Genomic DNA, 143,642 nt, shown 5'->3' on the forward strand with positions numbered 1-143,642 from the left:
TGGGTAGTCATTTAACCTGATCTATAATTACTAACAATGATTCGCAACATCCTTACTTTTTCTAGTCCTACGCATCCCTTGCTTGTTCGTGCTGCTTTCCCATTAAAACCAGCACGATGAGAATCCACTACTTTTGCCATTAAAAGTACGATGGGCCTCTTGCCAATTGTGTTAAATTTTTTTTCTAGCCTGACTAGACAGGGTGAATAAGGAAGTGATAGTTGCCTACGACGGTGTGTAAGTGGTTAAGCACGTTGGTTAAATTAGCGGAAACTGATTAGTGAAGAAACGGTATTAAAGTTTGGAACCACCGTCTTTATACACATACAAGCTAAGTCAATAATGTCCTTAGTATCTTGAAATCAGCTCAGTTGACAAGCGGTTGTATGTGACTTTGTTACGAGCTAAGGTCGGGGAAGCTCTGTGTCGCCGCCACAGTCCCTCTTGGGATGTTTTTATCATTTTTCTGAACGTTGAAACTGCTAGTTGTTATACAATTAACTTGTGAGTTCATATTCACTAATGTTGAGCCTCAGCCATTGGCACTGCAACCGGCCATATCTGCTAGCCTCTTCGTTGTTGTGCATTGCCCTTTCTCAGACTCAGAATTGGTGCATAGTTTGCCGGTACATCCAAACTCCATGTGTGGACTTTCTCCTATCCTCCTACACATAAGCCAATATCTTCGTCAAAACAGGCATCATACCTCTCTATCATGATTTACATAATCGAGGTATATAGCCATGCAACTTCCATCTTAGATTGCATGACTCGATGTCATTCTTCACTCTTATTTTGCCTTGCATGATCATAGAGCTGACATGTTGTGTGGCTTTGCCATTTGTTCCATATTTTTGCATTTTAGGCTAGATCATTGCACATTATTGAACACTGTGAGAGGCATTCTTTTTTACACTAGACAAATCTCCCCGCATTGTTGTGAAAATTTATACCAAGGTCCTGATCCGAGTGCGAATCCGAGATCTAGATGGTAACATCGGTGTAGCCTTCGGTCTGGTCCAATACCCAGCCCGAAAATGCAAGCTCGTCACGGGAGTCTGCGTCATACTCCAGGTTTCCAAACCTGATGGTCTACCCTGGAGTGAGGTTTTCAATCTTGGCCAGTCGAATCAATATTATATTCGGACGAAAATCCATGCATGCACGCTAAGTATATATGGGTAGTGATTTAGCCTGATATAATACTAACAATGATTCTCATCATCCTTTCTTTTTCTACTCGTACGCATCCCTTGCTTGTTCGTGCTGGTTTCCCATTAAAACCAGCACGACGAGAATCCACCACTTTTGCCAATTAAAGAAGGTAAGCGTACGATGGGCCTCTTGCCAATTGCGTTACATTCTTTTTCGAGCTGGACTAGACAGAGTGAATAAACAAGTGATAGTTGTCTACGACAGTGTGTAAGTGGTTAAGCATGTTGGTTAAATTGGTTGAAAATGATTAGTGAAGATATGGTATTAAAGTTTGGAACCACCGTATCTTTCTACACATACAAGCTAAGCCGATAATGTCTTCAGTATCTTGATGAAATCAGCTTAGTTGAAAAGCGGTTGTGTGTGACTTCGTTAGGAGCAAAGGGCATCTTCAAGGCGGACCCGTAAACCCCCCACAACCGTCTGGACTGCGCTGTCTGGACCGCCGAAGCTATCCAACACGGTCTTGTATCAGTTCGCGGAGCGTCCCGGACATGATTTCTCCCGCAAAACAAAGACAAAAGTTGGGGAGGTTTCAGGAGTCCGGACACGCGAAACGTATGAATCCACCCAAAACCCTTCCCGAACCCCGCGACTCCATTCTCCCATTTTTTTCTCCTACCTTCTTTCTCTCTTGCCGCCGCCCTCGCTCCCCCAACCCGGCCACCACGCTAGACCCCCTGCCGGAAATCCGCGTCTCCGTCACCTCCAGCGATCCAGCAGGGCTCCGCGCCGCTTCTCCTTCATCTCCGTTCAATCCCCTGTCCTCCACCCGCCCTGCCAGGAACCATCCTCTACCATGCCCGGCAATTGTTCGATGAATCGCCGGAGCTGAAAACAGTTGTCCCTTTTTGTTTGTAGCAATGGATTCTGATTTGGATTACATATACGAGCAATATGTTGAGGCCTTCGACGGCTCATCAGGCGAGGAGTACTCCGATGAGACGGCAATGATGCAGGCAGTCCTTGAAGATGTGGAGCGTACGAAGGAGCATGTTCTCAATTTCAAGGGCTCGATCAAGTGTCATCGGGTGCTCAACCGCAATAGGACGCGCAGTCATTTGACACTGATGGCTGACTACTTTGCCCCCGATGCACTATTCGCTGACCATGTTCGACGGCGTTTTGGGATGCGCAAGCCTGCCTTCAATCATTTGAACCACGGTGTCCCGTCCTACGATGGCTACTTTATCCTGAAGAAGGACGCCGTGGGAACGATTGGCTTCTCTTGTTACCAGAAGCGCACGACTGCACTCCAGAAGCTTGCATATGGCACGACCACTGATTCGTGGGACGAGTACCTACAGATGTCTGAGAGCACATGCAAAGATGCTATGGTGCCGTGGTCGAGGTGTTTGGAACTTAGTACCTGAGAGAACCAACTGTGGCAGACAACGAGAGGCTACTGGCAATCTCAGAAGCAACAGGGTGGCCAGGTATGCTTGGAACTCTTGACTGCATGCATTGGAATTGGAAGAATCTCCTAGAGGCTTTACAAGGGCAATACCGTGGTCATGTTAAAAAGACAACTATTATTTTTGAGGCAGTTGCATCACAGGATCCTTGGATTTGGCACACTTTCTTTGGCATGCTCGGGTCTCACAATGACATCATTGTGCTGCAACGATCACTGTTGTTTGCGAGGCTGACTGAAGGAAACCCTCCTCCTTGCCACTATACTGTCAATGGACATGAGTACAACATGACCTACTATCTGGTTGACGGTATCTATCCTCCATGGGCAACCTTTGTCAGCACCATCTCAAACCCAGTTGGCAAAAAAAGGATCACTTTGCCCAAAGACAAGAAGCAGCTAGAAAGGATGTGGAAAGGGCAATTGGAATTCTTCAGGCCTGTTTTGCAGTTGTTCGTGGACCTGCAAAACAATGGGATCCAGAGACCTTGTGGGAGGCGATGACATGTTCTGTGATCATGCACATCATTATAGTCGAGGATGAGTATGACGATGCTGCCGCAACTCTGGAATTTGAGAACATGGTTGATCCTATCCAACTTCTGGACCAGAATTCGGCCACATTTGAGGAGTTTATTCAAATACATCAATAAATTCGGCATCGACCAACTCACGAGCAGTTCAAGGAAGATCCGATTGAGCATCAATGGATGGTGAAAGGGGACAACAATGTTGGGATGTAAATATTTGAACTTTTCAACATTTGAAGTAGTGCTGCATGTGGCTATTTGAACTTCTGTGCTCTTTGTAAGTGGCTAGTTGATCATGCGGACTGGGGAAAAAATTCGGAAGCCTGGATGTATGCTACGGTTGGATGTCGACCTCCCGCATCCGTGTCCGCGACTGGCCCCCCTTTGTCCGCGGACGGATGCAGCAAGTTTTGTGCGGGTTGCCGTTGGAGATGCCCTAAGGTCGGGGAAGCTCTATGTCACCGCCACAGTTCCTTTTGGGTTGTTTTAATCATTTTCCTGGATGTTGAAACTGCTAGTTTCCCTTTTACAATTAACTTGTGAGTTCATTTGACTAATGTTGAGCCTCGGCCATTGGCACTTCAACTGTCCATATCTGCTAGCCTCTTCGGTGTTGGGCATTGCCCGTTCTCAGACTCAGAGTTGGTGCATAGTTTGGCGGTACATCCAAACTCCATGTTTGGAGTTTCTCTTGTCCTCCTACACATAAGCAAATATCTTTGTCAAAACAGCCACCATACCTTCTTATCATAATTTGCATAACCTAGATATATAGCCATGCAACTTCCATCGTACATTACATAACTCGATGTCATTCTTCACTTTTTTTCCTTGCATGATGGTAGAGATAGCATGTTCTGTGGCTTTGCCGTTTGTTCCATATTTTTGCATGTTGGGCTAGATCATTGAACATCATGGTAGACTGTCAAAGGCATTCTTTTATACTAGAAAAATCCCCGCGTGTTGCTGTGGAAATTTATACCAAGGTCCTGATCTAAGTGCGGATCCGAGATCTAGATGGAAACATCGGCGTAGCCTTGTCTGGTCTAATACCCAACCCAAAAATGCAAGCTCGCCGCAAGAGTCTGTGGCATATTCTAGATTTCCAAACCTGGCGGTCCACCCTGGAGTGAGGTTTCCGTTCTGGGCAAGGTGGCCAGTCGAATCGACATAAAGCGTAGTGCTGCCAAAGACAAAGAGTTACCAATGTGGTTATTTCCGGGCCAACTCTTTGTCTTTGGCAGCAACTATTTTGTACCTCATTGGAAATAGCCACATGATAGGGGCTTAATGTTTCGCCTCCCAACTTATTTATCATATAGATAAAGGTCAACAGTAATAGTTCATGATCAAATATATTTGAATGGCCATATGTGTTGAGATCTTTCCCCACCACATGATGCTTGCCAATAAAGAATAATTGCGGTTGGAATGAGAAAGCATACTATTGACTCTTGCATAAAAGTAAATTCATAAAGTAAAAGATAGGACCTTGGCAGAGGGAAGCAGAGGTTGCCATGCGCTTTTTATTTTTAGATGTGCAAACTCTAAATGCAAAGGAACGTCACTTTATATTGCCCCTTGTGACAACAACCTTTATTATGCAGTCTTTCTTCACCATCACAAGTTCGTACAAAGCTTATTTTCCCTTACAATAAAAGATCATACATATTTAGGAGCAATTTTTATTGCTTTTTGCACCGATGACAACTTACTTGAAGGAACTTATTCAATCCATAGGTAGATATACTGGACTCTCATGGCAAGAAACTGGGTTTAAGGGTTTTTGGATGCACAAGTAGTATCTCTACTTAGTACGAATTTTTGGCTAGCAAAAGATCCTAAGCAAGCACCACATGTTGAAGTGTCCATAACAATATAACTTCTATAGAAATATACCCAAACATAACTCATTACGTCGTCTTCCTTGTCCAACTTTAACTAATTTGCTCAAGTTTGAAAGTAATTAATGGGGCTCACAATCATAGAAGATGTCCAAGATAGTATATTTATATGTGGAATCTCTATTTTTTCAATATTCTTTCATGAATTGTTCAAGTGACCAATGTTGTGTTTGCTAATCTTTCAATAAATTTTCCACCTATAGTTCTTATATGTGAAGTCATTACTCCCCATGGTATAAGAGCATGGAACATATATTATTTCAGATTTATGAAATGCAATTCATTCAACCATTTACTCATAGGATATAAGTGAAGCACGAGAGTAAATGACAACCTACTCCAAAAACATAAAAGTGAAGATCAATGAGTAGTTGAATAATTATGTAGCTATGTGAAGACTCTCTTTCATTTAAATTTTTTAGATCTTGGGATATTTGTTAACACAGCAAGCAAAACAAAATAGAATGGCATTTCAAGGATAGCACACCTCATGTGAAGAAGCAAAACTAAGGCTCAACAGATACTAACCGATAATTGTTGATGAAGAAAGGTGGGATGCCAACCCGGGCATCCCCAAGCTTAGATGCTTGAGACTTCTTTAAATATTAAGTAGGGATGCCTTGGGCATCCCCAAGATTGAACTCTTGTGTCTCCTTAATTCCTCTTACGTCACGGTTTCCCTAAATCTCAAAAACTTCATCCACACAAAAATCAACAAGAACTCGAGTAAGTTAGTATAAATCCATGCAAAATCTTATCATTCTCTACTGTAGAAAATCACTAAAATTACAATTTGACATTGCATAATAAATGCCTCTGCATATTTAAAACTCCTATCCTCAAAAAGAATCATTAAACACACAAACATATGCAAACATAACAGCTATCTATCTAAACAGGACAGTCTGTAAAGAGTGCAATTTCACTCATACTTCCCTAGCTCAAACAATTCTGAAAACATACAACGTTACAGAGAACTTATTCATGCTCACTGTGTAAAAATTTCAAGATTTTATCACGTTCTGACTTTCCTGAAGAATTCAGACAATAATAGAAAACTTTTTGTTTTCAAACAATAACATATAGACTTGAAAAATAGGCATGGTAAAGGCTATACTTGTCTTTTTTGGTTGAAATAAAAGATGCAAAACACTATTCTAAATAAAATCAATAAAATAAAAACAAAACAAAATGACGCTCCAAGAAAAACTCATATCATGTGACGAATAAAAATATAGCTCCAAGTAAGGTTACCGATAATGTTGAAGACGAATGAGGGGATGGCTTCCGGGGCATCCCCAAGCTTATTTGATTGAATATTCCTTGAATATTATCTTAAGGTTCCTTGGGAATCCCCAAACTTAAGGTCTTGGCACTCCTTATTCTCCTCACATCGATATCTCACCCAAAACTTGAAAATTTCAATCACACAAACTTAGCGGAACTTCGTGAGATGCGTTAGTATAGTAAAGCAAATCATTCACTTGGGTACTATCAAAGACAAGATTAATAATTGTTGTCATGCAATGCCTACTGCACTCTATAATTTCCACAAGTTATATCACTCAATATAAGCTATGGAAACACTAAAACAAGCAAACTATGCATTGAAAACAGAATCTGTCAAAAGCAGAAGAGCTGTAAAGATCCGAATGTTAATCCCACTTATGCACCTTTAAAACTACTGAAAAATTAGGACCACGTAGGCAATTTTTATATCAATCATCTGTAATAAATCCAGAATTTTATAACGATCCAGTGAAGCACAGAAATTCCAGCACTGGACGCAAAAGTTTATGTTTTTCACAGAATCAAGTGAACTATCATCCACAATATCCCAAAGGCTTTACTTGGCACTTTATTGAAACAAAAACTATAAAATATGATTAATACAGTAGCTTAATCATGTGGACACACAAAAACAGTAGGTATAAGTATTTGGTTGTCACCCAACAAGCGCTTTTCTTTAACGCCTTTTTAGCTAGGCATGAAGATTTCAATGATGTTCACGTAAAGATAGGAATTGAAACATAAAAGGGAGCATCATGAATCACATTGCAAGCACATTTAAGTCTAACCCACTTCCTAAGCATAGGGATTTTGTGGGCAAACAATTTATGGTAACAAGAATCAACTAGCATAGGAAGGCAAAACAAGCATGACTTCAAAACTTTCAACAAATAGAGAGGAAACTTGATATTATTGTAATACCTACAAGCATATGTTCCTCTTTCATAATAATTTTCAGAAGCATCATGAATGAATTCAAATATATAGCTATCACATAAAGCATTCTTTTCATGATTCATAAGCATAGAAATTTTACTACTCTCCACATAAGCAAAATTCTTCTCATTCATAGTAGTGGGAGGAGCAAACTCAACAAAATAACTATCATGAGATACTTGATTGACATAATCAAATAGAACATTAAAATCATGATGACAAGTTTCATGGTTATCATTATTCTTTATAGCATACATGTCATCACAATAATCATCATAAATAGGAGGCATGCTTTCATCAAAATAAATTTGCTCATCAAAACTTACGGTACTAAAAATATCATCTTCATCAAACATATCATCCCCAAGCTTGGAGCTTTGCATATCATTAGCATGATGGATATTCAAAGAATTCATACTAAAAACATTGCAATCATGCTCATCATTCAAAGATTTAGTGCCAAACATTTATTGACTTCTTCTTCTAACACTTTGGCACAATTTTCCTTTTCATCATTTTTCACGAAAGACATCATAAAGATGAATAATATGAGGCAACTTCAGTTCCATTTTTTGTAGTATTCTTTTATAAACCAAACTAGTTATAAAACAATAAACTAAAAGATTCAATTGCAAGATCTAAATATATACCTTCAAGCACCCACCTCCCCGGCAACGGCACCAGAAAAGAGCTTGATGTCTACTACGCAACCTTTCTTCTTCTAGACTCTTGTTGGGCCTCCAAGCGCAGAGTTTTGTAGGACAGTAGCAATTTTCCCTCAAGTGGATGACCTAAGGTTTATCAATCCGTGGGAGGCGTAGGATGAAGATGGTCTCTCTTAAACAACCCTGCAACCAAATAACAAAGAGTCTCTTGTGTCCCCAACACACCCAATACAATGGTAAATTGTATAGGTGCACTAGTTCGGCGAAGAGATGGTGATACAAGTGTAATATGGATAGTAGATATAAGTTTTCGTAATCTGAAAATATAAAAACAGCAAGGTAACTAGTAACAAAAGTGAGCAAAAACGGTATTGCAATGCTTGAAAACAAGGCCTAGGGTTCATACTTTCACTAGTGCAAGTTCTCTCAACAATGATGACATAATTGGATCATATAACAATCCCTCAACATGCAATGAAGAATCACTCCAAAGTTCCTATCACGGAGAACATAAGATGAAATTTCTTGTAGGGTACCAAACCACCTCAAATTTATTCTTTCTGATCAATCCATTGGGCTATTCCTATAAGTGTCACAAACAACCCTAGAGTTCGTACTAAAATAACACCACATGACACACATCAATCACCCCTAATTTCACCTAGATACTCCAATGTCACCACAAGTATCAGTGGGTCAATTATATGATATGCATCACACAATCTCAGATTCATAATATTCAATCCAAGATAAAGAACTTTAAGAGTACCCCAAGATTTCTATCGGAGAACGGAATATGAAAACACGTACCAACCCCTATGCATAGATTACCCCAATGTCACCACCGGAATCCGCAAGTTGATAACCAAAACATACATCAAGTGGATCAATAGAACATCCCATTGTCACCACAGATATCCCATCGCAAGACATACATCAAGTGCTCTCACATCCAAAAGATTCAATCTGACATAACAAAACCTCAAAGGAAAAGACTCAATTCATCACAAGGTAGAGAGGGAAGACCACCATAAGATCCAACTATAATAACAAAGCTCACGGTACATCAATTTTGTGCCAAATCAAGAACACGAGAGAGAATGAGAGATAAAACACATAGCTACTGGTACAAACCCTCAGCCCCGAGAGTTGACTACTCCCTCCTCATCACGGTGGCCGCCGGGATGATGAAGATGGCCTCCGGTGATGATTTTCCCCTCCGGCAGGGTGCCAGAACGGGCACCCGAGAGGTTTTCATGGCTACAGAGGCCTGCGGTGGCGGAACTTCCGATCTAGGGGTCATTTCAGGGGTTTTGGTATTTATAGGATTTTTGGCGTCGGTCTCACGTCAAGGGGTTGCTCGAGGGGCCCACAAGCCATAGGGGCGCGCCCCCTGGCTTGTGGCCTCCTCGTCCACTTCCTGGACCAGCTCCGGTGCTTCGGGGGTCTCTTTTGGTCCATAATTCAACGTAATTTCAGCCCATTCCGAAAACTTTTATTTCTGCACAAAAAACGCACCACGGTAGTTCTACTGAAAATAGCGTTAGTCTGGGTTAGTTCTAATAAAATCATACCAAAACCATATAAAGTTGTTGTAAACATGACATGAATACTTCATAAATTATAGATACGTTGGAGACATATCAAGGACAACAGCGGCGGCGGCGGCGCCTATCTAGGACAGGGCAGTGGTGGTCCTCCTGGCCAATGCGGCAGTGGCTACCAGGGCCAAAATAGTGGCTATCGCAGCGGCCACAATAGTGGCTACGGCAATGGCGGCTAGTTCGACTGCTACGACTATGGTGGGGGGCCATCCTAAGCAAGGAGGCTATGGTTACGGTTACAGAAGTGTAAAAAAACTGGTCACACACAAACATTAAAATCATGCACTAATGCATATTTGTTAAAGTAAAGAGTTAACGTATGCATTTTGATTAATAAATATTCTAAAAATTGTACCGTGGATAAAAATTAACAACTTGATTTTCTTTTCAGAGTAAATAATAATAAATTGAGTAACAAAGTATTAATTCATGTATATAATAGAGAAATACAATTGGTTGCTCAGGTAGTGGTTTGATTCCTTAATGGAGAAAAACATTTTCTTTATAATCTCAATGTGATTTTCTAAGCTTGACAAAACAGTTACATTAAAGGGCCGTAAAATTTGATGGTATGTACTGTAACTTACTTTTGTGCTATTCATTATTAATGGTGCAAAATTATGTAGAGAAACACACGCCACTCATTTCTAGCCGTGTCTGTGTTGCTTTGTAGCAAAGCACGCGGGTTGTCTGGGACATTGCGGCCATTGTCGATGATGGCAATGATAAGGATAGGCGGTGAAATGGGTGGGATGATGTGTGTAAAAACAGGATGTCAACCTGTGAGAGGTCTTTAGCCATATTTATTGTGTGTGACGTCAGGGCTAGGCGGGGAAACGGGTGGGATGCCGTGTAGAAAAAGAGGATGTCGACCTATGAAAGGTCTTTAGCCATACTTATCATCGGCGCCGACGGCAAGAAGGATGGGTGGTGAAACAGATGGGATGCCATGTTGAAAAAGAGGGCGCTGGCCTATGGGAGGTCTTTAGCCGTAGATATTAGGATAGGGGTATGCTTTTTGCTTTTCTCTCCTTGCAACGCACGGGCATTTTTACTAGTTATATTTAATGACAACAGTCGATTGGTCTCTATATTGATTTCTAAATAAACATCTCTATAAAAAAAACAGTCGGTTCTGTTACAAACCATCATAATTAGTTTAACTATTTGATTTGCAGCTTGGGACTTGGATTTACAAACTTTTTCTCTATATTTGCATCGATGGAGTCTATAGTACAAACGTGTGGGTTAGAAATATGTTCCAAGAGACATGCTCTAGCACGGACCACGACCATACATACAAGGATGTTCATTTATTTTTGGACATGTGGGTTAGGGACACCACTCGCAAGAACACCACCGGCTAGGGTGCGCTAGCTTGTTCATACATGAGAATATAAGTAGTAATTATCTATTCTCGACCCTGCCAAATTTGGAACGACATATATCTATACTTATATATAGCATTTCTGCCAGTCCGTGCATATGTTTTACAAAAAAAAACCTGACTTTTTCTTTCAGTAACAGATGGTCCAACATTAAGTGTCCTTTCTCTATTGGGCTTCGGCCGAACTGCGGCAGCCGCTACGTCATGCCCCTGAGCCCCGGTTAATATTCTGCAATAGGAGTAGGCCCAGTTCGCTCTGTTTTCAACCCGTTAGGTTCCTGGCTTTTATTATTTCAAAAGAATATGTTAAAGATGATTATGCTAAAAATTTGCAACCGTAACTCGAATTAAAAATAATTTGTATATGTAATTTGATCAGAAAAATAGATAGTTTCCAACCTTGCTATTATTTGTTCCTGTTAACCACTTCAAAATTTTGTCTAGCGCATAAACTTAATTATCGTGATTATTTGCTATGGTGTATTTTGGAAAATGCTAACACACAATATAATTTTTATATCATCTTTATATATATATAAAATATGTTACGAGGGCCTACATCAATTGAAGGTAGTATGAATGATCAATATCAATGGGCATATAGAAGTAATAAAGAAAGGAGAGAATAAGGGGCATGATCAGTAGGGATAAAAAAAGAATGGGAGATTTTAAAGAAACTATGAAGGAGATAATAACACAAAGAAATTGGTATTAATACCAAGGACGTGGCATGCATGCAATGCAATAATAAAAAGGAAATTAATACCGAGGAACATGCAAGGGGCACGCATATACGCGTTGTTGCGTGTGCAACCGTTATGTGCAATAGAAAAAAGAGCGTCGAGTTGTATGCAACGAACTAGGTTCGTTTCGATCAGCCGTAGACAACTTTCTTTATTAATCTGCGAGTGTAAGCAGAGATGGCCTAAAACACATTTAATAGAATCCTTTTATTGAGATCAGAATCGTTGTACAAAAATCGTACAAAAAAATATTGTATGCGTACTATGCTTCTTAACATACTACTGATATGAATTTCTTCTAAACCTCAGTGTGTGCCTCTGTGCCGTGGCCAGGCACAAATCAAATGTTGTTGGGTTGTGCTGACAAATATTTCAGTGGACACGTCAATTATCTCTTCCGTTACAACATAGGAGCATATGTGCTAGTAACAATACAAAAACACTAGCGGTGCAAATACGCGGGGCACACTCCTAGTGTTTGTGTCATTGACCACCCAAAGAGTGGTCAATTGACCATATAGTCCCTCCGTCCTAAAATTTGTGACCCTCAATTGAACGTATCTAGCACTATCATCCATTTTGTTGGCCCTCCGGATGTGGAGTACATTCCGACTGGCGGTGACACGCGACGATGAGGACGAAGACGAACGAAGCTCGCCGATGAACTCGATGAAGTTTCTCTACACCTAGATACACGATCCACCGCTGTGCAAAGCTAGGTTTCTTAGCTTGTCCCTGATCGATCCTTTCTTGGCGTGTACTAGCACTATGTACGTATGAGAACTTCAATCGATCTATAGCACACGTAACCAGCACAACACGACGGAACCAATGTGGATAGCCACATGCTCCTGTCGAGACTGTTCTTTTGCTTTGGTTGATTCACAAATCGATGTGTTACAAGGGGTAGGGGTACACGCATCTAAATATGCTTAAGATAGCCTAGAAGCTAGACGACTACTATATTGAAACAAAAGCAATACATAAAATATTACAACTAGGAAGAAAGTCCCTCGTCGTCACGACAACCTCAACGAACACAATAAATAAAGGTTGAAAAAAATATAACTTAGACAATAGAAATATTAATCTCGTTCTCGTCAGTTCTGCCTGCATCATCATCGTGGACTTCTCTCCGTGTAAAGGGCCTCTGAAACCTATCCGCGAATGTCTCCATCCCCATGAATAACAAGAGCAGCCAAACACGGGACAAGAGTTCCACACCTTCACTCAAGCTCTTGGCGTGCAAGTAACCCCTGCACCTACTGGCAGAGTAGCATAGCATCTCGACCCATACTCCCTGTACCACCTCCCACCTCTCCCCTTCGTCATGCAGCTCCAGCAACTGGTAATGAAGCCTGTGTGCATTGGGAACCAGATCCCCCAAGGAAGACTCATGGCCTAGCATGAGCTCAACATCATGGCAGGCGAAAGTGAAGATACTGCTCCTGGTCCCGGGCATTAGCATCTCAGGATGGATGCAGAGCAGGTAAGCCATGTAGTTGGATATCACCATGCTTCCTTGGACGCATTCTGGAATTCGATTGGTTGTGCTGCCATAGCATAGTTCCGTGGCGATGTGCCAGAGAAGGACACTTCTATCGAATGCCATGTTCAAGCTCCACCTCAGGCGCCGAAGCCTCCTCTTCCTCAGAGTCCAATGGCCCCCGCGGCTATTGAATCTTCTGTAGCTGTCAGCGTTGTGGATGTGTTGTTTCCACCCATCCTTCACATATCCATGAACCAAATGTACAATATAGGCTGTGGATGTTTCTGGTGCCTGTTCTATATAACAATGCATGTTAACATAGTCCTTGCAGCAGACAACTGTGGCAAGCTTCATCAAAATAGTGGGCCTCTTGTTGCGAGAAGCACACGACAAGAGGCTATGCTGGGCAACCTTGACTGGTGGTATGAATGTGATGAAACGACTAACCAATAGCATTAGGAAATCCAGCAGCGCAGTACAAGAGAACAAGATGTAAGTTACCTTGACATCTGTCATGTTGTATTTGTATCCAAGATATTTGTGGCCCGTGGAAAAGAGGATGACGACAGAAGCTAAGGCCAGGAATGGGAGCAAGAGATGCAAACATAAGCCAAGGCGACTGATTAAAATGGTCTTTCTTGTGTAGAGGAGCAAAAATGACAAAAGGAACATGCAATCTGATAGGTGATATGCATGTGGAAAATCAAGGGCCATGAAACGCTGTAAGATTTTAATCCGGGTAGAGTATGGAACTGGTATGTCTCCCAGTACCATGTTGACATACATTTCCACCGAAGGTTCAGCTAGTAGTTCTGCTTTGTCTTGATCATGGGCTAACTCTGACTCCAGTACACACTTTCTTGCTTCTTTTGCAAATTCTTGAGGCAAAATGTCCTTCTCTTCGGCTACTGCTTCCAGAAATCCGGTTGATTGAAATCCATAGCCATAACCGCACGTGCAGACCTGCCAGAAAAGGGCAACCATACCTTGTTTCCTTAGCGCCGATGGAGAGCTGGGAACAAGGGTTGCACTGCTACTGGCGATGGCACTGATACTGGCGCTCTTGAGAGCCCATGGCTTCTGGCAGGATCTGATGATGCCGAAGACGAACATCAAGATTGCGGCCTGCAATAACCCCTTCTCCCCGGACCACAACTTACAGAATACGTAGAGGGCGACCGAGACCTGGGATGCCACCGTTATGGCATGGCGCATCCACAACTCGGTGTCTTGGATGCTGTAGGCAGTCATGTTGTGCTGGCCGCCGAGGTGGACGAGGAGGACAGGCGCCCATACGACCTCCAGGCCGCTGCCGCTCCCGTCGCCGGGTAGCTGCGAGCGGCGGTTGAAGAGGGTGGCCAGCGCGTATATCGCCAGAGCATCCCCACCGAGGTAGGCAAGCCAGATGAAGAGCCTGAGCCAAGCTGGAAGAGCACGCCTGCGCACCGTGCCGGAGACGAAGAGGAAGTACTGGATGAAGAGGCTGCCCAGCGCCAGAACGCGCAGGTGCCATTCATCCCACCATTGCAGAGCACCGGAGAAACCCATCATCGATCTCCTCTCTATCTCTTCCTCTCTTATTAGCTTATTAAGCATGTACAAATGTTCAGCGACAGAGCCTTCGTCTAGTATCTATCGTCTCCGGCCGACCTAGGTAGATGAAGAAAAAAGTTTTGTGTTCCTTGAGTGCTCCTGATGCTAACGTGTTCGTGATCATGTCCTTTCAAGGATTCTACTCATACGCATCCCTTGCTTCTTCGTGTTGGTATAGAATCTTCTACTTTTCCCTTTAACTAGGGCTGGACGTAACGAGCGGGCTTTTCGGCCCGCTCGTGGCTCGCTCGGTCTTGGCCCGCTCGGTCCTGGCCCGCTAGAGAAAAGGATCGGTCCTGGCCCGCAGACAGAAAATCGTGGGCTCATGCACGTCCCATATTAGTTGCATGCAACGAAAAAAACTTCTAAAGACTGTTCATGGCTAACCGCCGCGACGCAGAGCGCACTTCCCATGGCACATCGCCCACCTCGCCGCCGGCGCTCGTGCATGTCGCCCACCTCGCCACAGCACCCACACACGTCTCCCACCTCGCTGCTGCCTTTGTTCACTTTTTCTGTCACAACACCCATCCTCTTGCCGACAATTTGGTCACCACCGCCTCGCCATGGCCACCATGGAAACAAGACCGCCGGTCCTCTCGGTCCGGCCCAGGCTTCACCGCCGCCGGTCTGGTCCCTGAAAACAGGCCCGCCGCGCTGCTCGGTCCGGTCCGGACCGGACCGCCGGCGGCCGGTCCAAACGCCGGCTCGGACCGGACCGTGTCCACCCTGACCTTTAACATTGAAGATTCGTGGTTCTCTTGCCAATTGCGTTTGCGTTTTCACCAACATTGTATTCAGCGAACACTTACCCAAGCTGAGCGCTAGAAAAAACACTCGGCAAAGTAGCATGTTTGTCAAGTGTTTTCTTTAAAACACAGGTCAATTTGTCCAAGATATTTTCCAGCTTGGACATGTTTCCCTAGGAGTCAATTGCAAGAAACCACCACATTTGCGGCTAGGTTTGCAGGAAACCACCAACTCGTTAATCCGTTGCAGAAAACACCGAAAAATTTGTTAAGTCGTTGCAAAAAGCATTGATTAGGTGATTTGGCCCGTTTGATCACTTTCTGACAAGTGGGGCCAGATTGTAAGGAGCTTAACTGGCAAAAAATTAGCACACACACCCCTAGATATTTACAGAAAAGGCAATCAGGCCCCCGGTGTGGACAACCGCGGCGCACTGGCCTTGCCGTCCAGTACGCACGGCGACGCCCTCTTCGGCGTAGGAGACGGCCACGGCCGCGGCAGATGACGAGGAGGCGGCTGGGGTGCGCGCGTTTCCAAGGCGTTGGCCTGCCGGTGCGGCAGCGACGGTGGCGGTCGGGTCAGCGACATGGAGCACGCGTCGGGAGCCGAAGCAGAGGAGCAGCACCCTCCTCCTCCGATGTGGTGAAGGGCGGGGTTGGAGGGGGGAGGCGACAAGACGATGAGTCCACCTGCTCGACTTCCCGTCGCCCTCATCCACGAAGGAGGACGAGCTCGATCCAGAGGCCCCTCCGGCGCTTGTGCAGCTGCGGCGTCCACACGAGGCGCAGCCGCTTGAGGGTCCTGGCCGGCTCCTCCCCGTTGCTTCCGCTGGAGCCGGCGGCCGACGACGCGCCGCCGTTCATCTCCTGGGCGCCCCTGTGCGTCGGGATGTCGAAGGCAGCGGCGAGATCGCGGGGGGTGGGCGACTGCACGGCAAGAGCTCGCCCGGCGCCGACAGGTCCTCTTCGAAGCGCGCAAACCAGCTAGGCTCCTCCTTCTCCCTCATCCTCCCGGCCCGGAGCAGAGCGGCGGCGGATGGAAGCAGCGCGGTGGCGGCGCGTTGTGGATAGGGCGTTGGTGTTCCACCGGGGAGGATCTGATTGCTTTTGTTTTTTAGATCTAGGGGTGTATGTGCTAATTTTTTGCTAAGTCAATTTCTTACAATCCGACCCCACTTGTCAGAAAGTGATGAAACGGGCTAAATCACCCGATCAGTGCTTTTTGCAACGACTTAACAAATTTTCCGGTGTTTTCTGCAACGGATTAACGAGTTGGTGGTTTTCTGCAAACCTAGCCGCAAATGTGGTGGTTTCTTGCAATTGACTCGTTTCCCTAGACTAGTTAGTAAGTACTCCCTCCGTTTCACAATGTAGTTCATATATATATACTCCCTCCGTTCGGAATTACTTGTCACAGAAATGGATGTATCTACACGTATTTTAATTGTAGATGCATCTATTTTTATTCACTTTTGAGACAAGTAATTTGGAACGGAGGGAGTATTTTTTAAAGTCAAACTTTATAAACTTTGACTAAGTTTGTAAAGAAAAATATATACATCTACTATACGAAATACATATCCTTAGACACATCAACAGACGTACTTTAATATTCTATATATTTGGTATTGTAAATATAAATACTTTTCTCTATAAACTTCATCAAAATTTGTGGTGTTTGACTTACCAGAAAATCTATATGCACTACATTATGGGTTGAGTACTGTCACCTTGTGCCTAGAGCCCTACACTAGCTATATTATTACTCCCTCCCTCCCAAAATAAGTGTCTCAACTTTGTACTTATTTTGGGACGGGGGGAGTGTGTATACAATGAATGTAGCTAGCTGTTTGCACAAAAAGGAGTAGTACATATGTCTGGCGTACCAACTTACAAACACAATGAGCAAGGAAGGCAACGAATCAGATGCTACGCCGTGATAGTCGGATGGTTAGGCAGATTCTTTGAGTGAACTAAATAAGATTCTGCGGGGAACCATGATGATGGAGGGTATAAAAAAAAGGGTCAGTTTACTTGGATCGTTTATTTCTGTGATCCAACGGCCCAGAACCGCAATACTACACCACAAATAGTGTAGTACTAGAAAGGTTGGGCGCGCTTTGCTGCGCCGTTGGTGTTGTTGGATGTCTTAAAAAATACTCACCCTATTTCAATATATAAGGTGTATTATGTTTTTGAAAACCATTTAAGTTTGATCAAATGTGTAGAGAAATACATCAAAATCCATAATATGAAATCGGTATGATTAGATTCACTATTACATTAATTTCTATATATTTTTTGGTTTAAGATTGTGGATGTCAATATTTTTTTATTCGAACTTGGTCAAAGTGAGAGAATCTTGACTTTCCAAAAAACCAATAGCCCTTATATTTTGGTATTTTGGAAGTGATGGAATATTTAGTTTGGCTTGTGTGTGTGTGAGAGGGGGGGGGGGGTGATGGAGTGTGTTTTATTTGTTATTTATAATGCGGTGATTTGATGGGACTTTCGTGGTGTGGTCCTGTGAGTTATCCGCTAACCAACATATATTTATGTTGGGTAATTTCTGCGTTGGTGGCTGCATGTACTATATTGGTGCTACAATATCACATGGTGGCGTTTTTTTCTAGGTGGTGGGAGGGTGGGCGGGATTGATACATTTTTATAGCTCAGTTGTTGTTGACTGATTAAAAAATTGATGGCCCGATCAAAATCGTTAACCAAACCCAAAACTGAATACCTCGGTCGAATGAAAGAGATTCAAAATTAGGGAACATAGTGAATTAAAAGAACTGAATAGGAGAGCTCCTTGAGAAATTGTTGACCAGATCAAAATCGGGTGACTCAATTTTAAATTGAAGACTTAATTAATTGAGAGACCTTAAAAATTAGGAAGCATAGTGTATAGTATAAAATAATTGAATGAGATGGCTCCGAGAAACTGTTGACCCTGTCGAAATCGGATGACCCAATTTCAGTTGGAGACCTCAATTGAATGTGGGCCCTTTAAAACTAGGGAGCATAGTGTTATAGAGGATACTTAGGCATGCCAGGTATTTGAGGTGTTTCGCACTTCAAAGTACTACAGCAGATTCGCTCCAAAATCTGCTCTATGTGTGTGTGAGAGAGAATGGTAACAGTCGGATGTGCAGGCGGAGCTATCACCATCAGTAAAAGGTTTATAGATGGGCTCAAATTAGTGGCCGGTGATGTTAAGTATCCGTCGCAGTTATCTATTACTATATTATTAAAGCAGAAGTCAGATAATTCATCACGTTCATCCACATAGATTAAATTACCATGGTCGTTAATTATAGATATTGACGGTTGAGATTTAAAAGACGTACGCTTTACGTAAAAGAGTCCCGTTCCAATGTAACCCCCCTCACTAATAAATATTTAAAGACAATATAGACACTTGTCAAATTATATAGTAAAACAGAAGTCAAATTAGTCATCACGTTCATCCATATAGATTAAATTACCATGATCGTTAATTATAGATATTGACGGTTGGGATTTAAAAGACGTACGCATTACGTAAAAGAGTCCCGCTATGATACAACCCCCTCACTAATAAATGTATAAAGACAATATAGACCTTTGTCAAATTATAAATATACACCATAGCTAGAAGGATCTCTCATTGAAGAGATACAGTAACGGACCGGCCCATTACGGCACCATTTATTAAAATAAATAGAGAATTAAAAAGAAGAAGGAGGGATCAAACTCGGGTATGCTAGTTCTAGACGGCACTACGAACCATTGAGCCAACGCCTGCTACGAATATTTGCATTTTAATTTTTTTACAAAAATTTAATGAAAAATGTATCTTTAATAATTGCTCGGAATGTCCAAACTCTTTTAAAAATGAACAGAGTTTTAGCAGGAACAATTTATTAGCTTTTCGTTTTTTTAAAACACTAACATATTTGGAATTCTAAAATATAAGAAAAATACAAACAAAAATTTGAGAACTTTTTTTAATTTCCTGAAACATCTTTTTACTTGTGTAGACTGTTTTTGGAAACTGGAACAATTTTTTAACTGCAAACAAATTTTGAAAGTATGAACATTATTTGAAGCTACCGGAATAGTTTTTGAATATTTCAATAACTTTTGAAAAACAGTCCATTTTACGAATTTGTGAATATTTTTTAGAACAGCGACATTTTTTGAATTGATGAACATTTTTCAAAACCACGAGCGCTTAGGCCGGCCAACCGGTGCCCGATGGGAGCGATGTCGTCGCCTAATTGAGCCAAGGCCTAAGTGTTTTTTGTTTTCTAATTTTTTCTTCTCTTTTTTCTCTAATTCATTTTTATCTATTTTGAAATTTATTTTTCATTTTGAAACCTTTAAAAGAATTGAAATATTGTTTTGAATACCAAAACAATATTTTTAAGTAACTGTTTTAAATTATGATTTTAAATTCTATTTTTTCCTTCAAATATTTATTAAATGCTTTTTAAAAAGCATTTATTGGTTTCAATTTGATATCTTTGTATTTATTAGTTATATTAAAAGCTTAAAATAACAGTTTTTAAGTACATCAAGAAATCAGAATGACGGGAGAGCTCCAGCCTCTTCAGTGATTTGGTCTTCCCCGGCCGTCGGATCGTCTTTTTATTCGTTTTGGACCGTCCGATCCCGCTCCCGGTCGATCTCATCTGCCGGATCGAAACTGGCCACTATCGCAATGAATAGTGCTGCTTGCAGCGGTGCCACTGCGCATAATTCATGTGCCCCGCCGAGGGCATTTTCATCATTTCACACACAAGGGTATAAATCGCAGCGGCTCCCGTGGAGATCACCCAGCCATCGCTCCTCGCACTTGCGCCGCCCCTCTCCCCTTCCTCCCACCTTGCCTCTCTCTCTCCCTCCAAACCCTAGACCCGCTCGCACGCGCCCTAGCATGCCGCCGCCTCCGCTCGCCGTCGCATCGTCTCCTCCTCCACGCCCCCTTGGTGCTCATCAGAAGGAGGAGCGCAGCCTCCTCTCGCGCCTCTGCTCCCCCGACGAAGCCGCTGCCTCTCCATCACCAGGAGGGCCCTCCTCTTGTGCCACTGCTCCCACGATGAGGCCGCCGCCTCTCCATCGCATCTTTAAAAAAATGGTTTGGTGTGTTCTATTTAGATGTTTATGCGACAAGAATTCTTTGTTTCACTGTTCATGACTCATTACAACCGAACAGTAGCAGGGCTCACCCACCTATCATGACTCATTATATATAGTTCATTTGTTTGAATACGAATCTGGAATTTGGAAACCACTGTGATATATAGAGCATAGTCAAGGTGTTGGTGTGTCACTATGTGTATTGAGGAGAGAGAGGCGCAGTAGTAGATCCATGGTGTATGTTGTTGTATTTATAGTCCAGATGGGTGCATGACAGATAGAGACTAAAGTGTCAACCATAAACTACTATTTGCAAAAGCAAGGAACATAAACAATAGGTTGTTGTAGCTAGGTAAATTACTCTTTTCAAGTTCACCGTCATGTTTTATTAGAAAGTACATTGTCTATGGACAGTGCATCTCAGGGGATCGCAGTGAGGATGAAAGGTTTGGAGAAATGCAAAATGATAAAATTCAGACGTTGGCATACAGAGAACTAACAGGAAAACATACACCATCAATCATTCACCATAAGGACACAGCAGGGCAGTAGCTGAGTGGAGAACTAATTAAAATGTTGCTCCTGGATTTCTGTTTTTCTATACTAGAGATGGGTCATAGATAGTCTGCTAGAGTAGCCACACAAACCAAGGGCTTTAATCCCTATAGCTACAAGATGACATCTGGTCTTTGACTTTTCCCTCTTTATGTGTGAATAGATTGTCTGACTGTGAAATGCATGCACTTCATTAAGAACTCGAGTCCATCCACAACCACTGCGACAGCATGCCTTTGTTGAACGATCTAAAGCTAGACACAATAAGTAACGGACAGGCTGGGAATTTTAAAAAGATTTTAGGAACACTTTGTGAACTGGTCTTTTTTCCATAACTTCTTTTTATTTATTTATTTTCCTTTTCCTGCTACGTTTCTTCTTTCTTTAAAAAAAAAAAAACGGTCACGCTTACATTTTTTTTTTCAAAATTTCAAACGGTTCATTATTTCCAAATTTTGTTCAACAGTGAGTCACGACAAAGCACTTGACTAAGTTGTTTATGTTTTGACGAAACACCACACGACTGAGTTGTTATTTATCAGTCCAACAAAATACTTTTTATTTTTTGATTGACGAAACACTGAAGACGGAGTTGTTTATCCATTATTAATACCAAACTGCACATGCATGACAGTCATCGTGGTATAAACAATTCCTTTGTGGAGTAGTTAGGAATCTTACGGACCCATCGTCGTGAAACCAAACAAAACATAGCGCTGCGTCAGCAAGAGTCGCCATCGATCGATCGGCATGGCTATTGGAGACGGCGAGCCGGTGCTACAGTTCAAGAGCGTATGCGTGGTCGGGGGCGGCATGGCCGGCTTGGCGGTGGCGCGCGAGCTGCGGCGGGAGGGTCACACGGTCACGGTCATGGAGCAGAGCGGCGACGTTGGCGGGCAGTGGCTGTACGACCGCAGGACGGACGTCGAGGATCCGATGGGCGCCGTGGCGCCGGTGCGCGTGCCTAGCAGCATATACGCGTGCCTCCGCCTCATCAGCCCACGAGAGGTCATGGGCTGCTCCGACTTCCAGTTCCTGCCTCGGGAGGGCGCCGGCCGTGACCCGCGCCGCTATCCCGGCCACCGCGAGCTGCACTGCTACCTTCGTGACTTCTGCCACGTGTTTGGCATCATGGAAACCGTCAGGCTCAACACCCGGGTCCTGCGCGTCGCCCCCGCGGCGATGTCGATGTCGACCACAACGCGCCGGTGGGCGGTGAGGTCCGTGCGGCGCCTCGGTGGCACCGAAGATGATGATGGTGCGCTGGAGGACGAGGAGGTGTTCGACGCTGTTGTGGTGGCTACCGGCAACTACGCGCAGCCGATGCTGCCGAACGACATCCAGGGCATGGACGAATGGAGGCGCCGGCAGCTGCACAGCCACTCGTACAGGACGCCGGAGCCGTTTCATGGCGAGGCCGTGGTGGTGGTCGGGTGCGGGGCCAGCGGCAAGGACATCGCGCTAGACCTCGGCCGCGTCGCGAGGGAGGCGCACCTCGCCGCCAGCTCTGAGGCCGAGGCCACCACGCCGGCCATGTCGAGGATGCTGGCGAACCACGGCGACGTCCTGCGCCTCCACCCGCGGGTACGCCAGCTACGCGCGGACGGGCAGGTGGAGTTCGCCGACGGCTCCTCCGTCGTGGCCGACACGGTCATATACTGCACGGGGTATGCCTACTCGTTCCCGTTCCTGGACACGGGCGGGGCGGTCACCGTGAGCGACGGCGGCTATGTGGTCGGCCCGCTGTTCGAGCACGTGTTCACGCCGTCCCTGGCGCCGTCGCTCTCCTTCGTGGGCGTGCCGAGGAAGGTCCTGATCCCGTGGTTCTTCGAGGTGCAGGCGCGGTGGGTCGCGCAGGTGCTGTCCGGCCGCCACGCGCTGCCGTCAGAGGAACAGATGCTGCGGTCTGTGGAGGAGCAGCTGCGCGCCAGGGAGGCCGCCGGCGTACCCAGGAAGCACACGCACAACATTGCCAGCGTCGAACCTCGAGATATGTACGAGTTCGGGGGGAAGTACTGCGACTTCACGCCGACGGAGGAGTGGAAGAAGGAGCTGATCCTGTCCAGCAACGCGAGCATGGACGATGACGTCGAGACCTTCCGCAACCGCGCCGACGGCGACAGCGAGAACGTCCGGAAGGGTCGGCAGGGATGGCTCGGCGGCTTAGTTGCTCAAGCTCAAGAAGAAACTGCGGTTAAAACTGAATTCTGAGCAGAGCAGAGGTTAAAATATTCCCTCGATGTTATCATATGGCATCCAATTTGTATCCTGTAGGAGTGTTATCATATGGGTTAAAACTGCATGTGTCTTCAAACCGTGAGTAAGCTTCAACAACCAGAGGCAAATGGGTTATCATATGGCAGGCAGCACCCTTTGGAGGGAAATGTTTTAGTTCTTGACAAATCAGAAGAGATGGAGTCATACATTTTGCAAACTATTGTCATTCCATGCGTATAGTGGCAGCAATTTCAAACAATCTCACCATAAATACGAGCATGCGTGCTCAGTGTTCCGGCCTCCGCGCCATGTAACTTCTGCTCGCGCTCTTTTCGCCGTTGAACCTTATAACTTCCCGCGTTTGTATGGCCTGAGCATTTCCGTGATGTGTGTAAGGTTGACTTGGTTGGTACGCTGCCTATGTTGTGGGCTTTATTAATTTAAAGCCGGACACTCCTAGTGTCTTTGTTCTAAAAAAATATACGAGCATTGTGCAGACTAGCGAGGAAGCCTACTCTGATAGTAGGTCTCCCAAACTAGATTAACCCATGGAATGTTGTGAAACTTACGAACCATTTTTTGAAACAGTCCATCATTGTGAGTTTCAAGATTTTAAATTCCTAGGCCCCTTTGAGTCTTGGTCCTACATATAAAAGATCCCATGCAGCAAGTGGTGGGTTCATCTCTCCACAAACAGTACCTCATATAAATATATAATTATCACATTACAAAATGTCCATATATGCAGTTGAGCAACACATCACAAAGGTGGGAAGGGATGAAAGCGCTGCATTAACCACCAAACATCCTGCCATCATAAGTTAAAAACTGAGGAATGCGCTATGCCTTTGTGGATCCTCTCAATAAGTGGCATAAAGAAGTCCATTCTATGTTTTGATAGGCAGAGGGTCAGTCCCAAATATGTGAATGGAAAAGAGCCCACTTGGTAGCTTAGGACTTGAGAAAGATTCTGCAGAATGTCAACTCACACATTTAATGGGCATCATGCTGGATTTTCGATGATTAACTATAAGGCGAGAGGAAGAAATTAATGTGTCACAAGTTGCTTCAAATGAGTGAATCCCAGGGAGCTAACTTTTTCTATAGTCAGACTATCATCTGCATATTGAAGAATTGGAAACTCGGGGCACGATTGACCGACGAGAGGTCGTTGATGTAGTCCAGCATGCATGACATTATTCAGGATAGTTTGCAAGAAATCAGTTGTTGAGACAAAGAGCAAAAGGAATACTGGATCCTCTTGTCTTACTCCCCTCCCGCATTTTAACTGAGGACCAGACACCCCATCAAGGAGAACAGAAGATGTGGCTGAAGATAAGATCTGTTTGACCCAGCAACACCGTTTAGGGCCAAATCCCTTCTGTTTCAAAATAACACGAATCATTTGATGTTCAATTTTAGCAAAGTCTTTCTAAAAATCCAATTTTTTTAAAAAAATGCTTCTTTTGACCTATGACTTAAGGAAGCCATTAGTGTGAAGCAGTTTATTTTTAGAACGAAGATGCCAGCCGCATCCGGCTTTAAATTAATAAAGCCAGGAACAGCAGAATACCAAGGTAACACATTCACGTACAATGCGGAATATCGGGGTCCCAAACTGAAATGACAAGTAGCGAACAGACCCGAGCACACAGGTTCAACATAGATCAGAGCACGCAGGCTCAAACAAGACCCAAAATAAGCTGCTCCCCTAAGCAGACGTCGGCGATGCACGGGCGATGCTGTTGATGTTGCGTAGATGATGCATCGCTATCTCCAAACCCTCAGAGTCCCGACGCTTCCCCAACGGGCTGCAAGAAGATTGTACATTTAAAGATCACATCAACTAGGTGGGATGGAAATGAACCCTCAATAGTAATTTTTGTTGCGGATATGCCATAGCGACCACAACAGCGCCCCAACGCAAGTCCACATAACTCTATTAGCTTGGCCTCGAAGGGAGCCAAGGCAAGCGAGGATATCGGCACCCGAGCGGGGTGAAGCAGTTCCAGAATGACCTTTACTAATCTATCTATTAGCCAATAACTATGTAATCAACTTGATTATGCAGCTTATTCACAATATTTGCCCCATCCTTCTTGGGAATCGAAGTGATGAAAGAAATATTGATGCTCTTAATTGACATGGATCTCCTGAGGTGATCATAACAATCTTTTTAGTTTATCTGCCAACGTTTTTTTTATGAATTCAGCGTTGAAACCACCAGCCCTTGGATATTTATTGGAAGATACGTCCAAAATCACAACATCAATTTTGGCTTCTATTAAGGCCCTGTTCGGAGTACCACAACTCCACTCCTGGAGCTGCTCGAATTACAGTTGAAAATCGTGGAGCACCTATTTCCTGGCTTTTGTAGCTCCCGGAAGTTCGCGGAGCCGGTGGAATTCCAAACAGGGTCTAAAAGCCATCACCTTCAGCGTCTACGGGAGTTGTTATTGGTTTTGCTTGACCTTGAGCAGCAGCACCCAAGCGCCATTCCTGCAGGCCCTTCTGCACGTTCTCGCTGTCATTGGAGAGGTCACGGAAGGTCTCCACGTCGTCCATCATGCTCACGACGCTGGACACCATGAGCTCCTTCTTCCACTCCTCGAGCGGTGTGAAGTCACAATACTTCTCCCCAAACTCGAATATTGTGTGAGGTTCAATGCTACCGATGTTGTGCGTGAGCTTCCTTGGCACACCGGCGGCCTCCCTGGCGCGGAGGTGCTCCTCTACGGACCGTAGCATCTCCTCCTCCGGCGGCAGCTCGCGGCGGCCGGACAACACCTGCGCGACCCACCGCGCCTGCACCTCCAAGAACCATGGGATCGGGATCTTCCTCGGCACGCCCACGAAGGAGAGCGACGGCGCCAGGGACGGCGGGAACACGTGCTCGAACAGCGGCCCCACGACGTAGCCGTCGTCGCTCACGGTGACCGCGCCGCCCGTGTCCAGGAACGGGAACGAGTAGGCGTACCCCGTGCAGTAGATGACCGTGTCGGCCACGACAGAGGAGCCGTCCGCGAACTCCACGCGCCCGTCCGCATGTAGCTGGCGTATCCGCGGGTGCAGGCGCAAGACGTCGCCGTGGTTGGCCAGCATCCTCAAAATGGCCGGCGTGGCGTCCTCGGAGCTGGCGGCGAGGTGCACCTCCCTGGCGACGTGGCAGAGGTCCAAAGCAATGTCCTTGCCACTGTCCCCGCCCCCTACCACCACCATGGCCTCGCCGCGGAACGGCTCCGGCGTCCTGTACGAGTGGCTGTGCAGCTGCCGGCGCCTCTATTCCCCCATGCCCTGGATGCCGCTCGGGAGCATCGGTTGCGCGTAGTGGCCGGTAGCCACCACCACGGCGTCGAACACCTCCTCATCCTCCTGCGCATCATCATCATCATCCGTGCCGTGGAGACGCCGCACGGACCTCACCGCCCACCTGCGTGTTGCCTTGGACGTCGACATGGCCGTGAGGGCGACACGCAGGACCCGGGTGTTGAGCCTGACGGCGTCCATGAGTCCGAACGCGTCACAGAAGTCCTGGAGGTAGCAGTGCATCTCGCGGTGGCCAGGGAAGCGACGCGGGTCGCGGCCGGCGCCTTGGCTGGGCAGGAACTGGAAGTCAGAAAAGCCGATGGCCTCCCGCGGGCTGATGAGGCGGAGGCAGGCGTAGATGCTGCTGGGCACGCGTACCGGCACCGCGGCGCCGAGCGGGTCCTCGACGTCGGTCCGCGGGTCGTACAGCCACTGGCCGCCGACGTCGCTGCTCTGCTCCATGACCGCGACGGCGTGACCCTCCCGCCGCAGCTCGCGCGCCGCCGCTAGGCCGGCCATGCCACCACCAACCACGCACACGCTCTTTGACTGTAGCACCGGCTCGCCGTCTCCAGCGGCCATGCCGGTGGATGGATGGTGGCTCTCGTTGACGCTTGGCTTAGCAAGGCTTGAGTAGATAAGTACAAACTACGTACTCCATACAGTAGTAGTATATGCCACGATTGATGGATGCATGTGAACTGATATGTTGGTTAGCTAAGAAGAACTATAAAAAATTACATCGATCGTGGCACAAAAAATGGCATCGATCGGTGCATGTGCAGTTTGGCAGAGTGTGAACTGATGTTAGTTTAGTCGTGTTGTGTCAAACATCTTAGTCCTGCTGTGCTTCGTCACAAAAATAAACAATTTAGTCTTGTTGTGTTTCGTCAAAAAAATAACTTAATTAAGTACTGATCTGCGTGGCACAAGCATGCATCCAGCGAAAGATGTGGAAAATTAGATCAATGGAAAGATGTGGCCCAAAAGAAAGGGTATGTGGACGCGGCGTACGTATCTCGCGAGCACAAATGAACCCGGATGAACAATGAATTCACAAAAAAATGGTAAGAAAAATCAGAAAAATCTCTTTTCTTTTGTGGCAAACAACTTTGAATGTTTTGAATGCTCGCAAAGTTTCATGAAGGAATACCATTTGTGTAAGCCATGGAGAAAAAAAAATCGATGTACCTTAGAACCTATTTTCAAAAGCATTTTGGAGCACTGGTTTTTTTCCATGAATTCCGTCGATGACATTCCACGATGAAACTTGCTTGCACTCGAAAAATTAAACAATTTTTGCCACAAATAAAATTCATTTTTTTTAATTTACTGTTCACAGCAGGTGGTATATGTGCTCGTGATATGTGTCTTTCTCTTGTCACCGGAATCAGTAGTTGTATTTCTTCATTGAATTTGCTCTTGCAACAATATAGACTAGGGTAAATCCCTTTAATTTTATTTACATTTTGATAAAATGACGCACCTTTCCTGGGACATTGATCTAGTGACACACCTTTCTTTTGATTTCATTACATGACACATCTTTGATGGATAGCTCGATGAAATGGCACAAATTGAGTTTTTTCTCCTTTTCCAGGTATGAGCTCGCACTTCACACTATTTTAGGACTATTTTCCCCTCACCTTGATTCACTTCTTGACTTTCCCATGGTCGGTCAAAATGGCACACAGGAGGCCGAGCTCGATGCTAGGACACAATACACTGGTCAATTTTGGTCCACTCAATGTTGCCAACTATCACCTGAGCGTCAACAAGGCCATTGGTGTGGTTGGTGAGACCGAGGTTGTGGAAGGTGATGTTCAAGTGGGTTTGCCAGATCAGAATGTTTGCTTCCTTGAAGTTAAGGATAACATGGGCATGTGATATGATGCTGATGAGTTTGATGGAAGAGATAGTGGGGTGCATGACGGCGCTGGCGACAACAGCAAAAGGATTGGTGCCGCCAGAGAGGGAGGACGCGCCAGAGTGAGACATGGTGGGGGGGGGGGGGATAGAGAGGTTGCGGAAGGGGGTTTAGGGTCAATCAAAGAGAAAACCAGTAGATTCGACAACAGGGAATGAGGCATACCAAGGCAGTCGTGGGGGAGCTGGCGGCGCAGGGTGGAAGGAAATCAGGAATCAGCGAGGCAGCGATGAGCAATTCCACTACAGTTCTGCCTCATCTATGGTCTTGCCTCGAGCTCGGCCTCGTGAGTGTTGGTTCGTTCGACCACCGAAAAGGATCGAACGAACCAATCGAAAAGTGAATAGAATCAAGGGCAAAATCTTCCTAAAAAAATATGACGCATGGGTCCATACGTGGAAAAGGAGAAAAAACCTAAATTTGTGTCATTTCATTTGGCTATCCATCAAATGTGTGTAATCTAATCAAATCAAAAGAAAGGGGTGCCAATAGATCAAAGCCCCAGGAAAGGCGTGTCATTTTATCAAATTGCATGTCCTAATACAAGATGCTTGCTAAAATGAAAATGTTTTTTCAAGGATAGGTACAATTGTCCATTATGCATCATTTATGGGATTGTGATTTTTCTTGGGCTGCTCGGACACCCTCATCCCTGGAAAGAGGAGGGAACTTCTGTTTATAAATATACCATGTTTGCTTTGGATGCTCTACCTTTTTCTATTGGCATGGGGATTGCTATTTTGGCTGTTAAACCTTGGGATTCAGATAAATTGAAACAATTTCAGGCGCACCAATCAATCCATTCAAGCCTGGAGACATGCTATTAATGTGGGTTAGGATATTCTTGCTCATAGAATTCAGAACAAACATGTTGTTTGCTTCCATGAGTGGCTTTCTGTAAACTTGTAATATGTTTTGCATGTTTCCTAGAGCTTGTATTGGTTGAGTGTTTGCTCAACCTTGGATAGGTTTTTCTTATTTTGCTCGCCTTTTTTTGCACCATACTCATATACCTTGTTTGTAATGAAAATATACATCGTAAAAAATTGTTTCACGATTCAATATTAAAAAAAATCACGAAGTGGCCAATTTTGTCCTACAATTGCCATGTCTCAGGCTCCAATGGGGGCGGAAGTATTTCCAATGGATTTGTTCAAATTGATAGTGAGAAAACAAATGACCCTTGGTCTCTAGTGTGCGTTGTCCACAGATGACAAAGTTTTAGCCAGGGATGAAGGTTTGTTCTCTTTAGTATAATCTCTAGTGTTGAGTCTATTGTGCCACAAAAAACTTTATTATTACTCTGACAACATGTTTTCCCAAATCCTTTACACTGTTGGCATAGGTGGCTGATCTCCAATCTATAAACTATATACTTGCGATACACTAAAATGTAACTGCGAGCCATCGAAGCGACATACATCTGGCTTCAGAAGGGGAGAACCCATCTCTCAAGACATGCATAAGGTTGGATTGAAAAAAAAGCTTCCTCTGAGAGGGTAAATGGAAATTGCCATGGAGATCCTGGGAAGAGAGCATGGCTCTTACTAACCGGTGATTGTCCAAAGAGAAAGAGTGCAAGTGGCTAAGCCTGGCTAAAAATATCCACTATCCAGTGCTCATGCGTGAAGATAGTAGCATCCATAGAGTTGGTAGAGCTAGTACCATGTGTCTTATAGGTATTTAGGAGATTCACCAATCTTTGCTCCAAAAAGAGTAATCGGGCACAATTGATCGGGGCATGTCAAGCTAATAGTAGAATTATCAACTAATTTTAATCCAAGGGATGTCATATTTGTTCACTTTGAGGCAAACATGATGTATTCGAACGAGGGGAACTTATACACCGAGTTTGTAGATTTTTCTTCGTCGGATGACGAAGATGAGATGAAACAACAGCAGTAAGGAGGATTCTTGAGGAAACAAAGCACGGAGGAACATGTTCTCTACTTCACAGGGTCAAAGAAAGGCACATCGAATGTTGAATTGACATCCGACACGAGGGCACAATGACCTCTACGAGGACTACTTTGCTCCGAACGGCGACCATTGTTCTTACGCATCGTGGAAGTTGACAGGGCCTATGATGTTTACTTTAAGCTGAAAAAGGATGCCATTAGCTGCATTTGGTTCCGTGGTCTCCATAAGTGCATGACTGCTATAAGGATGCTTGCGCATGGCACAGCTGCAGATCAGTGGGATGACTACCTCCGGATGTCTAAGAGCGCATGCTTGGATGTCATGTTTAGATTTGCTACTGCAACGGTCAAGGTGTTTGGACCGGAGTACTTTTTTTTGTGATGTGGACCGAGTACTTGGGAGAACCAAATGTCAAAGAAACAACAAGGTTGATGGCACTTAGAGAATCAAGAGGGTTTCCAGGTATGCTTGGATCCCTGGATTGCATGCACTAGAAATGAAAGAACTTCCTGCTCAACAAGTGTAGTAGAAGGTTCGTCATATAAAGTCCACCATCATTCTTGAACCAGTTCTCCAGGGTCTGGAGTTTTCAACGGATGGATGAACATGTCTGGCTTGCAGAGTAGAATCCGGCGGCGTTTGAGCAATTTCTCCAAATGCATCTTCAGATTTGCAGCAAAAAAGGGAGGGCATGGTTGATCATATTGAGTTATTGATGCATTGTGGCATTTATCTTCAATTATATTTAATATCCAGAGTATAAGAAAAGGGAGGGCATGGTTGGATGCCCGCCCCCGACCTGATGTCTGCGGACACGCCTGTGCCCGTCGACGGAAAATTTGGGAGCGTCCGTTTGATCATCCACGTTGGAGATGTCCTAATTAATAGCTCCAAATCCTCATAGTGGAAGTATCAAAATTGCCACCATGGTATTGCCAGATAAGTGGGTCTTCATTTGGCAACATGGTCTGCGCCTAATCCTGCCTTTTTGATGGCCTGGTAGCCCTAATCCTCGTGCCCCAATCTTCATGGTGGAAGCATCAAAAATTTCCCCCAGCGCGGTAGCACATACATGGGCCTTCATTTGGCAACATGATCTGCACCATATCAGAACAGGCTGAACATGCATTGTGCATGTACGGCAGTGTGTGAGACAGCTCAATCCATCTGATGAAAGTTTCGACACAAGGTATTCGTGCGTGCGTATTTTTGAAGTCTGGAGTTTTTCTTGCTTTTGGGCGTGGTTTAGGTCTGGAGGTGTTAGTTTGTAAAAAAGATCAAATGGTTTCTTTATACGAAATCGAAGAGGGAGGCCTTTACTAATAGAAAAAACAAGATTTTTTTGCAGGATTTTTTTATACAAGTTTAATGAGCAGCAGCCAGGAAGCAACCTGCCCGCCGCCGATCGTCATCGTCATCTTGTTCCAACACACGATGGAGTACTTGCGTACCATATGCATGGTGTGGACGCACTTACGCACTGAGCTGCACTCGGCTATAGTGCCCAAAATTTTCAAATGCTAGGCTAACAGTAGTGATAAAAGATGTGTCCCTCTGGTGTGATAGTCCTCTCGATCGTCCCGTTGAAAGCAACAGACTTACTAGTTTGTAGAGTATGTCATGTTTTCAGCTAGGCTAAAGCTATAGTCTCTCGTCTCTCATGGACGACGGAGGTAGCCTACCTATTGCTGAGCCATACTCGCCTAGCAGTGGGGGACGGCGAGGCCGCAGGAGACGAGGGTCTCGCGCGCGTGGGGGCTCCTGATGTAGGCGCCGAGGGAGGGGTCCTTGGCGTACTGGCAGAAGCACGCCTGCTGCGCGCGCAGGTTGGCGCAGCACGCGCCGCTCGGCTTGGCGCCCGTGGTGATCGTCAGCTGCCCCACCTCGCACGCTGCGAGCGCCCCGCCCGGCGCCGCCATGACCAGTGCCAGCATCAGAGTGTTGCAATGGTGGGTATTTATAGGCGGCCACGCACGGTCCCAGACTCCGAGCTCGATAGCTGGCAACCTTAGTAGCTAATTAATAACCCACCTTCCGCGAGCCGGCTAGTTACTGAACTGCAGTAGTTCGGCATGACTAGGGTCAGGCTGGTTGTAATGGTTGTATCATAGCTAGCATCATACATGCCAACTAGACAATTTTGATGAGGTGTCATAGCATTAAATGAAGAAAGAGAGGATGGAGTATCATATCATGATACTGTATCATAATAAATGATATGTTACTTTTTGTTGAAGTTGCCAGCCTTCTTATCTACCAAGTATTTGAGGTAGTTCCACTACCAGTGACCGTTCCCCTTGCAATATAAGCACTTAGTCTCGGGTTTGGGTTCAACCTTGGGTTTCTTCATTGGAGCGGCAACTGTCTTGCCATTCATGAAGTTTCCCTTCTTGCCCTCGCCCTTCTTGAAATCAGTGGTCTTGTTAACCATCAACACTTGATGCTCCTTCTTGATTTCTACTTCCGCGGCCTACGACGAACTGCTCCGGAATCATCTCCATCCTTTGCATGTTATAGTTCATCACGAAGTTCTAGTAGCTTGGTGATAGCGACTGGAGAACTTTGTCAACCACTCTCTTATCTGGAAGATTAACTCCCACTTGATTCAAGCGATTGAAGTACCCAGACATTCCGAGCACATGCTCACTGGCTGAGCTATTCTCCTCCATCTTGTAGGCAAAGATCTTGTCAGAGGTCTCAAACCTCTCAACACGGGCATGAGCCTGAAATACCAATTTCAGCTCTTGGAACATCTCATATGTTCCATGGCGTTCAAAACGCCTTTGGAGCCCCGATTCTAAGCTGTAAAGCATGGCGCACTAAACTATCAAGTAGTCATCAGAACGTGTCTGCCAGATGTTCACAACATCCACAGACGACGCTAGAGGGGTTGGCACACCGAGCGGTGCATCAAGGACATAAGCCTTCTGTGTAGCAATGAGGACAATCCTCAAACTACGGCCCAAGTCCGCACAATTGCTCACAATATCTTTCAACTTAGTCTTTCTCTAGGAACGTATTATAACAGGGAGCTTAAACGCGAACTATTGATCTACAACATGATTTGCAAAGACAATTTAGACTATGTTCATGATAATTAAGTTCATCTAATCAATTTTTTTGATGAACTCCCACTTAGATAGACATCCCTCTAGTCATCTAAGTGATACATGATCCGAATCGGCTAGGCTGTGTCCGATCATCACGTGAGACGGACTAGTCATCAACGGTGAACATCTCCATGTTGATCGCATCTACCATACGACTCAGGTTCGACCTTTCGGTCTCTTGTGTTCCGAGTCCATGTCTATACATGCTAGGCTCATCAAGTCAACCTAAGTGTTTCGCATGTGTAAATCTGACTTACACCCGTTGTATGCGAACGTTAGAATCTATCACACCCGATCATCATGTGGTGCTTCGAAACAACGATCCTTCACAACGGTGCACAGTTAGGGGGAACACTTTTCTTGAAATTTTAGTGAGGGATCATCTTATTTATGCTACCGTCGTTCTAAGCAAATAAGGTGTGAACATGATAAACATCACATGCAAATCATAAAGTGACATGATATGACCAATATCATCTTGCGCTTTTGATCTTCATCTTCGAGGCGCGGCATGATCACCATCATCACCGGCATAACACCATGATCTCCATCATCGTGTCTTCAAGAAGTTATCTCCCCAACTATTACTTCTACTACTATGGCTAACGGTTAGCAGTAAAGTAATTACATGGCGTTTACATTGACTTGCAGGTCATATAATAAATTAAGACAACTCCTATGGCTCCTGCCGGTTGTCATACTCATCGACATGCAAGTCGTGATTTCTATTATAAGAACATGATCAATAGCATACAATACATATATCATTCATCACATCCTTTTGGCCATATCACATCACATAGCATACCCTGCAAAAACAAGTTAGACGTCCTCTAATTGTTTGTTGCATGTTTTACGTGGCTGCTATGGGTTTCTAGCAAGAACGTTTCTTACCTACGCAAAAGCCACAATGGTGATATGTCAATTGCTATTTACCCTTCATAAGGACCCTCTTCATCGAATCTGATCCAACTAAAGTGGGAGAGACAGACAGCCGCTAGCCACCTTATGCATCAAGTGCATGTCAGTCGGTGGAACTAGTCTCACGTAAGCGTACGTGTAAGGTCGGTCCGGACCGCTTCATCCGCAATGCCGCCGAATCAAGATAAGACTAGTAACGGCAAGCAAATTGACCAAATCATCGCCCACAGCTACTTTGTGTTTTACTCGTGCATAGAATCTACGCATAGACCTGGAGGTAGGACGAGAAGACACCGGGCTCGATGGCAACCGCAACGCAGCCGATAGGAGGGAACAACCTCCACCGCCGCGTGGAGCCAACCGGACATAGCGACAGGGACTTGCCAGGCCACCACTGGCCCGGCCAGACCCCAATGGGTCCGGCAGACCCTGTAGCCACGCTGCAGCACGGCGGCCGCTGAAGCCATCACCATCGCATCCACGGCCGCCTCGCCTCACCGCCAGGGAGCTACGTCGTCGAGCCCCGGACCGCAGGCCCGTCCCAGCCTAGATGGGGCCCGAAAGGGTCCAGATCTCGGCCGAGCAGGCGCCGCCGGCCAGCCGCCCACCGCGCCGCCCGCCAGCCAACGGCCACGTCGCCGCGTCGAGAGCACCTGAGGCCCGCAGAACTCCGCCACCGGGCCACACCGCCGCCGGGCAGGGGAGCCCCGACTCCTCCTCCAGGCGCACGGGGAAGGGAGGTCTGCCGCCGTCGGCGCCACCCGGGCACGCCGGAGGCCGCTGTCGGCGGCGGCGAATGGAGATGGAGGAGGAGGGGGTCTGGATGGGGAGGCGGGCAGGGGGGCGCTCTGCCGCCTCGGGGGGCGACGGGAGCGCCGGGGGAGGGGGAAGAGGAGGGAGGAGGAGCTAAATTAGATTTGAGTGAAGAACTTAGCAAAGTGTGGTTTTCTTTTCCTCCTGAAGTTATTCTGGAGATTATTAAATTCCCAGCTACGATTAAGTAATAAAGTGGCGGCATTGATCCTCGAAAAAAAAAAGATGGGCACGCCATGTGTGCTGCCAAGCGAAAGGCACGTCGATCGATCACTGGCGACAAAGCGAATTAACACCCCCACCTGCCGCAAGCCGGATAGTAAATCGTTCCCGCTGTAGCTATCGGTTGAACACCAAAATGCATGGAGAGTTGAAGCATGTAGTTGGCCATGACTAGGGAGGGTCAGCAAAAAGGTTGACGCACGCATGGGCACACTTTATGTAGTGCATTCAAGTGGCCAGTCGGTAGAGGTGAGCCGAGTAGTTCATCTCGTCCGATCCATGGTGGCTGCCCGCTCTCTCGGTGAAGCGATGGATCCAAATGCGCTATAATACTGTGCATCACCGCCGTGATATTTCCTTCTGGCGCGATCATGTCTGGCCACCAGCGCGCCCCGTGTACAAAGTACAACAGTACCGGCTTATACATGAGTCGGCACGAAATTTATGTGGGCAAGTCAATTTTTTGGGCCATTAGATTAAGATCCAACTGTCATTCTTTTTCTTCTTCCTCCGGCTTTCTCCTCCCACAAAATCAGCTAACCCAAATTGCAAATATATATAGTCAACCTACGTATAGTTGTTGTGTTTAAAACAGTAAATAGCATAAAACTACCACGATTCGGGCCCGGGTTTCTTAAAACTACCACTTGTTTACACGGACGAGCTCCTCCCAGGTGTTGGTGCTCTGACGTGGACGAGCGTGTGGCCGACGAGCTGCTGCTCCGACGCGGACTAGCTCCTGGCGGGTGCCCTCCTCCCTCTCTTCTCCGTCGCGACCAACACATCGTCGACATGGACCAAGCCGCCCGTGCTTTAAAACGGTCTCACGATCGGACGGATACCCGCGTGCCGTCGGACGCTAGTGCTACGCTCGTTGCACACGGTCTCAAAAGCATAGAATCACTGCCTTATATTTCTCTTCACTTTTACTACTGCCGCTACAAGCCTACTGAATGTTTGGCCTGTATTTTTTTCGCAACGGGTGTCTCTATACCTGGCTTGTAGCAAGGTCCCAACAATCTCCCTAACAGTGCGGCACAAAGCATGCGTGTCGCCACAGTTATTATTGTTTCTTTTCTTTCACCTTTTATTATTTCTTTTTCTTTTGTTTATACTAGCACATATGCCCGTGCGTTGCAACGGGAAATATATTTATTACGAGAAGTAACATGAGAGAAATGATGTGTCCTCTGAAAACAGTCTCCGCAACAGTGGCTGACGGAGGTAGGAGCTGCGATCTTCTCGCGGGTCATGTTTGGCATACGAGATCTTGATCATGGTGGGGTTGGTCAGCGTCTCCCATCACGGCGTAACTGCATGTATTACTAATTGCAGCACATAAATCAAAGACCCGACGACGTGCTGCTAGCTAGCTGAAGAAACATGTCCTAATAACCAATGACCAGCGCGGATATTTAAGAACATAATGCAGCGTCAGTACATTTTTTTTTATTTTTTCGAACTTATTATAGAAAAATAAGAATGAATTTGCGTATATTCTTTCAAACATGAACATTTTTTGCAATTCCAAACAACTTTTTGAAAATGCTGAATATTTCCGAAAAAGATGAACAACATTTTAAACTGGAATATATTTTGAAATTCAAAAACATTTTCTGAAAATATTAACCTTTTATAATAACCTAAACATTTTTTTTAATTGGTGAACACTTTTTTGAAATCGTAAAATGGTTTGGACATTCAGAACAATTTTGAAAATGTTTTTTCCAATTAATAAAATTATTTAAATGTCTTAAACATTTCACTAAAACAACAAAATTTGAAACATTTGAAACATTTTTGAAATGCAAAAAGAAATATTGGAAATTATGAATAATTCTAAAGATTTCTTTCATTTTGAAAAACAAATTCATAAAGAAAAAAAGTTCTGAACATTTTCCAAACAGATTTTTTTTAGAATTTGGAACATTTATCGAAAACTCAAACAAAAAATTTAAATTCTGAGGTTTTTTGAAAATGATGAATTTAGTTAAAAAAGGAAAAAACGAAACTAAACTTGGAAGGAAAAAAGTAAAAAAAAAGATATAGGAAAAAAAGGAGAAATAAACAACAAAAGACAACACACAGGATAAAAATAAAATGGGCCGGCCCATTACTGGGCGACCTGTGCGAAGCTTTGGGTATTTGATGCTCCCGTGCGGCAAATAGGGTTCTGCCAGCTGTGTGGGCTGGAAAATGAGAGGTCTGGCTTCGCTGGGCCTCAGCGCGCGGCCAGGTACGAAACCCTGGTTAAACGATTTTCCTTTTGTAGCAGATGAACGCACAAAACTTTAGTACTACCACGGATAAACACAATCTTTTTGTCGGTGAACGGATAAAAAAAATAGAAAAACGCACCTTGCTTTATATTTTGAAATATACGTCGATTTTTTTAAACACAAATAGTTTTTTAGAATAATGTATTATTTTTGTAATTCTGATAAAATTTGGAATGAGAACAAAAATTTCAAGTTTCGAACATTTTTTAAAATATGAACAAAAATGTGGAAATCGGAATTATGTTCTCAAAATAAAAAAAATTAAAGTTTTCTGGGATAAAATTAAAAAGAAATAGATAAAGAACAAAAAATAAAATAGAAATAAAACACAGAAAAAATAAAACGGGCTGGCACAGCCTTGAGCCCTGTTCGAAGTTAAGACTATTTGTCGCCACGTGCGTTAAATAGGGTCTTCCTAGCAGCGTGCTCAGGAAAATAAGTGGCCTGGCTTCGACAGGCCACAACGTGCGAGGCCCATGTACGAAAATTGATTTTTATTTTGTAGCAAACGGACGCAAAAATTTAGTACCACCTCGGATAGGGAAAAATCCTTTTCGGCGGTGAACGGATGGAGAAGTCGGAGAAACACACCTTGCTTTATTAGTAGGTATAGATATAGATTTCAAAATGTTATATTATAAATAAATATTTCAAGAGGTACTTTATTTAAATTTTTAACAGGGTTCACCATGAATTAGAAAATAAACATGAAATTATACAAATGTTTATAACATATGAAAAAATGTTTGTGTCATATAGAAAATATTCAGACACTTAAAAAGTATGTTCACTAAGTTTTTTTGAAACTGTTCATGAAAATGTAAAATTTCTTGCGTACTTTCTATAAAATGCCTGTACCACTCAAATAAATAGTTCCTACCATTTAAAAAATTACGTGTTTAAAAATATGTTCATGCCCTTTTTTGAAAAAGTTCATGAAATATTAAAATATGTTCACCCAATTTAAATAAACCTTTATAACATACAAAAAACGTTCATAGACACTCCAGGAATTTCTGCACATTTTGAAAAATATGCATGCTATTTTTAAAATATGTTCAAAGTGTATTTGAAAATGTTCATTGTGTAGTAGAAAAATGCTTGATGAGCATTTTATAGATGTGAACATGTATTCAGATAAATTTTCCTCGTGTATTTGAAAGCTATTGAACGTGTATCCAAAAGGCTTCAAGTTATTTATGCAAAATGTTCAATGGGTATTAGAGAAAAAAAAATCAACACGTAGTACGTGAAGTGGTTTTTTTTTTTTGAGAAACACCAAGCCTTATTATTCAAACTCCAGATGTAAGTAGTACATGAAATGCCCATAGTAATTTCTTATTCTTATCGTAAATGGGCCGGGGCAGGCCTTCATTCATCCTCGCCCTTGGCACATGCTCTGATGATGTTCGCCCCTGCGTTGAGGATGCGTGCACCGGCCGACACATGGGCCGTGCTGCATGTTGGCTGGACGTTGTCGACGACCTGTTGGATCTCGCCCAAGATCCTGCAATGTTGTAGTGGAAGTAGAGGGCAAAGACAAAGAGAAGAGAGTGAAGAGAAAAGTAGGGGAAGCACCCGGCTAAGTTGTGTGTGTGAGGGAGGGGACCATTGCCCCCTATCCTGCCCGGTGGCCTCTGAAACTGAAATTGAAGTAGAAGGAAATGAGAAGAAGAAGAAGAAGACCAAGAATACGGTTTGGGGAAAGAAGCCTTGCCTTTGTAGCTTTCCCTCACTCCATCGGAATTCTCCCTCCACCGTGCCTGCACCTTGAAGAATCACGGGATTAGGACTTTCCTCGGCACGCCCACGAAGGAGGGCAACGACGCCAGGAATGCGGGAACACATGCTCGAACAATGGCCCCACGACGTAGCCGTCATAGCTCATGGCGACCGCGCTACCCGTGTCCAGGAACGGGAACGAGTAGCCGTACCCTATGCTGTAGATGACTGTGTCAGCCACAACGGAGGAGCCGTCGGCGAACTCCACTCGCCCATCTGCGTATCCGCAGGTGCAGGCGCAACACTTACCGGTGGCAGGGGTGGCCCTGGCTTTCTAGAGGCCCTTGTGCGAACTGCCTCCATTGGGCCCTGCCATATGCTATAATAGACACAGAAAATGCTTCCACACCTATCTTGTACCACAAAATTTCATTATAAAAGCAAGTATAAATTTCATTAGCAAATATGGTCTTGATACACCATGGATATATCATATATGTTTATAGGATATAGAAGCTCCAAAAATCGAGAAGTCGTGTTCATCCTCATTTGGATTTTCAGTATTAGACACATTCTCATGGCCACCCAAATTCCTAGAATCCTCAGTGGCATTTCTAAAAACGAATTTATGCATAGAACCCTTTTGAGATCCAATGAACTCATCTACAAGTTTCTACCTTCTTCTTTTCTCACAACCAGATAAATGCTTTTTCGGCAACACGGTTAAAAAAGGAGAGGGAACACCTGAATTCTTGAATCTTGGTCTTGGAGTAAATTGGAAGAAATCCCAAGCTGCTCTAGGTATCCAGTGATCGAAATTCAAGCAAGCCGCAACCAGCAAGTCTACCTGACTACAATGGTGTACAACAAGTGAAGAATCAAACAGGTCAAACATCATTATCTCGATTCATCATAACATAAGCAAATAGACAAGGGTAAAAAAAGTGAGATCCAAAATATTACAAGGAACTTCCAGGATTCCCAGCCCCTGACCGCCTTCCCTCGAACGGTTGGACCCTGACCACTTCCCTAATGATGTACGGCCACGTTGTGGGTTGCTACTCTCCGCGTTCCTACCAGGGCATAGGGTGCGTCGCTGCCTTGGGGAGTTGGGGTCCTGGCCTTTAGGAACTCGCACAATCAATTGGATTTGGGGAAGAAGATGAAGCATGCCTGAACAGGAGACGATGAGTTGGCGGCATGTTTCTGGGAGACGAAGGAAAAGGAAGACGGAGAACGCCAGAACGGAGCGATGGATTCGTGCGTGACTTGCTCGCTTCTTAATCGGTTGGGCCTGCTTCTCTCGTGTACTATTTTTTCTAGGAATTTTTTTTGAGTAATTCTAGGAAATATATACACTACACATGCATAGGTATGGGCCTCTGCTCGGGCTGGCCCCTAGGCCGTTGCACTCGCCGGCATGGCCCAGGGCCGGCCCTGCCCTGTGGTTGGCCAACATCCTCGGGACCTCCTATGTGACGCGCTCTGCGGCAAATTGCCGCGGCGACGCACACACCGAGCACCGACTGGCCGGCCCATTTAGGCATCGTGACGATGTAAAAATATAGCAAAAAATCCGACGGAGGAGGGAATCAAACTCCTTACCTCCAGCTCGGGAACATTGTCGCTAGCCACTTGGGCTGGCGAGTCCTACAGACACTCAATAAGCACAAACTAGTAAAGAATGTAAAGACAGAGATTTGATCTTTTCCAGAGTTTTTGATCATTCTCTTGGAAATTATGAACAAAGTTATAAAAATTTGAGCAATGTTTGAAAGCGTGAATAGAATTTTGAAATATAGAGAAAATTTTGAACACTTATCGAAACATGTTAACAAATTTTCAAATTCGAACACAAATTGAAAAACATGAACTAATTTTAAAAACTGTGAAGAATAATTGGAAAATTTGAACATATTTTGAAATTCAGAACATTTCTTGAAATGTTGAACAAAAATTGAAAACAGGGACATTTTTGAACTCTAGAACATTTTTCTAAAATGTGAACATTTTAGAAATTACAGAAGATTTTTTGAAAACACAAACATGTTTTTAATTTGAGATTTTTTTTTGAAAAAGGTAACATATGTCCAAGTGTTGAACATATTATAGAAAAGGCGAACAAATTCTGAAAATTTCAGAGTTTTATTAAAAGCCAAACATTTATTTTAAAAGGAACAAAAAGAAAAACATGAATAACTTTATGAAACACAAAAACATTTTTCGAAACATGAACATTTTTTGAAAAATTTGAACAAATTTATAAGTGAAGAACATTTTTCTAAAATTTCAACAAAAGCATTTTTAGAAATCATGAACAACTTTTGAAAAATCACAAACATTTTTTGAAGATTTTGAACAAAAGCATTTGCAACTTTTTATGAAAACAAGAAAACAATTTTAAAATGACGAACATTTTTCGAAATCATGATATTTTTTAAAAAACTACCTTTTCAAAATCTCGAACATTTTTTAAAGGCAAGAACATTTTTCTAAATTTAAGAACAATTTTCAAACATGAACTTAGTTTAAAAAAGATAAATAACCTTGAAAAGGAAAAAAAGAAACAGAAAACGAAAAAAAAGAAAAGGAAAAGAAACAGAAAATCCGGTAAAAGAAAAAAACCGGTTCAGGGAAGCTTCTAGAAGGTTCCCAAAACCAGCTGGGTAGTGGCGGCTGTACGCGCAAAAACTGGGCCAACTCTTTGCGTCGCTGCTCGGTCGCTCGCTTGTGCGAAGCGCCGGCAGTTTGACACAAAGAGCGTCAAATAGGATATTCCAACATCCTCGACATGGCCGGCGTGTCGCCTCGGCATCGGGGATGGCGGCGAGGTGCACCTCCTGGTGACGCGGCGGAGGTCTAGCGCGGTGTCCTTGCCGCTGGTCCCGCACCCGACCACCACCACAACCTCGCCACGGAACAGCTCTGGCGTCCTGTACGAGTGGCTGTGCAACTGCCGGCGCCTCCATTCCCCCATGCCCTGGATGCCGCTCGGGACTCGGGAGCATCGGTTGCGCGTAGTGGCCGGTAGCCACCACAACGGAGTCTAACACCTCCTCATCCTCCTGCGCATCATCAACATCCGTGCCGTTGAGTCGCCGCACGGATCTCACCGCCCACCTGCGTGTTCCCTTGGACGTCGACCTGGCCGTGGGGGCAACGCGTAGGACCCGGGTGTTGAGCCTGACGGCGTCGATGAGTTAGAACGCGTCAAGAAGACCTGGAGGGAGCAGTGCATCTCGCGGTGACCGGGGAAATGGCGTGCGTATCGGCCAGCGCGTTTGCTGGGCAGCAATTGGAAGTCAGAAAAGCCGATGGGAACTGATGCAAAACACTCATCTTACATGAAAACAACTACCTTGCGCAAAGCTGATCCCAAATCTGGGAATAAAGGAAAAAAATGAGGAGGGCACAAGAGTTGTAGCAATGGGTTCGATAATCCTGCTGATGCAGAGGATGAGGAGAATGTGGAGTCTGATGAATCAGAGGACAACACCCTGCTGATTGAAACCATGTCTATGGAAGCCTACAGCAAAGAAAAAATGCATGGTTCTCGGGCAATGGTGGGTATTGATGATACCAAGCATAATGCTAATGAGATTCAGGTAGAAAAAACAAAGAAAACCTATAGATGTTGATATGTTAGATGAAAACATAGTTCATTTAAATGTGGTTATGGAATGTGATCACATTGAGGAAATGGAGGGAGAGGAGCTTTCCAAGATGCAGGGGAACTCCGAGTACATGGTACAATATCCTGCCTCTTCTTCTGAGGATGTGGGGGAGGTGATTCCTACTCCCCCTCTTATGTCTGAAGAGGTTCAGAGATTCAGCCTGAGAAACTTGCAGACTATGGAGGGAAGGATGCAGGAAAAAGCTATTGCCATATCTAAGAAGAGGAATTTGGAAGGTACTTCAGCAAACCATAACTCATATGATGCTTTATCTAATCCTGAACTTATGATTAGAGCTTCAAAAATGCGGGTAGCTATCCCTGACAGCAATATCTCTAATGTGGATATTACGAGAGAACTTGAAATCATCAGGGGAGATAGTTATAAAAAAGAGGGGGAATAAAATGTGATGATAGAGGAGGAGGTGATGTATATCACTAATGGGAAGGGAGATGAAACCCCTGTTAGTACTGAGTGGGGTGATGGGGATGAAGATGTGGAAGAGCATTTCACTGTAGTTCGGTCTAGGGAAAAAAGGAGCCCAAAGGTGCAAGTGGCTATTTCTAGACCCACTACTAGAAGCCAAAATCCTGCTGGGAGGAAACAATCTGGCAGACCTGTCCATAATACCCGGGCCACTAGAGGGGGGGGGGGGGGAGGAAAAAGATATAAATATAATGATGGGTCTCTTTTGGAATTGTAGGGGGGAGGAAAAAAAGGGATGAAAACCTGCCTATCCCATATCATTAGTGACCATTCCCTTGATTTCCTCTGTCTGCAAGAAACTCTAAAAAAGAACTTTCTAGATAGTTACTTCAGAAAGCTCGACCCACACAATTTATTTGAGTGGGAATGAATTCCTTCAATTGGTAAAGCTGGGGGCATATTATGCGGGGTTGGAAAAGAAAAGTTTGAAGTGATTGCCTGGAGGAAAGGTAGATTAATCCTTCAGGTTTCTCTCTATGATATTAGTATGAAGAAGGTCTGGACCTTATGTACGGTGTATGGAGCTGCTCATGAATGTGATAAAAGTGATTTCCTTAGCGAATTTGCAGATTTTTTCCGTCATATTCAAACTCCGTTGCTGATAGGGGGTGATTTCAACATCCTTAGACATAGTGGAGAGAAAAACAAATGGTGGAGTCGTTCAGCTCATTCTGATCTCTTTAATTCAATTATTAATACGATGTGTTTGAATGATATTCATATGAGTGGGGGGCGTATACTTGGTCCAATAACCAAGCTCATCCAACTTTGGAGAAGTTGGATCGTATTCTTATGAGTAATGATTGGGAGGATATATTTCCTCTTGTTAATATGAAAAAACTTGTTAGGGTGGTGTCTGACCATAATGCTCTCTTATTGTCCTTGGATAACCATGTTATCAGAGCTCCACAAAAAAGAGAGTTTAGGTTCGAGTTGAGTTGGTTAAAATCTGAGGATTTTATTCCTTTAGTTGACAAGATCTAGAACCAGCATGTTAATGCTAGTGACCCTATTGATATTTTGAATATCAAACTCAAAAGATTCAAGAATTTTTTTAAAGGTTGAGGTCAAATAAATTTGGTTGTGAGAAAAAGAGGAAACATGAGATAAGAGAAGAACTTGTCTCTATTGAGAGGCTAGATGAAGAAGGAAGTGTAGATCATGAAATATTTTGCAGAAAAACTGATCTCCTTGTGGAGTTAAATGAAATACTTGTTAATGAGGAACTATTTTTGTTGCAACAATCCAACGAGAGATGGTTGCTTGAGGGGGGATCGAAACACTGCTTATTATCAGAAAATTGCTAACGGTAATAAGCGGAGAAACACGATTCATTCGCTTAATATTGGGAGTACGGTGATTGAGGGGACCGAGAAGCTCCTGGAGCATGCCACTGATTTCTATAAGAATCTATTTGGGCCAGCTCAGGGGAACATGTTTCACCTGGATCCTGGAATATGGGGGAAGAAGAAAAACTTGATGATTTAGATAATGAAATACTCAATAGACCCTTTACAGAAGAAGAAGTGAAGAAAGCTTTATTTTCAATGAAACGTAACAGGGCACCTGGCCCGGATAATATTCCTGCTGAGTTTTACCAGCATTGCTGGGAAATTATGAAAAAGGATATTATGAGAATGTTTACTGCTTTTCATGCGGGGGAGCTTGATGTTAGTAGGCTGAACTATGGCATTATAACTTTACTACCCAAGATTAGTGGGGCCAATAAGATCCAACAGTTTAGGCCTATATGCTTGCTTAGATGCCCTTACAAGCTAATTACTAAGGTGCTTGATAACAGGGTGATTCCCTTTGCTGGCAAGCTGTTTAGCAAACATCAGAATGCTTTTATCAAACATCGAAGTATTATGGATGGGGTTTTGTATTTGCATGAGATATTGCATCATACTTACGTTAAGAAAAAAGTTGGTATTGTTATAAAGCTTGATTTTGAGAAAGCTTATGACAAGGTAAATTGGACTTCCTGTTGGAATGCCTTGAGATGAGAGGGTTTGGTACCACTTGGTGTAAGTGGATTAAAAGTGTCCTGGTTGATGGTACAATTAGTGTTAAGCTGAACAACACTGCTATGGGACCTTATTTCAAAAGTTTTAAAGGGGTTAGGCAGGGAGACCCTGTGTCACGATTCTTGTTTAATATAGCTGCCGAATGCTTATGTAAAATGGTTCTGCAAGCATAGAAAAATAATTTGATTGTGGGGCTTGCACCGGATCTAATTGAAAATGGGGTGGCTATTCTGCAGTATGCAGATGACACTGTTCTATGTATAGAACATGATCCCGATGAAGCTGTGAATATGAAATTGCTACTTTACATCTTTGAGCTCATGTCTGGGCTCAAGATTATCTTTCAAAAAAGTGAAATCCTGTGTGTAGGGGGTGATGATGATATTCTTAGAACATATGCTGATATTTTTGATTGTCAAATTGGACACTTTCCCATGAAATATCTTGGGGTTCCAGTGACATTTTCCTCCTTGTGTGTAGCCGACTGGGATTTTCTGGAGGCTAGATATATTAAAAGGTGTGACTCTGGATTGGGGGGCAATGCTTCTTCAGGAGGTCGTCTCACACTGTTAAATGCTAATATTTCTAGCATTGATTTCTATTATATGTCTATGTTCCTCCTATCCAAAACCATTCTTGAAAGGATTGACAAGTGCAGAAGGAGATTCTTCTGCCACGTGACTAAGAATAAGAAACACTATAATCTTGTCAAGTGGTCAAACCTATGAACGATTCTGACATAGATGCGTTGGGAGTTAGGGTGCTCGATAATTTTTGTGCGGATCTTGCCCCATCGCTTCCTGAGACAGAGGAGGAGGATGGTTCTATCGAGGCTCAGGCAGCTAGGTCCACGGAGCTTGGTTGTGAGGACCGGGTGGAGGATCCAAACAAGCCTAAATGCAAGTGGAAGCAAAAGATTTATCCAGCTTCGGCGGTGCGTAGAAGTGCTAGGAACTGTACTACTAAAAAATTTCATGACGAAATATGAGAGGAATCTTTTGGAATAGCAGAGGTCTGACAGACTTGGCTAAAAGAAGGTTTCTAGCGGATGCTTCTATCGAGCATAGGTAGGATTTTATCGCCCTCTCTGAAACTGGAAGAGACGATTTCTCTCCCCAGTTTCTAAGTACTTTATCGGGAGGTGTCGATTTTGATTGGCACTACCTACCTCCGAGAGGAAGATCAGGTGGGATCTTACTTGGGGTTAGATGCGAGTCGCTGGAAGTCCGAAGCGTGGTTATGGGAGATTTCGCCGTTAAGTTTCGGGTTAGATCGAAGGCGGATGGGTTTAATTGGGCACTGGTGGCGGTATATGGTGGCGCGCAGCCAGAACTCAAACCAGATTTTTGGCAGATCTTGTCTGAATCTGCGGTTCTGAGCAGCTTCCAATCTTGGTTGGGGGCGACTTTAACATTATTAGAAGGAGAGAGGAAAAGAACAATGATAACTTTGACGGCAGGTGGTCGTTTATGTTTAATACCATTATTGAAAGCTTGGATCTAATAGAGATAGAGCTTTCGGGTAGAAAATTCACTTGGGCTAGCCAAACCCGACGTTTGAGAAGCTGGATCAAGTCCTCGCGAGCGTCGAATGGGAGCAGAAATTTCCCCTGGTAACAGTCCAAGCATTATTGCACGGAATCTCCGACCACACCCCTTTGCTGGTTGACTTTGGTGAGGCAACACATGTGGGGAATACAAATACCTTCTCTTTTGAATTGGCGTGGTTTGAAAGAGAAGGTTTCTTGGATCTGATAGCCAGGGAATGGGCTAAAGATGCAGGAGGTAGGACTTCCGTTGCAAGATGGCAGAATCAGATAAGGCACTTGAGAAGTTTCTTACGTGGGTGGGCTAAGCATCTTAGTGGGATTTATAAGGTTGAAAAGGAAAGGCTCCTTACACTTATTCAGTCCCTAGATTTAAAAGCCGAGTCCACAATTCTAGAGACCATAGAGCTTCATGCTAAAGTAGACGCGGAGATGAGATTGAAAGAACTCCCGCGAGAGGAGGAATTGAAGTGGGCATTGCGAGCTAAGTTTCGCAAAGTTGTCCAGGGGCGCTAACACTCAATTCTTTCATATGATTGCCAATAGCAAGCACAGAAAGAAAAGAATCTTTCAGCTTGAGCAAGACGAAGGAATGATTTTAGGATAGGAAAACCTAAAATTATACATAACCGAGTACTACAAGCAGCAGTTTGGGCCTCCGGAGGATAATTTCGTATCCTTGGATGAGTCGAGGATTGATGATGTTCCTCAACTTGCTACGGATGAGAATGATATTTTCACCGCCCCATTTCCGGAGAAAGAGGTGTTTGAAGCTATTTCACAGATGAAGAATAATAAAGCTCCAGGGCCGGATGGATTTCCAGCGGAGTTCTACAAAAAGTGCTGGCATATTATTAAAGGGGATTTGTTACCGATGTTCCATGGTTTATTCTCTGGACAACTTCAGTTGTTTCATCTGAATTTTGGAACGATAACCTTGCTTCCTAAGAAAACAGAGGCTGTGAGAATTGAGCAGTTCAGGCCTATCTGTCTTCTTAATGTTAGTTTCAAAATTTTCACCAAGGTTGGGACTAATAGACTCACGCAGATTGCGCACTCTGTGGTGCAGCCGTCCCAAACTGCTTTCATGCCAGACAGAAACATCCTAGAAGGGGCTGTGGTCCTTAATGAAACGCTCCATGAAATTCACACGAAAAAACTAGACGGAGTTGTTTTCAAAGTGGATTTCGAGAAAGCGTATGATAAAGTCAAATGGCCATTTCTTCAACAGGCCTTGTGTACGAAAGGTTTTGATCAGGCCCGACGACACCAGGTAGAATCTTTCACGCAAAAAGGGAGTGTTGGAATTAAAGTGAATGATGACATAGGTCACTACTTCCAGACACATAAGGGCATGAGACAAGGAGATCTGATGTCACCTATTCTGTTCAACATAGTAGTCGACATGTTGGCGATTCTAATAGGAAGGGCTAAGCATGCTGGTCAGGTAGGTGGCCTGGTTCCTGATCTAGTTGATGGAGGCGTTTCTATCCTGCAGTACGCCGATGATACTATTATATTTATGGAGCATGACTTGGCTAAAGCGAGAAACATGAAGATGGTGTTATGCTTATTCGAACAATTGACCGGGTTAAAGATTAACTTCCATAAAAGCGAATTGTTCTGTTTTGGAAGAGCTAATGAGGAACAAGACGCTTACAAGCAATTGTTCGGGTGCGAATTGGGGGCTTTACCTTTCACGTATTTGGGTATACCAATTCAACATCGTAAGCTGACAAACAGAGAATGGAAGTGCATTGAGGAGCGATTTGAGAAGAAACTGAGCTACTGGAAGGGAAAGTTGATATCATACGGAGGCCGATTAATTCTTATTAATTCGGTTCTCGCAAGTATGCCCATGTTTCTCTTGTCCTTTTTTGAGATACCAGTTGGAGTTCGAAAAAGGCTGGACTTCTATCGATCCCGCTTCTTCTGGCAGAGTGATGAACTGAAGCAAAAATACAGACTCCCCAAATGGGATATTATTTGTAGACCGAAAGACCAAGGGGGTCTAGGTATTGAAAATCTTGAGGTGAAGAACAGATGTCTTCTCAGTAAGTGGCTGTATAAGTTATCTGTAGAGACGGAGGCAACATGGGCGCAGATACTGCGTAGTAAGTACCTTCACTCCAAAACTTTGTCCCAGGTGACAGTGAGGCCGACGGACTCGCCTTTTTGGAAAGGACTGATGAGAGTTAAATCAGGTTTTTTCAATAGGACAAAGTTTATAGTCGGAAACGGTACCATTACGAGATCCTGGGAGGATACATGGCTAAGGGAAACACCCCTCGCGCTTCAATATCCTTCACTTTATAGCATTGTTCAACGAAGAGACGCTTATGTGGTGACAGTACTTCAGTCCATCCCTCTCAATATTCACTTCAGGAGGACGCTAGCCGGAAACCGTTGGGAAGCCTGGCTCCATCTTGTGAGTAGACTGATGGATGTTCAGCTTTCTCAATGGCCCGATCAGTTGTGCTGGAAGCTAACTAGGAATGGAGAGTTTACAGTAAAATCCATGTATCTGGATGTTATCAATTCTAACTCCATTCCTAGTTCGAAACATGTTTGGAAAGTCAAAGTACCTTTGAAAGTTAAAGTGTTTATGTGGTTTGTACATAAACAAGTCATTTTAACTAAGGACAACCTGGCAAAACGCAACCAGATAGGACCTACAAGATGTAGTTTTTGTGATCGGGATAAATCCATCAAACACCTCTTTCTTGACTGCCCGTTGGCAAAAAATTTATGGCAGACGATTCACATAGCCTTTAACATTACTCCTCGGAATACTGTCAGCATGTTATTTGGGACGTGACTTGACGGGATAGATTCCGAAACAGCAAGACACATTCGCGTAGGAGTATGTGCTTTATTTTGGGCAGTCTGGAACTGCAGAAATGATTTGGTCTTTAATAGAACAACAAATATTCATTTTTTGCAGGTTATCTTCTGAGCCACTGCGTTGACCCGTATGTGGTCGCTATTCACTCCGACGGAGGCCAGGGAGCATATGGTTAATGGATCTATCCGATGGGAGATGGTAGCACGGGCTATTTTCAACCGGTTTGGATGGCGATCATGTAATAGGATAGGCAGTTAGTTTTCCTATCTTTCTTATGCCAGCCTGTTGTGGCTTTACTTTTATTTTTCTGCTCTTTGTGAGCATTTTTTGTTCTTTTGTTTGAGACATCAAGACTTGTGTTAGAACCTATTTGCTTATTAATTAAGTTGTCCGTATGCATCGTTCTGATGCAGAGGCCGGGGAGCTCCCCCTTTTCGAAAAAAAATCTTGTCAAGTGGTCCAGAATCTGTAGATCTAAGAATAAAGGGGGCTTGGGTGTTAAGGACTTGCATAAGCAGAACTTAAGTCTGCTTACCAAGTGGTGGTGGAAGTTGGAAACTAAATCAGGCTTATGGCAGGATATTGTTAAAGCTAATACCTCGGCAAGGCCACAGTGGCTGATGTCAAAATGAAAAACAATGACTCATCGTGCTGGAAAGCCATTATGAAGGTGAAGTATCTTTATATGGCAGGAAGGTGGGTGGTGATTCAATCAGGTGATATTGCCAGGCTAGCTATGGATTGACCCCATTGGGGACAATATCCCGCTGGCTGAACAATTCCCTCGTTTATTCTCTATATGCAATTATCCTGAGTGCACTATTGATAAATGCTTAAACGCTGACCCCCTCCTCTTTCTTTAGAAGAAGGCTGAACACTAAACTTAGTGAACAATGGATAATTGTGGGTAACAAGGCGCGGGAAGCCTGTGTTTCAGAGGACAGTGATGTTATCAAATGGGGTTTAGGTGTGAAGACCTCATTCACCACTAAGTCTGTGTATTCTCTCCTAGAGAAAAACATTGCTGGGTGTGATTACAGATGGATCTGGAATGCCAGAATCCCATTGAAAATTCAAATTTTTTATGGCAGTTATTTCATAATGTTGTCCTGACTAGAGATGTGATGAAACATCAAGGATGGAAAGGGAATCCTAAATGCTCCTTTTGCGAGGGGCGGGAGACATCGCATCACTTGTTTTTTACTTGTCCTGTTGCTAGGGTGACCTGGAGAACAGTTGCATGCATGTTCGGCACTGCACTATGCCTTGATAGTATTTGGCAAGCTTATGTGTGGTGCTTTACCTTTTTCCCTGGTGGAGAAGAGTTTTACACAGCAGGGATTGCGGCTATGTGTTGGGCGATATGGTCTTGTCGCAACAGAGCTACTTTCGAATTCAAACCGCTTAAAACCCCGTTTGAATGCATCTTTTCTGCTTGTGCTTTAATGTGTTGCTGGGCAGCGCTGCTGAAGAAGAAGACGCTGCGACCATGAGGGATGGGGCAAAGATGCTGAAGGAGAACGCATCGATGATGATGAGAATCTGCGCGGCAAGTCAAGAGGGAGCAACGCGCTAAGACATACACTTCGCGCGGTGGATCTGTGATCCTTAGATGCTCTGGACTAGCTATGTTTTGTTAAATTCTTCCCCTGCATGGGTCTAGCCTTTTGTTGCTCAGCCGTGAGCGGTTTGGTGTATGGTGGGGGCTGTAGGCCCTGAACTTAGTAACTGAGATATGGTGTCGTTGGATTTTCGTCTCATGGTGGGTAATTTCGATGGCGAGTGCTCACAGTGGGTTTTCCGACGATGCTTAACCTCGCTCTTCCCTTTTCTTCCTTTCTTTGGACTGCTGTGTTTCTATTATATCGCAGTAATGAAAAGGGGTTATGCCCGATTTAAAAAAAAAAGCCGATGGCCTCTCGCCGGCTGATAAGGCGGAGACACGCGTACATACGTGTGTACCATATGCATGGCGTTGACGCACGTACTCAGCTGGCTACAGTCGGCTCGATATATTGCCCAAAATTGACAAATGGTAGGCTAGCTTACACGAAGTGACCCTGCCCCATGCATTTTGATAGAGCAGAGGCCGTGGAGTAGCATAGCATCCGTGGGGAAATTTTGGAACTGAGAGCAACTTAACAACACCTCCGGGGCTACCGCGGAGCGCTAAAAAAGCTTTTGCAGCGTGTTGTTCGCGCGTTTTTGCGCGGGGCGGTGCACTTACTGCAGCGGCCGTTGCAAAGTTTAGCGCGCGCGTGCCGCTCCAACAGACGCTGCAAAAAAACTGCGCGCGCTCTCGCACAAACAAACATATGCACTCTAAACACAACTAAGAAAAGCAAACACAAATAAAATAAATCAACAATAAATAGTACAATTTCATTATTACAACTCAAACAAATAGTTTATCTTGCAATAGACCAAATAGTTGAACAATACAACATCAAACGCACAAATCATGATGTTCTTTGTAGGCCATTCCATGCCCACCACTCCTCAATGAGATCCTTCTGAAGATCATCATGTGTTTCGGCACGTCGAATGGCATGATAGGAGGCAACAAAACGGGCCACCCTGGCAGTCCTCCGCCGCACTCACACGGGATGTTCCAAGAGCTCATACTGAGAATAGTCTAAATCTTGGCCACGCTCATTCTCGATGATCATGTTGTGCATGATCACACAAGCGTGCATGATGTACCAAAACATCTTTTGATTCCAAAATCTAGCCGGTCCTCTCACAATAGCAAATTGGGTTTGCAAAATCCCAAAAGCTCTCTCCACATCTTTTCTAGCTGCCGCCTGAGCATTGTGGAGATCAAGATTTTTCATACCTTCCAATCTTTTTAACGGCTTCACAAATGTTTGCCACTTTGGATAGATGCCATCTGCAAGATAATAACCATAGTTGTATGTATGGCCATTTGCTACAAACTGCACCGGTGGCAGTTCACCATTTGCAATCTTATTCATCAGTGGTGACCGATTAACAACGTTGATGTCATTCAAAGATCCAGGCATTCCAAAAAAAGCATGCCAAATCCAAGTCTCTTGATCGGCCACCGCTTCAAGGATTATAGTGGAACCCTTTTTTGGCCGTGAAATTGCCCATGCCATGCCTTAGGACTATTCTTCCAACTCCAATGCATGCAATCTATTGAGCCAAGCATACCTGAGAAGCCGCGAGCTTTGTTCATCTCCAATAGCCTTGCGGCGTCTTCAGCATTGGGAGATCTCAAATACTCCTGGCCAAACACTTGCACAATTCCGACTGCGAAGCGCTTGACACACATGATGGCTTGACTCTCACCCATGGCCAAGTGGTCATCAACTAGATCAGCGGGAATACCGTATTCCAACATACGCAAAGCGGTTGCCACCTTCTGAAAAGTGCTATGTCCGAGCTCTCCGGCAGCATTCCTCCTTTGCTGAAAAAACCGGTCATGGCTCGCTAGTTTCTCTACAATGCGCATGAACAACTCGGTGCTCATCCTAAACCGGCGCGGGAAGTACGACTCGGGGTACACGGGATTATCGACAAAATAGTGCCTCATCAATGTGTTGTGGGCATCCATCCTATCCCTCCAAATTTTCTGCCAACCCATAACCGAACCACCGTTCTTCGGTTTTTTATTGATGTGCACAGATAGGATCATTGCAAGATCCTCCTCCTCTTCAATATCAAATTCTTCTTCGGAAGAATCATATGACGAACTCATCTACAATGTTTAATTTAAATGAGGCTATAAAAACTACAAACAACATGCACCAAATTCATGTAAAAAATGTGAAGTTGAAGCAATACATACCTTGCAGGCGTTTTGTCGAACACCTTGTGGGCGCCGAGCGGCAGTGGGCGGCCGGGCGCTGTTCGTCGGAGGAATGGCGCGTGCGAGGGGCGGCGGCGACTGGAGGGAGGAGGAAGCGGCGGTGGCGCGGGGATAGGTCGGGGAAGCGCTGGAACAAATGGGGTGGTGCGGGCGCTCGAGTGTGCGGCGCGCGGTAGTGGGCGGAGCAATAAACGGCGTGCGATGGCGTTTCGGACCGCGCGTTGAACTCTTTTTGCCGCGCGAGCGGTTATTGCGCGTCTGCTGGAGTTTGGTTAGCGATTGCGCGCGCGCTAAAAACCACAAATTTGCGGCACGGCACTTATATAGCGCGGCTGTTGGAGATGCTCTGAAAGTCTTCAACAACATCTCCGCGCCCCCTCACATCATCATCCACATGATCATCCACATGATCCGAGACGAAGCGTGCAGTTGTATATATGGTAGCCGGGGCTCAACACTTGTGTGATATTACGTCGGGAGAGTAGACTTTTGTTTCGCCTTCCGGCTAGTGACTTTGTTAAAATCCTTGTTAATTAATGAATGTGTCAAATGTTTTGCCCTTTGCGGAAAAAAAATAGTGCCGGCTTGATTGTATGGAGCTGAACTTGATTGCTGGCTGATAAATGAATTCAACGCACATGAGTACGCGCCACAGTGTTTAAAGTCACACCACACATCGCATATACACACAAGCAATCCCGTTGAAAGCGACAGTAGTAGCAGCAGGCAGTTACTAGCTTGTAGAGCATCTCATGTTAGCTGTTGCAATGTAGGAGTATCAGGCAATCACCAGTGGCTTACTTGTGTCTACAAGTACAAAACCCGATCGTAGTAATTTTGGTTGAAATCTTACAGCAAGTAACCACGGACATAGGAAGCAGAGGAGAATGAAGTTAACAAAAGTCGGTCATTTTATTCCAGCATCATCACCCAACATCTTTTATTTTATTCCATCATCATCCATCGAACAGGAACATGGATGCATGCGGCATGGACGCATCGCGCACTCACCAGCTAGGCTAGCTATAGTCTCATCTCTCATCTGATGGACGGCGGAGGCAGCTATAGCTGAGCCATACATACTCGCTAGGCGGCCTGGCGCCTAGCTGTGCGGGACGGCGAGGCCGCAGGTGACGAGGGTCTCGCGCGCGTGGGGGCTGCGGATGTAGGCGCCGAGGGAGGGGTCCTTGGCGTACTGGCAGAAGCACGCCTGCTGCGCGCGCAGGTTGGCGCAGCACGCGCCGCTCGGCTTGGCACCGGTGGTGATCGCCGGCATGCACACCGTCAGCTGCCCCACCACGCACGCGGCACGCGCCCCGCCCGGCGCCGCCACCACCAGCGCCAGCATCATGGCCGCCAGGAGGACCTCCTTCCTCATATCGCCATGCCCGTCGATCTACTCTTCCACTCTCGCTATCGCGGTCGCAGAGGTGTACGTTGTGTCTTGTGTGATGGGAATGGGAGAGATGGTGGTGAGGAGAGGGGTGCTGGAACTCCTGGGGTATTTATAGCTGGCCTGGCCATGCACCGTCCGAATACGTGGCCATGGCCGCCGACGGAGCAGGTGGTTGATTAAGACAGTAGAACAATCCCGCATTATCAATCGCTCTCGTCCTGTGCAATTATCAGTTGAACACCCTGGTACTGAATTGCACTTGCACTACTAGTTCGACCTGACTACGGTCAGCAAAAAGGTTGATGCATTCATGCATGCATGGCTACACCTAGGGACGTTCTGCATTGAAACCCAGTGGGTAGAGGGTCAGCGGGGTAGTTCGTCAATGATGGCTGCCTGCTGGCTCGCTCCGTGTAGTACTTCCATCCACATCCATTTCCTTTGGTTGTGTTAAAGTAAAGAACGAGACAGATAGACAAATAAATGCATCTAACTAGTCTTTATTGAGTAGCAATAAGCAACCTAATTAACAATAATCAGCTAATCATACTCTTAACACTACCCGTGGTACAACATCTCCCCTTGTATAATTCTGAGAATATCCCAAAAGTTATGTGGGAAGATGTGAGGAGAGTTCTTTTTGATAAATAAGGGTGTTTATTGACACATAATATGGCATCAAGGTGATACAAGCTAATGAGTTTATACCCACACCTCTACATAACCAGAATACACACAACCAATGCAAACTCGCACAAAGTACTATGCCGGTAAAAGCAAAGTCAAACAAGACCGTGACTATGCCTAGATGTATGGAGTGGAAAGCCTATACTCCCTCCAATAAAAAATATAGGGCATAATAAGTTTTCAAGGTTAAGTTTTACCACATGTTAGATCAATAATATATGGCATGCATGCTACACGAAGCATACCGTCAAATTCGTATGTGAAATGTGTTCTTAATTTATATCGTACATCTCTTATATTAACAATTTTATCAATGGTCAAAGGCAACCTCGAAAAATGTATTAGGCCATATATATTTCGATGGAGGGAGTACATACATTATGCCGCCACCCATGTGGACAAAAACATCACTAGCAACATATGCTCCAAACTCGTACACACCACCGTAAACAGCCAAAGGACAGTAACACTTGATATGTTGTTGCAATTCCTTCTAAACTCTTGGAAAAATTGAGAAGATGGTATACAACATGCAATTAGTATTCTCTCTTTCATAACTAAGATGAGAAAATACTTAATAGGAAAAAACATAAGGGTGTACTTGCTTTTCCTGAAGGCGACAAAGCGAGGCGAACACAACTACGTTTGGGGCAAGGACGGTGCCACCATCGCCTCTCCATCCTTTGCTTCTCTGCTTTGCCCTCGTCTGGTGTTTCTCTATTGCGGCCTTCTTCTAGAGTATCAACCTAGGGTGATGCCGCCCCATGGTTAAAATCTTCACCTTCGCTGCATAGGTGTTTCTTGTGATGATAAGTAGATCAAGATTGGTATTATGACAGAGCAACATTGTCGCCACTTTTGGAAGAACGTCAGTGAGAGGACCGCAAGCACCGCCACCCACCCATTGCAGTGGTGGCCGCGCCTGTAATGCCTCGCTGGGGATCCACATCATGATAGTGAAATTCAGGGGTATTTAGTTAGGTAGGTTAGGTAGGATTGAGTAGATTCCCCCTCTGCCAACCCCCCCCCCCCCCCTCCTCTCCCTCCATTTTCGACCTTGTGATGCAAACCCTAGGCACACAACTACCCCATCGCCGACTGTCGAGCTTCCCCACTGACGCTTACCCATTTGCCCCGCACCTCTAAGCTTGCCATCCTTTCCGGGCTGACCCAGACGGTAGTCCTCGCTCAAACCCGTGGTGAGCTCCCCTTGTACTACTTCCCCAAGCTCTGCCTGTGGCAGGTATGGTGATGGGTATTTTACTTTCTTGTGGTGCTATCTTTGAATGTATGATGTGTAGTGATTTTTGTGCAACGTGTGCAAATGTACCCTAGCTCCTTAATTTGAAGTGTGCCAAGTATACTGGGATGCGTTTATATGTGTGCAAATAATGGGCAGATGCGCATATGGACACAATAAAAAAATTGAACGCACCCTCTATTCCTAAATAGCTACAAACCATTACCTATTTTTCTTAGTCATGCCACCATGCCACATAAGCAAGGCATGCATGTAAGTCATAAGTTATTTTTTTGCACTAATCTATGCACACAACATTGCCACATCATCAATTAATACATGTTGGTCATAAGTTAATTTTCTACACTAGACTTTTTATTGACAATATATGTGTTAGGCGATTGCAGCATACCTATGTAGTTCATCCTTCATGTTTTTGTTAGAAATAGCATTCTTTTAACTGAATTTATTTTTTATCTTTTTACACAGTTCTCAGTTTCTATAGTTTTATAAGCTTACATTTGCTTTTCATCAGACTGTCTTAGCAACTATGAATGCATTTATTTAACAAGCTTCCCCCAACAACAGGCCGGGCATCATCAATTTATATTACAAGAGTTTGGCTATACACAGAAGCACCTTCGCTCCAATCCATGTGTATTTTCCTAGGACATGTGAGCATTTTCTCAGACAATTGTTGAGCATGGCCACCGAATGGACCTATGACGAAAATACTAGGATTCTCACTGAGTTGTTTGTGGAGCAAGTGAAGGATGCAAATAGGCCAAACAATTATTTGATGCCAAATGTATTTGAGGAGGTGTGAAGGAAATTCAAGATGTGAATCGGGCTCGACTACAAACATGTCTGATTTAAAATCAAATAGGACAAGCTAAAAGGTGATCACAACATATTTTCGAAACTCAAGTTGCGGGATACCGAACGGGGATGTGACTTTCAGGAAAAGCACCATGCGGAGAGGTGCACCCCCTACTAATCCTATGGAGAAGTTAAAAAAGATCCACTCCTCCAAGCGGATGCAATTGCATAGAGAGGGCCTTTGGTGTTCTGAAAATGAAATGGAAAATACTGCTCAAGATTGATTGAAACACAGAAATTGATTGTTGCGGCAATTATGACACTGCATAACTACATTCTCCTTCATGACAAGGATGACTTCAACTAGTTTCAGTGTGATACGGATCTGAATTATGTTCCACCAATGCCGGAAAGATACTAGAAGTAAGGTATTCATCCAATTTGCCGAGAGCCAGCACTTTGGCTCTCGGCTTAGCTGAAATAACTCAGCGTAGACAGTTTTTCCAGTATTGTAAGTGCTCCCATGATACCAGTTTGAAAATTTCAATTTTAGATGTGTAATATTTTTGTGAAGTTTCAGAACACATGTGTCTACAACCCCTAAAAATTCAGATCAAAATCCGAAATATACAAAGAGAAACAAAAAAGACAAGTCGAGATGTGAATAGTGCCATGCCCAAAAACTTTCAAGAGCCCAAATTTTATAAATGGTAGACTAAAACGAAGTGACCGTGCCCCCATTAGTTGTGCATGATAAGCAGAGGCCATGGAGTAACGTCCATGGGTAATTTGGAATGAGGCAACCCGAGAGTCTTCAACAACATCTTGAGAGTCATCGACAAGATCCGAGATGAAACGTGCAAGTGGGTGTTAGCCGGGGCTCGGCACTTGAGTGATATTATGTCTGGAGAGTAGGCATTTCTTTCGCCTTCGGGTTAGTGACTTTGTTAAGCTCATTCTTAATTAATAAATGTGTCAAATCTTTTGCCCTTCCAAAAAAAAGTGCGGGCTTGATTATATGGAGCTGAACTTGGAATGTATACCACCAAACTAAAGGTTGATAAATGAATTCAATGCACACGAGTTAATGAGCAGGTGACATAGTGTTTAAAGCCACACATCGTACAAGTAATCAAAGGTGTGCCTTCTTGTGCTCAATCCCGATGGAACCAACAGTACAGCAAAGCAATTACTAGCTTGTAGAGCATCTCATGTTTTCTGCTGCAATGTGCAGCGTCCTGCGGCTTATTTGTGAGTGACTCATCGTAACTTCGGGCGTATTTCGGACGGTTGCCAATTCTTGTACGTGGTTTTCGTTGAAAAGATTGCAGCAAGTGACAGAGGGAGGAAACGGAGGAGAAGGTAGGAAAACTCATTTTATTCCAGCACCGATCATGAGTTCATGACCCAACATTTTATTCCAGAATCATGCGAGTCCCTTCCTTATCTCCGGCGAGGTCTTTCCTTATCTCCGGCGAGGTCTTTCCTTCGTTCAAAAATTGACTTACCCCAAACTGAAAAATCAGTCGACTGATAAGTAGCTAATTCGTTCCGTATTTTGTTCCGACCCGCAGCCCGGCGCGATCATGTCTGGCCACCAGCTGGCATCTTGTACAAAGTACAAATTCTTTGTTGGCACAGAGGTGTGCTTTCGTTCCCCATTTACAAAGTTCCTCGCTGGGTGTCAACGTTCACCGCGGCTCAGCTGAATTGTGCCTGTCTCAGCACCAATACGCTCTTGATATCGTGATCCGATGACCATCGTTTACTACAACTATTTGAGCGGGATGTATCATTATGTTCTTGCATAAGGCCGAAACATAATAACAAATATATACTCCCTTTGTAAAGAAATATAAGAGTGTTTAGATCATTAAAATAGTGATCTAAACACTCTTATATTTCTTTACGGAGGGAGTACTAAGTTCTAATATAAACCCCCACATAGAAGCAGAGGTAAGACCCATATGGCTTTGACAACAACCTTTACTCCATTCCCGACGCATGACATAGCTTTAGTGAGGGATGAATAATTTTTTTTCTGTGGTATAATTCTCTGATGTTGACTCCATTGTTGATAAACAACCACAAAAATCTTTATGTTTACTCTGACACCATGTTTTGCCAAATGCACTGCCGCGATAGTTGGGTGATTTCCAATTAACAAACTATAGGCTTGATATACATTGAAATGTAATTGCAGGCCATGGAAACGACATATTTCTGGCTGATCAGAAAGGGAGAAATCATTTCACAAGACATGCGCATAAGGTTGCATTGAAAAAAAGCTTCCTCTGAGAGGTTAAGTGGAAATAGTCTTGGAGATCCTGGGAAGAGAGTAGGGCTCTTACTGACTGGTAATTATCCAAAGAATAAGAGTGCAAGTGGCTAAAACTAGTTAATATTCACTTTCCAGTGATCACGCGTGAGGACAGTAACATCCTTAGAGTTGGCAGAGCTAGTACCGTGTTCCTTATAGGTATGTGGGAGATTTATCAATCTTTTCACCGGAAACAGTAATCCGGCAGTAGTGAACGAGGCATGCCATGTTAACAGTAAAAATTCCCAAACACGTTTAACTCAAAGGATGTTACATTTGTATACTTTGAAGCAAACATGATGTATTCGGACGAGGTGTATTCCATGCCGAGTTTGTGGATTTTGTCTTCGTCGGATTGAGCATTTGTGACCGTTTCATACGGATAATTAGAACGCTCGTCTGAGCAGGAGACCTGGCTCATCAGAGGCACAGCAGAAGCATACGGCCGCGTCGAACAGAAGGTGCGTGTGGGGTTGAAGCCTGATCAACCGGACGGAAGTTAGTTCAGAGATGGATTGTTAGTGCATGCATGTCTGTTAGTTGTGTAGCTAGGTCATGGAGAGCTTTCAAGGAGTACTTGATGGACGTGTGTTTGTGGCGTGAGTTGTATCCATGAGTTGAGCTGTGGTGCGTCCAGAAATAAAATAGAAATAGGTGTTAGCACTAATTTTTTTTAACACAGTACAGACGCAAGCGCTCATACATACGCGCATACACTCATCCCTATTAATGCACACACACACATCATATCTCTATGAGCACCTTCGAGAGACTAAGCCGACATATCATCTTGAGATTTACGAACGTCTTCTCCCATTAAAAGCGCATCGCCGGAAATCATGAAATAAATCTAGGAATTATGCGAGCATCAGGATTTAAACCCTGGTGAGCTGGGGTTACCACTGTCCCTCTATCTATCCAACCACAAGTTGGTTTGCACTAATCTTGATATGTGTACAGGGCCGGCCCTAGGCCATGGCAAAAGGTGCGGCGGCCTAGGGCCCATCTCAAATAAGGGCCCACTATATATACATACCTAAATAAAACTAGAAAAAATGTGGTTTGCGAAACATATATTCAAAACTGTTGTCCGTGGACGGGGGCATTTGCCCCCCTACACTTCTCCACATCGTATTTATTCGGTAAGTTGTTTATGTCTAAGTACATGTATCTTATAATTATTATTTAATGTAATCACATATATATATGGTGTAGTAAGACTTTATTTGCTAATAAACTGTATTTTTGATTTTTATATTTTTATAATAATTTTCATGATATGTAGTATATACCGGTGAAATTATTTATGTTACCCTCTAATACCTCATTTGCACTAGGGCCTTCTTAATTCTAGGGCCGGCCCTGTATGTGTATGAGCATGTTTGTTTTTGTTATGCAGGTAGAATTGGTTAGGAGTTGCCTGCGGTGCTATGGGATGCGGCACGGTCGCGTGAAGCGGCCAGGCGCGCTGGAGCTAGACTGGTTGAATGGGTTAGCTGGACTGGAGCCAAGAGAATCGGTGTACTAGTTAGTCCGTTCGCGTGCATTCATGGGTCGTGTAGAGTTGAGTCAATGATGCGCACGCACTGGACATGGCCATGGGTAGTTAGTGCATGGAGCTAATTAGTTGGGTTAGTGGCCAACGTGGTGGCCGGGTTTGTGGGTGTGTCCGACCCCTGGTGCATATATATGTACTGCATTGAGTTAATAAAAAAGAGGCCATGAGGGTTGGGCAAAAAATGTAGCGCATGTGCGCACCAAGGGAAGAGCCTCTGCGTGACCGCTTTCCCTCTGGAACAGAGGTTCTTAAGCGGCACAGCCCGGATGATGGTATTTATCCCCTATGTCACGTCCCAGAGACAGGAACCCATATTATGTTCTCTTGTCTCGCGGCCCAAGCACTTTGGTCCTTTGTGCACGAGGCCCTTGGGTCAGACTGGGAGGCCCTAGATTTGGCAGAGTTACTGCAATCTAGGGCCACCCAGAGGGGACGCAATCGCCGCTTGTTCTGGCTTATCTTTGCGGCGCTGACGTGGACCCTTTGGACTATGCGCAATAAAATGGTGATTGAGTGGATTTTTCCCTGACAGGCTTCTGACTCGTTCTTCAATTTTCGTGCATTCTTGCAGCAATGGCATCCGCTTGCTAGGCAGCGGGACCGCGACCATCTGCATTGAGTTGAGTTAACAAAAAGAAGGAGGCCGTGAGGGCTGGGCAGAAAATGTAGTGCATGTGTGCACCTAAGGGAAGAACCTCTCAGCAAAGCTGAGGAAGGGGCGCTGCGAGAGGCGTCGACAACAGCACGTGGTCACGTGGTTGCATGTGGTCGCCAACACCGGTGTATTTATAGGCGGACACGCACGGTCCGAGACTCCGAGCTCGATGGCTGGCAGCCTTAGTAGCTAATTAACGCCCCACATGCCGCGACCCGGCTAGTTACTGAACTGCAGTACGTAGTTCGGCATGACTAGGGTCAGCAAAAAGGTTGATGCATGCATGGCTACACTTATGGACGTATGGACGTACCTAGTGCATTCAAATCCACTCGGTAGAGGTCAGCCGAGTAGTTCGTCCATGTTGGCAGCCCGCTTGGTGCTGCCAAGGATTTGAAAATGGGAAGAAAAAATAATCATGGATTTGAAAATGGTTTGTGAAATTGAAAAAAGATGTGAATTTAAAAATTGTTCACAATTTTGAAATTTTTGGAAATTTTGAAAAAAAAAAATCATGCACCATGATGTTAACGATGCATGATGGGTCGCGCATCATCCTACTCGAGTGTCCTAACTAAAGAGAGTTCAGATTAAAGTTTGAAAGCCTGAAGGAATAAAAAGCTACTTTTCTAGCATTAAATTACACTAGTGTTTCGAGCAGGCATAAACCCAATTGCTCGTCTCATTTCGTATATTGGAGATGATGATTGAGGAACCGAGAAGCATTGTTGAAGACCCTTGCATCGCGCTCATTCCATACCTCCAAGAGACAAGTTTGATGAGTGATGCCACCGCCTTTCATGGTTTGTGCCCGTCGTGCACCACCTCTATCCACGAGGCTTGGCGTCATCAAAGCCATGCAATAATTTTGTTCCACAATGGGTGAAGCCCACAATTTGACCATCCACACTTGGCAAAACGATCCTGTTAACCATACCCAGTTTTGAATACATTTTTTAGGAGCCCGAAATTTTCAAATGGCAGGCCCCATGAAGTGGTCATGGCCCCATGAATTGGGCATGATAAGCAGAGGCCAGGGAGTAGCATTTCCCAAACACAGTGCCGGCTTGAATTGGGAGGTAAATCGGCAAACTAAAGGTTGATGAATGAATTCAACGCTCACGAGTAACAAATATATGTGTCCCTCTGGGGTGATAGTCCACTCAATCTCGTCGAAAGCAACAGTACCAGGAAATTACTAGCTTGTAGAGCATGTCATGTGTCCTGCTGTAATGTGCAGCCTGATCAGCGGCTTATTTGTGTCTAAAAAATTCGTAGTTATTTCGTAAGTTTTTTTTTTCCGATGGTTTCCCTACGCTATTTTGGTTGAAAAAGTTATAGCAAGTGACGGAGATTGGAAACACGGGAGAAGGCAGGAAAAGTCTTTTTATTTCAGCATCATCACCCAACATTCTATTCCATCGTCATCCTTGAGCCACACAGGTGACATGAACATGCATGCGTGCGTGCATGGACGCATCACGCACTCTGCAGCTAGGCGAGCTAGTCCTCAGGCAGATCTAGCTGAGCCATGCTCGCTAGGATAGCTGAGCAGATTCATGCTTGTGGTTGGGTGTGGAGAAGACCAAGCTGCATGTCGTGGTGCTACCTTAGAAGAATCGTTTGAGAAAGAGGAACATTATCCCGCTCCCGCACCTAACCCTATCCTGCTCCCGTGCGGCGCCTCCTCCGCCTCCCCCCGTTCACTCCAGCGCCTCCTCCCGCCGCCGCCGCCGCCGCCGGGGGCGTCGCAGGAAAAGCCTGTGTGCTGCAGCGGCGGCGGCGTTTCTCCTCAGCCCGCGCTTCGGTCCGGACGGCGGCGGCCCGTGATGGCCGGATCTACGGCAGTGTGTGCGGGACGGCCACGGCGTACGACGGCAGGTCCAGCGACGGTGCCTGATCTGGGCCTAGATGGGCTTCGGCGGGCCGCAACCTCGTCTACCGTTCCGTCAATGGCTTGCTGTCCCTGGGATCGACCCGCAACTCGAGGACGTCGGCGGGGGCTGCGGCCCTGGGTGTGGCGGTGGTGGCCACCTCCTCCGTCAGAGATGGTCAGCCTGAGGCTGGGTGGTCGGATCTCCAGATCCGTCATCTAGTCCCGGTTGTGAGTTGGGAAAACAGAGTTTCCGGTGAAAACCAAGCCGATGGCGGGGCGATGGCGGCGTCTTGCGTCGTTACCTTCATGAAGGCATCGTCGTGTAATATATGTCGACTCACTCGTGCTGCTTCGGGGGAAACTCTAAGATCTGGTAATCCAGATCGGACGATGACGGTACTACGGTGTCGTTCCTCTTTTGGGAGCACCGTTTGTGGAGCAGCGCTGGAAGACAGAGGCAGGAGGTGGAGCGGCTTAGTCTTGCACGGAGCTTCGGTGGAGATGCCAAGTCATGCCTGGCCGACAGGTGCTACGTTGTGTCATGCCTGGTCGGCAGGTGCTACGCACGACAGATCTTTCAGAGTCTTCGCGTCTAGATGGACACGCAGGGCGGTGGCGCCGCGGCGTGGTGACGTCGACGGTTGTCTGGACTGGTAAGGATGATGCGGATCTCTATCCTGAAGATGGGTCAGTGGCACGATGATGATGACGGCTTCTAAAACGTGTGCATGTGATGTGCGCTTTAGGTCTTCTGCACCGGCTGTTGGTTCCGATACGTTATGTGGATGGATCGGCGATGACACTGGTTTTAGATATGAAGGGTGAGAGCACTCCATATTATCGAGTCTGTAGGTGTGGGTGGTGGTTTCGGGTTGCTTGATGTATGTTCTTGTCAGACCTTTGTTGAATAACTAATAAAGATGACTGTATGCATCGATTGATGCAGAGGCCGGGGGTCTAACCACCTTTTTGATAGAAGAAAAAAATGTCGTGGTGCTAAATCTGACAGTAAGAGGGATAGAGGAAAAGAGCTTGATCTATCAAGATAGAATGTGGGATGGAAAGATGTATACAGATCCAGACCCCTCAACGGTGGAGGTTCTCGCAACAACTCTAGTCCTATCTCGCAGAGGGTGTTATTGCGTATGAGTTTGAGAATACAGGGTAGGCTTTTATAGAGTTTGATTGATGTACCCTACCCCATGCCCCCCTAAGCTAGCTATGTTACATGTGCCTTAATGTATAATAATTTGTATCCATTATTGTGGTAACGGACGCTCATAAACATCCGTGGTAGTGGCTGATAACGCCAGGCTTCAGTAGTTCGAGTAACACCTTATGGACTCCGAAGAGCTAGAAACCCGTGGCATAAGTTGAAAGAACTAGTTATGGGGCAGCTTGGTGATAGTCAATCCTCTCTCGGAAGAGGTTGATTTGGGGTGTTTGGTATAATTAATTCTCTAGAAGAGAAAACAATCAATATCCGCGAGGAACACCAGACATTCATGTCGTGGTGCCAAACCACCCTCGATCTCGGTCGTGTCTTGTTCCTGCTGCCACCTTCTCCGCCTATATATAAAGCAAGAGAAGAGCTAGGCACAAACCAAGGCAAGGCAACCACTACGGTACCTAGAGAGAGGGAGAGAGACGGCCGGTGGTGTTCAAGCAAGGAAGGGGAGCAAGAATGGCAGCGAGGGCGGCGTCCATGCTCGCCGCAGCGGTGCTCATCGTTGTGGCGATCCTGGCCTCAGCGAAGTCGACGACGAGCGGGTGCATGCAGACGCAGATCGACATGTCGCCGTGCCGCAACTACATCATGGGGAATACATGAGTTCAGGCCCCTCGACGATGGAGGTAATAACTCTAGTCCTATCTCGCAACAACTCTAGTCCTATCTCGCAGAGGGTGTTAGTGTGTATGAGTTTGAGAATACATGAGTTCCGAGCCTGTAGCCGGGCGGAAGCGGGGTAGGCTTTTATAGAGTTTGATGTACCCTACCCCATGTCCCCCTAAGCTAGCTATGTTACATGTCCCTTAATGTATAATAATTTGTATCCATTACTGTGGTAACGGATGCTCATAAACATCAGTGGTAGCGGCTGATAACGCCAGGCTTCATTGCCTAGTGGGTACTTTGAGTAACATCTTATGGACTCCGAAGAGCTCGAAACCCATGGCATAAGTTGAAAGAACGAGTTATGAAAAAGCTTGCTGATAGTCAATCCTCTCCCGGAAGATGTTGATATGGGGTGTATTAGGAAAGGGAACCGCTAGGCATTAGACTGCTGATGCCTAGCATTCTATCAGACCAGTAGAGAGGCGTCGGATTGGATCCCATGCACCCGTTGGATAAGCAAGGCACCTTCCCCCGTTGAGTGTTCCCAAAACTGAAACTAGTTAATGATGGTTACCTCTGATTCCGCCGCTGGATTTCAGCAGGTTGATTGCTAGTCCTTTTAACATAGGTCTTTAGTATAGTAGTATGTAGCTTGCTTCCATATAAATCGATGCTTCCTACACATGAATTGGTGCTTTTCTTTCCGGATTGCTTTCTCCTTGCTTCAAAATCTATGGATAACTGCAAGTCAGATTGCAAAAACCCATCGTCTTCACAAGACATACTAGTGGCGATGACATCCCCTCCTCCTGTACATGCTCCTTAATTTTTTGAATTTGCTTACAGCAGATTTGCTTGTGCAAGAAATACTAATGTCTGTTGTGTGCAATAAGAGTAACTATTAATAATGTAGCAACTGTTCCTACGTAGTATTTGGTTTGGCAAATTGCATTTGAACTTTTACCATCTTTTGTTTCTTGGAAACAAGATCGATCTCTAAGTGGTTCTGATTCACATCTCAAGTTTTGCAAAGACGGATCTATAAGAAAAATTCCCACACGTACTGATTTACGAAAGTTGATTAATATATGAATAACTAGTTAATACCTTGTATGTATGTATGTATGTATGTATGTATGTATGTATGTTTTTTTAGGCGACATGTATGTGTCTATCTATCTATTTATCTATTGAGATATGTATTTGGCACGCCAATTTTATTTTTTATTTGCAAAACTGCCAAACGCAGTGGATGCCGTCTATCTTGGATCCTGCGAGTCACAACTTCCCAATTCGGTACGCGGAAAATAAGCCCAGCCGAAATCACGACCGTGACCCGGCGACCTTCTTCCCCGATCCTACCCACCACTACCGCCGCCGCACTCTCCCCAGAGCGCCGCTGAGCCAACGTGCCTCCCTCCTCTCTGTTAGTGCGTGGACTTCGTCCACTCCTATACTCCCACGATCAGCACACCGATCGGCTATACGTCTCTGCTACTGCGGTTGCACCCAGCACCCTATATGTATCTGCTCACCTGTATTTTGGAATGCAATACAGAACACAAGGGTGCGTTTGGGAGTGAACCATTTACGGAGTTTTTTTAGGAATACCGTGGTTTCTGAAAAAACTTTGGTATTTAAATGCTTTGAGGTTTTTGGCTTAAAAAAATAATGTGGTTTAAGATACTCTGGTATCTCTCATACTGTTTAAAAAAGAGGTCGCGGCCACTTTTTTCTAAACCGAACCTAGAGAAGTTGTCGGGGAGAGCACTCAGCCTGTTGACGTACACATCAGAAAATCTAATCGCTGCCTTCGACTCCTCTGTCTGTTACTCCTACTTCTTATTTAAACAATTCACTGGTTGCCGATTACTTTCTGGGTTCTGGCAGTGCCGCACGTCTCGAGCCAAGCTAGCTCATGGAGTAGATTGTTGGCCATTGAAGCGCACACTCGCAAACAGGAGGTCTGGAAGACCTCGTGCATGGCAAGGCTACATGCAGCTGGCAGCTGTTAGCACTTGCTGACTAATCCGGTCGTGTTGCTCTTTAGGTGTAGCAGAGTTAGCACATGCTGATTTGGCAATGTAGTAAAAACTGCAGCAAAACAATACCACCCAGACACTTCGGTGAACTGGACAAAACTGAGAGAAACTACGTTTTTAAGAAACCAAAGTATTTGTTACCCACACATCCCACACATCAAAATACTGTGGTTTTAGAATACTTTGGCTTTTCAAAAACTATGCTGCCAAACTAAGCCTTGAATCTTTCAATCTTCACGGTATCAGACACCTGGTTCTCTCCTTCCCTCCCACGGTCGCCATGACCAACACAGGTGGACAACCAACCCTTCCCACCACCACCGGCAGCCAGCCAACTATTCCCACCACCACCGGCGGCCAGCCAACTCTTCCCACCAACTACAGTGCACCGCCCCCTCCGCCACCGGCCACTCTCACCATTCCCTCCTCCCTCTCTTTCAGCGACACTATTGGCATCACCCCTTCATCCCGATCGTTCTGGATCTCCATAGCCATGAATATTACCACTCGCAACATCTATTTGAGATTCACCTGGGCCGTTGTTCTCTCCTTCACCACATATCTGGCGACTCACAACCAGCCCCGCACAACCCTAGGTGCTCGATGATCTTGCTCTTATCCAGTGGTTGTACACACGCATATCCACCGAGCTCTTTAACCTCGTGGTCACCGACGGCGCGACTACTCACGACATTTGGATCGAACTACGGCTGGTGTTTCAGGACAACTGTGATGCCCGTGTCTCCTCTCTCAACACCAAGCTCCGCACCATTACACAGGGTGATTGCCCTGTTGGTGTCTTCTGCCAATGCATCAAGGCTATCGGGGACGAGCTCCGCGAACTCGGTGAGGTGGTTGCTTTCTTCAGCACTCATGGGCGGCCTCGACAACCGGTACGCCCGGCAGGCGACCTTCATCCCGCTCCTCTGTCATTTGCCGACACTTGCCGAGGCCCGCTCCATTCTCCGAATGGAGGAGCAGAATCAGGCGCGCAAGGCCAGTACCCCGCACCTCTTCGACACCGCGGCCCGCCCTGCTCCATCTCCTCCGGCTCCACCGCCGGCGACATCCGGCCCTGACTCGCCGCCCGGCTGGCAACCGAGCCCCAACTACAAGGGCAAAAACCCAATCTACCGACTGCCCAAGCACGAATCGCCATCCTCCTCGTCGGCTTCGACACCAATGTCCACGCCCGCAGCGAGAGCTCCGGTGCCCTCCTCACCGATGCTCTCCTCATGGCGCCCTCAGCATGATCCATGGACGGGGCTTATGCAGGCCCCATGCCCTGGACAACGCCTTCACCCTACGGCGCTCCTCCGGCGTGCAGTGGCACCTGGGTGCCCGGGCTTCGCCCATCCATCGGTGCTCTTGGTCTCCTTGGCTCCCCTCCTCCGCCACATGCCTACACTGCCTATGCACCCCTCTACTAGGCTGCTGCGGCTGCGATGGCATCGTCCATGTACCTCCACCGCCATCCTGGGAGCAAGCGGCACAGGCAGCGACACCATCTCCTCAGCCGTCCAGTCCACTACATATGCATCGACTTTAACCGCGCCGACTTGGGATGAGGCTGCTTTCATGCTGCAATGAACTCCCTTACCACCCAGGAGGTCACCTACCCTTAGTGTTTCCGGTTTCAAATATTATCTTGTTGTTTTAGATGATTACTCTGACTTCATATAAACCTTTCCTCTTCGTGCAAAATTGGATGTTCATAGTTTGTTTGCTAATTTTCAATGTCGCGTGTCAGCTCACTTCTCTCTCCCTATTCGTTCCCTACAATGCGACACTGGCAGTGAGTTCGATAACTCACGCAACCGTGATTTCTTCCTTCACCATGGTATTCTTCTACGATTCTCTTACCCCTATACCTCGCCCCAAAACGAAAAAGCTGAACGTTCTCTTCGCTCTATCAACAATATTCTCCGCATTCTTCTGCTTCAAGCCTCCATGCCTCCTCAATATTAAGTTGAAGCCCTTCGCTATGCCACCTATTTACTAAATATTTGGCCCACAAAAACTTGCCCGCGTTTCTCCCCTTGCAGTCCCTCTTCCTCGCTCAGCTAACCTACGCCGATCTACGTATTTTTGGCTGTCCGTGTTTCCCAAATCTAGCCGCAAGTTCTGATAACAAACTCTCCCCCAGAACCTTGTTGTGTGTCTTTCTCGCTTATTCTGACTCCCACAAAGACTATCGCTGCCTACATCTACCCACAGGTCGTGTAGTTCTCTCCCGCCATGTCACTTTTAATGAAACGCAGTTTTCATTCGCAAGTTATACCCAACCATAATGCTCTGTTCCAATCTACTATATCTAAATAGGAGCTCCCCAGTACCTCATTTCTCTTGACATGCAGGCCCTCCACATCATCAGTTCAGTTCGACCACTAATTTTGCACATGCATAACACCACATCAAGCCATGTCATGAAGTGTTCCCACGGTGCACTACTAGAAAAACGGCTATAGCTAATATGAACATTAATGGCGCACCATGTATGTGGTGCGCCACTGCTATATAGCAGTAGCGCACCAGATATAGGTACGCCATTAATGGCCATATTACTAATGGCGCACCAGGTGAAAAGTGCGCCATTACTAAGTTTGACCAAGGTTTGACCCAGTCATACACATAGTAATGGCGCACTTTGTATAGGTGCGCCATTACTAAGTTGACATAGTAATGGCGCACCTTCACAAAGTGCGCCATTACTATGTGTATGACTGGGTCAAACCTTGGTCAAACTTAGTAATGGCGCACTTTGCATAGGTGCGCCATTACTATGTCAAACTTAGTAATGGCGCACCTACACAAAGTGCGCCATTACCAACTTTGACCAAGGTTTGCCCAAGTCATACACATAGTAATGGCGCACTTTGCGAAGGTGCGCCATTACTAACTTTCTAGGTGGCCGAAAATTTCACCAAATGCACACACACACACCCCCTGGACCGCCTTTTCAGTTTTAGAAAAAATAAAAGAAAATGATGGAAATGTCAAAAAAGGTTTAATAGGATTGATATGATAGATATATCAACAAGTGCCTGTTAAGTGAGCTGATGCTGGGGTTGGATAGAACTCTAAAGTTAAGTGTGCTCGGGCTGGAGTAATGTGAGGATGGGTGACTTTCCGGGAAGTTTGACCACGGAGTGCGATTTGACTTGAAATTAAGCATATTGACCTGAGATTAAGCCATAGTGACCCGAGATTAAGAAAAAAACGAAAAAAAAAGATTCTGAAAAAAAGTTGAAAATTTTTTTCCTAAAAAAAATTTGAAAAAAATTTGTTAGTAATGGTGCACTTCTATGTGGTGCGCCATTACTAAGTCAGATAGTAATGGCGCACTTCTAGGCACTGTAATGATGCATTATAGGTGTGCCATTAGTATCTGTGATAGTAACGGCGCACTTCTGGTGCGCCATTACTATTTGTTAATAATGACGCACCTATAGTGCGCCATTAATAGAAAAAACTGATGCGCCACTAACAGCCTTTTTTCTAGTAGTGGTGAAAATACAACTTCCTTTCAGCTTCTGATTACTGGAGCGCACTAGATTTGCTCCGAAATCCAATAGTTAACCGTGACATTTATGGTCCCAAAGAATTTTAGCAGCCTGTGGTTTCACTATCCCATCAATCCCCCAGCCGTTTCGTCCTCCCATAAGTACATCACATGCAGCCATGAAAGCAACAAGGTAGTGGAGCGGTCAGCCGCCGGTTCGCCACCGTCCACAAGCCTAGCGAACCCCTCTATGGATCTTCCTCATATGTGATCAACACCGAGGCACTTCCCTTCCCATGTTCTGTGCGCCGCAGGTGATGCTGGCAAACTTCTACTCCGGCTTCAAAAGATCAGATGTGAATTCTCTAACATGTTTACCCCCTAACTTCCCCTCAGGTAATTCGTCTTGGCATTGAATCGTTACTCGCTTCTGGATTCACTGTGTGCTTGCATCCCCTTCAGATCCTGGTCGTTGGCAATGGAGACATACAGTGGCCACTACTCTGGTGCTATAGCTGTCATGGTCGCTCTACGTCAGATCAAAAGGTTTCCCTCATATCTGTTTTCTCTATAAATTATTGGGATAATGTGGACCTGCAAAACACATGCGTGCTTTTTAAACCGTAACATTTGTTGATGGCCATGGCGTTTGCTCCCCTTCTAATACGTGGTACAAGTACTAGGTAAAAACACATCCTTTTTTTGTTCAGTTACTCATTCAATTTATCTCGGCCTGACTGTTTCCTTTTCTGTATTGAATCACTACAGTTTGCATGGATCAGACTCCTAATGCGTTGCTACCTCTAGGCGACGAATTTTTGCTGCTGCCTAATTGGTCTTTTTGTACCTTTTTTTAAGCTTGCCACTCCATGATTAATCCATATGTTGTTGCACTACACCCATTCGATGGCATGCGGCCTGCCTAATGAGACAAGTTTGGTATTTTTTTTTTACTTGAGTGAGATGGTTATACTAGAAACAAAAGTATATGCATGCAATTTTATTTAATTTGTGTATCTGATTGGGTAGTATTATTGCAAGACCAATTAAAAAATAATTATGTCGCCTAGATTGGTTAATTATCGATGTGGACCAAACAGGGCAATGTGCACGAATTAGTTTGTGCTACACTGGTAGACTGCCAGATTTGACCAACTTATCAATATTACCTTTTTCTACACATCTGCAAATGTCAATCAATCAAGCTGTTCACGTGCTAAATAGAATATATATTAATTTCTGCATTTGTCCATTACATGCTATCGATTTATCATTTTTCAATCAACATTTCTAACAGTTGAGTGATATTACCATTTGGTTTCAAAATCTATATTATATGGATACTAATGTTATATACTACTATAACTAAGTAGGTGATCCCACTAATATATTTCTCTCAACATGCAACTATGCCACCTTAATGTGCAATCATGCATGGGTAAAGTGCAACATGTACATGCAACAGTGCATGGGAAAAGATTACTTATATTAATTCAGTTTTAGTTCTCATATAATTAATCTAAATATTAATGTTTCATGTAGCTATATTCTATTGATATATGTTGCAACTGATTCCCGCAGCAACGCGCGGGATATCATCTAGTTTGCCTATATGCGCGAAATATGACTTTTTTGTTGGCGGGGTGGGGTGTGGGGGAGGATATATGTGACGACACACCCTTTGTAGATTCAAGGTCGAACCCATACAAAATTTTATGCAAGTCCAGCATTTTGCGCGCATCCAAGTGCTGATCGCCAACTTTTGTGCCGTAGGCAGAGCACACCGAAGCCAACCAATATGCCCAGCTAGGGTTCTAGTTGTTCTGCTAGCTAGCTGTAAATAACTATATAATGAGAAAAATATTTGTATTTTCTGAAGTTTCTTATTTCAGTATTTGAACTTATAATTTAATATATAAAACATATTTTTTTGTTTGAAACTTACTTATATTTTCCTAAAATGTTTATTTCAGTGTGTGAAACTAATAATTTTTAATCTATGAAATGGTTTTTTAAATATGTGACAATGATTTCAAATACAATTGAAAGAGTAAATTACTAAAACTAGTTCAAATGGGATAGCAACAATAAAATAAAAACTGGTTCATGTTTTTATCAATGATTTGTTTTGTTTCGAAGATCTTCTCGCTGTGAATTGAAATATTACTAAAAAATGAGAACATTCTTTTGATTTAGGGAAGATCTATAAGAAATTCGTTTAAAAAATAAAATAAAAGTATGTTGTACAGGATAGAGAGAAAGAATACTTAGCATACATGCAATCATTCCCCCCTTCACTGTGACTTGAAAAAAGTTATGGTGCATGCAGAGGGCCCACAAGCATTTCTATGTATTCCATTCAAACCTCTTGTACCTAGTCACTGCACCATTCTTGACCATAACACTAACGGTTGATTCTTCGCCGTTACATACCGCACCACTAGATTTACCAATTCTATGATAGGGGCAGTTTGGTTTGGTCACTGAACACAACTCAGCCGATCTCATCAAGTTGCAACACAAATTTTATTACCAGCAGCAGCAGCCAAGAAGCAACATGGCTGCCGTAGATCATCACCCAACATTTTATATTTTTATTCCAGCATCATCAAAGTCGAACCACATGGTTGACAGGAAGATGCTTTCATGGACGCAACACGTAGGCACTCAGATAGGCTAGCTATAGTCTGACGCTCTCATGGTCACTGAGGCAGCTAGCTTGCCATGTGCGCCAGGGGCCTGCCGGCGCCTAGCAGTGCGGGACGGCGAGGCCGCAGGACTGGAGGGTGTCGCGCGCGTGGGGGCTGCGGATGTACTGCCCGTAGGTGGGGTCCTTGGCGTACTGGCAGAAGCACGGCTGCTGCGCCCGCAGGTTGCCGCAGCACTCGCCGCTCGGCTTGGCCCCGGACAGGATCGCCGAAGCGCACACCGCCAGCTGTGACGCCTGGCACGCCGCGTGCGCCCCGCCCGGCGCCGCCGCCAGCACCACCAGCACCAGCATCAGCGCCGCCACCACCTGCTTCTTCCCCATGGACGCCATGGCTCACGCTCTCGCAGGTGTGTCCGTGTGTGTGATGGGAGTGGAGTGTACTGGTAGTTGTGTGGAGATCGATCTAGGAGCTCCCGGCTGGGCTATTTATAGCTAGCCACGCATCGCCGTGGCCCGAGCCGGCCATGTGCATGCCATGCGGCGACACGTAGGGAGCGTACGCGGCCATCGCCGCCGACGGAGCAGGTGAGCGATTAAAGAAAGATGCAGGGGCAATAAGTGAAATGCGAGGACGTCCATCACTGCAAACGAACCACTCACCTGCCGGGAGCCGTCTAATGAATCGCCCACGGCCGCTGTAACAATCAGTTGAACACTCTACCCTACAGCTAGAGCATGCACTGAATTGCACCAGCTCGCCATGACTACGGTCAGCAGAATGGTTTACGGGCACACTTTGGACGTCCTGCATTACTTTGGACGTCCTGCATTCAACTCCAGTGGGTAGTTGGCCGGTGTTGGTTGCTCGCTGGCTCTGCTCGGTGGGTGGTACGCGGAAGCTAGCGGACGAGTTCATTGAATTCATGCGAGGCATCCAAAGGTAGGTGACCGCCCCACTGCCTTTTAGGTTCAAGTGCAGCAGAATTACAGGGGAACAGGAGGAGGAGAGATAAAGCAAAAACAACACACACCACAACATACCAACAAAGAGGGAAGACACAACCCAACACAACACAGAGCACCACCAATGTGATCGAACGGCATTGGCCAGCCGAGCAAGCCAGGACACCGCACCATCGACGCATTCAAAAGGCTTCACACATCAAAGACTGCACAACGCCACGACACCACCTGTGCCGAGGGTGCATACGAAAGGTCACGCGAGGCCGAGACGACGCCACGGCGCCTGTGTGCCACGGGCGAAGTCGGCATCGCCTAGCAGACAAGACCATGACACTGCACCATCGACACAATCGAAAGGCTCCGCACATTTGAGACAGCATAACGCAGCAACACCACCTGCATTGCGGGGCGCAATCGAAAGGTCACAAGAGGCCAACATTGGTTTATGGTTGTGGTGCGCTAGTCTCTTCGGTCGTGTTACAAGCGAAAACTAAAGAGTGTGAGAGATAGATGAATGGATGGATTCATAATCGTTATTGACGATATAATTGGCGGGATATACATATACACCTGGGTTGAACTACACATACTGTTGCTTAAGCAATATAAGCAAAAAAAGAGCACTTAACCATATACATTTTTCATAAATATGCAAAGCTTGTGTGTCACGGCATTGTTTTTCTTCATGAAGGCATCGTCTTGATTGCTCGTGGCATGCCCAGCGATAGATTTTGATATTTGGGACATGTTCTTTGCTTGGGTAGTTTTGCGCAGTGTTGCAGCTTCTGTTTTACCAAGCGTCACATTCCTCTCTACTCTGGGCATCATGTTTATGCCATCTTGTGGTTGTGCCATTAGTGATGGAGCACGAACCAAATCCAGGGAGGGGGGGGGGGGGGGGGGGGGAGTGCTAGGGAGATTAGAGAAGCCAGAACATTAGAAGGGTCTTTAACATCAAGACATGCTTAGCTTGCAATATTTCTCAGGGAGTGGTGGTGGGGGTGGGGGGGGGGGGGGCTCCTTCGTCCCACTGACGCAGCGCCAGTGTGTGCAATGCGATGTAACCAAGAATCGTACAATTCACACTAGCTCCTCCCTATACAACGAATATTCTTGTTTTTATGTACTATCTCGAATCGTTTGTATAATTATCAGAATTTCACCCAAAAAACCATAGGAAAAATGTGAGAAAAAATATATTTGATAAGTAGCCGAAACACCCTCAAAAGCCTTGTGAAGAAATAATGAGAATATGGTGTACAACTTACAATGATTATTGTCTCGTTGCCTCTTTGGTAACTCATATGAAACAAATCTTAATGGCGAACAATAGGGAGAAGGGGATCGGGAGACACAAATCCTATATGACGCTTAACGTACCAGATAATGTTCTGTTCATATGCGACGCTCACTACCCAAGCAGTTCGGCCAGCCCACGTAATGCACTTTTGCGGGAGTCACTCGTCCCGGTTTTTGGAAGCTTTTTCAAGCTTTGGACCATTTTTACGGTTTTTCTGTTTTCATTTTTCATTTTTTCAGATGCATGAACTTTTAAGAAAATAGAAAAAATAAATTCATAAACTTTCCCAAATTGGGATTCTTTCAAAATTCTTGAACTTTTCTTTTCAAATTCGTGAACTTTCCTTGAACCTATGAAATTTTTTCAAATTCAAGATATTTTTCACAAGTTTGTGAACATTATTTGAATTCATGATGTTTTCTCCAATTCCGAATCAATATTTTTTTCCAAATTGATGAACTTTATTTTTAAACCCGTGAAATTTTTCTTAACTTTATGAACAATTTCAAATCTATGAAAAAATTCCAAACTAGAATCATGGATTTTTTAAATTTTACAAACTTCTTTCAAACTTATGATCTTTTGTCAATTTTTGTGATATTTTTCTCATATACATGATTTTTTCCAAAAAAAACTACGGACAAAGGATCTGGTCAGAGATGAAAGGTTAACGGTCAGCTGGTCAATAATCTACCCTCTGAACTATTTCTAATTCATTTTTTTATTTTTCATATTTTTTGAAGTTCATGAAATGTAAGAGAGCAGGGAGAAGAAAATCGAGCAGATAAAAAACTGGATCGAACGACATATGACATGTGGGAACAAGCGAAAAGAGCAGTGGTGGGCGCCAAGAGAGTTCCCAATACTGAAATCGCAGACTAGGACCCCTCATCGGTACAAGTGTTTGGCAACCCCAACCCTAACAACCCGGGTGATAAGATCAAGTGGGTTGTAGCCCACGTCCCCCCTTTCCCCAAAAATTAGAAAAACGAAAAAGGAAGTGGACTGTGCCACTTCCATTGGGCTTATTTTGGCCCAAATGGTTTTTTTGTTTTAGCTTTTAGGTATGCAGTTTTTGTTGGTATATGTTTTATTGTAAGGCACATGATTGAATCAACATATGTGATTAGCAATTTGAAGATTGCCAGATGTCGACGATGCTTCAAAACTAAGTAATTAACTTCTACATTTTACAAAACTTATGGTGTCCATCATATCAACGAATTAAGTTCCATTCACAATGAAACATTTACACCATTTTTATGGTAATTACTTTTGTATGTTTAATTAATTGATGGTGCAGAAAACCGCCAGTGCCCTCAGTAGGCTGGAGAGCGTAGCCGGAAGTACTAGAAGGGAGTTTGCATGGGTCGTTTTACCCAGGTTCAGGCCTTCATGATCAAGGTAATATTCTACTCCTAGTTTGTTTTGGATTGATATGTGGGAGCACCTCGTGCGAGGGGGTTACACGTGGAGGATGATGAGTACTATCGAGGTCTGTAGAATGGAACAAATGCCTCGAACTAACCCTAGTCTCGCCTTATGAATGGGCAGCAAGAGCTAGGTTTTATAGGAATCCTAACCGACCTTGCCATGAGGGTTCTTGGCTTGCATGCCAAGATTATAATTTATCTTCAAGATGGGTCCTTGCACCGACCGCTGTGACAAGGCCGCCACGAGGCCTACTGGTGTTGGAACTATGCACTAGAAGCAATAATATTGTATTTTCATATTCATGATTAAGAGTTTATATTCTACGCTATAACTGTGATGATCCTGAAATGTGCGATCCAGTGAAAAACTAATATGCACGTGTGGAATGACAAAAGGTAAAATAAGATTCCTAATCTCGCCTCTAAGACTAGCTCAAGTGTTGTTGGTGATCATGTTTTCCAGATCTTAGGATATCGTTAAGTGTAACGATAGTCCTAAAAAAACAGAGTATGACGTTAGAAGAACGACCATGTTGAATCGACCCAAACTTGTTTGTTATACTTTGAGTTGATATGTTCTGAAAGCAATTATTATAACATGAAGTGTTAACATGTGTTTTAGTTCCTTAGACCATGAGATAATCGTAGTCACTTCTTACCGTAGGGCGGACTTTGGGATTGCTCAAACGTCGATGATCATCACAAAAACTTACATGTTCATCTGAAAGTTTGACAAGGGACTAGATAACTCGTGAGTGGAATTTTCTCCTTCGATGACGGAGATAAATTCTTAGGTCCCTCTCGGTGTGATGGCATATATCATCGTTTGGTCAGACACAGGTGACTATGTCACAGGGATGCTGGAACATATTAATGAGAAAGAAGAAGAAAACTGGTAACGAGAAGATCGGTATAGTGAGCACGTGTATGACTCAAGAAGATACAGATACATCTCGGGTTTTGTACATTGTTGCGAAGCAAAAGGAATAACACATGATAACCAAAGGTTCGCTCGAATATCATTCATGTACTCATAGGAATCGATACATACGCCCATGTTTCCGCTATCGGTCTTTGAACAAAGGGGTTTTTGTTCATGTATATGTTTAACCAAACCTACAGGGTCACACGCTTAATGTAATTACGATTTGCAGAGTGTTAGTAGGACTTGAGTATCGAGGATTTATTCTTAAAATAGTTTCTTAGTATTAGAAATAGTTTCGAGAGGTACCGGAAGAGTTTTAGAGTCACCGAAAGGATTTCAGAGTTTATCGGGCAATACCGGGTATTACCGATAAATAATATATAGGTGGAAAAATGTTTCCAGAGATGTTAAATTAATAATAAAAGGCTCTAGTAATTACTAGGAGGCTTTTACAGGTATTAAAAGGCCAAGAAGTGGAAGGAGGATCGGGCCACAAGGGCCCAAATGGGGAGGCGCCCCCTTTCCCATTTGGGGAGGCCGAATTGGACTAGGGGGAGGACTCCTCCTCCCCCTCTAGGCCAGCACAAGGGGGGAGCCCTTTCACCCATGTATGGCGCCCCTCCTCTCCCCTCAAACCTATATATACTAGAGGATTTTCCCCATTGAGAGAGACAAGTTTTAGAGCCTCCTCTAATTCTCTAGTTCTACTTCTAGTTGGTCCTAGTTGATCAATTAGAGCTAGAGCTAGATCCTCTAATCCTTATAATTAGAAGCCCAATGTGGTTCTAATCTCCTTCCTCTAATTCTCCGGCGACAATTAGCTCTAGATGGCAAAGCGATGCTGGATCGTGAAGACTGTACACTTGTAACTTGTAGAGAGGTCGCGCTTTCGGTCTTCCCTTGAAGGGACCGAGGAACTCCCAGTGCGATCTACACCGACACATCTTCTTTTTTTCTACTACTTTTCCCAACACATACGCCCTGAGTGACGGTGTCCTGGCTAGAGGGCCTCTCACCATGATGACTCCCGGCCAGGTGAGCCTCGCTAAGGACCCCCTTGTCGGTTCTGTCCTGGGCCACTTTGGGCGGCCCATGGCGATCTCCAAGGAAAATCAAGAAGTCTTGTCGTTCAAGCACTCCTTATCCGTGGAGGACTCTTCTCCAACAACATAGGCGATTTGGACTCCTCTAATCCTAGTCATCCGATATTCGTATATAAGCCGAGGCTGGGCTAGACAATAGAACGCAACTTACATCATCAAATCTAGAAACACACAACAATGTCAAGGTAGATCACCGAAACCTTGTAATTCATCCCAAAGTAGTACAACAAGACGTAGGGATTTATCTCTTAGGAGAGCCCGAACCTGTGCGAAAACCCGTGCACACATTACCACCGCGTTGAGACACTTAGCTTAGGACCCCCTACCCGAGATCTACTGGATTTTAGTCTGTCATTGGTGGGCCACACTTAGCTCGGGACTCGCTACCCGAGATCTGCCGGATGTGACTCCGTTATTGGTGGACCATACCGGCCCCGCTAAGCAGTTGTCGCGATACGATGGGAATTAACATAAACTTTGATCTCAACAAAGATCATAGAAAAATTCGTCCATGGAGACAGAATGCCTAATCTGCCCGGTTCCTGTTGGACGAAATGATCCGTCAGGAGACAGTACAAATTTTGCTCCATTTTCTACTGGTTCATTCGTTATATTAACTATGATGTTGTGGATTAGTTAGTTGCATATCCCATTGAATCAAGTAGTTGCATATTACGTTAGTTTATTTGGAATCATGATTATTTTAGGAAAACTTCATGTCAAACATGATCAATGAGGGGCAAGAGCCTACGGACCCTATGGAGTATGTGCCTTGTGGGATCCAAATTATCCTACTTTTTATGTTGGGGCACATCGAGCACTAAGAAGAAAAGGGCAAAGAAAAGCAAGGCAATAGGTACGACATTCACAACAATTGAGGTTGTTCTGTTGGTTAAATCTTGGTTGGCGATAAGCTTGGACCCCATAAGTGGCAAAGAGCAGAAGGCTAACAAGTATTGGGAGAAAATCCACAAGCACTATAATGAACACAAGGAATACGTGGAGCCGAATCCTAACAATACCACCTGTAATGTGTCGTCTCTCCAACATAGAAGGTCCACCATCGAAGATCACGTCAACAAGTTTGTTGGCCACTATGCTTCTGTGCGTGGCCGGAATCAAAGTGCGATTGGAGTCCAAAGTCATGTGAGTTGAATTGATTTTCTTTGTCACAATTTGCATTGCTATTTTTTTATGTCGGGTTATCATGATAACTTTTTTATATAGATGGTGTTGGCGGCCACTTTGTACCAACAAACAGAGAAGAAGCCATTCAATTTTAGCCATTTTTGATAAAATTTAATGGCCAAACAAAGTGGATAAAAGTAGTGGATGACCTCAAGAAAGGCAACAAGAAATTAAAGACAAATGATGGCTCAAGCTCCCACCAGTCCATTGGATTGCATAAGGAAGAGGAAGAAGTTCCATTGGGTAATGAAAGAGTCACCGTGGCAATGAATAACCGGCAAGTAAAGTGAAACAAGTGAGATAAGGGTAGGATCATTCGTGATGCTGCGACGTAAAAAATGTCCACCACATGGACATGCATTTTTCCATAAGGATTGACAAGAAAGAGGATGGGTACAAGCGCATATTGAATCTGTAGAAAGAGAGGATGGATTGGAACCGGGAGAAGATGAACAATCACTACTAGGGAAAACCCTAGTAGTAGCGCGGGGGTAATTCCCTAGCAGTAGCGCGGGGGCTGCGCTACAGCTAGGGCGCTACAACTAACTTTTAGCAGTAGCGCGGGTGGTACCCGCGCTACTGCTACTTCTAGTGGTAGTAGCACGATTGCCACCCGCGCTACTGCTACTTAGTTGTAGCGCGGGTCAAGGCCCCGCGGTACTACTAACTAATTGAGAATTAAAAAAAAATTCCATCCATGGAGGCTGCTTCTGTTGGGCGTCATCGTCCTCTCCATCCATGGCTGCTACCGGTCCTGGAGGGGATGAAGTTGTCCATGGTGATGGTGCTTCCCCACCCAACTTGTGCCCGCACCTCTCTTCTACTGCTGCTATAAAAGAAGAGAAAATTATTAGAAAGAGGAAGAGAGAGATAGAGAGCAGTAGGAGGAGGAACTCACCGGTGGCCGCCGGAGTTGGAGCCGACACCCGAAACCCTAGATGAAGCCTGGTGACCTGCTGCTGCTTGTCGTGGGACCCTTGACCCGGCGAGGAGGTGTAAGTGGCTACGTCCATGGCGGATCTGGCCGCCACCATGGACGACGCTCTGCTGGTTTCCCTCTCCTTCCAACAGCGGAGAAGAAGGATGATGGAGGGGGAGGGGTCTGCAGTGCGAGAGGAGGTCGTCAGATTTGTGAGTGGCGCCGAGGTGCGAGGCCGGTAGTGGCGGTGGGTGAGCAAGGGAATCGCGGGTGGGAAGAGAAGGGGAATCAGAAGAGTGTGGGTTTGGATTTGGGCCTCCGCACGCTATGTGTACACATGTCTTGGTGGGTCGATAGTAGTAGCGCGGGTTTATACCCCTCGCTACTACTATGGCATGTCCCGGGTGGCGCACGGTGGAGACCACTTAGTAGTAGCGAGGGTTATAAACCCGCGCTACCACTATCAACTTAGCAGTAGCGCGGGTTTATACCCCTTGCTGCTACTATGGTATGTCGGGGGGCATGGCAGAGACCACTTAGTAGTAGCGAGGGTTATAAACCCGCGCTACTACTATCGACTTAGCAGTAGCGGGGGTTATAAACTCGCGCTACTAGTAAGTAGCAATAGCGAGGGGTATAAATCCACGCTACTAGTAAGCGTCTGCCTATAAGCTTTTCCCTAGTAGTGAATAAGTTGCAAATTGAAAGCAACAAGTTGGAAATTGAGAGGGAGAAGATAGTTGGAGAAGGAGGCGTGTCCCAAATGGGAGTTCGAGAAGGCCTGGACTTTTGATCAATAGAGATTGAGGAGAGGTTGCAATTTGCTCGAGACACCAAGAATTTTATGATAATGTTGGCGGACGCAGGCCTGTTGGGTGCGGAAGGCAAGAAGTGGCTTGAGGAGAGGAAGAAGGAGATCAACATGCATAGAGATTACGAGGCAGCGCATGAGCCACGAATGGCGGCAGATCACACGACACGGATGACATCCAACGAGTGATTCATCAGATTGTCCAGTCGTGGCTCGGACGTTGAATTTTATTTTTGCCATGTCCGGATTGTTGAATTGTGGTTTATTTTGCTTTGTTACATTGTTGAATTGGTGAACAATTTATACTATATGATCCACGTGCATAGATTAGATGAATTTGAGGGTTTAGATATAAGGACAGTGCCTCTCGGGAAGGACACATGAGGGGTCGTCTGGCGTTATCCAGAGACAACGTCCGAACGCGTCGGCGGACATTTAGGGGAACGGGGTGGATTTCCAAATCTGACTGTAGACAATCTGAGCAGTGATAGTGAGACAAATCAATGGATCCTATGCAAGCCCCAACACAAGTTCACCGGCCAGCAGCCTGACGCCGTAGATCACCATCGTTTTATTCCAACATACCAACATATACTTGCGTACCACAGCACTTACTCAGCTAGAGTAACTAGCGTAGCAGAGTAGACTCGGTCGGCTAGGAGGCCTAGCAGTGCGGGAGGGCGATGCCGCAGGTCTGGAGTGTCTCGCGGGCGTGGGGGCTGTTGACGTAGTGCCCGTAGTTGGGGTCCTTGACGTACTGGCAGAAGCACCCCTGCTGCGCCCGGAGGTTGCCGCAGCACTCGCCGCTGGGCTTCGTCCCGCCCAGGATCGCCGACGCGCACACCGCCAGCTGCGTCACCTGGCACTCCGCGCGTGCCCAGCCAGGCACTTCCGCCAGCAGCACCAGCGCCAGCATCAGCGCCACCACTGCCTCCTTCCTCATCATCGCCATGGCTGTCGTCGTCGTCGATCTGCTCACACGCTCGCTCTCGCAGTGGCAGGTGTTTCTAGGGGCTCATGGGGTACGTACGTATCTATAGCTGGCCACGCACGGTCCGAGCTCGCCATGCATGCGGCACGTAGCCAGCGTACGCGGCCATCGCCGCCGACGTAGCACGTAGGTACTGCATTCAAGTCCGGTCGGTAGAGGTCAGCTAGCTGGGTAGTTGGTCGATGTTGGTTGCGCTCTCGCCGCTCGATCGGTGGGCGGTAGGCGAAAGCTAGCAGACGAGTCCATTCATGCGCACCCTTCCAAACGCGATCGTCTCCTCATGTTTCCGTTTCTTGTTACGACCTGGACCTCACGTGACCATATCTGGCGCCGTGTACAGCATGGAACGTACGTTTTCACTGTACCACACGAAAAAAATGCACCTTGTTCGGGCCCACGTACAGGGACCGATAAACTCGTACGAGCCAGTACTGACAGCCCAAAACTAGGAGCAGAACTAAAAATGCTACATTCACGGATGATTACAGGGAGGTTCAGGTGGGTGGGGCCCCTCCCCCCCTTTAACCCAATAACCATTTGCCAAGTCATAACGAACCTGTAAAACCCCCGTAATCATCCATGTAGCATTACTCGAGCAGAACAAACGGCCAGCCCGTAAACCCGGAGGAAACATTCCCGTCGACTGCGAGGCGTCCGTGGTGACTACGTAAAATCTCAAGATGTTATGCCGGCTCAGTCTTTCAAGGTGCTTATAGGGATAGGGTGTGCGTTCATAGGCGTAGGTCTATACTCGTGTATGTGGGCGACTTTTATTGTACTGTGCCAAAAAAAAATAGGAGCAGAACAAACGGCCAGCCCGTAAACTCAGCAAATTCCTATACGCATAGCTCACGATACCTTAACAAAAAAGGAGGTGCACAGTATATATGAGGACAAGTTTTCTTTTACATGAACATTGCTTTATGTGACATTTCCATACCATGTCCATCCTGGCTTGAAATAAGTGAATGTTTTCTCACATATGGAAATATATTCTTATGATTCACCACCAAATTGGGGGGGGTCCATGTTAATGTGCCACACTAGTGCCCAGCCCATTATGATTTCCTTTCGACATTCACTCCAACAGTTCCCGCTTAAGGCCGTCATATGGAAACTCTCCCTCAACCGTATTCCACATTCATTGCAAAGAAAGGTATACAAGAAAAAATATTTTTAAGTTCGTAAAACTGTTTTTGAAGTCATTAACCTTTTTTATACATATTAACATTTTGTTCACGAATACATAAATATCCCTCGCGATCTATGTAAACATTTGTTTTTGACGTCATGCACATTTATTTTAAAACACGCAACACTTGTTCCCAGTACACAAACACTTTTTGTTATAATTTATTTATAATAATATTTTTGGAACACATAGAAGATAAAAAATACATACTATAAAAGTATGTGCTAATGGGCTGTGCCATAGTTAAAAGACCCGGTCGGATATGAGCGTTTTTCATAGTATATGCCGCGGTGTTTAATTCCTATCATGCGAGGAGCTGTTGCAAAGTGCGGATTTTTTGATTTTAACCCTTGGGAAGGCGATCCACCCATCATCGACCATCCAACAAACCATTCGAACTTGACTGAGCGGTGTTTTGCAGTGCTTTGATACGTTCCAAAGCATGGATTGTTACCAAAAGAAATTTCAATTCCCAACCAGCATCCATTGGCACGTGACCCATATTTTCAAATGTCGACTCTAGCCGGTTATTAGCCCAGGTAAATTGGTGTCCAGAAATATCTCAGGTAGATCCAAATTGTCAATGGCAATGCTGAATAAGAAAGTACTGTCAAACTAATTATTTTTTATCGTTGCTGAAACCATAGGATGTTGAATTCCCCACCCATGAACAATGAATATTGAATATAGGTTTTCTTTAGTAAGATTGACCGGTTCACGAAGAAAAGATAGTTTATGATCATCTTGAGTAGCTTTGTAAACTCCGACCAAACTACAAACAAAATTTACGGCTTGATTACAAAGATGAAACTTTTTTCTAAAACTCTTCATCCAAAATGGTCAAAAGATCCATCGAAGTAGATTGGACACTTAGTAGTTTACCACGTAACATTCTGCAGGAAGGTAGACAATGCCAGGTGAAGTCAAAACCATGCGAGTGGTAATCGTGAACATGCACTAGATATCCTTCCCACCGTATTCCAAGACCACGACAAAATCCAAAATGATGGACCCATATACAATCACTAAATGAGCACAATATACTTTATTCATTCACTCATATGCACATAATGGAGGTATGTAAGGTCTGATGTACTACAGCTCGTCGGAAAAGCATCCTTCTGATGACTAATCCAATATTGATGAGTAATCCTCATGATGTACCGTAGCACCACATCTTATTTATCCTCATCGGCTTACTTTTAGGGCGCGTCAATTCTCACAAAGAGACGATTAACCCTTCTCGTAGACTACAACGCTGAGATTTTTCTTCCAGAACACGCACAAGTAATGTGCTTTATTTATTGTTAATAAGGCAGAGAAAGGTTTCTCTGTGACACACAACATAAAAGGTATTGTAGATAGTAAAGGTTTCACTACACGGTGGGAGGGAGCTCCCCACCCATGCCACCGGTAGGGTCTTCAACCTCCCCACCCATGCCACCAGTGGGGTCTTGTTGAACCTCCCCACCCATGCCACCAGTGGGGTCTTGTTGAACCTCCCCACCCATGCCACCAGTGGGGTCTTCAACCTCCCCACCACCGATGCCACCGAGGCCTTGAACTGGCAGGTCGGTGTGCTCTTCAAAGGGGAATGGCTCCAGTTTTGGCTGCGCTGCTTGTAGGATCATTTCAATCGTCAGTTCTGGCCCTGATCTTTGCAAAGGCGCCACTGGATCAACACATGGGTCATGAGGCTGAAAAGGATCAAATTACATTATTATTATAGGCCGATGCAAATCAACAAATTTATGATTCCTCTGTTTTATTTTTTACATGCGTGAATAAGTGGTTGTGGCACTAACCAGGTTGGCATGCATTCTGTCAACAAAGGTCTTGAAATTGACATAGTTTTGTCCCTCCACCAACTGATTCGACAGCCGAAGGTAGGTGAATCCAAACAGCTTGTGCTCAGGAGGGCCGCTCTTGTTGATGCCATGAGGCCTCGCATTCCTGAGTATGGTGTTGTAAGCAGTTGGATCATATCGAGGAAGTGCATTTTCGCATGCCATATTTAGGCCCTCTCTCCATCCAGCGCTCAACACCTGAGAATTTCGACGACAAGTACGTGAGATGTGTCTATCAGAGATGTCTAAGCGTAAAATCTGGAGGCACAAGGTACCTACCTGTTGGACTAGTTCTTCCGGTGCGCTCATCGCCTGTGAGCTTTGCTCCGAGTCCCTCATCTCGGCGCAAGTGAAGTTAAGACTAGCATGGTGCCTTTTGAGCATGCGTGCTATGGGTCTGTAGCCGTCTCTATCATGTAAGTTGTAGTACCCAGCTGTGACCTCGGCTGCATGGCTTGGAACCTTGTACCACCAGTGAATGCCAGAGATCTGTAACCAAAGATTTGGCCATGTCTCATTTACATTCTAGATTAAGAAAATGCAAGTTCCTTTAGCCTAGAGTGTTATAATGAATTTGTGTATTTTTTGTAGTTTATCATACACTACTTCTCAACTGAATCATGGGTTCTCAAATCCTATCTACTATTGTAATAAACTGAGATCTTTAGGATGATGGTACTTACTTTGATTGCCAGTTGCACTGTGTGTCCCAAGAAGACCTTGTTTGCTTCGTCCAAGATCTTGTCACCATGCTTGATCAGGTTATTGGAGTACCATGCAAGGAAAAACCTCCCCTGCTCAGTGAGATATGTTCCGTTGTCCACGAAGAATCGAGTTCTCTGGGGAGTGTCATTGTACGTCCCGGCATCGCGAGGAAATTCCCACTCAGGATGGCCAACCATCGCTGCTGCTGCTTTGAAGTCTGCTTGCAGGTACTTATCATAGCACTGCAGATTTTTTTTTATTTGTACTATTAGTTAAAACAGTTAATAAATGGAGTCATTTTGTCTTTAATGGTGATGGTATAGATTATTTTACATTTGTTTTAATTATTTCCTATCATCTATTTTTAGATGGCCTTGTCTTTGCTTATGATACTTGTCTCTCGGAAGCCAAAAGTAATGGTAACCTTCCTAAACTTGGATTCAGGTGCAACACCCCCCCCTCCCCCACTATTCTCACCATACAGATACTTATTTTTTGTTTCTTCCAAAAAATAATATATGAACTTGAAATATGGACTATAATGTGCAGAAAGCCATTTTGGATTATTTTTTTGGTGTAGCATAAATATATGAAATCTGTCTTTTCCCAATAAAAATATCAGTTTATGTATTTATGTTGCACAAATGAATCCTATATTTTTCTCATATTGTAGTTCGAATGTATCAAGTTTGTATGATGTCTTATATAGGAGAAATAAAAAAGAGAAAATTGGGACAGGGGTATATGGGATAGCAGAACTGATGAAGTCGGGTTTAGCCATGCCTTGTTCTGATCTGAAATTGCCATTTTATCCTTGCATTTTTCATAAGAATCACTTTTCATTTGGGTGTTGGTTTGTTGAAAAAACTTTTCCAATGTAGATTGTCACTTGGACGATACTAAACCGCATTTGGTCATCACATGTTACATGCAAAAGTATATATTGGTCGGAACAGAAGAGGAAGCATTTTTATTCGAGAAGAAAACACTCACGATGAATTCTCCGATGCCTGGGAATGACCATCCGTGGCTCTGAGGATAGGATGGGTACCTCAACTCTCCAGCTGGGCCAAGTCCGACTTCAATGTCTACAATAAGACCGGCATCCAAGAACTCTTTCATGTTGTCCCTGAAGCTTGCCATGTAATCGGCGTACATCTGTCACAGCCACGAAGAAGAATCAAAGCATTCTACCATCAGCACATTGTACCTATCAAAATCACAACTATTTGTTCTTCCTAATAGCTTACAATAGAATATTGTCTGCATCAATCGATTCAGAGGTCGGTGTTTTTCACACCCCCCAAAAAAATGCATGAGAGCTGAAGTGTTGTCAAGACTCATCCTCTCTAGTAACCTTCTCGATGTTGTTGTTGGTTAGGCTCTATATTCTTTTCACTGGCTAGATTTCGTTTCTTTTGTTATATATTTTTGCCACCTTTTGGCCTTTTGCTTGTATTTGGATTCATCTTGAAATTTTCTCTCTAATATACACAAAACATCACACATTTGAGTGAAAAAAAATAAGTACGAGAGAACTAGAGTGGTGGTTTAAAATTAACCTGGACGGCAGATCTTCCATGGAAGAGAGGCTGGTCATCAACTCCAAGGGTGAGGTACTCAATGTTCCTAGTCCCGTGCTGGTCGGTGTAGAAAATGTCCGGATCACTCACTCCGACATTACGCACCCACTGCGGGATCGGGATGTTGACGACGTCACCGACGTTGCCACCACACTGGTGGAATGACATGATGGCTTGTAACTTCAGTCCAGCCTCATGCACCAGCTCAAACAATTGCTTGTAGGCGGACCAGTCGTACACCCTGGGGCCCTTGCCCTCCACCAAGCCCCACCAGACGTCTACCATGACACCATCCACACCGGCCTCTACCAGCCTCTTCAGTTGCCCCCTGAGCTCGTCACCCTTCTCGAACCTGTTGTTCACGCTCACGATGTCCAGCTATTTATTTCCACAACGAAAACGAAGTCAAGGTTAGTACCAAAAAAATGCTCATTTGAGGCCTCAGATCTTGTTAACTTCACCCTTTAAACTAGAGTGTTACGAATAACGGTATTATATGTACAGCATTGCATGTGTCAATTAGATCCTTGAAATAGTTGTAGTGCATGGTGCGTAGAGATTGAGTTGAATGGATGGTGCTTACAGGGAGCATGACGTAGACTTGGACATAGTTGCCTTGTTGCGCGCTCGCTTCCATTGTGGCTGCTGGCTATGGATGATGTTCTACAACAAATGGTTTGTTGGATATGGCCATGAGCTTAATTAAGGGGTCTATTTATACTATGAAAAAGATGTCTCTGCCGTTAGCTAGGCCAGTGAACCTAGCTTTTGCAATCAGATATGTCAGAAATAAGCTTGTCCAGTCAGAAATGGCGCTTTCTGAACTGATTTTGGTTTTGTTTACCACACACGCCTGATGCAGATCTGGTTGGGAGAGAGAAAGGATCCTTATCTATATAGCTAACTTGGGATCCAATCCACGTCTCAACCGAACTCCTCTGTAATCTAGCCAAACCGGCACCTTATATCAACACGCACGCATCCCGGCACAAGTTGTACATGTGTTTCCAAAGCGATTATCTAACAGGCAAAACTAGATAACTTTAGGAACAATCTTTTAGAAAGGAGGCGCTTGCCTGGCTTTAGCGAACTGAAGCCCTTAAAAGCGTTTACAACAAAAAGTAGTACAAAACAAATAAAGCGGTTTGATACAGACCCAAAAGCAAAGCTTTGTTATGGCCAAAGGGGCACATTTCTCAACTTGATAAAGTAGCGATTGACAAAAAGTGTTGGAATTTGTACAAGCAGACATATGGTGTGTACACCATGGGCTTCTAGAGTAGTCTAGGGTGGACAGTAACGCATGCATGTGTGCTGAATTTGTTGTAATCTTGATCAGTTGAGGTAGAGATATCAGCACACACGCATCCTTTCTCAAGTGCATACGCCTCCACCTACTGTTGGCCTTGTTGTATCTTTTGTGATGTTGTTTTCTATGATAATATTGTTCTTGTGATGCTTTACTTCGATCTAATGGTCTTTTTTTTAGAACGAAGACGCACGAACGCGTCCGGCTTTAAATTAATAAAGCCACAGCGGCAGCGTGAACAAGTCATATTACAACCCCACAGGCCTACCCGGCCAGCGCAAAAGGATCATCGAAAGTTTCATGCGCGACTCAACCGAACCGAAGACAAATTACAGGGCATAGCCCGTACAGAGCGCGCAGGCTCGTCAAGCAACAAAAGGGACCATGGACAGCACCATAGTCAAGGCTCTCTAGCCATCTAAGGGTCTTCTTCCACCATACATCTTAAATACCACGTGTTCTGACCATTGTAAGAATTAGGCGCTGATCGCAGAACACAAATGTTTTCCTTAGGCTTAGGGGCGTTTGGTTTGATAATCATCTTAAAAATTGTGCCGCTAACGGTTCAGAAAATGCAGCTATATGGCATCATATTACGCGGGAACCTGAGTCCCAGAGTAGGGCCCAATCAGCACTACTCATCCGCTGTTAGCTGGGTCCCACTCTCTGTTTGACAGAGTTACATCGAGTAGTACATGCGATAACAAGAAACTGGGAGCTTCATCTACTTCCATCGGACACTTGCGTCACTTGAACCTTGTTCGAGCCATGTAAAAAATACATACATCTCCTGAGGTAATCTCTCACGGGCCAAAATGTTTTCCTTAGGCTTAGGGGCGTGGCGTGTACACAAAGCCCATAACAAAGGGAATTTCATATTCTTTGCCCGTTGCCACAAATTGTCGCTGAAACACACAGACGAGAGCGTCATAGTGGCAGGCTACATACAAGAGCGGTAACTGTAGCTATAGTTGGTTCTACTGATTTTCATTGCGAGTCTTTTCTATTTTTCCCCACGGGTTCGGCATTTTTTCTACTTATCCTTTTCATTTTATTTTTTTGACTTTTTGGCTTTTTTGGAAATTCAGTAAACATTTTTGAAAGTGCATGAATATTAGCAAGATAAATATACTTTCACAATTTATCAAAAAAAAGAAGAAATACCTGTTAATGGGACACGCCAAGATGGCCAACCCAATAGCCTTATGTCCACGATTGGTAGGTAAAACATCATTTGTTGTAAAACATACATGCACGTCTAAACAAATAAATAATTCATGTACTTCTAAAAACTGTTTGCATACTGCATTAAATATACACGTACTTTTTAAACAACATTCATGTAACCAAAAAGTATTTACGTATTTAAAAATTCTCATCTAACTGAAACAGTGTTAACATATTTTAGAAAGTATTAATGTACATAAAAACATTTTCACACACTTTTTAGACATGTTTATCTAAATAAATAAATGTTCACATACTTTTACCGAAAAATAATGCAGCATTACAAAAAGCAGAGCTCTTCCAAAATGTTCATGTAATTTTTTTAAAATTCTGATTTTTGGAAAAATATATAATTAATTCAAAATTATTCAAATATTTTTGTGAAATTCATTTGTTTTCTTAAAGTGTTAACCTTTTTCATAAAATGTTTGTATGTTTTTAAAAGTACGATTTTTCTTAAAATGTAGTGTTAATATACGTAACCAAAAAAATATGATATACCAAAAATAAAAAGAAATGGTCAAACAGAAGAAAAAAAAGGAAAGAGGAGTAAAAATGCGAGAAATTAAATACAAGAAATAAGAAAAAGTAACAAAAAAAAATAGAAATTATAAGAGACACAAAACGGAAAGAAATAACGGAAATTTAAACAAACAACAAACAATAAAAACCAAAACAAGTTGTGCTGGGCTGTGGTAAATGTGCACGCGCACATTGGCAAGTGCTTGCTATATTTCGCAATACGCGAGGTGTAAGTTTTATGAGTGAACCCTATCATACACTCATTGCAAAGAGTATAGATCAAATCATACTGCCCATGATCAGGGATTACTTTTTGTTGTTTCTATTTTTAAAAGTTCACTATTATTTATTATTTACATCTTTTTTTACAAACAGTTGAACATTTTGGTAGTATGTGAACATTTACTTTTAAAACGTGATTTATTTAAGTCATAAGGATTTATTTCATATGTATGGACATTTTTATTTGAATACATGAACATCTCCTTCGAGTTATGTAAATACTTTTTGAAGTACGTGAACATTTCTTTTTAAACTCATGAACATCAACTTTTAAATGCACGACACTATTCCATAATAAGCAAACAGTTTCCATTATCAATTTATTTGTAATCATAGTTTTCAGTGTGTAAAAAATGAATACACGGTTTTTGATGTTTATGAACAAATAAAGAATACCTGTAATTGGCAGCCCTAGTAGTCGGCCCATTTAGGAGTGTGGCGTTGCAAAGGCCGAGCTCCATGGAGCTCCACTGGTAGAAAAAAGCCCTTTAGTCCCGGTTCGCAACAGCCTTTAGTCCCGGCTGTGCAACCGGGACTAAATATGCGCGACTAAAGACCCTCCCCCCCTTAGTCGCGCCTCTTACGGACCGCGACTAAAGGCTTTAGTCCCGGTTCTTGTGGCTGACCGGGACTAAAGGCCCGTCCACGTGGGCGCCCGTGGTCCGTCGGGGCGGAGGACCTTTAGTCCCGGCTCTCGTGGCCAACCGGGACTAAAGGCCTCCTCCGCAGGTTTAGGGTTTTAGCCCCCCTAAACCTGGTTTCTTTTTAGTTTGGAGTGTTTTATTTCTTTTATATTATATTTTGTGTTTTATTTTAATTTTGATAAAGTTTCAGTACACATATTCTACGCTACTATATACATGCATATGAAATTTCAAACAAGAAGAATTCAAGAGGAATATATAATATATATTCAATCTCGGGTGACCATATACAACTTCGAACAAGTTTCCATACACAATTAGGATGGATGACCATATACAACTTCGTACAAGTTTCAATCTCGGGTATGCATATAAATTTCTTCGTCCTCGGTATAGTGTTCTCCTTTAGGATTGATGACTTCCCTCATGAAAAATCCTGCTAATTCTTCTTGAATTGGTCGGAAGCGAGCTTCTGGACTAAGCCTCCTCCGCAAGTTATCCGTCGCGTTCCGCACGCTATCCGATGCCTTCCGCTCAGAGGTGTGTCTCCGGATGTTCTCACAAACATAGTATCCACATAGATTGGTCCCCGGTGGCTGCTTATCCACATTAACTAACCTTCTGAAATCTAGCTCATGTTTGAATTCACCGACAATTTCTTCTGAGAACCGTCTCCAAACCCTACAAGGCAAAGAAAATTAAATGAACAAGGGAGTTATTAGTTACTTGATATTAGGAAATGAACGAAAGAGACCGATCGATATAGAGCTCAAATGATTGAAAATAATTACTTTTGCAGCATTTTTCTCATGTCGGCCCAACGCTTTGGATCCGAATCCATAGAGTCCATGATTAGAACTCTGAAGGTGTGAAGTTCAATATTTAGCAGAATCCAGTGGAACCTGCGGACACGTTACATGCACAGTCATGCATAACTCATCGATTAGACATACCATGCATGGAGTAAACAAAAGAGAATGGGCACAAGAGAGAAACACTCACCCAAATGGTAAGGAAATAGAATATGACTTTTGAGTTGATGCTTTCTGAGAAACTTGTACAAGTCTTTCTCCACGTCTTCGGGGTGATGTTGTAACACATGTCCATTAACGATATGTGGGTCAATGAACCCAACATCATGGATGTTTCTTATTTTGCATTCCCAAATCTTCAATCTGCATAATAGCGTACGCAACAATATAGTTAGGACAATATATATATATATAGTGCAGGCAATGAAGAACGAGATGAGGTAGAAATAAATCACTTACAGAACGTAGTAACTCAGCATAGATTTGTCGAGGTCGCGCAGATTGAAAAACTGGAACAATTCACTCATATGAACTTCTACAGAGTACCGTTTGGTGTGATGCTCATCTGTAACATCCGCATAAATATATTCTTTGTCGGCCCATGTTATGAATTGTTTGTACCAACGTAGCAGATTTCGCATTTGTGGTGGTAGACTCTTTTCCCGCGCAGGCTCGACGAGAGGCCCATTCCGCACATATTGTAATGCTATCTCACATACTGGCGCATCCTCAAGGCCTAAGAAGGCACGAAGAGTCAAACCCATCTCGGACGCTTGTTTCATGGCACTCGCTACAGTCAATCCAAGTGCTGCCGCAGCTGCTATGATCTCGGGGTCCTCTTCCGGACCGGCTTTCACTATGAGCGGGGGGATCGATTGTTTCTTCTGCATCCCGAGCTGGTCAACTTGTTTCCCGCTTTTTTTACTTTCTTCTTTCTCCTCCTTCAATATTTTTGCTTGCCTACGAAGTTCATGTCCATAGTCGTCAGGCATATTCAGCTCGGCTTGGGACGGTGTCGTCAAAAAATCCTTAGCCCACTTCTTTTGCTTCTCTGTGAATACTTGCTTGGGCTCAGGCTCTTTTTTCGCCTTCATATCCGCCTTCCATTTCTCATAATCAGCAGACGCGGCCAATTTGGTTTCAGCTTCACTAAGTTCCCCAGGCCTTGGGAGGAGAGGCTTCAGTGATGGCTCCGGTACCCTTGTGGTCTTAGGTACATAAGGGTCCGGGTTAATAGTCCAGGAGTGGGTTTCCTTGCTGTCCGCCTGCTTCTGCTTCTTCGCCGGAGGTGGATTGGGGGGCGTCGTACCCGCCGGAGGAGGATTGGGGGGCGTCGTACCCGCCGGAGGTTGTGGATCGGGGGACGGCGTCGAATGGCGTGAAGGAGGTGTAGGTGAACCACCACGACCACCACCACCGCCACCACCGCCACCACCACCACCACCACCATCGGAGGGGGGTGGACTTGCTAGCCTTGGCGCCTCGCCTGGAAACACTATGTACTTCTTTTTCCATAGAATGTACTGGCGCTTGACATCTCCAAGTCTTCTCTCCCCTTCGGGTGTAGGTTTGTCAATCTCCAGGTCCTCAAACCCTTGGACTATGTCTTCCACCGTGACACGAGCATAGCCATATGCAATGGGGTTGTTGTGGTGGAGTGCCCCAGGTGTACAGGGTAAAGCACTGCCGCTAGCTACCTTCGTGGAAACGTTCCCCACGGGATAATGCAGATCACATTCTTTCATCTCCTTTACATCATCCACGGGGTAGTGAGGCTCTGGTGCACGAATCTCGATCATCGGTGCACTAGCACCAGGCGGGGCATCCGTGGAAGCCACGCTGCTTCTCCGCTGCTGGCTTCCGCGATCCGCTTCATGATCTTCATGCGGCCCTGCAGCCGATTTTTCTTTCACTAGTTCATGCACGGTCTGCTTCAACTCATGGAGTTCCGATGCAAACTTCGTCATAAGATCTGCATCCCGGTCCGTCTTTCTCTTACGGCTTCTGTAACAGTACGGGTCATTGTCCTGGGAAAACCCTACTTTCCACGGAACTTTGCCTTTGCCTCGTACACGTCCTCCGTGTTCATCATTCCCGAGGGCTGTTGTCAGTGCGTCTTTCTCTCTGTTGAACTTGATCAAGCCCTCTTGAGCTTGGGTCATTGCGTCAATAAGGGCTTGGGTGGGAGCAAACTGTCTCTGCCGGTGAACACACACCCCTGTCTCCGGGTCTAGCGATCCCCCATGCCCGTACCACCAGCTTTTGGCCCTTGGGTCCCATCCCTCTGTACCTAGAGGGATTCCTCGCACCCTCAGGTCCTCCTCCATCTTTTGCCACCTAGGCTCCGAAAGGCGGTATCCTCCTGGCCCCATAATATGATGGAACTTTTTCTTACTCGCATTATCCTTATTTTTTTTTTATTTCCTTGAAATGCTCCGATTGCTTTTGCCTCACAAATTCTGGCCAATCATCTTTCAGTTTCTCATGTTGTCCATTGAAATCCGGAGTCTTGCCCTTGTTGACATAGTCACGGGTTAAATTTTTCTTGAAGTTCCGGAATGCTTCGCCCATCTTCTGAAAAGCGAACTCTTTAACTAGCCTCCTCCTCTGACGTCCACCCGGAACCTCGTTACCGAATTCATCGACTTTGTTGTATTCCGGAGGTAGAATGAAATGTTCCATAAGCTTTCTCTAGCAATCCTTTTTCGTTCTCTTGTCGACAAAACTGAAACCAAGACGTGCCTTCTTTGGCTCCTTCCATTCCTGGACGGTGATCGGGACGTTGTCTCTAACAACGACTCCGCATTGGTTGATAAACTTTGAGGTGTGCTGTAGGGGCTTGCCGGTTTCACTGACAAACTCAATGGCATATGTTTCTCCTGTTTTCATCGCCTTGGATTTGCCACGCTTTGTCGTACTCGATCCGGAGGGCTAAAAAAAGAAAGAGAGTCGCGCGCGTTAATACATATGTATTCACATTTCAGTAAGTTTGTATCACGAGAGGCTCAATGTATATATATACCTCGCCGGAGGTGGTTGCTACTTGCAATTCGAGATCGTCGGTTGTTGACGGTTGACCTCCGTCGACAATGTCCGTTCCTTCACCTTCTTGATCATCGACAATCTCTGTTCCACCGTCAAGGTTCAGAAAAGAAGAGATTACATCCTCTTGTTGCTCATATTCTGAGCCCGGCACATAAGGAATCTCGTTGTTGATGATGCCCATTAAATAACGTTCAGCCTCCGGATCCCTAAGCGGCTCGGCTCTATCGTCCGCCATATGTCACTCCTGCATGTAGTAAAAATTCTTTAAGTATAAAGGAATTAAAAAATAAGATTAAGGGGACATAGAGGAGGAGGAATTAAAAAATAAGATTCTTTAAGTAAAAATTCTTTTTTCTTCTTCTTCCTTTCTTCTTCCTCTTTCTTCTTTCTTTCTTCTTCTTCCTTTTTCTTTTTTCTTTCTTCTTCTTCCTTTCTTCTTCCTTTCTTCTTTTTTTTCTTCTTCCTTTTTCTTTCTTCTTTCTTTTGGTTTTCATTTGGTTTTCATTTGGTTTTCATTTTTATCTTCTTCCATTTTCTTTCTTGTTTTTTCTTCTTCCTTTTTCTTTCTTCTTTCTTTCTTCTTTGTTTTTTTCTTCTTCCTTTTTTTCTTCTTCCTTTTTCTTCTTTCTTTCTTCTTTCTTTTTTTCTTCTTCCTTTTTTTTCTTCTTTCTTTTTTTCTTCTTCCTTTGTTTTTCTTCTTCCTTTGTTTTTATTCTTCCTTTTTTTTCTTCCTCCTTTGTTTTTCTTCTTTCTTTTTTTTCTTCTTTCTTTTTTTCTTCTTCCTTTGTTTTTCTTCCTCCTTTGTTTTTGTTCTTCCTTTGTTTTTCTTCTTCCTTTTTTTTTCTTCTTTCTTTTTTTCTTCTTCCTTTGTTTTTGTTCTTCCTTTGTTTTTCTTCTTTCTTTTTTTTCTTCGTCCTTTTTTTTCTTCTTTCTTTTTTTCTTCTTCCTTTGTTTTTCTTCTGTTTTTTTCTTCCTTTTTTCCTTTTTCCTTTTTTCTTCTGTTTGTTTTTCTTGTGTTTTCTTTTGTTTTCTTTTTTCTTTCTTTTTCCTTTTTCTTTTTTCTTGTGTTTTCCTTTTTTTTTTGTTTTTTTCTTCTGTTTGTTTTTTTGTTTTCTTTTGTTTTTTTCTTCTTCCTTTGTTTTTCTTCTGTTTTTTTGTTTTCTTTTGTTTTTTTCTTCTGTTTGTTTTTCTTGTGTTTTCCTTTGTTTTTCTTCTTTATTTTTTTCTTCTTCCTTTGTTTTTCTTCTGTTGTTTTCTTCCTTTTTCTTGTTTTTCTTTTGTTTTCTTCTTCCTTCTTCCTTCTTTCTTCTTCTTCCTTTTTCCTTTTTCTTTCTTCTTCTTCTTCCTTTTTCTTCTTCCTTCTTCTTCTTCTGCCGGCGCGCGGAGGACGGCAGGCAGGGCCAGCGGGCGGCGGGCGGCGGGCGGCGGGCAAGGGCAGGGCACGGGCGGAGGCGGCGTTCACTGGGGACGGGGGCGGCGGCGCGGAGGGCTTCGGCGTCGGCGTCGGGGCAGGGCTTCGGCGTCGATCGGCGTCGGGGCAGGGCTTCGGCGTCGAGAGAGGAAGAATGGGAAGTGGCGGAAACTGCTAAGTGCAGTATTTATAGACGCACCTTTAGTCCCGGTTGGGGAGGCGGACCGCGACTAAAGGTACCCTTTAGTCGCGGCTGGCCACACCAACCGCGACTAAAGGGTACCCTTTAGTCGCGGTCCGCCTCCCCAACCGGGACTAAAGGGTTTTGGCGCCGCTTTCGTTCCCGCGCAGAAAGACCCTTTAGTCGCGGTTGGGGACAACAACCGCGACTAAAGGGTACCCTTTAGTCGCGGTCCGCCTCCCCAACCGGGACTAAAGGGTCTGTGCTGGAACTGGCGCGGTGCGGTGGGATGTTTAGTCCCACCTCGCTAGCCGAGAGGCTTCGACAGTGGTTTATAAGCGCGGCTGCGCTCACCACTTCGAGCTCCTCTGAAATGCAGGCTTACGGGCCTATTCTGTCACTATGTGCTTGTGGGCCTACTGGGCCTTCTGCGGGCCTGAATCCTGGCCCATTGATGGGTTTCTAGTCGTATTCAGGCCGTGGTGGCCCAGTAGGAGGCATATTTTTTATTTTTTGCCTGTTTTTTGTTTTATTTTTTGCTTTATTTATTTTGTTTTGTTTCTACTTAAAACAAAAAACTTATTTATTTTATTTTATTTTGTTTCTAATTACTTATTTATTTTACTTTATGATAATTATTTTTGCTATTAAAGTTTCTAACAAAAAAAGTTCTTTATGAAAATTCTTTTAGCTTTCAATGATTTTGAACAGAAAATACTTCGATAATTTTAGTTGAATCAATTTTATTTATGTTATTAAAATTTATTAAAGTTTATATTATTTTGTTTCTAATTCATTTTAAAATCTTAAAAATACAATTATATATCAAAAAAATCAGAAAATAAAACTAATTCATTTTAAATTCTTAAAAATACAAATAATATATCAAAAAAATTAGAAAAATAAAACTAATTCATTTTAAAATCTTAAAAATACAATTATATATCAAAAAAATCAGAAAAATAAAACTAATTCATTTTAAAATCCCTTGAAGGTTTGACAAAAGGTTTGATACATCATTCAGTTCATCGACCAAATACAAAGTTTGGTACAATAAATTATTACACATCAATTCTTCCCTTGTGTCCCTTGTTGCTTACGATTGTGCCGTATCCATGGAGCATCCTCATCATTTAACTTAATGCTTGGGTCAGTGTTCACTTTGAAGGGCGGAATTTCACCAAACATATTATAATCTTCTGACATGTCTGTCTTGTCCTCCACTCCCACGATGTTTCTTTTCCCTGAAAGAACAATGTGGCGCTTTGGATCATCGCATGATGTACTGATCGTTTTGTTATCTTTCCGTTTCCTCGGTTTGCTACTCATGTCCTTCAAGTAAAAAACCTGAGCGACATCTTTGGCAAGGACGAATGGTTCGTCAAGGTAACCAAGATTGTTGAAATCCACCATTGTCATTCCGTATTACTCGTCCACCTTTACCCCACCTCCTGTTAGCTTGAACCATTTGCACCGGAACAAAGAGACCTTAAAGGAGGGTCCATAGTCAAGTTCCCATATCTCCTCTATGTAACCATAATATGTGACGTTTTGCCCATTCTCGGTTGCTGCATCAAAGCGGACACCACTGTTTTGGTTGGTGCTCTTTTTATCTTGGGCGATGGTGTAAAATGTATTCCCATTTATCTCGTACCCTTGGAAAGTCGTTATAGTCGAAGATGGTTTCTTGGCCAACATGTACAGCTGATCTCCAACATCATTGTCATTCATTAAATGTTTTCGCAACCAACTGCCGAAAGTCTCCATGTGGGCCTTTCTAATCCAGGATTCAGGCTTCCCCGGGTTGTCCGAGCGTAAAATATTCTTGTGTTGCTCGAAGTACGGAGCCACCAAGCTGGAATTTTGCAGAACTGTGTGGTGTGCTTCAGTCATAGAATGACCGTCCATACATATCGTGGATTCCCTTCCGATCTTGCCTTTTCCACTTAGTCTCCCCTCGTGCCGCGATTGAGGAATACCAATCGGCTTAAGGTCAGGAACATAGTCAATACAGAACTCAATTACCTCCTCATTTCCATAGCCCTTGACGATGCTTCCTTCTGGCCTAGCACGGTTACGAACATATTTCTTTAATACTCCCATGAACCTCTCAAAGGGGAACATATTGTGTAGAAATACAGGACCGAGAATGGAAATCTCTTCGACTAGGTGGAGCAGGAGGTGCATCATAATATCGAAGAAGGATGGTGGGAACACCAACTCGAAACTGACAAGGCATTGGACCACATCGTTCTGTAACCGTGGTAGATCTTCTGGATTGATTACCTTCTGAGAGATTGCATTGAGGAATGCACATAGCTTCACAATGGCTACTCGAACATTTTCCGGTAGGAGCCCCCTCAAAGCAATCGGAAGCAATTGCGTCATAATCACGTGGCAGTCGTGAGACTTCAGGTTTTGGAACTTTTTCTCCGCCATGTTTATTATTCCCTTTATAATTTACGAGAAGCCAGACGAGACCTTCATACTGCTCAGGCATTCAAAAAAAAATGACCTTCTCTTCTTTGGTAAGAGCGTAGCTGGCACGACCTTGAAACCATTCCGGATGCCGGTCATCTGGGTCTTTCAAAAGTTGCTGGTCCTGCCGTGCTTCCTTTGTATCATTTGTCTTCCCATACACGCCCAAGAAGCTTAGCAGGTTCACGCAAATATTCTTCGTAACATGCATCACGTCGATTGCAGAGCGGACATCTAGGACTTTCCAATATTCTAGCTCCCAAAATATAGATTTCTTCTTCCACATGGGTGCGTGCCCGTCAACTCCCCGCGGAACTGATTGTCCGCCAGGACCCTTTCCAAAGATGACTTTCAAATCCTTGACCATATCAAATATCTCAGCACCAGTACGTTCCGCAGGCTTCGGCCGGTGATCTGCCTTGCCGTTGAAATGCTTGCCTTTCTTTCTTACGTTATGATTTCGGGGAAGAAATCGACGATGACCCAGGTACACGTTCTTCTTACAATTAACCAAACGTACACTTTCAGTCTCATGTAAGCAGTGCGTGCATGCATTGTATCCCTTATTTGTCTGTCCCGAAAGGTTACTGAGAGCAGGCCAATCGTTGATGGTTACAAAAAGCAACGCTCGTAGGTCAAATTCCTCTCCTTTGTGCTCATCCCAGACACGTACACCAGGTCTGGCCCACAACTGTAAAAGTTCTTCAACTAATGGCCTTAGGTACACATCGATGTCGTTGCCAGGTTGCTTAGGGCCTTGGATGAGAATTGGCATCATAATGAACTTCCGCTTCATGCACAACCAAGGAGGAAGGTTGTAGATGCATAGAGTCACGGGCCAGGTGCTATGGCTGGAGCTCTGCTCGCCAAAAGGATTCATGCCATCAGTACTTAGACCAAATCTTATATTCCTTGCGTCAGCTGCAAAATCTTTGAACACTCTGTCGATCTTTCTCCATTGCGTTCCATCAGCGGGGTGTCTCAACTCCCCGTCGGACTTACGGTCCTCTTTGTGCCATCGCAACGACTTGGCATGCTTTTTGTTCATGAACAGACGTTTCAACCGTGGTATTATAGGAGCATACCACATCACCTTGGCGGGAACCCTCTTCCTGGGTTTCTCGCCCTCAACATCGTCACCAGGGTCATCGCCTCTGATCTTATAACGCAATGCAGTGCATACAGGGCATTCATTCAAATTCTCGTATTCACCGCGGTAGAGGATGCAGTCGTTAATGCATGCATGTATCTTCAGAACCTCTAAACCTAGAGGGCAGACAACCTTCTTTGCTTCGTACGTACTGGCGGGCAACTCGTTATTCTTCGGAAACATATTCTTCAACATTTTCAGCAAATTTTCAAATGATGAGTCACCTACACCTTCCTGTGCCTTCCATTTTAGCAAATCCAGTGTGCAGCCCAACTTTTTCAGACTATTATCGCATCCTGGATACAACGACTTTTTGTGATCCTCTAACATGCGATCCAAATTCTCCCTCTCCTTGTCAGTTTCGCAGCGTCTCCGTGCATCAGCAATGGTCCGACCAAGATCATCAGCGGGCTCATCATGTGCCTCTTCTTCACCTTCACCTAACCCTTCCCCACCTTCAGCATCATCCTCCATGAAAGTATCACCGAAATGATCATGATAGTTGTCATCGATATCATCCCCTTCTTCATCTTCTTCCATTCTAACCCCTCTTTCTCCATGCTTGGTCCAACAATTATAGCTTGGCATGAAACCGTGCCGAAGCAGGTGCATGTGAACGTCTCTTGAGGAGGAGTAACCCTTCTGATTCTTACAGACAGCACATGGACAGATAATAAAACCTTGCTGCTTGTTCGCATTTGCCACTACGAGGAAATCTTTCAAACCCGTAGTGAACTCGCCGGAGAGTCGGGGACCGTACATCCATTGCCGATTCATCTGCATTATTATTATATAAAGTATATAATTAACCATCATGCATTTGTTAAACTAACTAGCTAGAAATAATACAAATTAAACAATGAACTACACACATGCATATTTTATCAATGACACATGAAAGGTTCAAGTTGCTAACCGCGATCGCGGAGGAAAAATAAATGAGAAAGCTCAAGTGTGGCTCGGACACTTCATATCATGTTTGTTTCAGGCTCTCGGGCATTTCATGGAACACCTTGTGTGCATAGGAGGAACCAAAAGCAAACCCACCACCCCCTTCTGAAAATTGTGAAGTGAGCCGAGTGAAGTGAAGTGAGCTGAGTCCTATATATAGGGATGGGCCTTTAGTCCCGGTTGGCCTGGCCAACCGCAACTAAAGGCCTTCGGGGACCTTTAGTCCCGGTTGGCCAGGCCAACCGGGACTAAAGCCCCTCCCGTCCGCCAGCTGTTGACCGAGCGCGCTGGGCCCAGATAGTTGGTCGCGGGTCTCCTCCCGAACCGCGACTAAAGACCCCTTTTGTCGCGGTTCGATTGTTTTGGGGACTAATGGGGGCGTATGGAAGCCTCTTTTTCTACCAGTGCTCGTTTTCCAAAAAAGAAGAAAAAATCAAAACATATTTCAAATTTTCAAAAATTGGCAAAGATTTTTCTACAAATACACATGTGTTTCTTCAACTAATTTGATTATTTGCATGCTAATACAAAATATCTGACCCAAATCCACCCTTGCTGAAAATTTATTTTCTGTTTGAATTTTTCATTGTCTTATTTAAAAAAATATTGTACAGTTAATACATTAACTTATTTTTCATACTCATGAACATTAGTTTTGAAATTCATGAGCATTTTCAAGTATATTGAAAAATGGTTTATGTATATGTCATTTTATTGTGATTCTATGGAATATTTTTCACTAGTGAAATACTTCATTTAGTATTTATGAACATATCGCAGATCGTACAAACAAAATTAAAATCAGCTAATTTTTCCTTACCCAAAACTAGAAGCAGAACAAACAGCCAGCGTCTCCTTTTTTTGCCCGTTGAGACCGCTGGAGCTCCCTACCTCGAGGAGTAGTAATGGTGACAGATCAAAGACTGTGAGCAAAGCGGGATATACTTGGGCCTGCGGCAACTTGGAGTTAGGGGTAAGGCCACACTGACACTGCTTCCTTTTTTTTGCCGCGCCATTGCAACGACTGAAACTCTTGGCCTCTTTCCCATCAGAAGGTGGCAGATAACCAGTCTCTGTCACAGGCCAGCTCAGGTTCAAACAGCTAAAAAACTGAGATCATGCAATGTAGTCAAAAATTGCCTGAAGTTGGCTGATAGAGTAGGATTCATGTCATCACCAATCAGGCGAACCCAGAGTCACATGTACACACACACTGATCTGATATTTGATTTGACTTGATGTCTGTAGTGCACTATACCAGTACAGTACGCAAAGCGATCTCATTTCCCAGTGGAGATTATAATTAGCTGTCTAGCACTCCATCAGAGCCTCAGATGTCAAAGACTTTTTGTTGCTGTTGCCGTTTGCGTGGTGATGTTGGGCTTCTCCTTCTGCAATGGGTTGCTTTCACTTCTTGTCGTCTTTCTTCTCCTCTTTCTTGTCATCCTTCTTAACCTCGCCCTTCTTCTCCGCAGCCGGCGCCGGCTTCTTCTCCTCCTTTGCCGGCCCGACCGAGACGATGTCGATCTTGCCGAGCTTCTTGAGCCTCTTGGCGATGGCCACCGTGTCCATAGCACCGATGACGGTCATCTTGTTGTCCTTGAGGTCTGCGGCTATCGAGTCGATACCTGCAACCAACCACGAGTAGGAAAAAAAGAAAGAAGGAATGAGTTCTTTCATGCTGGTTGATTGCTTGCATCTGTTCTGGACTATGATTAGATGCAACAAAACTATGCCCATTGATTAAGCAATAAAAAATTAAGCAATAGAAATCATGTTGATTGATTGATTAAATCTCTATTTCTTTTAGAAGCCATTTATTAATTTGCATCTGCACTATGATTACAAGCATATTATAGTGTGAGGATTTTGATCTTTTGTGCGAGGATCCGACCGACGCCATATCGAGTCATGTCCACTCACTCACACGTAGGACGGAGGAGGAAAGGACCCATGTGTAGTTCTACCAACTTGGCTCATCAAACAAACACAAGAGTAAAGCCATTTTCGTACTATCGTACAGGCATGCATGTAGCTTGGCCCTACAGACTGACTTACTTGGCCGGCCACGTCTGATGAGGCGTCGCGATCGAATATCGCATTATCGCCTAGCAATAATTCATGCATCCTTACGAAATTCAGCTATGGTTCATTGGTGGACCTGTAGAAAGCTGTGGTTCCAGAAATGCCACAAGATGAAAAGATGAACTGACGATGAACGGCCGGGAGCCGGGAAGCATGGGAGGAGATTTTTCTGCCCGCTTCCTTTGTGAGATTCAAACCGCCAAGCGAGATCAAATGAAGAAGCAACGGCAGGAAGATTCATGGGGTGCGCTTACGTACCGTAGATGTCGGCGACGGCCTCCATGGCTTTCTGCTTGGTCTTGTCGTCGGTCATGGTGGGAATCCTCAGCACCACCTTCTGTAAGCAGCACAATCAAGGAAGCAGTGAACAAACATTTCCCCAAGAGTATGGTCTCGCTCCCAATACTCTTGGATTTCACCGACGGCAGGATCGACTGACATGCTAAAAACTGAACGAATCGATGGTGAAACACTCTCAAACTTACCTGGGCCATCAGGCAGGAGGGGAAAGGCCGGCCGGGAGAGACTCAACTCAAGAGGGACAGGAAATAGTGGGAACTTGTGAAGAGTGTGTGTGTGTGTGTGTGTGTGTGTGTGTGTGTGTGTGTGATGACGATGTTCTCCATGGCCATGGAGGAAACGGTTCTTATAGTTCGGACCTGATGATGATCGGGTGAAGTGTCAACTTCGTCTAAAACGCCGAACGATCTGGCGCACATGCCAAAACCCAAAGCCGCCCGCCTAGATAAGGTGTTTCCACACGGCCGGACACCCTCCAGTTCAGGAACTATCCAAGCTGGATTACATACATTTCTGGTGGCTAACGTAGGCCTACAATTCTGTATTGGTTTGTATTTACTATTTAGTACCACATGACAAACACGTCGGTTTCACAGAATGAATTTCCTAGCCTTAGCTCGTCGTCATGCATGTTACCCGGCGGAGTCAATATTCGCGGCTCACTTCTCACATCTTGCCTCACTTGATTTTCTAGTTCGCCCGGAAAGCGATCTGGCTGGAAAAACTATTCACATCGGATCGGAGGGTCGTGGTCATGTTACCGGGCGGAGTCGATATTCTCCCGGTTTTTTTCGAAAAGGAGGTTATCCCCCGGCCTCTGCATCAGAAAGATGCATGCGGCCATCTTATTAAAAAAGCAAAAGTCGATATTCTCCCGTGAGTTCTCCAAAATGGCGGTTGCCGGCAAAATAAACCGCGTTTAAGTTTCTTGCTGCAGATGCATGCGCTTCAATTTCAATTTTAAGGGACTCACTATTTCACAGGTGATTGGCGTTATTTTATTTCTTTTGCTTTCGGTCATTTTTCTTCACCTCCAATCAGAGTCCGACTGCGCCACACCTTCTTCCTCCTCCCGCAGAAATCCCCTCCGACGCCGCACATTCTTCCTCCTGCCGCACAAACACCCACGCTAATCCTCCCACCCCGATCCAGTCAACCTGCAGAGCTGCGCGGAATGTGATCAAGGCCTGGAAAAATTCTAGGCGTCTGATCAGTAGCAAGCGAGCAATTTTAAGCAATTGCACACGACTGATCGTGTTGGACAAGCTGATTGCTAGCTATTCCGTTGTCGTAGCGATGGCTCCTGGTGCAGGGTACGCTAGCTGATGTACTAGTACATGCATAGGATGCCAAGCATGTACAGGCAACAAACATTTGGCATTCTAGCTGATACTGTAGCACGTTTTTTCTCTTCTAAGAACGGTGCTGCATAAGTTGTGGTGTGTCTTCATGCCCATTTTTTTTTATATAGCGAAGCGAAGTGTCTTCATCCATGCTTTTTCGTTTGTTTGCTGTGGATAGAAGCCCAGCCTGCTACGTACACACCCAACCTCGGGCCCAAGAAAAAGGGCATGGCACAAACACAGCATACCCAGCCCAACGTGGTGGCGTGCTTCCCGCCCTTCCTCGAACTTTCAAAGCCCCTGCAGCGCCCAGCACTTACCACTTGGCACTTTCCCAGTGATGATGAAGTCTGCACAGTTTTGCGTCCACGCTTCTGTGCTACCCTCCTTTAATTTCTTCCCCACCAAGCTTCTGTACCAAACTCCTCATCTGTCTAGCTTCTTGGGCGCCTCCGCAGATGCATGGTGCATGCCTCACGCACGGTTACTAATCTGAGACGTTCAGATCTTGCAAAGATTTGACATGGACAAGCGTCAAGGGGGGGAGCTCGATCCAGAACTCGAGAGGTAAAATAACTGCACCAGGGCTAAAGGCAAAAACCAGCACCGACGATTTTTCCTCAATCACAAACCTTGCGGCGTTGTAGATGGTGTGACGTTTGTGGCAATCGTTTAATTTTTGTGGGTAGTCACGGTACCATGCACAAGAGATGTTGTTAGCGGCTATGCTACATGTCAGAGCGACAACACAAATATGTCTACTACTAAGGAAGGCGGGTTCAGAGAAGCGCTTTATTTTTTAGATATAGTAAACTTCTTGTTCGAAAGATTACACATATATTTCTTTATGCTTTGGATTAAAGCAAATGACTTCTACTTTTTATGAATTTTATATTTTGTACCTTTGACTGATGAGAAGAGGGGGCCCCAAGGGTCAGGCCCCAAGAGAAAGATGACCCCAACCCACACATCCTTGGCTGAGATCGGGGGTGACCTGCCATTTACTTACGTGACAGTTGTTGAAACTTGAAACAGGGAGTTAGCACCCAAAGATGAACTATGTGTCCGTTCTGACAAGCAACTATAGTGACTCGGTGGATGAACTAGATAGAAAAGAGCGACCTTAACACATATCGAGCGACTGCAATCTAATTTTGCTAGCTTCTTGGGCGCCTAATCCTTATTGGACGGATAACTATGTGATGATGAAGATGAACTCTATGTGTCTTTTGAATATGTATACTGGAGTTTAAGTATTGTGTGGTGATGAAGATGAACCCCGCGTGCGTTCCAAACCATGTGGTACTTGCAGTGGTACTGGATGCTCCCATTGATAGTTGACATCACTAATCTTGAAGCTCAGTGAGTTATGTCTTCAATTGCCACTGTGCGGGTGATGGGCTGGTGGCAGTGTACGTATGTGCTTGATGTTCTGCAAAATAATGAAGTGTCACCTTTATCTAACTTAGTGTCTTATATCACTTGTTCAAACTACAATTGACATTGGCATGCGGTAGTGTTTAATTAGGAGCCCTTAACGATTTCGGAGGCACGGATCTATAGTCTAAGGCAACCATGAATAGTTGGTGGAGTAGTTGGTAATACCATATCCTTGTCACCCTAGCTAGAACATTTTAGGTACAAATTAAGTAATTTAGTATGGCTTAGTGATGTTGTAGGGACAAAATGATAAACACAATAGCTACATGTCAATTGCCTGAATTTTGAATTTGGGTCAGTCGATTTTGGTTGAAGGAAGAAACTGCCAGAGGGTAGGAAGAAACCTCGCCGGAGGGGAGGAAGAAGCTCGCTGAGTAGGCTACCCCATCATCTATCTTAGTGTGGGGGCGGGGGAGGCAGCACGGCGGTGGTGAAGGATCACCGGAGAAAAAACCTGTGAGGCCCGGGGTGATGGGGAACGTTGCATGCAAAACAATTTTTTTCCTACGAAACACTCAAGATCTAATCTATGTAGAAGCTAGCAACGAGAGGGAGAGGTGTCTACATACCCTTGTTGAACGAAAGCATTAACGATCTAGAGATCGTGGTTGGCGTAGTCGTACTCCCTTCGAGATCCAATCCGATCCAACGCCGAACGGACGACACCTCCGAGATGTGCACATGTACGGCTCGGTGACGTCTGCTCCTTCTTGATCCAGCAAGAGAGGGTGGAGAGGTAGTTGAGATCTAGGCCAGCACGACGGCGTGGTGGTGGTGGTGGCAGCAGAACACCAGCAGGGCTTCGCCAAGCGCTACACAGAGGAGGAGTAACGGGAGGGAGAGGCGCCAAGGGGTGGAAGGGCTGATGCCCCCTATGCCTCCCACCTTTATATAGGCAGGGGGGCTGGTGGCCTGCCCTCCAAGCCCCTAGGGTCGTGGGTCAAAGGGGCCCCACCCATCGCTATCCCCTTTTTAGTGATCTTGATCTTATCTCTTTGGAATATGATCTTATTTCCTTTTAGGGGGATCTTGGTGCGTCTACACCATGAATAGTTGGTGGAGTAGTTGGTAATACCATATCCTTGTCACCCTAGCTAGTACATTTTAGGTATAATTAAGTAATGTAGTATGGCTTCGTGATGTTGTAGGGACAAAATGATAAAATGGTGTGGATCACTTGAAATTATGATGAGAACTTATGTAAAACCTTGGGGTCCATTTGCCACGTTAATAAAGTAGAGAAAATAAAAAAACAAAATAGAGTTGTTGTTCTTGAAGTAAGATTCGATCGAGAATTAATGGTCAAGTGATTCATGGGCAGACGAGAGTGTGACATCTGGGAGTTCCTTGACGATTCAGCTAGCATGGCTTATTGGCTTTACATTCCAAAAGCAACCATGAAATCTTATTACGATGATAAAGAATGTCCAAGTGGGAGTACAAGGTTCGAAAGAGAGGGTTAGGTACACGTGACAACACCGATCGATCTGAGGGAAACCTTGGACAGAATACTACCACATCTATGCGGCATTCTTTGTGACAGTATATTGTGCTATCTCCACAACATAGGCATCTTTTTCCGTTTCACTCTTGTGGTTTCTAATACTGCTTCCATGAATATAGGACCATCACTTTGTTAAATAACATGGAACATCTGATTGAGTTTTATATATTTATCGTCTCATGAAAAGAAGCATCGTGTCGTTGCATGCATGTGCCAACACTTTTGCGTCACCAACACCAAAACGTAATCACCACTTCACCAGGTGGCTATATAAGGCGACGAACGGACGCCTCTGCCGCGTCAACACTGATCAAGAACCTTTAGTAGCGACTTAGGGCATTTCTAACCGATGCCCTATAACCGGTTAGAGGAGTAAAAACATCAGTGAAGTGGGAGTACTGGATTCAAAAGAGAGGGTTAGGTATAAGGCTGGACGAAAAGCTCAAAGCTCGCGAGATTAATGAGCACTCGGTAGTTCGGCTCGTTAAGCTCATAACTTGCTTCTTAATGAACAGAGCCAAGCATTGATTTTAGCTCGTTAAACTTAACAAGCTTAACGAACGAGCTAACTAGTTTCATGAGTAGCTCGTTAAGCTCATTAGTGCAACACAATAGATAATTCTATTTCCGTAAACACATTTTTGTGGCACGTCAACCCATCTATTCAATATAATCAACTCAATCCAACCCATAGCAGGCAACAAACTAGCACACCTCCTCTTATAGTCACCATATTCCTTCATAAAATTTACAAGCACACTCTTGTCCCATAGACCATAACACATTGTAGTCTGTTAACAAGCGCTCGCGTTCTTAACAAGCTTTTAATGAACGAGCCGAGCATGACTTTTTGCTCGTTAACGAGCTTAACAAGACAAGTCTTAACGAGCACTAGCGTAATGAGCTTGAGCTTAACGAGCCGAGCAGCTCGTTAATCCACCCCTAGTTAGGTAGAAGTGACACCACCGATCGATCTGAGGGAAACCTTGGACGGAATATTACCACATCTATGCGGCATTCTTTGTGACAGTATAGTGTGCTGTCTCCACGATTTATCAGATAGGCCCATCTTTTTTGCCGTTTCGCGTTTGTGGTTCCTAATACTGGCGCCAAGAATACTGGACCATCACTTTGTTAAATAAGGTGGAGCATCTGATTGAGTTGTATATGTTTATCGTCTCATGAAAAGAAGCATCGCTGTGCTTGCATGCATGTGCTAACACTTTTGCATCGTCACTAACAAAAACTAATATGCTTCCGTAATCACCACTTCACCAGACGGCTATATAAGGCGCGGAATGAACGCCTCCACCCTCTCAACACTTGACTCACTCACAGACCAAGAAGAACCTAGAAGCGACTAGTCTTAGCAAGTTCAATATGGCCAACAAATCGTCGTCTGCTTCGACCTTTGCCGCCATGGCCATTGCCCTCCTCCTCCTGGTCGCACACTCCATCTCCATGCCGGGGTTAGTTCACTGCGCGAGGGTTGCAGCGGCAACCACGACTCCGGGGAGGGTCGCCGGGGGAAGCGACGGCGGCAGCTTTCCTGCCGTCGAGCCCATGGACAAGGAGACGACTCCCGGCCATAGCCCCGGCCCCGGTCATGGTCACCTGGGCGATGGGCCAGACAATACTACGGGTCCGCCGTAATTCTTCGGTCGGTCGGTTGCGTGGCTACGTAGTATGTGCATGCATGCATGCCCAGCTTTCGTAGCTAGTTATGGTATATCATGAACGGAGGTGTCGACCGGCGTCGTCTTCGTGCTACGTGTTTGCACTACGAGAATAATAGGTTCGATTGAGAGGTCTGCTCTTTCGGCCAGCTTCGTCGTTCTTGGTCCGGACGAGGTATGAGTGTGTACAGGTATTGCGTGTTTGCTTGCATGTAAATATGATCGTCATTTACGGGTGACGAAATTTATGTATGGTTGTTCATGACGATACGATCCCTCTTTTCTGTTTCTTCCCACTGAGTGTTTTGCTTGCATGTATATATGACCGTCATTTGTGAGTTACACATTTATACTTCATCCGTCCCAAAATAAGTGACTCAATTTTGCACTAACTTTAGAAGTTAGTGCAAAATTGAGTCACTTATTTTGGGACTTTTTAAGGTCTATTTTTTTCTTTACAAATGCAATTGAGCAAGTCTACTCAGGCAAAACTCATGAAATTCAGTACTAAATACATGAAAAACATAAAAAAAACTGTCTTCAAAACTACTAGATGCCACAACACAACCCATGAATAACAAGAGACACCTACAAATATGAGCAAAACAATATGAATGTAAATCTTTGTGCAAGTGAGTACTTGTGCATATACTTTTCCAAAAAAGAGTTGTAGCATTTAAGATGTAGTTGTAGAAATGAAGTGTAGAATATGAAATTGTTATTTTAATTCCTGCCAAAGCATTGAGCCCAGCACTGAATTTAAAGCAATAACCTCATTGTCAAGGCCCTGAATATGAATATTGTTCATCTCTGCAGGATGTAGAGTAGACCTCCTCCAATGCAAAGGTGCTTAGATGAGGTGCTAAGTGCATTAATTACCTTAGCAACTCAACTCCCCAATGCATAGGTGCTTAACTTGTAGTTGCTAAGCACATTTTATTTGATGAGTTAGCACCTAAAGTCTTTCATCCATTAGTCAAGTTGTTTCATTTAAGTGGTTTGCCTAGGTTCACGCGCTTGGCATTGGTTCTTTCTGGGGTCACCAAAGTGCTCTCTCTCCTTAATTTTTGTGCCATGTCATTTTTTTTGCTTATGTGGCGTGCTTAGCACCTGTCCACCGTGGAGCGCTGGGAAGGGTCGTATGGCAGTACGAAAAGCACCAGGAATACATTAAATATATGCACAACTAAAGCGCAAGTGCAATTTGATGGTTGATGCGCTGATATCACCATTGGTGTCAGAACAAATGTTGCACCGGCCGCTTCTAGCTGCAATGCTTGCTCCTCTGGCCGCTTCTTGCAAGAGGCCGCGCAGCAGCGGGAGATGCAATGCACAGCTGAACTGGGTGGGCGGCTGCGCAGCACCGACGTGCCGCGGACTGGGCGCCGACGCGAAGTGGGGTGTCACGCAGAGGCGGTGCAGTGTTAGAAGAAGGAGCACAGCATGGTGCGGTGGCACGGAGCGGGCTGCGGCAGCTCGGCAACGGGGATTTAGAGGAGAACGGCGATGGACTTGGTAGGGGATTCATTTTTTTTCCTGAGGCAACTCGATAGGGGATTCCTAAGAGGCTGACACGTTATTGGGCGGTTTGGGCTTCAGTGCTGGTTGTTGTGCCCTTGCCCTTGTCGTCTTTAACACAGAAGTACCGGTCAAAGACGCAATATGGACCCAGTCGAATCTGCCCACTGCTGAAGTTATTCGATCTGTCACTGGCTATGTGGGTCCGGGCAGTAAGTAGCGTACGTGACATAGGTCCTGATGCCTGCAAACCTCCTACCTGTTTGCTTCCATTTTGTGAGAATTTAGACATTTGGACAGTCCGCAGACATTTGGAGGACAAAGTTGGAGGGTTCAAACTGTCTGGACCGCATAGTTACGACCAGTTTGACATACAACGTTGGAGATGCCCTAAGAGGACCTAAAATGTGAACACAGTGCCAAGTGTCACTCAAGAAAACGATATTCAACCATCATTACATGGATAACATTAGGTAATAGGTGGAGAAATACATTGTCTAATTTTTTTATTAGTAAAAGTCAAAATTCTATATGAATACACACCAAAGTACATAATCAAAGTAGAACAAACACTACTGAAAATTCACTCTACGCCGAGTGCCAGAAACACTTGGCAAAGGCTTTGCCGAGAATTGTTCTCGGCAAAGAGTACTCGGCGTACACCTCTCAAGCAAACTCAATTTCGTGGGGAACCATCCATCGGGCACTGGGCAAACAGTTTTCAAAGAGCCAAGGGGGGCATCTCCGCAAAATAAAGTGTCTTCATGGAGACGAGACGGAGATGGCGGTTGCCACGTGGCGCGTCTTTGCCGAGATCCATCAAGAGGTTTGAATAATCTCAGACTGTAACTTTACGATTTCAATGGAAAGTTAACACCCAGTTTACAATAGAGTTAAATACACTGCGGGTGCCTCAACTTGTTCGACGCGGTCACTTTGGTGCCTAAACTTGTAAAATACACAAAACGGGTGCGGTAACTTGTCCGAGCGTTCAAATACAGTCCCTCTGGTTGTATCCGAGCGTATGCATTGCCAACATGGTGTGCCAACGTGGCCTTGGCCCACATGTCAATGACTATGAGAGGAGAAACTTGTTTTACAGAAAACTCCATGTACTTCAACTAAATTTCTCAAAAAAATCCCTATATTTAAATATGCTAAAGTAATAAGGAAGAAAGAAAAGGGTGCGCATGGGGGATTCGAACCCAATACCTAGCACACAAGTGTACACTTATGGTAGCCACTAGGCCAATGACTTCTTTGTGGAATATAGAGATAAATTCTTATTTATAGATTTGCTTGGATCTGGTCATAGTTCCTCTACGTTTCTGTTTCTTCAGGTTAGATCCTTTCGATTTACGCTACTCTTCATCGGCGGCGGTTACTGTTCTGTTGCGCTGGTCCTATGGGGCCTTAGCATGACGACTTTCCGATTGTATACTACAACAAGTTTTGCCCGGCTCCAACGAGGGAGGAGCGATGACGGTGGCGCGCCTTCGGCTCGCTTCAGTGCTTATAGTCGTCGCTAGGTGATCTATGGATCTAGATGTATTTTTTGTTATTTCTGGTGTTCGTTGTATTACCACGATTGAAGATGAATAGATTGGAAGTTTTCTCGCAAAAAAAAGACACCGGCAAAAATAATAAAAAAATAAAAAGAAAAAGTTGAGTCATCTCTACATTATTTTTTTTCGAAAGGGGGGGGCTCCCCGGCCTCTGCATCAGAATGATGCATACGGCCACCTTTATAAATCAAAAAAGTTCAACAAGGTCTTGCAGTCTCGAAAAAGTAAATGAAAGCTCACAAAGAGCCAATAAAAACGGCCACAAAAGCCACAACCGGCTGGCACAAAAAAGATAGGAAAACTAATTGCCTATCCTATTACATGACCGCCATCCAAACCGGTTGAATATATCCCGTGCTACCATCTCCCACCGGATAGATCTAGTAACCAAACGCTCCTTGGCCTCCGTCGGAGTGAGTAGCGACCACATACGGATCAAAGCGGTGGCCCGGAAGATAACCTGCAAAAAATGAATATTTGATGTTCCGTTAAAGATGAAATCATTTCTGCAATTCCACACAGCCCACAATAAAGCACATACTCCTACGCAAATGTGGCAGGCCGTTTCGAACTCTATCCCGTTAAGCCACGTTCCAAATAACGAGCTGACAGAGCTCGAAGGAGTAATATTAAAAGCTATGTGCACCGTTCGCCATAGAACCTTAGCCAACGAGCAATCCAGAAAGAGGTGTTTGATAGTTTCATCCCGATCACAGAAGCTACACCTAGTATGTCCTGTCCAGTTATGCTTTGCCAGATTGTCTTTAGTTAAGATGACTTGTTTATGTACAAACCACATAAACACTTTGATTTTCAACGGAACCTTGACTTTCCAGACATATTTGGAACTAGGAATGGAGCTAGAATTGATAACATCAAGATACATTGATTTAACTGTAAACTCTCCAGTCCTAGTAAGGTTCCAGCGCAACTTATCGGGTTGTTGAGACAGCTGAACCTCCATCAGTCTACTCACTAAATGAAGCCACGCTTCCCAACGATTGCCAACTATCGTCCTTCTGAATTGAATATTAAGGGGGACGGACTGGAGTACTGTTGCAACGTAAGCCTCGCGTCGTTGAACAATACTATAAAGAGACGGGTATTGAAGCGCAAGGGGTGTCTCTCCTAGCCAAGTATCCTCCTAGAATCGCGTGCTAGCACCATTTCCGACAATAAACTTTGTCCTATTGAAAAAGGCTGCTTTAACTCTCATGAGCCCTTTCCAAAAAGGCGAATGCAGCGGCCTCGCTGTCACCTGGGACAATGTTTTGGATTGGAGATACAGATAACTTATACAGCCACTTACTGAGAAGACATCTGTTCTTGACTTCAAGGTTTTCAATCCCAAGACCCCCTTGGTCTTTTGGTCGACAAATGATATCCCGTTTGGCAAGTTTGTACTTTCTTTTTAGCTCATCACTCTGCCAGAAGAAACGGGATCGATAGAAGTCCAGCCTTTTCCTCACTCCAACTAGAACCTCGAAAAAAGATAAGAGAAACATAGGCATACTCGTGAGAACCGAATTAATAAGAATTAATCGGCCTCCATATGACATGAGCTTGCCCTTCCAGCAACTCAGTTTCTTCTCAAATCGATGCTCGATACACTTCCATTCTCTGTTTGTCAGCTTACGATGGTGAATTGGTATACCTAAATACGTAAATGGTAAAGTCCCCAATTCGCATCCAAACAATTGCATATAAGCCTCTTGTTCGTCTTTGGCTCTTCCAAAACAGAACAATTCACTTTTATGAAAGTTAATCTTTAACCCGGTCAATTATTCAAATAAGCATAACACCAGCTTCATATTTCTCGCTTTCGCCAAGTCATGCTCCATAAAGATGATCGTATCATCAGCGTACTGTAGGATAGAAACACCTCCATCCACTAGGTGAGGCACCAGACCACCCACCTGGCTAGCCTCCTTAGCCCTTCCTATTAAAATTTCCAACATATCAACTACAATGTTGAACAAAATAGGAGACATTGGGTCACCTTGTCGCAGGCCCTTATGTGTCTGGAAATAATGACCTATGTCGTCATTCACTTTAATTCCAACACTCCCTTTTTGTGTGAAAGATTCTACCTGGCGTCGCCAGGCTTCATCGAAACCTTTCATGCGTAAGGCCTGTTGAAGTAACGACCACTTGACTTTATCGTACGCCTTCTCGAAATCCACCTTGAAAACCACTCCATCAAGTTTTTTCGTATGGATTTCCTGGAGCGTTTCATGAAGGACGACAACCTCTTCAAGGATGTTTCTGTCCGGCATGAAAGCAATTTGGGAGTGCTGCACCACAGAGTGCGCAATCTGCGTGAGCCTATTCGTCCCAACCTTGGTGAAAATTTTGAAACTAACATTAAGAAGACAGATTGGCCTGAACTGCTCAATCCTCACAGCCTCTGTTTTCTTAGGAAGCAGGGTTATCGTTCGAAAATTCAGGTGAAATAGCTGAAGCTGCCCAGAGAATAAATCATGGAACATCGGTAACAAATCCCCCTTAATAGTATGCCAGCACTTTTTATAAAACTCCACCGAAAAGCCATCCGGCCCAGGAGCCTTATTATTTTTCATTTGAGAAATAGCTTCAAACACCTCTTTCTCCGAAAATGGGACGGTTAAAATCTCATTCTCATCAGCAGCAAGTTGAGGAACATCCTCAATCCGAGACTCATCCCAGGGATACACTATTGTCCTCCGGAGGCCCAAATAACTGCTTGTATTATTCAGTAATGTAAAGCTTTAAGTTCTCCTGTCCTAAAATCGTCCCTTCATCCTGTTCAAGCTGAAAGATTCTCTTCTTTCTATGCTTGCCATTAGCGATCATGTGAAAGAATTGAGTGTTTGCGTCCCCCTGGACGACTTTGTGAACCTTAGCCCGCAGCGCCTATTTCAATTCCTCCTCACGGAGAAGCTCTTTCAACCTCATCTCCGCCTCAAGATTTGCATGAAGCTCTGTGGCTTGAAGAATTGTGGACTCGGCTCTGAGATCCAGGGACTGAATAAGTGTAAGGAGCCTCTCCTTTTCAGCCTTATATATCCCACTAAGATGCTTAGCCCACCCACGCAAGAAACTTCTCAAGTGCCTTATCTTATTCTGCCAGCGCTCAATCGCCGTCCTTCCTCCTGTATCCTTAGCCCATTCCCTGGCTACCAGATCCAAGAAGCCCTCTCGTTCAAGCCAAGCCATTTCAAACAAAAAGGAATTTTTGTTTCCCATGCGAGTGGCCTCGCCAGAGTCCACGAACAGAGGCGTGTGGTCGGAAATACCGCGTGAAAGCGCCTGGACCGTAACCAAAGGAAATTTCTGTTCCCATTCGACGCTCGCAAGGACTCGATCCAACTTCTCAAACGTCGGATTTGGCAAATTATTAGCCAGGTAAACTTTCTACCCGAAAGCTCTATCTCTCGCAGATCCAAGCTTTCAATAATGGTATTAAACATGAATGACCACCTACCGTCGAAATTATCATTGTTCTTTTCCTCTCTTCTTCTAATTATGTTAAAGTCACCCCAACCAGGATTGGAAGCTGCTCGGAACCGCAAATGCGAACAAGGTCTGCCAAAAACTCTGGTTTAAGTTCGGGCTGTGCAACACCATAAACCGCCACTAGAGCCCAATTAAACCCATCATCCTTCGATCTAACCCAGAACTTAACTGCAAAGTCTCCCATCACGACACTTCGGACTTCGAGCGAATCGCATCTAACTCCAAGTAAGATCCCACCCGATCTTCCTCTCGGAGGCAAGCAATGCCAATCAAAATCGACACCACCCAATAAGGTACTAAGAAACTGGGGTGCGAAATTATCTCTACCTGTTTCCGAGAGAGCAATAAAATCCAACCTATGCTCGATAGACGCATCTGCAAGAAACCTTCGTTTAGCCAAGTCTTTCAGACCTCTGCTATTCCAAAAGATTCCTTTCATATTTCATCATGAAATTTTTTAGTAGTACGGATCCTAGCACTCCTACGCACCGCCGACGCAGGATAGATCTTCCGCTTCCACTTACGTTTAGGCTTGTTTTGATCCTCCACCCGGTCCTCACAACCGGGCTCCATGGACCTAACTACTGCGTCAGCATAAGTATCATTCTCTTCCTCTGACTCAGGATGGGATGGTGCAAGATCCGCACAGAGATTATCGAGTACCCTGAGCCCCAAAGCATCTATCTCAGAATCATTCATAGGTCTAACTGCAGCTAAGTTACGAATCATTTCAATAGCGCGTTCCGCTTCCAAATCCAGCATATCATTAACAGAGTTAGATTTCACTATCATTACTCCCTAGTGAAACTCCTAAATGATTTGCATTATTAATAATCTCATCATTAGAAAAATGCAAAATAGAATTAGAGGTGTTGACCGACATACCAGTAGTGGCCTCAATGCCACGAAGCTTGGCCGCCCTCATGGCGCACCGCTGCTGCATGTCATCAACCTCCGGAAGATCCTGGAGACGACAGCTCATCCACGACACTTCGAACTTCAAGCGAATCGCATCTAACTCCAAGTAAGATCCCACCCGATCTTCCTCTCGGAGGCAAGCAATGCCAACCAAAATCGACACCACCCAATAACGTACTAAGAAACTGGGGTGCGAAATTATCTTTACCTGTTTCCGAGAGAGCAATAAAATCCAACCTATGCTCGATAGACGCATCTGCAAGAAACCTTCGTTTAGCCAAGTCTTTCAGACCTTTGCTATTCCAAAAGATTCCTTTCATATTTCATCATGAATTTTTTTAGTAGTACGGATCCTAGCACTCCTACGCACCGTCGACGCAGGATAGATCTTTCGCTTCCACTTACGTTTAGGCTTGTTTTGATCCTCCACCCGGTCCTCACAACCGGGCTCCATGGACCTAACTACTGCGTCAGCATAAGTATCATTCTCTTCCTCTGACTCAGGATGGGATGGTGCAAGATCCACACAGAGATTATCGAGTACCCTGAGCCCCAAAGCATCTATCTCATAATCATTTATAGGTCTAACTGCAGCTAAGTTACGAATCATTTCAATAGCGCGTTCCGCTTCCAAATCCAGCATATCATTATCAGAGTTAGAGATTTCACTATCATTACTCCCTAGTGAAACTCCTAAATGATTTGCATTATTAATAATCTCATCATTAGAAAAATGCAAAATAGAATTAGAGGTGTTGACCGACATACCAGTAGTGGCCTCAATGCCACGAAGCTTGGCCACCCTCATGGCGCACCGCTGCTGCATGTCATCAACCTCCGGAAGATCCTGGAGATGACAGCTCATCCGTCGGCCCTCGGAAACCGGATCCGGAATCCCTCCAAAAGCAATGACCTCCTCCCGGGAAGCGGTCGTCATCGCCCTCAAATCGAGGCCTGGGGTCACCGGTGCGCCGGAAGCGGGAAGCAAAAGGGCCTCCTACCGTGCTCCCCTGCCCTTCCGGACCTCTGGCTGGTGGGCGTGGTGGGCGCCACCGGAGGCGCGGCCACCCTAGTCGCCAGAGGAGAGGAGGGAGTCGAGGCCACCTGCCCCGGACTCCCCCCAGCCTCATCGCCGCAGGTGGAGAAGAGGGAGCCGAGGCCACCTGTCCCGGGCCCCCTCCCAAAGGCACCACCGTCCTCGGCGGCTCTGTCGCCGCCAGAGGAGAGGAAGGAGCCGAAGCTACGTGGCTCGAGCCCCCTCCCCTAGGCGTGGCCAACAGCATCGGCACCGTCGCCTGAGGTGCGTCAGTAAACAGAGAGGGGGAAAGAGGGGCCTCCTGCCCGAACTCCTTCCCCCTCCCTCGACCAAGGCCGTCACAGGAGCATCGAGCACGGGACTCACAGCAGCATCAAAATCCAGTGCCGGCAGCGAACGCTCCAACACATCATCGGACTCCACCCGCTCACTCTAGAGTCTGGGAGGAGCAGAAGCTGGCTCAAACGACCCAAATCTCAGGGAACTTATAGGAACAGAAGGTGAGGGTGCCGCCCCATCCCCAGACTTCTAAGGAACGGGCGCGGAACCGTTGGCCACCTCTCGTCCAGCCTCATACACTGGCGCCTCCTTATCACCTGAACTGTCATCTCCCTCGTGTATATCCACATCAGTCCCATTAATGGCCTCAGCAAAAAGATCGTTATCCTCAAACTCAATGTCAAGGTTAAAAATCTGGCCCTTATACATCCACTTAACCACATCAGGCACAAACTCAATGTCCAGAATACTCACCAGCAATCGGGCCACTCCGTGAGCTCGGGTGAAGGCCATATCTAGTCTCTCCGGTTTTCCGACCAAAATTCCCAAGCTAGCAACGACACGAGCATCCTGCATCGGCTTCGAGGGCGCCCCGGAGAAACGTAACCACACCTGAGTATCTCTACATGTATTTGTCTTATTTATGAGTATATATATATATATATATATATATATATATATATATATATATATATATATATATATATATATATAGGGATTGACTATTCGTCACGCCGGGTGAGGAATAGTTATTCTTCACCCCCATCTATTTTACCACCAATGCACTGTAATTTTACGTTCCGTAAGTTTTGTCTTATTTCTAACATAAAAAGAGACCGTAAGAAAATATATAATCGCCGTAAAAAATATTTTATGTTATGTATAATTACAAACGTAAAAACATAGTGTAAATATAAATAAACTCCAAATTTTCTTGTCTTATGACCTATATTTTTATTTTCTTATACCAAATTTTACATAGTGAATCAATAAGAATGTAACTATTTGAATTCCAAATTTAATTTAACTATGAAGTGATCGTAAGATTACCTCGGGTGAAGAATAACTTATTCTGCACCCTGAGTGATAAATAGCATCACTATGTGTGTGTGTGTGTGTGTGTGTGTGTGTGTGTGTGTGTATCACGTCTCTGAATAAGGATACCGGACGAAATAAATTCCTATGTATGAGCTAGACGTCTATTTGTCACGTTGCTCTTTACCTCTTCAAACATTTGTCTTAATTTTATTGTAATGTATATGGCGCTCTTATGGGCCCGCAGAAAGGTTTCTTTTTATTTATTTTCCAATTTGATGTTCATTTTTTTATATTGCTTTTCCGGTTTGAAAAAGGAAATGTAAGAAAATATTACAGCTGCCATAAACTTAAAGAAAGTGTTAGTGCATTTAGAAAAAAACTATCAAACGTATTTTTAAAAAATTCTCGTGTGTATTAAGAAATTGTAGATGTGTTTTTGCAAAATGTTCGTCATGCATTCAGAAAATAGAAAAAATCTATCTCAAAACAATATTCAACATGTATTAAAAAATTTATTGTGTAAATTTATTCTTACATTTTTACAAACATGTTTGACATGTTTTAACATATTTATAGTATTTATTGTTTTTACACATTGAGATTTAGTACACATTGAACACATTTTAAAAAGATGTACACAATATTTTATAGTACACATTGAACTGATTAAATACACATATTTTTTTATAAAAAGTTCGTGTTTACCTCTTCGAACTACACAATAATAAAAATAGAATAAATATTTAAATAGACAAATCACATATTGAAAATTATTGTATTTTTATATAGGAAAAATTTACACATCATAAAAACTAATGTTAACTTAAAAACAGTAAATAATGTAAATGGAAATTGCATAGCAATAGATAGAATTGATCTATTGAAGTTTCGAGCTATAAGTTGTACACGAAGTACTAATTCTCCCGGTGGTTAGCATGCTTGCTATTTATCCTGGAGGTCACAGGTTGGATTTCCACGGAGTGGCCCGGTTTGCTTTTTTCTTTTTAGTAGCAATACAAAGTGATAGCTTTTGCGAGCTTTAATTAAAACCTCAGGGGTTTTCCTAAATAAAAAATACGCGCTCATCTGACCTAGTGCAGGCAACACTCACACCCACTGACGTGTGGGGCAGCCACCAGCCGTCACGCCATGTCACTCTGTGCGTTCGGTTTATTCGGTTTATATGGTATTAATACTTCGGTAAATATGGTATGAAATTAAAATACGGTTCGGTTTCGGTATATATCAAATTATTTCGGTATGGTTTCGGTATATACCATAATAACCAAAGTTAACACGAATTTGAAAATGACACAATAATAATTTGCAAATTTATGACTCAAAACACATACTGTTTTACACAAATAGTATATAACTATATATATAAGTATATATGCATGCATTGATTCATCTATTGATGGTTATGGACGTGCTTAGCATTTTAAAAAGAGAAAAATAACTATATTGCAAGAAAAAATTACATGCTTAGTAGTGAACTTGACTCATGTACAAGAAAAATGACAACTTGTATGGTTGTTCATCACAAGAAATATAAAATTATTTTTTACTTTGGTTTATTCGGTTAACCGTTCGGTTTTTCGGTATATACCATAAAAACCAAAGTTCAAATCAATATGAAAAGTTCATACCATACCGAAACCAGAAACCATAAAAACCATAAATTTGGTTCGGTTCGGTTTATTTTCGGTATGGTTTTTCGGTTCGGTTTTCAAATGCACAGAGTGAACGCCATGCGGGCAGCACATACAGCGGCATACGGGCGGAGGCACCGTATATGCACCATGTGACAAGTTATAGCACCACTTTTATGTATTTTACAAATTTAGGCACTAAACTGAGCACAACGGACAAGTTAAGGCATCTATAGTGTATTTAACTCTTTACAATAACATGAGCTCAATCAAGCTCCTTTTTTCAAGGAGGGACTAATCCCCAATGGTGTAACATTCCAGGACAAGACTTTCCTGCGCCCCGCATGTGCGCCCATCCGTGCTCCTGCGTACGTGGCTTGATTTGATTGGAACAAAACAAGGCCTAGGCCTACCAAATTAAAATCAGGGGGGTGATTAGATTAGGAAGAAAAAAGAAAAAAACAGCCGTAGGATGAAGTGGGAGCACAGATGGGAGCATGGGAAGGGAGCAGGCAAGCCGGATCCAACATTCCATGCCGCTCCACGCTCCTTACAAAAACATTCCAAGCTGCTCACATCCAAGGTTTTTTATTTTTTACAAACCAACTGCTAACGGCAAATTTCGCTGCCCCATGAGAAACCCATATACCGAGTAAAACAAATACTAGAACTTTCAAAAAATAATAATTTAAACTGTCGATGTGTAGTTACATGGATAGCAGTGGTAACTAGGGTCTTCCATATCGAGTCCAACCTTATATATAGGCCGCTGGTTTGACCCTCGGTCATGTGGACCTAACCAGACAGTTTCTGAATATATTAAGTTCAATAATAATGTATATAAGTGGTACATAATTTTGAATTCAAATTTTATTTAATTTCACCTGTAATTTGTCTGGTATTTCATGGTTACCATGGTAACCTGGAATCTTGGTCCCCCATGAGAAAAAAAATCATTCAAAATTCAAAACCTTGCTCACATCTCAACCGGGACCCTGTTGTACAACTCCTCCTTGTCCAGGCGCGGCTTGGCGACAGCCTGCAGCGGCGTGCTCATGAACGTGACGATTCCGGGGGACTCCATCATGTCAACATCCTCCGGCATGGTGCCTTCTGGCAGAGACCACTCGAAATGGTGCAGAAGGTGCCCGATCATGGAGGCCACGAGGTTGATTCCCAGCTGCGCACCAGGACACACCCTCCGGCCCGCGCCGAAGGGGAGCACCCTGAAGTCACCACCCTTGATGTCAATGCTCTCCTCCAGGAAACGCTCCGGCCTGTACTCCAGCGGGTTGCTCCACACATCGGGATTGCGAGCGATCGCCCACACATTCACCGTGACATCAGCGCCCTTTGGGATGTTGTAGGCGCCGACCTTGACGACGGCTAGCAAGTACGGCAGTTTTTGGAAGTCGGTCTCGGACATGACGCGGTCACGGCCGATGACACTGTCCAACTCCTCTTGCAGCTTCTTCTGCACCCTGGGATACCTGACCAGCTCTGCCATTGCCCACTCGACTGATATGACTGTTGTATCCATGCCAGTAGTGATGATGTCCTGAACACAAGGAACAAATCTTGGGGTGGTAAGCACTAAAGAAATCACAAGAGGGCCCCCTCAACGGATTATCAGGGTGCAACTTCAGTACATAGCAGATATGGTGTACTGCTTTGATGTTGATTTAGCAGTATGAACAAGTTTGACATGTGCAATATACGAATATACGAGGAGGCATCCAGGGACAAAGATTACACTGGTTTACCAGTATGAACAAGTTTGGCATTTGCAAGATAGGAATATAAAGAGGCACAGTCTGATTTTTTTTTGGCTAAATACCATTCCCTCCCTCTCATATTAACTGTCGCTCAGCCGAATGTACCTAGACGTATATCAGTGCTAAATCCATTCGTTTGAGCACAACAATTAACATGGGAAGGAGGAAATAGTTGGTGATGAATTAGTATTTAACAACAAAGCATTGGACGCGGATTTGGTAAACATGGTTCCACGCGCACCCCTTATGAATAGTAAATTCAAAAAATTAGAAAAAATCAAAAAAAATCTGAACTTTTTTTAAAATATACATAGTTAACCGGTATACTCGCGTATGAAGTTTCACGAAGAAATCACATCCATGGTAATCTTGGCAAAATTGACAAAATCGAAGCTATATTAAAAAACACTGTTTGATGAATTGTATGGTCCTAATTGTATTTTCTTCACTAAGAATACCATAGGTGTCAATAGATCACGAAACTTCACACGCGATTAGAATGGTTGACTAAGTGTCATACCCCGAAATTTCAAAAAAATAATTTTTTTTCTTATATTATTTTTGAATTTACTATTCACATGGGTGCGTGTGGAGCCATGTTCACTTTTGTATTTTTGCAAAGCATTACCTTATTTATAACGAGAAAATAAACATGCATTTTCCAATCCCAGCATCTTACACCAACCTTGAGAGAGTGGCATATCACCAAACGTATAACTAGTAAATTTGGCTAAACTTTCCCTTCTCCCAAAAATCAATCAATGCAATAAAAAGGTAGGGAATTCAACATTTATGCAAATAATGGGAGCACTGCCAAGGCATTGATATTTTACTGTATTCCACATTAAAAATTAGCACGACAACTCATCTTATGACACTAAAATCAAAATGTACTGTATGAAGATATATTAATTAAATATAAAGGGGCATCCATCATACCCATAGAAGTCCGAAAACTGTGTCATCACTAAGGTCATACTGTTCTCTGAGAGTCAACAGTGCATGCACGAAATGATGCTTGCCACCACTTTCCTTAAGGGCCTTCGCATGCTCTTCTATGATCTTCTTGGTCAGGTGATCCCTTCTCTCATTGTGGGTCTTGTAAAGCTCCTCATTAAGTGGAAACAGCCATCTCAAGTACCAAACATATTCAGCAATAGAGAGAGATGCACCTATTTTTATCCCGTTGTTGACAATACTCTTGAACTCCTGCCCTTCTTCGTTAATGTCACCATTTGCATTCATGAACCGCTTCCCAAAAACTAGCCGTGTTATATTGTTGAAAGACACCATAGCAAGGTGACTCCTCACAACTAATGGCTTTCCTTCATTACCTAAAAACATTTGAACAATTAATTTACAACTCAACTCAATAGGATATTGCTATGAATCTTATACTATTTTGCTATGAACTTTGCAATTAGAATTGTGTTATTAACAAGGGTAAAAATAGTGTGCTACGACAAAATAGCGCATCCTTTAAAATCTGCTACTATAGCGAATCTATAACGCGCTATAGCGAACGATATATTGTACACTGATTTCATTTAGCAAATCTTGTTGTATTTTGTTGAATGAATCTTATAACATATTCTATGAATGTTGCAATTAGAATTATGGTATGAATCTTATAAAATGTTGCTATGAATGCTTTTTCTTGTCAGAATCAGTGTGTACAATGCTTTGGCATCCGGCCTTGGCACGACGCTTCGATGGATGGCTCGTATTGTTTGTGGTACTGAAATCGGATCCAAAACGTCACATAACAGTGCTCTTTTTCTTTTTCTTTTTCTTTTTTTGCGGGGTTCTTTTTCTTTTCGATGCAAGCTTGACACTAAGAAAGGTACACAACAGTTAAACATTTTGCTAATCCGGCAAACTCCCATCCCAACACGAGACTAACAGGAGAAAGCAATTCGTCAACCACTCGACGCATCAGTTTATTTGCAGCAGCAACAATAATGCATGGCATAAGTGAACATAAAAAAGGTGCGATCTCGGTTGCTTGCTTTGCTTACCGGGGCCGATGGCGGCGCGGTGGACAGACGCGACCATGGCAGTGACCTCGTCCTCCCGGATGGGGCGCAGCGCCTCGAGCCGCTTCTGTGTGAAGAGCTCGAGATTGCACAGCTTGCGCACCTTGATGTAGTGCGGGCCGTAGTCGGCCCAGACGAGGTCCTGGCCGTTGCGGCTGAAGCGCTGGGTGGAGCGGTTCCGGGTGCGGTTGGCGAGCTGCTGGTCGTGCTCCTTGAGCACTTCCTTGGCCAGCTCCGGCGTGGAGACGACGACGGTGAGGGAGGAGCCGAACCACACGGAGAAGATTGGCCCGTACCACTCCGCCCACTCCTGGAAGCAGCGGCACCGCACGTGCTTGATCTGGCGTAGGTTGCCCACCACCGGCCATGGGCACGGGCCCGGCGGGAGGCGCAGCCAGTCGAGTAGCGCCAGCAAGATCGGGATCGCCACCAGCGCCAGGACGATGGGGAGAAGCACCGAGGCCGCGTCCATGGTGGCTACCTATGAGTGACTGCTAGCTTTGTTCAGTTCTGTTATGGGTTGGGAGAAATGGTGGTAGGGCATGCACAAGGTACACTGTATGTGAGAGTAGAAACTAATGGGCATGAAACAGAGAACGAAAATATCCTTTTATAGGCCATTTGTGCTATCTTCTCATCTATCTACCTACCCCTTTAGCCAAACTGGTCGCGAGTATCTATAATGGACGTGACTATACAGCGGCGGGGCAGGTATCTATAATGGACGTGACTATCTATCTATCTTGTATCTATAAAATCATGACCTTAGTACCTACAACCGGCAAAAAAAAGTAGCTTAGAGTTTTAACTCTCAAACTTGATACTTGCGACCGAGAAAATAAAAAATTTCATATGCAAAATCGAAGTTTTAACGATTAAAACTTAAAGCTTCATGTGCATTCGTGCGGGATTCAACTACTTCGCGTGCCCCTGTGAAGTTCCGCCCCATGCATACATTAGTAAATAAATAAAAACCAGGCTGGCAGCACATGCATGCGAAGCATCATGAAAAAGTAGAAAAACAGGAGCGTATGTAGACATTTATGTATCTCAAGTAGGAACAAAAAAGAGCAGTATGCGCTAGCACCATGCTAGAGATCATTACTATTCACAGATGCCATATTACAACTACTCCCTCCGTTCCAAATTACTCGTCGAACTAAAACCACGACGAGTAATTTGAAGCGGAGGGAGTCGTAAATTTGAAATTAATTAGTTACGAGATTACAAGTACTTAGTTTTCAGATTAAAACATGCTTAGTCGTGAGATTGCAAAGTGTTTAGTTGACAAAAGTTTAAACATGTTTAGTTGCCAAATGTACTCAATTGGAAATAAAAGCTTAATTAGTTGTTACATTCCAAGGTATTTACTTGTCAATTTAAACGAATTAGTTTCCAAACCGCACATGTGTGTACTGCCAAAATGTTAGAAAAATGTTTCCTTTGTTGCCAGGTTAAAATTTTGTAATCCTAGATTACAAGTTGTTTAATAGGAATTGTAAAAAGAAAAGTCCTATAATAATCTGACACGCATGCATACGCTCTAGAGGTACACTAGTGACTATATAGCCTTACTAAATCATCGCTGGCGCACGTTGCTGCCCCCATCCCTTTTGGCAAAAAAATAAAGGAATATACGTAAATATGTCGATACACAAAACATAGAAGTTAAATCTACGTAAACTTCCTCATGTATTGGAAGCAAAAAGAAAATTATTAGTTCTATGAAAACATAAAGGGGTCCATTTACAGAAAATGATTTTATAGCACTGCAAAGCGCATAATAGCTTAAGGGATGTATCTTCCTTGCCACTCACCTACAAAATACAGTATACACTCGACAATGAACTCATCTTCACTTAAATAATCCTCCATTTTCCCTATTGCATGTTAACTGACCTGATCTGCAGCCATTTTAAATAGTCAGCTCATGAATTCCACTACGGAAATAATAATCTAGATCATGAATTCCACTCCGTTGACTGTCAAGATTAAGTCACTCCATTGACTTTCATGAGCAGACATGAGTAGCCTAGGAGTACTCTTGTCAACCAAAGGAATATGGAAATAAACCGGGACTAATGACCAAAAGCACAACACTCCTTGAATTTTGCACTATTTTTGACAGTTTCAGAACCAAAGGCATGTCCAAGAGCAGTACAACCTACTTGACATATATATAGCCAGTAGAGGTTCTTCAGAACCACAAGAATTGACATTTTCATTGTGGTTTCATCCCCGACTCCGCTGGCGGCCGCCGCCGCCGCCGCCACTATGCAGCCCCCTCCGCCACCCTCGCCCATGGCCCCCGTAGCCCCCGCCGCCTCCCCCGCCGCCGCCCCTCCCCCTCCCCCTCCCAGCCCGGCCGGGGATGAAGGCCCTGACCCAGATCCCGACCCGCGCTCCTCTTCGGCGGTCGTTCTTTTCGCCCCTGCTGCTCCGGCCCCGGCGCCGGCTGCTCAGGCCCCTGCTGCTCCGGCACCGGCGCCGGCCGCTCCGGCCCCTGCGGCTCCGACCCCGGCGCCGGCCGCTCCGGCCCCTGCTGCTCCGGCACCAGCGCCGGCCGCTCCGGCCCCTGCGGCTCCGACCCCAGCGCCCGCCGCTCTGGCCCCGGCCGCCCCGGACCTGGCCGCTCCGGCCCCTGCGGCTCCGACCCCGGCGCCCGCCGCTCTGGCCCCGACCGCCCCGGCTTGGGTGGAGGTTGGGAGACGGCGCCGCCCGAGCCTGGAGAAGGTGGCTGCTCCCCCTCCCAGGAAGGATGCTGGACTGCCTCGCACTTTCAAGCAGAGGACTTTCGGCCTCTGCTTTCGGTGCTTGGCGTCGGACCACTTCGTCGCGGGCTGCCGCGGCCCTGTCCGGTGCTTGGGATGTGGCCACTCCGGCCATCGCGAGCGGGAGTGCTTGGCACGGCATCCTGCCGGTTCAGAACCTCGTCGTCCCCCCCTCGCGCCTACCGGGCCTCGTCAGCGGCCTCCCCCTGCAGCGGATCGCCTCCAGCCCCACTTCATCGACCTGGTCGCACTTGGGCTTCGGTGGTTTCTCATCAAGACAACCCTGCGACTGATGGTGTCGTGCCGGCGGCTGTCCCCGGCGTGCCTCCTGCTGTTTTGGAGCCCTTGCGGCCTCTCCTTGCAGCTCAGGCGGAGGCGCTCGGCGCTGAGTTACAGGCCTTGTTCGCTGCTCGTCTTGAGGTGTTGTTCAAGCCTCTTCAAGACTTGGTTGCTGCTGTGGAGAGTTGGACTGCTCAAGTCTCAAGCCTATGGGAACCTATGGAAGCTATCGGGGGCAGCCAAGACCTTGCCAATGTTGAATCTGCTCCTCCTGCTGTGGCCGTTGGTGAGGATTGCAGTGCGCTTGTTGTGGCTGGCTGCTCAGCTGAGTTGAGTGAGAAGGCTCAGTCCGTTGATGATCAGCCTGCCTTGGAAAAGGTCATGCTCGAGGATGATCCTCCTGACTTGGCTTCTGTCCTACCCGGGATGTCGACACTGGAGGAGCCGAAGGTTTCCAGTGCTCCTTGCACCGGGAAGCCTTCAAAGGAGCTGATCCAGATGGGTGCAGATGAGCCTCTTGGGAGAGCCTCCTCTCCGTGGGGGGAGTTCCTCGAAGAGCTTGCTCTCACTGTGTCGAGCTCGCCGCAAGTTTTGCAGGTGGGAGAGGCTGCCCCTTCTCTCTTTGAGCGACGAAGCTGCCGTTTGGACAAGAAAAACAAAGATTGCGACATTCCTGTAGCCAAGCGCGCGGAGTATAGGCGGGCGGAGGCCTTTGGAGAGGTTCCAACACTCAAGAGCAAAGGAAAAGCATCTGAGGAAGACCTGAATGAGAAGATGCAACACTATCTGCAGATGTACAAGAAGGAACACACGCCCAAGGTGATCGAGGCGGTGCGCGCATTAGTTCAGGCCAATGCTTGACCACTTCTGTTGCCAGGGTGCACTTCGGTGTGCTGCCATTGTGTGGGTGTTTGCGGAGTTCGTCTTTGTTGGATATAAGGCATGGCCTCCGTTCCTAGGTCTGGGGGCTCTTGTTTCCGGCACAGATGATGTGCCATGAGTTGTTGGGTGGGTTTTTTTGCCGGTTTCCCATATTAACCGCGCGTTGTATGGTTTTCGGGTCCGGTTTCCCTATTAACTGGACCATTTTCCCTCTTCTATAATGCAAAGGCAGAGCACCTGCCGTTCACGCTCAAAATTGTGGTTTCAGCAAATAAAGTTTCTGCTGGCTATTTGAATCAGCAAATAAATAAAGGTTCAGCAAATCCTGTTTTTGCAGTGTTTCACTAGAATAAAGGTTCAGTGTTTCACTACTGAACTGGGATTTACTGATCAGTGTTTTTGCAGTGTATTGTCATTGTCATTGTGCTTTCAGTAGAATCAAGGCTTAGTGTCCATGGCCTATAGGAGTACTATATGTATATATTCAGTGTTGGGTGTTGAGCAAACAAATAAAGGTTCAGTGTTCAGCAAACAAATAAAGGTTTAGTGTTTTTACTACAATTGTCATTTTGCAGCTAAAAAAAGCTCATGAAGTGAGCAATCGTTGAAACCCCTAGGCAACAATTTGAACAGAAGATCAAACATTTTGCCCAAGAGTTTCAGATCCGTGGAGAGCAGAGCACAACAAACATCACGCCAAAGATCAAACATTTGTTGCCCAAGAGGTCCATATCAGTAAACACTTTATTTCCCTTGCTGTAATGGAATGGGGGGAGACAGAGGAATTAAAATGACGGAATGGAAGTTACCACTTATTACCACGGGAAGGTCCTCCATCCGGAAGGACGGCAAATTGTTGTGGCGCCGTGCTGGTACTCCAACCTGCTCAGCTCGCCCACCACCGCGACATCTTCCATGGGCTGCTGCAGGGAGGGGGATCCACAGGCAGGTCAATGGTGAAAGGAACTCTGCATCCGCAAATCGGTCGATCTGTCAGAAACACCTACAGGAAAGAAGATGGGAGAGGATGATAGCGCAACCTATGCTCGTTGGTGAAGACTGTGAGCGACCCCATGTCGTCCTTGGCGTGGGGACGTCGGCGACGACGAGGGACCTGAGGAAGGGGATGGAGGAAAGGTGGGAAGGATTTTCGCTGGGTTACCTCGTAGTCTCGTCTCGTACAGATGAGGGGATGAGGGCGACGTTACCTCCCCAGCGCGTAGGGGGGGAATTCTGGGCGCTGGCGGACTCCGAGGAGGATGCCTATGACGATGAAGGGCGGTCTCCGACGACTTCGGATCACATCTGTGAGTTCTTTGCAGTGGGATACAGCGAGCATCGAGGACGTGGGTTCATACGGCGGCAGGGGATCTGCGCTCCTACGCGATCGTCGTCATGGCTTCAGGCCACGGCAACCAAGCACAGCCGCCGCCGCACAACTCGCAAGATCAAAACGTGCAAGCTGCTGCCAAGGTTTTGATTTTCGGTTTGTGTATTTTTTCGCCCCAGGCTTTCAAAAATTTCGGCAAATTTGACCAAATTTTTACCAAAAAATGGCTGGAATTTAACCAAATTCTAGTTTTTCGCCAAAAGATATTTTCTGCCCCAGGCCGAGATGGGTGAAGTCTATTTTTTCGGCCAAAATTCAAAACACAGGCTGTTGTCGCCAACTCGGGTACCCGGACGGCCGGCGCTGTTGTTCCTGGCCGCGGCGGGAACCGGGGCAGGGGCGTGGCTACGGCGGTGGAGGAGTCTATGGCAGGAACGCCGGAGGTGCGGGTAGACAATTCTGGGGGAATCAGCAAGATGGGTTCGTTGCCGCTGCACACAACTCCTTCTATGGCTCGTCCTCCGCCGGAGGGCGCGGCAACACCGGGAGTGACCATGGCGGCCGGGAATTTCAAGGGCCGACGGGAGGCTTTGTCCAGGGTCCGGTAGGGCCACAACGCTATGCTCCTCGACAAGGGGGGATGGTGCTCCGTGGGGGCCGTGGTGGTGGAGGCATGGGTGGAGGACGCAACCTGCGACATCCACGAAGGCAGGAGCCTCCTCCTAGGCGTTTTTTTTTTTGAATTGAGGGGCATGCCCCCGATTTCATTTCATTGCATGAAAGGAAACCAATAAAACAGAGCGAGTAGTCTTAGATTCCATCCAGCCCCAGATGTCCTACCATGACATCCAGGCATCAGCAACTAGACAGCCAAGAGAAGGCTCGTAACTTCGTGAAGCGTGAAGCATGATCCGCCAATGACCGTGACCGCACCGCCCACGATGACTCAACTTGTGGTACCAACTGAGTCGTCGACTCTTTTCGGCGAAGCTATCACGGTGGTGAGGGCTTTGGCGGCTGTACCTCCCGAGAGTGTGAAGGCACCAACAGAGGCTACAGGTGCTTGCATTGACAAGGGTAGCGATGTGTCAGAACACCAAAGGGCAGCGGAAAAGAGAGAAGTTGTACTGTTTTAGATGTGGGGAGCCAGGTCACTATGCCGCGGGATGCTCTAAAGAGTTATGTGACATTTGTTTGTGTTAGCCTAAGCTCCACCCGACTAGTGTAGATCTTTTCTGTTTCAAATAAGCAGCTGCATGGCCGTTGTGTTGGATGCATGCAGCATGTACGTAGGAGGGGGAGGAGTGCCTGCGAGCACGATCATCCACTCCACGCTCTATCTGTTTTCTGTTAGGCCCGGTCAGTGTGGCGAGCTGAAGATTCGGACGTCGTGGGATGGCACGGCAGACTCGGATCTTAGCGGACTGGCCGGGCACGTAGCTAAGTAGGAGTTTCTTTGTATTCAGTTAGCGACATAATAGAGAAACAGAAAAGCTGGGAACTTTGTCCAGCGCAAAAACTCTCTTTCTCTCGTGAGTTCATCGTTCTCGCCTACTCTCTCTCTCTGATCGATCGCCTCGACAACGACAGTTTGAGGCCGAAGCATGAGGCCGATTGCCCCCTTCTTTCGGCTCCTAAGCCTGTGGTGACTATGTATGGGGTATGCGACCCTGACCTTATGTTCTTTGAGAATCGTGCAGACCACATCTTGAGAATGCTAGGACGGGCCTTATTCCGGTCAAGCACGGTACCATGTCTGAGGACCAAGTGGTTCAGCAGCTTCGGAGGTTAGTTTCAGCATCTTACCAGTGGTCATTGGTCAAGATTGAGGAGCAGCCATATAAGGTAGACTATCATACGAAAGCTGATCTTGAGAAGATTAATCAATTTGGAATGTGCAAGGTGCCCGGTAGTTCATGCTTACTTGAGATTGAGGAGTGGAAGTGGAACGAGCCAGTTGGACGTCCGTTGATACAGATTTGGACTCGATTTTATGGGGTTCCACCTGAGCCGCTTTATGAGTTCCTGGAGACTTAGTCTTGGATCACTAATTGGGAAAACCATGGAAGTTGATATGCCATTCACTCGCTGCCATGGCATAGCGAGGTTGCGTGTTGGTGTGATTGATTTGGACGCGGTTCCAGCTTACATGTCATGGTTTTATGAGGGACTCAACTATCATCTTAAGATTGTGATTGAGGGGTACCTGATGGTAGAGGACACGGATAAAGGTAAGGTTGATGATGGTGGCGCCGACGGTAGCCAGGGGCAGCAGGATGATCTTATGGACCACGATAAGCGTGGGGATGGACCTTCGTCCACTGGTGCGACGAATCAGTCGTCCGAGGCCCCGTTGGGTAAGGGGTCAGAGACTTTTTCGACGCCTATGGTGGGATTGCGTTTCGGTTCCTTTGGGGCGGCTTCGGCGCCAGGCCGTCTCTGGAGGGGCCGGATGGAGGTTGATGATCCGGTGGAGCCGGAATTACCACCGATGTCGCCTGTGCGTACTTCAGATTCCGCGAGGGGCATGGGGCAGGTGGTGGTCTCAACGCCAGTTAGGGGGAGGAGCATGAGGCAGGCGGTCTTGACTCTTCACTCGATTTCAGATGTGACGACTAGTTCGACCGTCCAGGGGCCTACCACTCTATCGCAGTTGTCGCAGGAGACAACAACTATGGTGGAGCAGGAGGGACAGATGGCAGTGGCGACACCGACGGGGGATACGAGCCCGAGGCAGGTGGCCTCGGATTTGGGGCCACCTGCCGACGTGGCGGCTACCTTGACTGTACTGATGTCCACAATTTTGCCCTACGTGTCGCGGGAGGCGATTGCTACGGTGAGGCCCGGGAGTGCTCCCATGGCACCGGTACCGGGCGCACTAGAGGTGCCGCTTGGGGTGCCGCCAGGTGGACGACCGGTGGTGCGCTCCACCGATGAGGTGGTGGGCTTTGGTGGGATCCCGGATCCGACTTCTTCCCATAGGCAGTCGAGCACACGTATTCAGGCCCAACCCGACGTAGATGACCTACAGATGGGGCGTGCCATGCGGACTGCCAAACTACGGGATATCGAGCACACTACAGGTATGTCAGTTAATACCAGTTTTTTCTGTTCTGCATTTTTCCGAACATGATATAGTGAACAGAGCCGATAAATTGGGCGTATCTTTGGGGGGTAATGGTCGCGAGGTGGCTACGTCAATTAATGAGTTGCTTGATTTAGAGGCTGATAGAACGATGCATATGCTTAAAAACATTGCGGCTGTTAAACCAATGGAAGAGAGTGAGATTAATGAGTTGGGTGTTCACGAGTTGCTGCGAGTATTCTTGACTCGGAGACCTTGGAGGAGGAGGAGCATGCGGCTCTTCTTCATCCAAACGAAGGGCCTAGTGACAACCCCAGTCATGCGAACTGTGGGATTGGGACTGATTAGCCCAAACGCACACGAAAGAAGAAGGTATACGACCTTTCTACTGTGCGTCGGAGTGCGAGAATCAAATTCAAGAAGAAATTTCATGACGATCCATGAAAGGGATATACTAGAATAGTAGAGGTCTTGCAGATTTGGCTAAGCGTAGGTTTTTGGCGGAGGCTTCCCGGGACTATAAGCTTGATCTTATTGCGTTGCTCGAGACAGGACGCGATAATTTCACCTTGCAGTTTCTGGCCACGATTTATGGTGGTCTAGACTTTGATTTGCACTGTTTGCCACATCGGGGAAGGTCTGGCGGGATCTTGCTCGGTGTCAACTGTGAATCTCTAGAGGTGGTGATGAAGGTGTTTATGGGTAAGTTTGCCATCAAGTTTCATGTGCGATCGAAAGTTGATGGTTTCAGATGGGCAATTGTGGTGGTGTATGGAGCGGCACAGCCAGAGCTCAAACTTGACTTCCTTGCAGATCTAGTAAGGATCTGTGGAGGGGATACCTTACCCATTTTAGTGAAGGAAATATGCCCTAGAGGCAATAATAAAGTATTATATATTTCCTTATATCATGATAAATGTTTATTATTCATGCTAGAATTGTATTAACCGGAAACATAATACATGTGTGAATACATAGACAAACAGAGTGTCACTAGTATGCCTCTACTTGACTAGCTCGTTAATCAAAGATGGTTATGTTTCCTAGCCATAGACATGAGTTGTCATTTGATTAACGAGATCACCTCATTAGGAGAATGACGTGACTGAATTGACCCATTCCGTTAGCTTAGCACCTAATCGTTTAGTATGTTGCTATTGCTTTCTTCATGACTTATACATGTTCCTATGACTATGAGATTATGCAACTCCCGTTTACCAGAGGAACACTTTGTGTGCTACCAAACGTCACAACGTAAATGGGTGATTATAAAGGTGCTCTACAGGTGTCTCCAAAGGTACTTGTTGGGTTGGCGTATTTCGAGATTAGGATTTGTCACTCCGATTGTCGGAGAGGTATCTCTGGGCCCACTCGGTAATGCACATCACTATAAGCCTTGCAAGCATTGTGACTAATGAGTTAGTTGCGGGATGATGTATTACGGAACGAGTAAAGAGACTTGCCGGTAACGAGATTGAACTAGGTATCGAGATACCGACGATCAAATCTCGGGCAAGTAACATACCGGTGACAAAGGGAACAACGTATGTTGTTATGCGGTCTGACCGATAAAGATCTTCGTAGAATATGTGGGAGCCAATATGGGTATCCAGGTCCCGCTATTGGTTATTGACCGGAGACGTGTCTCGGTCATGTCTACATAGTTCTCAAACCCGTAGGGTCCGCACGCTTAACGTTACGATGACAGTTTTATTGAGTTTTGATGTACCGAAGGAGTTCGGAGTCCCGGATGAGATCGGTGATATGACGAGGAGTCTCGAAATGGTCGAGACGTAAAGATCGATATATTGGACGACTATATTCGGACTTCGGAAAGGTTCCGAGTGATTCGGGTATTTTTTGGAGTACCGGAGAGTTACGAGAATTCGTATTGGGCCTTAATGGGCCATACGGGAAAGGAGAGAAAGGCCTCAAAAGGTGGCCGCGCCCCTCCCCATTATCTGGTCCGAATTGGACTAGGGAAGGGGGGCGCCCCCTTCCTTCTTTCTCCTTCTCCCTTCCCTTCTCCTATTCCAACAAGGAAAGGTGGAGTAGGACTCCCCCTTCTGGCGCGCCTCTCCTCCCTAGGCCGGCGGCCTCCCCCTTGCTCCTTTATATACGGGGGCAGGGGGCACCCCATGGACACACTTGATATACGATATTTTAGCCGTGTGCGGTGCCCCCCTCCACCATATTACACCTCGATAATACCGTTGCGGAGCTTAGGCGAAGCCCTGCGTCGGTGGAACATCATCATCGCCACCACGCCGTCATGCTGACGAAACTCTCCCTCAAGACTCGGCTGGATCGGAGTTCGAGGGACGTCATCGAGCTGAACGTGTGTAGAACTCGGAGGTGCCATACGTTCGGTACTTGATCGGTCGGATCGTGATGACGTACGACTACATCAACCGCGTTGTGATAACGCTTCCGCTGTCGGTCTACGAGGGTACGTGGACAACACTCTCCCCTCTCGTTGCTATGCATCACCATGATCTTGCGTGTGCGTAGGAATTTTTTTGAAATTACTACGTTCCCCAACATTTAGTGGGTGGAGACTTCAATATCAATAGAAGAAGAGAAGAAGAAAATAATGACAATTTCGATGGTAGATGGTCATTCATGTTTAATCCAATTATAGAAAGCATGGACCTGTGAGAGATTGAACTCACGGGTAGGCAATTCACTTGGGCTAATAATCTTCTGAATCCAACATATGTAAAGTTGGATAGAGTTCTCACGAGTGTTGAGTGGGAACAAAAATTCCCTTTCGTGACGGTGCAAGCGTTACTAAGAGGAATTTCTGACCGTACACCCCTGCTTGTTCACTCTGGTGAGGCAACTCACCAAGGAAACAAACATACCTTCTCCTTCGAAACATCATGGTTCGAGAGAGAAGGGTTGCTTTAGATGATAGTAAAGTAATGGGAGTCGGAGCAAAGGGGTGAGTCCAATGTCGAAAGATAGCAATTTAAGATTAGACACATTCGACAGTTTTTGAGCGGCTGGGCCAAGAACGATAGTGGTATTTATAAGCAGCAGAAAGAGAGACTGCTTAACATCATTAATGATCTTTATATAAAAGTTGAGAGTCACTCGTTAGACATTGATGAGCGAGTGGTTAAAAGAGAAGCCGAGGTCTGTTTGGCAAAGCTTCTTCGAGAAGAAGAGATCAAATGGGCGCTTAGGGCTAAAGTGTGTCGGGTGATTCAAGGGGATAATTATACACAATTTTTCCATATGCTTGCCAATGGGAAACATAGGAAAAAGAAAATCATTCAGCTTGAACAGTATGAAGGCACAATTGTCGGTCATGAGAACCTTAAGATGTATATTTCAAACTTCTATAAAAAATTGTTCGGGGCCCCAGTTGAGAACTGTGTCGCACTCAATGAGAGTGCAGTGGATAACATAACGCAACTGGGAGATGCTGAGAATGAGGTGCTCATGGCCCCGTTCTCTGAGAAGGAATTGTTTGAGGCGATTTCGCAAATGAAAAATAACAAAGCACCTGGTCCAGATGGCTTCCCAGTTGAGTTCTATAAGAGATGTTGGGATTTTATTAAGGGTGACTTGATGCCTATGTTCCATGATCTGTTTAATGGCCACTTGCAACTATTTAAATTGAACTTTGGAACAATCACGTTGTTACCAAAGAAGGAAGCGATTCGGATTGAGCAGTTCCGACCGATATGTCTGCTTAATGTAAGCTTCAATTTTTTTACTAAAGTTGGTACGAACCGTTTGACACAGATAGCTCAGTCTGTGGTTCAGCCGACTCAAATAGCCTTCATCCCTGGACGGCATATACTCGAGGGTGTGGTTGTCCTACATGAAACCTTACATGAAATCCATTCAAAGAAACTCGATGGAGTGGTCTTTAAAGTGGATTTCGAAAAGGCTTATGATAAAGTGAAGTGGTCATTTTTACAGCAAGCTTTGCGTATGAAAGGGTTCGATGCAACCTGGCGGAAGCAGGTCGAATCCTTTGTACAGGAAGGCAGCGTTGGAAGTAAGGTTAATGATGATATAGGCCATTACTTCCAAATGCAGAAAGGACTGAGGCAAGAAGATCCGATGTCTCGTATCCTTTTTAATGTTGGTCGTTCTTATCAAAAAAGCGAAAGAAGGCAGCCAGGTAGGGGGTCTTATCCCACATCTGGTGGACGGTGGGGTATCCATTCTACAATATGCAGATGACACCATTATCTTGATGGAACATGATCCAGCTAAGGCAAGGAATATGAAGTTAGTTTTGTGCCTTTTTGAACAAATGTCCGGGCTCAAAATTAATTTCAGCAAAACTGGATTATTCTGTTTTGGGCGTGCCAAAGATGAACATGATAGTTATAAACAGTTGTTTGGTTGCGAGCTAGGTTCTTTGCCATTTACCTATTTGGGCATCCAAATACACCATTGTAAACTCACTAATAAAGAGTGGAAATGTATTGAAGATCGATTTGAAAAGAAGTGGAGTTGGTGGAAGGGAAAGCCCTTATATTATGGGGGCGGTTGGTCCTTATCAACTCGGTAGTCATGAGCATGCCGATGTTCCTCCTATCCTTCTTTGAGGTACCTGTAGGGGTACAGAAAAGATTGGATTTTTATCAATCTTGGTTTTCCTAGTAGATTGACGAGAACAAAACCAAATATAGATATATGTCTTTCTTTTCGCAAAAATCAACAAGTGCGAGATGCTTTCGTGGTGGAAGAAATTGCACAATGACATCTGGTATGGATAGCTTTATTTTTGTTGGCAACATGCCGAGTTTGTCTCTATGCAAGGCTGGTTATAAATCTTTCTTGTCAAGTCTCAACTTTATTTGGTCTATGAAACGGATATTGATATATTATATATTAGTTCATTTTAAAATTACATTTTTTGTGACTATTACATTCATGTTTTCACTTCATTATTAATGTGGTTTTGTGGTTCAGAAGTTTGGTGCTATCTTATATGATGTGTATCCGAATATTCGAATTGTGATATTCTAGATTGTACACTTAGGCTTAACTTGCCCAGGCTCCACAAAAGTTCTGGTTCCGCCACTGCGCAAGTGTAATTTGATAGTTGATGCGCTGTAGAGTATGGTGTCGGAACAAATGTTGTGACGACTGCTTCTAGCTGCAACGCTTGCTCCTCTGGCCTCTTCTTGAAAGACGGCGCACAGCAGCGGGAGGCGCAGTGCACAGCTGAACCGAGTGGGCGGCTGTGCAGCACCGACGTGTCGCGGGACTGGGTGCCGACAGAAGTGGCTGGTGTCACGTAGAAGCGGTGCAGTGCCAGACGAAGGACCACAGCGTGGTGCGGTGGCACGGAGCGGGTTGGGCGGCTCAGCAACGGGGATTTAGAGGAGAATGACGATGGACTCGGTAGGGGATTCATTTTTTTCCTAAGGCAACTTGGTAGGGGATTCCTAAGAGGCTGACACGTTATTGGGCGGTTTGGGCTTTAGCGCCGGTGGTTGTGCCCTTGCCCTTGTCGTCTTTAACACAGAAGTACCGGTCGATGATGCAATATAGATCCAGTCGAATCTGCCCACTACCAAAGTTATTCGATCTGTCACTAGCTATGTGGGTCCGGGCAGTCAGTAGCGTGCGTGACATAGGTCCGGACGCCTGCAAACCTCCTACCTGTTTGCTTCTATTTTGTGAGAATTCAGACATTTGGACCGGTCCGCGGAGTTTGGAGGACAACGTTGGAGGGTTCAAACTGTCCGGACCGCGCAGTTACGACCAGTTTGACATACAACTTTGGAGATGCCCTAAGAGGACCTAAAATGTGAACACAGTGCCAAGTTTCATCAAGAAAACGATATTCAACCATCATTTACATGGATAGCATTAGGTAATAGGTGGACAAATACATTGTCTAATTTTTTTCATTAGTACAAATCAAAATCCTATACAAATACACACCAAAGTACATAATCAAAGTAGAACAAACACTACTGGAAATTCACTCTACGCCGAGTGCCAGAAACACTTGGCAAAGGCTTTGCCAATAATTGTTCTCGGCAAAGAGTACTCGGCGTACACCTCTCAAGAAAACTCAATTTCGTCGAGAACCATCCGTCGGGCACTGGGCAAACAGTTTTCCAAGAGCCAAGGGGGTTGCCACTTGGCGCGTCTTTGCCGAGAGCCATCAAGAAGTTTGAACAATCTCAAACTATAACTTTACGATTTCAAAGGAAAGTTAACACCCAGTTTACAATAACATGAGCTCAATCAAACACCTTTTTTCAAGGAGGGACAAATCCTCAACGGTGTAACAGTCCATGCCGCTCCTTCAAAAAACATTCCAAGCTGCTCACATCCAAGGATTTTTTTTTGACAAACCACCCGCTAACGACAAATTTCGCTGCCCCATGAGAAACCCATATACCGAGTAAAACAAATGGTAGAACTTTCAAAAAAAAAAAATTAAACTGTCGATGTGTAGTTAGATAGGCAGGAACTGAAACATATCACACCTAAATAGCGATGGTGTAGTGGTAACTAGGGTCTTCCATATCGAGTCCAACCATATATATAGGCCGCTGGTTTGGCCCTCGGTCATGCGGACCTAACCAGACAGTTTCTGAATATATTTAGTTCAATAATAATGTATATAAGTGGTACATAATTTTGAATTCAAAATTTGATTTAAATTTCGCCTGAAATTTGTCTGGTATTTCATGGTTACGTGGTAACCTGGAATCTCTGTCCCCCATGAGAAAAAAAATCATTCAGAATTCAAAACCTTGCTCACATCTCAACCGGGACCCTGTTGTACAACTCCTCCTTGTCCAGGCGCGGCTTGGCGACAGCCTGCAGCGGCGTGCTCATGAACGTGACGATTCCGGGGGACTCCATCATGTCAACATCCTCCGGCATGGTGCCTTCTGGCAGAGACCACTCGAAATGGTGCAGAAGGTGCCCGATCATGGAGGCCACGAGGTTGATTCCCAGCTGCGCACCAGGACACACCCTCCGGCCCGCGCCGAAGGGGAGCACCCTGAAGTCACCACCCTTGATGTCAATGCTCTCCTCCAGGAAACGCTCCGGCCTGTACTCCAGCGGGTTGCTCCACACATCGGGATTGCGAGCGATCGCCCACACATTCACCGTGACATCAGCGCCCTTTGGGATGTTGTAGTCGCCGACCTTGACGCTTGCGCTGGCCTTGTGGGGCAGCATGAGCGGCGTTGCCGGGTGCAACCGGAGGGACTCCTTGACGACGGCTAGCAAGTACGGCAGTTTTTGGAAGTCGGTCTCGGACATGACGCGGTCACGGCCGATGACACTGTCCAACTCCTCTTGCAGCTTCTTCTGCACCCTGGGATACCTGACCAGCTCTGCCATTGCCCACTCGACTGATATGACTGTTGTATCCATGCCAGTAGTGATGATGTCCTGAACACAAGGAACAAATCTTGGGGTGGTAAGCACTAAAGAAATCACAAGAGGGCCCCCTCAACGGATTATCAGGGTGCAACTTCAGTACATAGCAGATATGGTGTACTGCTTTGATGTTGATTTAGCAGTATGAACAAGTTTGACATGTGCAATATACGAATATACGAGGAGGCATCCAGGGACAAAGATTACACTGGTTTACCAGTATGAACAAGTTTAGCATTTGCAAGATAGGAATATAAAGAGGCACAGTCTGATTTTTTTTTGGCTAAATACTATTCCCTCCCTCTCATATTAACTGTCGCTCAGCCGAATGTACCTAGACGTATATCAGTGCTAAATCCATTCGTTTGAGCACAACAATTAACATGGGAAGGAGGAAATAGTTGGTGATGAATTAGTATTTAACAACAAAGCATTGGACGCGGATTTGGTAAACATGGTTCCACGCGCACCCCTTATGAATAGTAAATTCAAAAAATTAGAAAAAATCAAAAAAATCTGAACTTTTTTTAAAATATACATAGTTAACCGGTATACTCACGTATGAAGTTTCACGAAGAAATCACATCCATGGTATTCTTGGCAAAATTGACAAAATCGAAGCTATATTAAAAAACACTGTTTGATGAATAGTA

At 44.9% G+C, this 143,642-nt stretch overlaps 10 protein-coding genes and 2 pseudogenes across 12 annotated transcripts in view; 1 reads left to right on the forward strand and 11 right to left on the reverse strand.

The window, feature by feature from the left end:
* Positions 1 to 12,529: 12,529 nt before the first annotated feature.
* Positions 12,530 to 14,861, reverse strand: LOC109783071 (uncharacterized). Its single transcript, XM_020341678.4, has one exon. The coding sequence runs from the start codon at positions 14,771 to 14,773 to the stop codon at positions 12,758 to 12,760; it is 2,016 nt and encodes a 671-aa protein (XP_020197267.2). The 5' UTR covers positions 14,774 to 14,861; the 3' UTR covers positions 12,530 to 12,757.
* Positions 14,862 to 21,636: 6,775 nt separating this feature from the next.
* On the forward strand, positions 21,637 to 23,676 carry LOC109783040 (flavin-containing monooxygenase FMO GS-OX-like 8). The gene has a single exon (XM_020341665.3). The coding sequence runs from the start codon at positions 21,949 to 21,951 to the stop codon at positions 23,407 to 23,409; it is 1,461 nt and encodes a 486-aa protein (XP_020197254.1). The 5' UTR covers positions 21,637 to 21,948; the 3' UTR covers positions 23,410 to 23,676.
* Positions 23,677 to 25,660: 1,984 nt separating this feature from the next.
* LOC109783070 (flavin-containing monooxygenase FMO GS-OX-like 9) lies at positions 25,661 to 27,491 on the reverse strand (annotated as a pseudogene).
* Positions 27,492 to 31,959: 4,468 nt separating this feature from the next.
* Positions 31,960 to 40,298, reverse strand: LOC109783069 (non-specific lipid-transfer protein 2P-like). The gene is made up of 2 exons (XM_020341677.4): positions 40,266 to 40,298; positions 31,960 to 32,508 (listed from the first exon to the last, which is right to left on the reverse strand). The coding sequence occupies exons 1-2, from the start codon at positions 40,296 to 40,298 to the stop codon at positions 32,272 to 32,274; spliced, it is 270 nt and encodes an 89-aa protein (XP_020197266.1). The 3' UTR covers positions 31,960 to 32,271.
* A 938-nt stretch (positions 40,299 to 41,236) lies between these two features.
* LOC109783039 (flavin-containing monooxygenase FMO GS-OX-like 9) lies at positions 41,237 to 52,318 on the reverse strand (annotated as a pseudogene).
* Positions 52,319 to 54,938: 2,620 nt separating this feature from the next.
* On the reverse strand, positions 54,939 to 55,526 carry LOC109783038 (non-specific lipid-transfer protein 2P-like). Its single transcript, XM_020341664.4, has one exon. It carries the CDS (start codon positions 55,421 to 55,423, stop codon positions 55,148 to 55,150), a length of 276 nt encoding a protein of 91 aa, XP_020197253.1. The 5' UTR covers positions 55,424 to 55,526; the 3' UTR covers positions 54,939 to 55,147.
* Positions 55,527 to 74,481: 18,955 nt separating this feature from the next.
* Positions 74,482 to 75,083, reverse strand: LOC109783067 (non-specific lipid-transfer protein 2P). Its single transcript, XM_020341676.4, has one exon. It carries the CDS (start codon positions 75,015 to 75,017, stop codon positions 74,727 to 74,729), a length of 291 nt encoding a protein of 96 aa, XP_020197265.1. The 5' UTR covers positions 75,018 to 75,083; the 3' UTR covers positions 74,482 to 74,726.
* Positions 75,084 to 83,817: 8,734 nt separating this feature from the next.
* On the reverse strand, positions 83,818 to 84,278 carry LOC109783066 (non-specific lipid-transfer protein 2P-like). The gene has a single exon (XM_020341675.4). The coding sequence runs from the start codon at positions 84,219 to 84,221 to the stop codon at positions 83,934 to 83,936; it is 288 nt and encodes a 95-aa protein (XP_020197264.1). The 5' UTR covers positions 84,222 to 84,278; the 3' UTR covers positions 83,818 to 83,933.
* A 2,438-nt stretch (positions 84,279 to 86,716) lies between these two features.
* On the reverse strand, positions 86,717 to 90,314 carry LOC109783079 (beta-amylase). Of its 3 annotated transcripts, none has more exons than XM_045228087.2 (8): positions 90,171 to 90,314; positions 89,567 to 89,965; positions 88,998 to 89,162; positions 87,983 to 88,246; positions 87,579 to 87,788; positions 87,258 to 87,497; positions 86,916 to 87,149; positions 86,717 to 86,879 (listed from the first exon to the last, which is right to left on the reverse strand). In XM_045228087.2, the coding sequence occupies exons 1-8, from the start codon at positions 90,222 to 90,224 to the stop codon at positions 86,829 to 86,831; spliced, it is 1,617 nt and encodes a 538-aa protein (XP_045084022.1). In that variant the 5' UTR covers positions 90,225 to 90,314; the 3' UTR covers positions 86,717 to 86,828. The 3 variants fall into 3 exon arrangements, with proteins under 3 accessions (XP_045084022.1, XP_073353378.1, XP_020197275.1); XM_073497277.1 differs by having other exon boundaries at positions 86,717 to 86,846; positions 86,880 to 87,149; XM_020341686.4 differs by having other exon boundaries at positions 86,717 to 87,149.
* Positions 90,315 to 104,725: 14,411 nt separating this feature from the next.
* LOC109757204 (heavy metal-associated isoprenylated plant protein 39) lies at positions 104,726 to 106,465 on the reverse strand. Its single transcript, XM_020316039.2, has 3 exons — positions 106,170 to 106,465; positions 105,943 to 106,021; positions 104,726 to 105,227 (listed from the first exon to the last, which is right to left on the reverse strand). The coding sequence occupies exons 1-3, from the start codon at positions 106,176 to 106,178 to the stop codon at positions 105,007 to 105,009; spliced, it is 309 nt and encodes a 102-aa protein (XP_020171628.2). The 5' UTR covers positions 106,179 to 106,465; the 3' UTR covers positions 104,726 to 105,006.
* Positions 106,466 to 123,524: 17,059 nt separating this feature from the next.
* Positions 123,525 to 128,261, reverse strand: LOC109771149 (cytochrome P450 98A1-like). The gene is made up of 3 exons (XM_020329849.4): positions 127,242 to 128,261; positions 126,163 to 126,557; positions 123,525 to 125,006 (listed from the first exon to the last, which is right to left on the reverse strand). The coding sequence occupies exons 1-3, from the start codon at positions 127,729 to 127,731 to the stop codon at positions 124,425 to 124,427; spliced, it is 1,467 nt and encodes a 488-aa protein (XP_020185438.2). The 5' UTR covers positions 127,732 to 128,261; the 3' UTR covers positions 123,525 to 124,424.
* A 13,956-nt stretch (positions 128,262 to 142,217) lies between these two features.
* The window catches only part of LOC141021423 (cytochrome P450 98A1-like), a 4,007-nt gene continuing 2,582 nt past the window's right edge, over positions 142,218 to 143,642 (reverse strand). The window contains exon 3 of the mRNA XM_073497278.1: positions 142,218 to 143,001. Coding sequence (XP_073353379.1) covers positions 142,354 to 143,001 — 648 coding nt within the window. The 3' untranslated portion in view covers positions 142,218 to 142,353. The remainder of the gene's footprint in view (positions 143,002 to 143,642) is intronic.

This window comes from Aegilops tauschii, chromosome 4 (assembly GCF_002575655.3).
Source record: "Aegilops tauschii subsp. strangulata cultivar AL8/78 chromosome 4, Aet v6.0, whole genome shotgun sequence".
In the NCBI taxonomy this organism is placed as follows: domain Eukaryota; kingdom Viridiplantae; phylum Streptophyta; class Magnoliopsida; order Poales; family Poaceae; genus Aegilops; species Aegilops tauschii.

Coding starts and splice junctions, on each gene's coding strand:
- LOC109783071 (XM_020341678.4), bottom strand. CDS start 14,773: ATGCTTAATAAGCTAATAAGAGAGGAAGAGATAGAGAGGAGATCGATG.
- LOC109783040 (XM_020341665.3), top strand. CDS start 21,949: ATGGCTATTGGAGACGGCGAGCCGGTGCTACAGTTCAAGAGCGTATGC.
- LOC109783069 (XM_020341677.4), bottom strand. CDS start 40,298: ATGAGTTCATTGGATCTCAAAAGGGTTCTATGC. Junction 32,509..40,265: donor ATCTCAAAAGGGTTCTATGC/ATAAATTCGTTT, acceptor CACCATTGCAAC/ACTCTGATGCTGGCACTGGT.
- LOC109783038 (XM_020341664.4), bottom strand. CDS start 55,423: ATGAGGAAGGAGGTCCTCCTGGCGGCCATGATGCTGGCGCTGGTGGTG.
- LOC109783067 (XM_020341676.4), bottom strand. CDS start 75,017: ATGGCGTCCATGGGGAAGAAGCAGGTGGTGGCGGCGCTGATGCTGGTG.
- LOC109783066 (XM_020341675.4), bottom strand. CDS start 84,221: ATGGCGATGATGAGGAAGGAGGCAGTGGTGGCGCTGATGCTGGCGCTG.
- LOC109783079 (XM_020341686.4), bottom strand. CDS start 90,224: ATGGAAGCGAGCGCGCAACAAGGCAACTATGTCCAAGTCTACGTCATG. Junction 89,163..89,566: donor ATGGAAGATCTGCCGTCCAG/GTTAATTTTAAA, acceptor TGGCTGTGACAG/ATGTACGCCGATTACATGGC. Junction 87,789..87,982: donor CAGTGCAACTGGCAATCAAA/GTAAGTACCATC, acceptor CTTTGGTTACAG/ATCTCTGGCATTCACTGGTG.
- LOC109757204 (XM_020316039.2), bottom strand. Junction 105,228..105,942: donor GGCCGTCGCCGACATCTACG/GTACGTAAGCGC, acceptor GGTTGGTTGCAG/GTATCGACTCGATAGCCGCA.
- LOC109771149 (XM_020329849.4), bottom strand. CDS start 127,731: ATGGACGCGGCCTCGGTGCTTCTCCCCATCGTCCTGGCGCTGGTGGCG. Junction 126,558..127,241: donor CCGCGCCGCCATCGGCCCCG/GTAAGCAAAGCA, acceptor AAATGTTTTTAG/GTAATGAAGGAAAGCCATTA. Junction 125,007..126,162: donor CAGTTTTCGGACTTCTATGG/GTATGATGGATG, acceptor CCTTGTGTTCAG/GACATCATCACTACTGGCAT.